General features: G+C 53.3%; 1 protein-coding gene across 1 annotated transcript; it reads left to right on the forward strand.

The window, feature by feature from the left end:
* Positions 1 to 28822: 28822 nt before the first annotated feature.
* On the forward strand, positions 28823 to 98235 carry LOC139705815 (probable RNA-binding protein 19). The gene is given in 30 exon segments (XM_071612728.1): positions 28823 to 28853; positions 61537 to 61637; positions 63444 to 63524; positions 66436 to 66618; positions 68481 to 68517; positions 68520 to 68629; positions 68719 to 68757; positions 68984 to 69176; positions 70613 to 70672; positions 70675 to 70789; positions 71056 to 71080; positions 71156 to 71191; positions 71845 to 71925; positions 74863 to 74964; positions 77408 to 77611; positions 78203 to 78315; positions 78694 to 78770; positions 78773 to 78789; positions 79725 to 79835; positions 80420 to 80620; positions 82536 to 82682; positions 84590 to 84691; positions 86422 to 86482; positions 88221 to 88300; positions 89621 to 89676; positions 91119 to 91153; positions 91156 to 91234; positions 97233 to 97319; positions 97734 to 97908; positions 98182 to 98235. Coding segments are annotated over 30 exon segments (2793 nt in total).
* Positions 98236 to 142436: the final 44201 nt, after the last annotated feature.

Here is a 142436-nt window from a genome sequence, read left to right on the forward strand (position 1 = left end):
ATGCCCTGTGCACGAGCTGAGGTACTCAGCAGTGGTAAAGGGGTGAACTTGATGTGGATAGGAGAGACTTGGATTATAGTATAAGTCTGAGGCTATCTGGGCAAACCCCAGGAGGACACTCCACAGCAAGGCTCATGTGAGCAATGCCACATTAGACACAAGTGAGCCAGGCCCCATGTCCCTTCTGTACTCAACCCTGGGCTGGGGTGATCTGGGAAGCTCATGGTGACACCGCCAATGCTATGATAGACCCCAAAGGTGCCGTAGATGGGTGCAGTCCAACAATTGAATAGTGACTTTCTCTTTGAATAAAAGCCCGGGTCCTGTGGGACTGCCACGTGGACATCTTCCTCCCTGCTCCAGAATCCAGGCTCACTGGAGAGTCTGATGCCTCCAGATATGTTCACTTAACCGGCATGTCACTCTTGGGAATCTTCTTGGTTGGTGGACTTGGCAGCAGGGCCTTTTCTGTGATTGTCGGGGTAGTTGGAGCATGAGGGGACTTGAATGGCCTATTCAATGCGTGGATGCATCCCCTGTAGACTTCAGCAGAAGGGCCGGAAGATGTGCATCCCTCCAGTCTTCATGTCTCCAGGCGTCTGCATTGGATGAAGACCCAAAATTATGGGAGCAAGTGGTTTACCTGATGGAATTCCAGAAAGCAAGAGGACAAAGGGAAGAGGCTACTCGGGGTTGGAAGGCTGCCTTCAGGTGTGTCCTACCCCCAGGGCTTCCAGGAGAATGATGAGCACTGACTCACATAGGCAAAGTGACAGAGAAGCTCAAAAGCTAGAAATGGGCAGCAGAAGTAACTGTAGGGAAGGGATAAGGGACATGGGTTGGGAGGTCAATGGGATAGCAGATAATTTTTTAAAAATGGTGTCCAATTTCCCCAGTTTTCCCAAACTGCATGAAGATCCATCCCTTACTGCTTGGAACTGAATCCATCTTTTGCTTTCTTCATTTGATAAAACATGGCATAAATGAGTCGTCCAAGGCTGGGTCACAAAGGTGTCGGGTTGGATCTCCACTGCCTATCTTTAGACACTTGGTCTTGGAAACCCTCCACCATGTTGTGAGGAAGCCCAAGCTCCCCTGTGGAGAAGCCATCTGGAAAGAAACCCCTAGTCCTTGCTAGCTCCACCCACACGGCTGACAAGTCATTGCAGATAACAAATCCATGTCAAGAGTGCTGTCCTGTCACCCAACTAATGATGGGATGAGCTGTCTGTTCCTTCCCTGATCCCTGCACATGGGCAGATCCATGGATAAACAGAATGCGGTTGATTGAAGGCGATGTTCAGGCAATTGATACAAAGAGCATCCCAGCTTTAAAACCACCAATATAAGGTGTAGGGGACAACATGACCTTTTTTGGATAAAGGCTCAGGGAGGTGAAGTTAAAAATTCCTGAGATCAAAAAGCAAGTTAGAGAATAACCTTCAGACTCCTTCTGTCTGACCTTAAACCATACTTTCAATGCTACTGTTGACCATCTTCAGGATGTTCTTCCCCAAACTGCAGGGAGGTCATTCAATCCCATGTTCACACAAATTACCCAGGCCTCCCCAGCATGGATCCCTAACTGCCTACAAGACATGAATGACCCCACACTGCTAGGGGCAGATCACCCATTACATCTGTTCAGAACCAAGTAGCAGATACAGGGGTGTGTAGAAAAGCATATGTGCTTTCTAAAAGCTGTGAGTCAGGGGCATTTATCACAACAGCCCTGAGATAGATCAGGATGGTTTAGCTTCTGAGCTTTTATTTTCTCAGCTGTAAAATGGTGATAAGGAGCTGGGGGAGTCTATGCTGGAAATCCTGTGGATTTTCACCCTGACCTTCAATCTTCAGCCACGCCAAAGCTGCCTGCAAGACCAAGTATCAGACCAGTGTCCTGTATCTGGACACCAAGGATTCTTGGCTCTAGTGCTCCCCAGTAAAGCATACAAAGGGACCCTTATGCTGGCTCAGACCACACAGCAGGTCTTATTTCTCCTCCACAATGAAGTCCCTGTGAACAGGGGCATCTTGCCATGTTCCAGATGGCCAGCCATTCTCCTGATGCGTCACTGAACAATCCTCCATGTTTCATGGTCCTGTCCATGAAAAGAATGTTGCTTAAACAAAGTGGAGGCCTCTGGCTGGAACTGCCACTGGTAATCTGCAGGCTCTGTGCTGAGAAGCACGGGAGCTATATCCACAGACCGAGGAAATTCCAAAGAATGAAATGGAACATCACCAAGGGAACTAGGTAATGGCTGGCCAGGGGCCAAGGGTGTCCATCCCAGATCCTCGGGTACCTTTGGAGAGATACTGGTGTGCTCCTTGGGCCACTGGGAGGCCAGGATCTTGCCATCCTGAGATCCACAGAAAGGTAGAGATACACAAGAATCAGGCACTGACCGTTGCTAATGGCTGTGGGTCTGGAGTCTGTCCCAGCTCTGCTGCTTTGTTATGAAACCCGGTCTGATCTGAAAAATGGGAACCAATTTCAGCATTAAGCACTTGTGGGGACCCACATCATGGTGCCCAGTGCTCAGAGCACCAAGCACACAGAAGCCCTGGATCCACTGTCAAGCCTGCAACACTGGCCTGCAGTCGCTACCGTTTCCATGGATGGTGACACTGGGAGTGTTGGGTTTTCTCAGGGGACTGGCATCAAGGCAGAGGCTACAAGGGCTTCCTTGGGCTCAACCCCCTGGGGAAGGAGACGGGAGTGCCGCTGCCACACAGGCCCAGTGACAGACCCCATAGGGAGCTCTGGAACTGGCAGGTCCCTTCAAAGGCATCAATATGGCCTTCCCAGCCCCTCATATAATGACGTGGGTGTGCCATTGGTTGGAAGTCTGGCGAGAGAGCGTGTGACCTTGGCCTAGGCTGCACCCCACAGAAGAGGCAGCCTCAGGAGGAATGACACCCTGGGCGGCAGATGTAGGGTGGTCTGGGTGCAGCATAGGAGACGTGGGGAGCTGGGGACAGTCTCCTGGAGGTGGCATCTCGGCTGAGTTGGCCAGGTGAAAGACGGGAGGAGGAGCTCCAGACAGACCTCGCATCTGAGGGGTGGGGAGGGGACGAGAGGAAAAGTTGGCCCCACTGACGCCCTCTGACATCCCTGGGGCACACTCACCTGCATGTGAGCTCACTTCCTCTCCTTAGCTCTTGTTGGAAACTTCCTGAGAAGGTGACATTGAGCTGCTACAGTAGCCCTTGGTACTGTCCATCCCTTACCTTGATATTGTTTTTTACTTGCAAACTCTCTCAATTGGATACCACATCCCAAACCAGATGAGAAGGTCCTTTTCCACAGTGGAAAGGAAACTTCACAAGGGCAGAGACCTTGAGCACCTGCCTCTTGTTGAACATCCCCAGCGCCCTGAGCAAATGAGACTTTGACACATTCGGTGACTGTCCTGTGGGTCCAGGTCTTCCAGTCATGGGGAGGAGGGACAGCACGTAGAGTGGAAGATGGCATTGAGTGCTAGGATTCCACAAGGTCTTGGAGTGATAGAAGTTGGAAGGTCAAGTTCCTAGGTCTTGGGAGGTGGGAATTTTGACCTCTTTGGTACATAATGGGAAAGGACACCTGAATCCTCAGGAAAAAGAGGTGAGTTCTGACACACCTTCCAATGCATGGACAACTGGGGGACGAGACTGGCACACCAAGGCCTCACTCCCAAAGCCTTGGAGACAGACCTGCACTACAGCTAACAAGGTGCATCTGCCCATGTCCAGGCCAGATGGTCCCCTAAGCCATGCCACATGGGCAGCTCTCCTGCCGTCCCAGCAAAGTCTCATCAACTTGCCTTGTAGTCGCACCTTCCTGGGGCAGGATATTCTTTTATTGCAAACTCCCCCACTGATTGTTCTCAGGACAAAGCCCTTTGATGGTTTTATTGTCCCTAAATTCACACCAGGCTCCAGTAACTTCAGAGAAGGTAGAGAATGCAGAGAGGGGAGAGTTTGGGAAGGGAGCCGCCCGGGATCAAGGCAGGAGATTGCGACTTCTAAATCTGCCCCACCAGACTTCCTCTGAAAACTCGCACATGCAGGAGCAGGTCCCATCATCTCTGGCCCAGAAGGCCCACGTTAAGTGGATCAAGGTGGCCATCACCTCTGGGAGCTCCTGAGCACACCTGTCCCCCCTGGTTGGTCCACACAGCTCCCTGATTCCCTGCCTAGCGGCCTCGTTCAGGGACTGAGTGGCTCTCAAGATGGATGCTGATACGGTTTCATGGTAGGTTCTGAATTTCCCTGTTCATATTGGGATCAGCTTGGCCAATGTAGTGCCTCGAGGTCTGCTTTTGGAAGTTCCCAGACTGAGCTTGGGTATCCGAAGTCCACTCACTTCCTGTCTCCTTTCCCCACCCTCTTGCTTCCTGGGATGGACTTCCAGATTACAGGAGGCCATTAGGAACCCTGCTGAACAGAGGGGCTTTATCCTGTTGGAAACGGATGGCCTGGATATTTCTTACCAAAACTCTCATGCTGAGGACCTGCCACCCAAGGCTCTGGTGGAAGAGGGGGCCGTTGGGAGGTGTCTAGGCCCATGAGGGTGGGGTGCGCTCAGCCCTCCTGAAGGATCTGTTACACCCATGAAAGACCCCAGAGAGCTGCCTGGCCCCTACCAGGGGGGACCCAGCAAGAAGTTCTGAATCAGGAAACGGGCCCACACCAGATCCTGAGTCTGCTGCTACCTTGATCTTGACACTCAGACTGAGATTTGTTTAAGCCACCCCCACCCAAGTCTATGGCCTTTTGTCAGAGTAGCTCAAACAGACTAAGACAGGGATAACTTGATGGGTGGCCCAGAAGAAAGCTCTAAGGATGGTCCTCCAGGCAAAGAGGAAGCCACAGGGTATCGAACCATCTTTCATGGGTCAGGTGGGGTGGGCGCCTCTGAGTGGGGATGTCTAGGGACTTCTGGTTGTGTGTGCTTCTTGCATGCTACATGATCGGAGAAAGACCTCAGGTTGACTTTGAGGCTATTAGCATGATGCTCATAGGGACAAGAACTGTCTGAACGGACAGGTGGACTTGAGTGGGCTGGGAGGATGGGAGACATGCCTTGGATTCTAGCTACGCACATCCTAGTTTTGGCCTGGGTCGGCCGATACATGCTGAGGCCCTACTTTGTATCAGTGCCTCTCCTAAGACAATTGCAAGAAGGCACTTGGCAAGAAAGCCCACTGGGCTCCATGCTTAGTGTGTAGGACAGGAGGAATGTGGGCAGGTTCAGGGTGTTTGAGAGCTTACTGGACATGCTGATGGACAGGATGTGGAAAGAGGGAGACTTCGTAAGGTGGCCATGTCAGATCTTGGTTGGGTCCCTAAGGTAATAAATGCAGAGATGGAGATGGGAAAGAGGCTTGTTAGAGACAATTCCCAGGGATCAGTTGGAAACAATTCCCAACTGTGTTGTGTTTACACCACAGAAACAGTCAGATACTATAACCTGAGCAGATTGTTAAAGGTTGCTGGCACACCACCAGTGTCTGCAAAAGAGATGGGAGCAGGAGGCAAAACTGGGCCGAGAGCCTCCACCCAGGAAGCAGACCTGATGGTCCCCATTAACTTGGGGTAGCTAAGAGCCCAGAGTGCCTCTCTACGGAAGAGTCCTGCACGGGGCAGAAGTGCCCCACCATGTTCAGCCTGTGACTTGGGGCTGCCCAGGAAGAGCCCAGCTCAGCCTGAAAGCAGAGATTGACCCTAGAATCTCAGCTAATGGCATTTCTGCAGCTAAATAGAAAGATGATTTCTTCTTCTTTTTTTTTTTTTTAAGAAAAAAAATTGACCCAACACATGTCTTGAAACATGTGTACACTGAGTGACAGGCTCAAGCTAATGCATTTCTCTGGCTTTCTTGTTTTCTGTGCTAAGAAAGCAAAATCGACTCTTGGCAATTTTCCAGAATGCGATACGTTGTTAACAGACTTTTTCATGTGATACAACAGATCTGAACTTGTTCTTATCTGACACTTTGTATTTGACCAACATCCCTCCAACCACACCCACCCATTAGCTACCATTCTACCCTGCTTCTGAGTTCAACATTTTTAGGATCTACATGTGAGATCCCTCTGGGAGAGGTCTGGGAGGTTCACCTGACTGCTCTCCAGCATGTGTGCTAAGAAAGGGGTAGCTGTACCCCAGTCTTCCTGCTCTCCATGGTGGGGGTATGAGGGGGAGGGGAATTCATGTCCTCCAAGGGGAGGACAGAAGGCACAATCACTAGGATTTATAAGATGCCGGGTGTCAATCCCTGTCTCTATGGCTTCCCCTCCTATCTAGTCCAGATCTGTTTTATATCTGGCCTGTGCCAGATAGCCCGCGTCTCACTTTCAATGGAGTTCAGCCTGCAGAGATGAGGCAGGACCTCAGGGTGGGAGGGAGCGTTGGGACAGCTAGTCTTCAATAGGGGGAGCTTTGTCCTTTCTCAGTCTTCTAGATGCGGTTCCCCAGAGTGGCATGGCTCCCTTCATCCCTCAGGTCTCTACTCATGTGCCACCTTCTTCATGAGACCTTCTCTATCATAATTAACATTGTAACTTTGCCCCCCACCTCCTTTATTTTCTCCACCCCAACGAGGATTTCTTTGTCTTCCCCACTTGGAACCCAGAGCTCCACAAGGGCTGGGATTCTGCATCTGTCTCTGCTAAATCTCCAGCAGCTGATTGACTATCTGATGCAAAACTGTTTTTACCCTGTATCCCTTAAAGTGGGAATAGCATGTGGGAGGTGCCCTCTGTTGGTGCAAGGTGGGCACAGAAGGCCCAGTGGTGTCAATCACTGGCCCCAGCTCGAAGGAACATGCCAAGAAGCTCAATAAAGGCCACTTAATATGGAGAAGCAGTAGCCAAGCCCTTAGAGATGTTGGAGCAAATGGGGTAAGACGACCCCACACACATCTCCCGCAGAGATGATCAACAGCCAGAAGCCACCACCATTGAGGCTGGTGGGGGAAAGAGGGGGCACCACTAGAGCCCACAAGTTTGAACCTCCAGGTTGGAGCTAGAGAAGCTCTGGGTTGTCACAACAGTAGTTGTGACCATAGAGTGAGGGGGATGGCAGTGGGCACTGGACCCAAGAGACAACTCAAAGGGGTAGATTATGCAGGCTCCCCTGCTCTCCAGGGTAGGAGCATGTGCAAGAGGGAGAAGATGGCATGGAGAGATGGGAAGCCAGAGAAGAATCAGAGGCCAGACTTGACCTTCTAGAACTTTCTAAGAACCATCCATGAGATGGCGTCCATCTCTTACAAGGGCAATGACCTAACACCTTTCTCCAGGCCACTTCTTCTGAGGGTTCCATCTCCACACACGGGATGCCAGGCTTCCTTGGGAACTGTAGGAAATGGACCAACCACACTCAAACCATAGCCATCGCTGAGGGAGAAGCATGTGCTGCTAGGGAGCCTGGGAGTGGAGTGCCTCTTCCTGTCTGGACTGGACTTGTGCACCCCCACTTGGCGAGGGCTGGGTACATAGTCCTGGGCTGCCAGTGTGCTTACATCCCGGGATCAGATTGCTACAGACTGACCTAGGGTGGCTTGATGGGGACAGATGTCCCCATGACCCATCGCCCTTCAGCAGGTTAGCTTGGGCTGCTTCATGTGAGAACGGCTTATTTTCTCCCCTCTTGTATCTAATGCAGAGGGACAACACAGTGTGCTGCCCCAACCTCTTAGAGAGGAGCCAACATACCCCTAGGTGAGTTTGGGGTGATGATGGCTTGGGGATCTGTTCCCCAGAAAATGCCCTCAATGCAGATAACAATGTCGCCCACCTAACTCTTCGCAGGGCCACCTCCATTCCAGGGTTAGTCTAGGAAACGTGTGAAGCCCACCACCCCTCACCTCAAATTAGGGTAGTTCTGGGAGATCATCTTGCCAAAGCTCTCCATGGGTCAGCAGAGGCCTCTGACAGGTGCATTACCCTCTAGTTTCTCCAACGGTAGCCCACTCTTCTGCCTCCAATTCCACATGGGTTGTGTTCCTGAGGTCCCACCTCAGAACTCAGCTTTCCACTTGTGCCACTTGCTATGAGAAGGATCCGATACCTCTTCAATATTTACCAGCACGCCACTACTTCCATGAAAACCACCAGCTTTGCGGGGAGAAATCCTGATTTCATGTCAGCCAACTTCCATGGTGCAAATTATTCCTAAAATGGCAACTCCAAACTACCACCTGGAAGTCTCTGCATGTGAACTCAGCGAGAGATTTGAACTCAGCGAGCTGATTCTGGGAGAATGCTTGTCCTGGGCCAGCCTTCCCATGCATGTGTCAGTGGAACAAAAGTATCTTGAAGCAACCTGTGGGGAGGACGAACAAGGTCCTGCCCTAACCCATCCCCCAACCCCTAAAAGAAACTCCCGGGTTCTGACACTGTGGGTATTGCAGGCAAGCCGGGAACTCTCTGGACAAAGCCATCTTCAGCCATCAATAGTGGCATTCACAGATGTCACAGCTCTAGATGGGCCAACACTTCCAGGGTCCCCAAGGCTTGGCCCCCTGGCTACAGAACGGCCATGATCAGCTACAAGCATGTCAATCTGGCTTTTGCAGACAGACTTTTGACATTAGAGTGAGAACTTCTAGGACAGACCAGAATCTGGCAACACTAGGCCCACCTTCTCACCTTGCAATAAGCTGATAGAGTGAAACCAGAACCTGTCCTGAAGACACAGGGTCCTAACCAGCAGGATGAACTTGAGGACCCTCCAAAAGCAATGGTGGGGGTAGTAGATCTGAAAACCAGCACCTTCCATGGCAGAGTTTGATTTGAGCAGCCGATCTTAGCCAAACAGGAAAATAACCTGTTGCTAACACAACATGTTCCACCACCCACTGGGGCCTCACCATGGCTGCTTGTAATCAGTTGGAAATTGGGGCCTCCTGGTTAAGGTTTCCCTTCCCCTGGCAGCTGAACCTCCTCTATCTCTTTGAAGATTACAGGGCTTTAGTATGCCTTTAAAGTGAATTTTTCCCTCTGCATTTTATTATAATTAATGACCAGAAAACTCTTCTCTTTCCCCTCTCTTTATCTCTTAAATATGTTTCTTTCCTCTTTTAAAAATGCAATATTTCTTATAAACTGGGATATGGATGAGCCTGTCCGTAGCAGGGCAGGCTCAGCTTCATCTGTCAACTTGATTATGCAAAGCCTACTTTCGGCTGGCATCTGAGGTGGATTTCAGAGCTATGAGTCACATGGGCTTCAGGCTTGCAACCCAGGGAGCAGTCTTCTCCCGGAGTCCATGCGCCCGACACAGCCTGACTTTGAGAGAGTCCCTCCAAGGCCCTGATGGCTAAATGGTCCAGACTTTGAACATATGCATGCCCTAGCACGATCACGTAGTCTGCCGACCTGGGCTGTGACAGTTATGAACTATTCCAGGATTAATTCCCTTAGAAGAAATACATCTGGGATCCTGGAACAGAAAAAGGACATTATATAAAAGCTAAATAGGAGAAAGCGTGTACTCCAGTTAATAATACTGTGTCACTACTGGCTCACTTATTATAACAAAAGTCCCACTTCCAGTGGTAGATGTTAATCATAAGGGAAAGTAGGCACAAGTTCATGAGGGAATTCGATTAGCTTCAGTTTTTTGTAGATCTAAAACTCTTGTAAATTTTTAAGTGGGGAAAACACATCAGCAGTTGCTCAGAACTGAGGATTTCCTGGTCAAGGGTGCAAAGACCTACCTTCGTAGTAAACATTAGGTTGTCATTATTTTCCCTAAATGTGCTCTGGTATACACATGTGACAGAATGATATAGCCAGCTATTAACAAAATCCAGAATGGCATTCTGGGTAGCAGCATTAGAGAACGGGCTGACTGGGAGCTCTTGTTAGTTGGATTGAGTTAACTTTGATTAATTTGCAGGGCGAGTCTGCAGGCTTTAGGGAACATAGCATATTAAACTGGGAGCCTGATTTAATAACCAGATAGTATATAAGCAAAGTGAGATATCTAAAGATCAAAGTCTGCATAGCAATCACTCCCTCTGGAAGCTCTAACCCTGTATGTATAGGGCTCTCGTGAGGTTTTTGTGCTAGGGGTAAACATGTTCTGACATGAGACAAAATCATTGTGCACATTTCTCTGGTGGTTCTTACCATGCATTTGACAGAGGCTTAATTTGGATAGAGGAGCTTTGGCAACCTAGAATCCCATACTCTGCAGAAAGTATCCATCCTATTTTCCCAGGAGCTGTGATATAGGTGTCCATCCCCCCAGTAAGGGGAGTGACCTGGTCTATCTGTACTAGGGACACCCTCAGGGGGAGTTGACTTCACCAGGATAGAAAAATGACAGGTCACATCTGCATGTGACACTCAGCAATCCTACAGGATGTCTCAGTTTATAAACAGCTCCTTAAAAAGGTGCCTGTAGAATGGCGGGAAGCGGGGTCAGGATTATGCCTCCTTCATGGGACTTTGATCCAACCTCTGGAGACCTAGAGACCAGAGGCCTGCACCTTGTGGCTCGGGATGATTTCAGTGGACTGGAAGTTGGGCCTGGGGCCTCTGGACAAACACACACAAAAGTCCCAAGGGATTCTGCTGTCATCTTGCCCTGTTTCTCTCAGTCCACTTTCTGCAAAAGCCCACTGTGGGACCCTCTGTGATAAGCGGGAGAGAACTGAAGCCGTGATGTTCCGTGACAAAATTCTGAGGGGGCTTGTGACAGAAGTTTACACGTGAGCCTCATGGCTTGTGCTCTCAGGAGAGACCTGTCTCAGGTTGGACCCTGCATGGAGGGGCCCGTGCACCTTGCTGCATGGCCAGCAACAACAGACCTGCCTCACCAGGGCTGCAGACCCCATCTCTGAGCCAAATGGCTGAATTTGATCAGAAACACCGAGAGGAGGTGGAAGGCCCAGAGTCTGGCCTGGGACTCCTCAGTTCCTTGGTGCTTTCTGTGTCTAGAACACAGCTGTCTGGGAGTGTTCACATCAGCAAACAAGAAGATGGACCAAGTACAACCTGCCCAAGATCACACGTGGGGACAGTGCAGCCTGGTTTGGGACAAGCCTGGGTTGGAGAACACAATCTCCCTGAGCTGGTTCCCACAGAAATGAGGCTGAATTTCCACCACGGGCATTAAGAACAGGGGTCTAGGTAGGAGAAGGGCTAGATCCAGGGGTTTAGCTAACAGTGACGTAGGAAGGTTAACTTCTTAAGATTCCGTGGTAAGATGCAAACCAGGGGACCCAAGGGGAACTTCTGTACTCTCTGAACGCAGGCCCATGGCAGACGGGCTGGGGCATGTGTTAGGACTGTGGACTTCCGGCCAATTTCACGTCCCCGCTCTGCCACTGAGCAGCTGGATGTTTTAAGAGAACAGGGTGAAGTTCCCTAAACCTTCACCTCAACTCCCCACCTGTGACATGGGGTTGGTGGAACCAGCCAGTGAGCTGTTAAGCATGACAGAGGCTTCATGTGATAAATAGAAATGGGAGGCTGCATTGTACAATCAGGACCTGCCACTCAAACCACCCAAGTGTCCCCTCAGGACAATTCATCGCAATTTGATGGCCTGATCATCACCCTGTTCTGCCTGTGGGGGGGCCAGTGCATGTCTAGCCCACTGCTTTCTAAAGGGGCTCGAAACACGTGGGAGACCGGGCATCTTGCTGGCACCCCAGGGCTGCAGTCTTGCCCCTGAGTGTGGGTGCTGGCCTCGGCCGCTCTACCCCCAAGTTAAATCAACCCTGGGCTTTCTCAGGATGGTTACAGACATTCCATGTAAACCTTCCTATGACAGGAATGAATTAGGGATGATATAAATGCCCACCAAGAGGGGGTGACTTAGGGGTCCACCCCCACGAGCTGGCACCAGCCAGTGAATGAGGCTGGACAGGTGCCTATGTGGACTGAGCTCTGTAACACTCTGGGTAAATCTCTGCATGCAGGGTGGGCTACAGCCCCCGACAAATGAAAAGCAATCGAATGTGTGTTTTTACATATCTGTAGGAAACAAAGGTCTAGAACAGGGGAGTTGGGAGTCTGCTATCCAGAGCTGTGGCCACTAGCTATGTGGACAAGTGAGCGCTCAAAGTGTAGCCAGTGTCACTGAGGAACCCAATGCTTCTCTTGCGGTTCACTGACATTGAAACTGCACTGCTGCCTGACAGGTACCGAATTGGGTGGTGTAGGGAGGCAGGTCCAGAAGGCGGCAGAGGATGGATGGCCAGGGGGAACTATTTTTTGTGGCCTGCCTTATGAAATAAAACCCTGTATTGTACTAGAAATATTCTCCAAAAGCGCTGGCTGGCTCTGGGCTCCACATGTGGAAACCTCCATGGGGAAGGGAAGGCCGAGCCCGTAGGAGCAGGGTGGGCTCCAATCCTGCTGTTGTGGGGCCTCCGCAGGTGTCTGAATAATGCAGGGTGCTTTGGCCAGAGACCCAGCTGCGTTCTGTTGAAGGGTGGCACAGACTCTGGTGCCTGAGGCCCCTTCTAGTACCTCTATGAAAACCTACGGGCAAGGGCCACCTGCCACCTTGGCCCATGTGTCCTTCCCAGAACCTCCTTGCCTTGGGAGGCCAAAGAGGTTTCTCTACTTTCATTTTTAACTGCTCCCCTCTCTGCTTAACAGACAGCAGTGGGGGGCTGTGGGAGGAACTCTACCAGAGTTCAGGAGCCTCGTGGAGGAAAAGTCGAGGCAGCCTCCCAAGTCTGAGCATCTGGTGCTCGGTACCCCTGGCTGCAAGGAGGGTGGCAGTGCTCTTGGTTGTGCCAGGAAGCGCAGGCAATCCTGGAGGGGCCGAGCTCGTCTTGCACGCCTAAACAGACCGAAGATGGACGGCCAGACAGAGCGATGACCAGGCTCCCTGAGCAGGAACTTGAGGGAGCTGAAACCTGATGTGAGGGGAGATCGTCGTCATTAGTGGCTCCCAAACTGTGCTGCTCTTCGGGATTCTTAAAGCGTTAATGCTCGACCTCCATCCCAATGCATTGTGTGAGGTGGGATGTGGGCACCAGGACACCTCAAAACCCCCAGGTGACTCTATTGCAAAACTTGGGCACCACTGTTTAAAAACTCTCAAGGGTCAGATGGTAGGCCAAAGAGATGAGGACCAATTTTAATCCCCAACACCACCCTGTGAAGGTGGTTCTCACCTGTCCAAGGACAGGTGGTCACGTCTGTACCTGGCCCTCTGACCCAGGACTGCCATCTTACAAACCCTTCAAAGCTTCCCATGGGACTCCAGGGAAGCAGAATTAGAGTGGCCCTGGGCAGAGGTCCCCTGGGAGGGTCTTTGCTACCCACACGGGTGCAGATTTTAAGCTTCTCACTATTGGACTCGCATGGGTTGGTGGTGAGACACACTGGATGGGATCCAAGGACAGGGGCTGGCATTAGGCACAGCTTCCTGGGAAGGCTGCTTGTTGAGAGCCACAGCAGGAGGGGCCCCAGCAAACTTCCAGCTGTCAGCAAACTTCTAGCTGCCAACTGATTGTCTCCTCTGTGGTGATGCTCATTGGGTTGATTCCCCGCCCTTTCAGATCACAGAGCTGCTCATTGGGGGACTTTTTTTTGGCTCTGCCCACGTGACCCAGCCAATCGGCCTCAAGAGCAGGAGGAGGGGGGGAGGTGGAGAGGCTTGTGGGAAGTCAGTGGTGGCAGTTGGGCTCTGAGGGTTTTTACTGAACAGCTGTGTGGTTTGGTGTGTGTGTTCTAAAAATAAAGTTCATTTCTTTTGACAAGTGGCTCCTGAATTGTGCCCAGCCAGACTGTGGCAGCTGTTTGAGTGACTCGTTAACCACAGCATGGAGGTATCCGTGATCGTCTAGGACACAGCAACCATGGACCCCCCACTTGTCCGTCTTGGTCTCGGTCACTCTGCTGGGCTTGTTAGCCCTTCAGTCCACCTCCACTGTGGCCCTTCCCTGATCCACAATCGAGCAGGCCATGTAGTTTGATTCTTCTAACTGGATTCTTACTCTATCCTAAGAATGGGCCAGGATGCATCCTTCGACCTTGGCCTTGGTGGTTTCCAGCTTGCGATTACAAGGAGCAAAGTTGCCAAGCTCATCCTCGGCCATGTTTGTGGTACAGAGGGTGGAATTGCAGCCCGAGGTGTAGAGAGCTTCACGTTGATCTCGGGGACTGTCATCGACCTGGTCTGAGTGGTGTAGATGTTCCCAAAAAGAGTGCCCGAGGACCCCTGCAGGGCTACACCTCTGACAAGATCTGCCTACCTAGGAATGGCTTGTTTCCACATTCCAGAATGTTCTAAAGTTCCTTAAATTCTTTCATGTTCATTTGATCCTCAAACTTATCCCTTGAGGAGAGAGGGTGGTGGGACCCCCCTGCTTCGTGGATAAGCAAACTTAGGCTCACATAAGTCACACCCGTGTGATGGGGCCGTTCCAGACCTTGTCTTCTCTGAACTTGGTGCCACATTACCTCCAAGATCAGAATTTCCTCCACTGTCTGTGAGGCTTCCCCTCCCTGCTGCAGCGCAGAGCGGCACCTGCCCCAGGTGGGGAATAGCTTTCCCTGTAGCAGTTGGATTCCATCCTAAAAGCTCGTGGCCATGTGGTTTCTGTAATTCCATACCGTTCCAAGGTCAGCCTCCAACTTAAGGGTACAGGCTGCTTACAGCTTAGAATGGGCTGAGTGGTCCAATGCTGTCACCCAGGGAACATCTCTCGACCTTGCTGAGCCTGTTTGGGTCCCTCTGAATATGGGAACAGAGAGCACTTGACTGGAGCTCTAGGGAAAATGGGATGAGCTCATGACACATGACGTCTGACACCTCTATTAGGACTTCTAGAACATGCAGAATAGCGCCATCTGCCCCCACCCCAAGAAACAGATCACATCTAGGAAATCTAGTTCGAGCAGAAAGATGCAGAGACTCAAGAATTGTTGTTCTGTGTAACTCAGAAATCCACAGCCCGAAGGTTGAAGACTCTATGTGGGGAGGTGGCTAAGGGACCACTTAGAGTGTGGCCTGTCCCTGTCTCGGTGGCTCTGGGATCCACACTTCCTGCCTGCCAGTGCATCAGGCAAGAATAAAATCCCAAATGGATGATAATCCAATCCAAGGACAAGATAGATCCTCAGTGGGAAGCCACTCTGTAGCTGACCCAAGATGCTGGCTATGTGCTCCCGGGAGCCCTGGGCTCCTTAGCTGGTGCTTTGCACCTTAGCAGTTGACATAGGCTTAGGAACCCTCTGGGGGCAGAAGGAAGGACAGGTGGACTTCTCCAGGCTGTACCCCCACTCCCAGCACAGCTCACACGCAGGGTGCGCCCTCGAAGCCCACTTCCTTTTCCTGCAATGGATTCCACCAGACACTGAACCCCAAATGGACCCGCTGCAGCATGCGAGCCTATGTAAGGCCCACGCGAAGATGTAAACAGGGATGAGGTCGAGAAAGTGGGTGAAGCAGCTCACCACAAAGTCAAGTTGGAAGGCCAAACCTAAACCTGGCTAAGATGAAGGATATTGATCGTGGTCCCTTCCTCTTTGCTCCTAGCTGACCCCCTAGGTGCAAAGGGCTGGGTGTCTTGGAACTAAGGGAGCCAGAGGCCAAGACGGGAGATCTCGGCAAGAGGCCCCCAGTCACCATTCTAGCTTATACCCAAGCAGGGATCCCCGTGCCACTCTGCCCTTGGGGCTTCAGACTGAGCCCAAGGGCCAAGCTCCGACTCCCCTCAGCACGCTCTGTTGAGAGCACAGACAGGTTAGCTCCCGGCACTCCCTGGTGTGGCTTCCTGTGGGAGAAGCCCCTCTCCTTCCCTGGCTGGGATAGTGGGGGCAGCCACTGTCCTGTAGTTACTCAGAGTGTGGTTTCCTCTCGGGCCAATTTGCACCAGCCTCGAAGTGCCCCTGAGGTTTCTAGGGGAACTTGGAGGGTGTCTAGACTTTTGGAAAAGGAAGCAGTTATGGGACATGTGATCCCTGGGGTCTGCCCCCATGGAGCATCCGGAATCATGCAGGGGACGGCCAGAGCGACCTCTGTCAGGATCCAGCTGACTGATCTTCACAGTCGAGGATGTGAACTCTGGCCTACAACTGTCTCCTGCAGAACTCCTCCTGAACATCTCGCCCTGAGCCTCATTCTTCCTCTCCTGGGAGATGGTGATGGGAGTCCCCTTTCACGGGCCATTGGGATTTAGTAACTTCAGATGGCAAAGGGCTTGGGCCAATCCATGATTCTGGGCCAATCCCTAAAGCAGCTGAGTTAGTGATGGGCACATTGGTGCCTCTCCCCCTCCCTCCAGGAGACTTCTCCTCCCCCTTCAGATCCCACCCTGTTTTTCCTTCCTTTCCATCCCCTGGTGAAGAAAGGACCCCATTGGAGGAGGCCCAGCCCATCTGTTTTAAAATTCAGGGAAAGATGCCAAAGGCCTCCCCCGTTGGGGCCTCGCTGACTGATAAGGAGGACGGGGTGAATTCTGAAAATTAAACAAATCCTGGTGTCTTTGAAAGGTCACTTGGCTCTGAGGTCGGCCGTCCCACCCCAGACAGACTGCGGGGACGCCAGCCGGAAGGAGGGAGTGTCAGGAACAGATGAGACCAAAGGAGAGGAGGCCCGAGAGGAGGCCCAGATGTGACTCCCACAGGTGAGAGGCCTGTGAGCCGAGGGAGGGACCTCTCCTGAAGCTGGCCATCCCCAGGCTCCTTTGCAGAACCCACAAGGTGCCAGAGTCTGGGGACAGTGTCCCTCCCTGGAAGAACCCACCTTCCGGGGCAAAGCCAGCGCTCTCCTCCCTGCTGACAGCAGATGGGAATGTGTGTCTGGGGCATAGAGTCCGTCCAGGGCTCTGCTGACCCTGCTTGGACCTGCTCCTTCCCTCGGGAGCTGAGGGACACAAGCAACCAGTCACGTCTAGATGTGTACGCGTCCCGGAATGCACACAGCAGTAGGGCCATGGGACGTTTGCCAACGGCTTTGCCCCAGTGTGTGTGTGGCAGGCCATCTGGGCCACTGGGGATCCGGTGAGCCCGGGAGGTAAGAGGACCCACCAGGAGTCTGAGAGAAGGATGCCAAGCTTTGAAAATGTGCCCAGGAAACGTGGCCTGAACCACTAAGCCACGTGTGGGCCTCCTCTCACTACTTAAAGCGGCTGAGTTAGTGATGGACGCTCTGGTCAGATGTCGCATGTCCATAGTCTGAGGTGTTGGATCCCGGCTGTGCCACCCACAGCTGGGGAGGTTAGAGTCAACCTTGCCCTAAGCCTCTGCTCCCGATGGCTACCTGTTGCTGCTCCCCGTCTCACCCTTACGTCCCCATGAAGGGCCTCTGGAAATGGCTGTTGGAGTCGAGCCCCTCGCCTTACCCGGGTGTACAGAAGGGGTGGGTTGTCTGATCGAGCAGGATGCCACCAAGTTCTGCGCCTCCTGGTTTTTCTTGTTGGCATAAAGGCTTCTCATGTGGCCGAGACGTGAGATGTGGACTTGGCGTCTGAAAATGTGCAGTCCAGCCAGGGAGGTGATGTCGCCAGGGAGTCGGCCCCTCCTGGCATCATCTAACTTTGGTCTTTGTACTTGATAGAAAGGGGGAAACCGGCAACACTGACGCCCGCTGATTCTATGCGGAGGACTCATGGGCCCGAGTTGGCCTGGGTGGGAATCCCTGCTCGGCCACTGTGACCTCAGACAAGTTACTCCATTTCCCTAAACTCCCATGTAAAGGGGCCTGGTGGTAAGAGCCACCTCACTGGGTAGCTGTGAGGTATCAAGAAAGCAGATCCAGCAGGTCAACCTGTTAGTCATTCTGTAATGTCCACCTGTGATAATCAACTTGGAGGCTCATGTATTTTGACTTGGCTTTGGAGGTTTCCAGTGTGATTGGCTACTCGTGGGCTTTGTCAGGCTGCCAAGCACCAGGTTTCTCAGCTGGGATGCAAACCTGCCTCATGGGCAGGGTTCCCCTGGGTTGCTCAAGGTCACTCTTGGGGGGGCCTTGGGATGCAAGAGGAACTTTCACATTATGCTGCTTACATTTTTCACTGTGCCATGAGTAAAAACGGTCCTTTGACTCTGAACACTTGTCAAGAATTGACATAAGCTTGTGAGATCTGGGGGTCAGAATGCAGTGGTTATTGGAAAGCGAGGATGACTATTGCCAATCAAGCCAACATAGGATGAATCCAGCCCTAGAAATGGGCGCGTGGAGCTTCTCGTGTCTTGTAGATCTTTAGTACCCAGAGGATGCTTTTAAAGTTGTCAATCCTTTGGCATCTGACATTCAAAACTTTACCTGCAGATTAGAGGCTTAGGGGTCATAGGAAGGGGGTGGTAAGCCTGTCCCTTTTAGCTTCCTGGGTCGATTCATGGAGAAATGGAGGAGGCCTTGATCAAATCCCAGGTTTATATCTGAGGACCATGGAAAAAACAGCTGTGTGAAGTCACAACCTGGTTCCACATTGCGGCCCTGCTGAAGGACAGAAGAGGCTGAACACCTGAGGAACTTTCTAGAAGCAGGTTTATTGGCTGCAGCCCACCCGTCCAGAGTGTGGCTCATGCCTGAAACATTCTCTGGACAGAGATTCTGGAAATTCTCTGACCTTTATCCCTTGGAGGCAGGGGGGGAGGGAGATTTACATAACAAGTTTCTCTGTTCCATTTCCTAGACCAGACACGGGTTTTGCAAGTCTTATGTTTTCTTGGTTTTAAAAAAAAAAATCTTTTTGTACATCAAGTTTGCAGACAGTCCTCAATCCATGAGGATGAAATAATCCTATAAATGTCATTTCAAAATACCAACTTCTATCCAAACGGGGAAACCCACCCATGCTACAACTGCAATACTACATTGTGTACCTTCTGAACGATCATCTGTCTACCCAGTCTAGTGTCCACTGCTGAGCATATTGCTGTCCACAATAGCCTCCTGTATGCACCTTCTCTCTCTCCGAGCAAGGGGAGGAGATATGCTCCCCCTCTGGAGTCTGGGTTGATCCTGGGCCTTGCTTGAATCAACAGGGTATGTTGGGGGGGGGGGTGATGTTCTGAGCCCTTAAGAGAACTTGGCAGCTCTGCCTTCTAAAAACCCAGACGCCATGTTGTAAGGAAGCCTCGGCTACTCTGAGGAGGGTCCATGCAGAGACCCTGCGTCTGAATCACCAGCTAAAAAAATAAGCAGGCAAAGGACTCTAGCTAACAATCTCCTGGGACAGAACAACCATCCAGCAGAACGCCGCCCAACGCCAGATCCCCACCCCATGAGAAACATATGGTCACTGTTGTCTGCGGCCTCTATTCTGGGGTGCATTGTTATGCAGCAATAATTCTGCTCCTCTCGCAGGAGGTAAACTCTGTCACATGAAGGTTTTGTCTGAATTGACGCCACCATGTCCCTGAGCCTAGCCTGGTCTACCTGGCCCTCAGTAATGGCTCAGAGATGGTGACAGCCATTCACACAGGTGTGAAGGCCTCTCCACCAAAGTCACAGCCCCCCTATGGCTTGGAGACTACCTGTGTTCTTGAATTTTGTCTGGATTTATCTATTGCTGAATAATCGGGGGTGGCAACAGTGCTGTAGACCAGGTGACCTGGAACGTGCCCACACCTGACCAGGGTCGGCCCCCTTTCCAAGGGGTCTCCATCTCCCCCAAGCTCTGGCTACTGTTCTTGGGAGGTGCATGCTTATCCCCACCTGCAGCAGGAACCCTTCAGCTTCTGCTTGGATGAGCAGCTATTCTAGCCACATCTGTCCCCTGCGTGGCTGGGCACCATGGAGGGTGTTTTGTGCTCCCCCTTCCCTATAACCCCCAGCCTCGCTTGCCAGCTCTGGCCATGGGCGAGGAGCTGGATGCCCAGCCTCCCACAGCAGTGGCCTCCCTTATCTCCCCCCGTGTTGGAGCTCTGTTCCAACCCCTCCCCCAGGCTGGGCTGACAGGCTCTTAGTTCGCACTTTTCCCAAGCAGTGTCCACTTTCGGAAGGGTGGCGGGGCCCCAGAGCAGCCACTTCCTTTGACAAATGCCAGTGCTGACAGCTGAACACTGTTTTACAAACCCCGGCCCCCACGGAGCCCCCGGGGGTGCTGGGTAGAGCAGGAAGTTGAGGCCATTCTCCAAGGATGGAAACCCGAGAGGGTGTGTGCGGGTGGACTCTGCCCAGAGGACAGTGCGTTCCAGGCCTGATGGCCATGGTGGGGTCATGCCTCCGTGGCCTGGGGTACCGCTCAGGAAGGCTAGCACACCTCTCTGAACTTCACTTTCCTCCTCTGTAAAGTAGAGGTAAGTATCTTGCTGTCTGTCTTGCTAATTCTCCTCAATGGATCACCACGCTCTGTTCACAACAGCCCTCGTTTTCCTGTAGGTCAGGCCATGAGCGTTGGTTAGCCAAAGCCTCTGGAACAGGGTCTCGGGAGGCTGGACTCAAGGTGCCAGCTGGGGGCTCATCAGAAGGTTCCACTATGCCAGGCATGGTGGTGCACGCCTGTAATCTAGCAGCTCGGGAGGCTGAGGCAGGAGGATCATAAGTTCAAAGCCAGCCTCAGCAAAAGTGAGGCCCTAAGCAACTCAGTGAGACCCTTTCTCTAAATAAAATACGAAATAGGGCTGGGGATGTGGTTCAGTGGTCGAGTGCCCCTGAGTTCAATTCCCAGTACCCTCTTTAAAAAAAAAAAAAAAAAAAATTTGTGCATAACTGCTCCAGGCTCCTGAGGTGACTGGCAGGATTGTCTCTCACAGGTATTAAACTGGAAACATTCAATTCCGCTGACTGCTGGGTGGAGGCTGCCCTTGAGTCCTTGACACATGAATGTCGCCAACATGACCAGCTTCATCAAAGCCATCAAGGGGGTGAATCTGCTGGCAAATGCACATCATTGTCGTCTGTAATGTAGTCGTACCCAATCTCTTGGCCATGTGCTGTTGGTGAGAAGTGAATCCCAGGTCCTACTCGTACTCAACAAGGAAAGTACTTACCAGGACATGAGTGCCACCGGGGACCTTCTTGAAGCCTGTTCACCACACTCCTCGGCTCCTTCATTTGGCCTCCAAATTGAGTAAGTACATTGTGGGAGGATTGTTTCCTGCCAAGCCTGGGTTTTGTTTTAATTCTAACATCAGGGTCCCTGCAGGAATTGGGGCACACTTGTTTAGTTAATTTGAGCACAAAGTGACAAGTGTTGGAGAGAAGTGCTCTTAGAGGTTTGGTTTATAAATGCGCTCAGCTACTCGGGAGGCTGAGGCTGGAGGACAGTGATTCAAGGCCAGCCTCAGCAACTTGGACCCTACCTCCAAAATGTCAGTCAAGGCACAGGTAACCCTGCCATCTACTTAGTGTACAGTGATTCTCGGTCCTGGGTGTTCAACAAGAATGTCTTTATTTGCAGTGGATGATTCTTTTTTTTCCTAAATTAAAGCCAAATTTTTATTTCAAAGCTTCCTTTTATGGATTCCCCAGTTCTTGGGAACAACAAACTAGGAACAAAGTAGTCCAAGTTCGTTCATTCAAAGAACATTCTACCATCTTGTTATGGTGGGTACCCAGGTGCATGCTGGGGACCCTTGGAGATGACAATCACTGGTTCCTCTGAGTCTGAATCTGAACCTCAGCTGCTCCCTTCCCACCTCCTGGGCCCCTTTGGTCCTATTCCTTTCTTCCCCAGCCTAAGCCCCCACCTCTTTTTCAATACACTGTTGGGAGGAAAGGAAGAGTGTTCTGCAGGGGACTCCGGAAGCTCTCCTGCTCTCCCCACAGAGCGTGCTCCTCCCCCGCCCTGGGCAAGTCATCTGCCACCTCCTCTCTAGGTGGAGCACAGACTGTCACTCCCTTACTTCAGCAGCTGAAGAGACGACAGGGGAAGCCAAGTAGTGTGTAGGCTGACTCCTGCGAGGAGCTCCATCAGCCACGGTGGGAGAACGTGGAATGGCGTGGGAGGAGGGGCCACAAGAGCCACTGCCCCTCCATTTTGCAGGACCAAGAGCTCTGGAGGATGATGGCCACCATGAGGGTCGTGCACCAGTGTGAACGTCCTGAGGCCACGGGACCATGTTTAACAGGATGGAAGAGTTGAGAACATGGGGTGAGCCCTGCATCAAGGACCTCCTTGTGGGGGCTGTCGGGCTTTGCCGCCACCCACGGCGCGCAGGTCCACGCGGGCTGAGCCCTTTGCCCCCTGCAGCTGTCCAGCGCGTCTGTCCATCCCTCCATCCCCGCTCTCATCCATCTTCCAGGCCAGCAGAGCCTGCTCCTCTGACAGCTGTGCTGACACTGCCCCTCCTCGCCCACTTCTCCCAGCCCACAGACTCCTCTCAGAGCCACCTGCTGCCGCGCCCCCTCCCTCCACGCCTCTCACTTCTGTCCTCCCTCGTCATCCTCCAACTATGCAAGATGCACGAGACGGAACAAAGCAAGTGCCCTGGCGGCAGGGAAGAGACTGACCGCAGGAGCTGCCAACCTCTGACTCTGCGAGAGTCCAAGACGATGCTCCTCAAACCCAGACACGCCTGGGAGCCACTGGGCCAGGGCCTGGCCAAACTGGGGAGTCCAACTCGGGAGGCCCAGGTGGGGCCTGGGATCCTGCACTTCTAGCAACTCCCGGGTGGTGCTGCCGGCCGGGGACCACACTGAGAGGCCACACCTGGGACACCGCCCAGTTCCCCTTTGCCTGGTCCAAAGGAGGACTTTGGAGGACTCTGAGAAGGGCTTATCTAACAGAGGATCCTGTGTGGGAACTTCTGGGGCCTCTCAAGGGAAGATGGTCATGGCGGGTGGGGTCATCGTGGGTTTCAGCTCATCATCCATCTTGGAGAAAGATGCATATCTTAATGGAGGTTGAGACTCTTTACAAAAGAAGCCCAAATAACCCGAGTCAGCTTCCCCACATCCAGGGTTAGAGCTCAGTCTCCCCTTCTCTTGCTCCCTGCAATCTTAAAAATGGGTGGTGGCAACCACTTTCTTCCTGTGAGGACAGGTGACTGAGAGTCATCGCCCCCCATCTTCCCGGTAACCCATTGCCCCTGTCTCATGAGTAAACATCACGTCAACCCCAACAAAAGGGCCTCCTGCAAAATCCCTGACCAAGGGACATGACTGAGTACCATGTGGGGTGGTTGTGGTCTGGATCTGGCTTTTTTCCCCAGGGGAACTGTAGGAGGTGGAACCTGGCTGGAGGTCATGGGCCTTGGGAGTATGCCTTGGGGGACTGTATCTTGTCCCTGCCCCTCTCTGCTTGCTGGCTGCCATAAGCTAAGCAGCTCTGCTCCACCCTGCCGCTCTGCCAGGAAGATCTGCCTCACCATGAACCCGCAGCCATGAGCCAGTGGACTGTGGACAAAAACCTCAAACTGTGAGCCCAAACATTTTTCCTCTAAGCTTTTTTTCTCAGGTGTTTTGTCATAGCAATGAAAAGCTGACTGACACAGGAGTTCTGGAAGAGACCTTACAGAAAAGACAGAACACAGGTGTAAAAAGTGGTGCATCCAACTGAAGACTGCCGTTAACGGGAACGTACCGTGGTTGGTCATGGTTTTGGTGACGGTTCCGTGAAAGATGTTAACGTTAGGGGTGAGGGCTATTGAGGACTCTGTATTGTCTGTAAATCTAAAATAATTCCCAAATAAAAAGGATACTAAGTAATTGTGGTTGAGAATATGACTTGGAACAAGAATTGCACAAGGGGCCTCTTGGAGTATGAGATGACAGGAAGGAATTAGCACTGTTTGAAATTCTACTGTCTCCTGCCAACTCTCCTCCAAAATAAGTCCATATAATGAGCAAAATATGGTGGGGAGCAGAAGGAAGGGGTGTGGCGGTCCACCCAGATACCAGGAGGGGCATGATCTGTAAAGAACTATTAAATGATTATCAATCTGGTTATTGTTGCTCTATGCAGGGAATTCTAAACAGTAATAACTGTGGACCAGAAAATTCAACTTTTAACTGTTGAAAATTGAAACCAACCTAAGTTTCTGTCCCAGTATTGAACATTGCTGCTTTTATCAGAATATTTGTCCCTAGAAGAGAAGGCTCATGACCTGCTTGTTGAGACTAATGACTCCTCAAGATTCCACATCCTCATCGCTGCAATGCCAGAGCAGGGTGGTCACCTGCCTTCTGAATTCCACCCCAAGCCCCTCGATCTCTGCCCTTAAACCCGGTGAAGATCCTGCCCTATTTCCTTAGGTTATTAGACTTGTGGTCAGGAGTGCCTCCTTCCCCTCTCTCTCCTGACTTGCAAGTTTGCTCTGCTGGCCCTTTTGAAGGGTCGACAGGGGTAGCGTGAACAGTCAGCCCACTGGACCTGTTGACTCAACCAGCCCCAGATCAAAACCATATAGGGGGAAAAATACATACGAACATACAGACTTCTTCTTGCAAGTCACAATCAAATTAATAACTTACTTTAATGTCTGACAAATTCTACATAGTACAAGGGAGGGGGGAATGTGGGTTCTATGAAAACACTATTCCATTCCATGTAGGACTTGGGCCTCCATGCGGGTCCAGGAAGTGCACATCCCTCCACCCCAGAGATCAAGCCACAGCTGTAGAAGCACTATTGCCTTTGTGCAAAGATAAATAAGCACAAAGATGGTCATGCGCAGAAGGGCTTGTGGCAAAGTGGTAGTAACCTGGGTGTCCAGCAAGGTGGGAGTGGCCAAATAGAACTCCTGAGACTGGGTAGGTGAGCATGCTCACCAAGGCTGAAGACACGTGACCCCATTCTGAGACATCTATGTAATAACTAATATTCTAATATGTAGAAAATGATCGTTTTTTTTTCCAAAACATCCAGATGTAAATGTTTGAAACAAACATACTGGATAATAGAGGAATAAACCCATAGTGGTCATCTCCGGGGAGGGCCAAAGACTTTTCTTTATTCATATTTTAATTGTACAAATAGTGGAGGGAGGCTAGACGATGAACATCATCTTGCTGAATTCACAAATTCTCTTTCCTGGTCCAACACCGAGCGTGTCTGACTCATCCTCCTAGCTTGGCTATGGCCCCAAGTGAGTCACATCAGGGCCTTTGCTATGCATGGCCGTGAGCCTGACCTGACACTAAATCTTCATGTCAGTCCCAAGAGAAGTAGCTGTCCCCAGCTGCAGAGGGGAAAATGAAGCTCTGCTGTTGAAGGTCACACGGACAGCGGCGTGTGGTGATCGGAACCTCATATTTCAGCTCAAGCACCACAGGACTAAGCATGGAAAGCAGTACCTCACTCTCACTGCCTTACGATGCAGGTACTGATTGTGTTAGTGCACAGACAAGGAAACCAAGGTGTCTAGAGAAGATCTACAAGATACCCAGCCGCTGTACAGTGACGGTGGGGACTATTATTTCAGGTTACATTTCTGGATGACAAGACCCCAAGCTTTCAGATCCATGCTGAAAATCTCCTGCAGGAAGCTGGCAGCTTCTCTGCAGCATGCGAGGGGATTCCAGGGCCCTTGGCTGCTCTTGGGTGACTGCTAATGAAGACACATCCATCCAGGAGGGTACTGCCTGGCCATCCTCCATGGTACCTCGGGTGTGTTCTGGAAGAACTTGGCCTGAGACCAGGATATGGATGCACGGGCTGTGTTGACGGACCGTCCCCAGGACAAACAGGTAATGGAGTGGGAGAAGCCCAGCAGAGGGGTGACTTCGGAAAGTCCCAGCCTTGGCTGGATCCTGGGGGGAGCTCTGGGATAGGAATGGGCCCCTGGATTATCTGGTCTCCAGGCAAGGACTTGGACTGCTGTGGTCCCCATCAATTGGTCACTGCCTGGGGGTCAGCCCAGGACAACTCAAGGTTCCATACACGTCTGTCAGCAAAGGAGTCCAGAGCAACCTTCAATATCCCATAGGCAACCTCCCAGAGGGTTCCCCTTCTCCTGGGCACCACTGTCCTACCCTGGGACCGAGTACTCTCCTTATGAATCCAGCCTCCCGCTTTGTGAAATGAGGTGAGTTTGGAGTACCATGATTTAAAAAATCAGAAGCTTTCCTTCCAGGAGCCTATGACAAGGAGGTCTTAAGTACAAATAGAACTGGCAGCTTGTAGCCACTGGATCCATTGATCCTTAAGGTCCCTTTGGCCCATCTCCGGAACTCTACCCTAGGAAGACAGGTGTTATCACAGCACATACTCGATGTGGACAAGGGTGTTGATTGTAGAACATTTCATAACATCAGGAAAGCACATCCTGCTTGTCCCTCCATGAGCAAATCGTTGGGGACAATGGCCCGTTCGAGGTGTGGAATAGCATGCAACTGTTAAAAAGAACGAGGTCACCTGAAAGCATTTAAGACCTGGTAACAAAAAACACTGCAGCGTTGATGCCGTGCAAACCAGGTTTTGAAAAGGATAGAATCCATGTGTGCACGCTGGCACAGTCTGGGGGAGAACAGGGGGCTAATGGGGGGGGTCATAACCTTCTGTATTTTCTTTAAAGACAGACCTTCATGGGCTGGGGTTCCTGCTCAGTGGTAGAGCACTTGCCCAGCATGCGTGAGGCACTGGGTTCGATCCCCAGCACCACATAAAAGTAAAGGTATTGTGTCCATCTCCAAATAAATATATTAAAGACCTTCACAGCTATTCCAGGTTATAAAACTAAGATCTTGAAAAGCAGCTGAGCAGAGCACAAGGTGGGGAGGAGGCAGCTTCAGCCTGGCCACCCCCTCCCCGACTCCTCCACCAGCTTCTCCCAGGTGGGAGTGGCCAGCTTCAGGGCATCAACCCCTCCACCTCGCTCTGCTCCAGGCCCCACCCCTGGCTGTCCCAGCAGGTCCTCCTGGGACATCTCATGTTGACACAGCCCATGCTGCCCAGCCCACCAGTGCTCAGCAGGCCTGCTGCCCCGGCCCTGACCCCAGCTCTCCGAGAGTTTGAAAGGCCACAGTGAGATAACCCAGCTCCAGCCACCCACCCCCAGAGGATGGGAGAGGTGGAGGAGCCCTGGGCTGCCTGTTCAGGGGCTCTGAAGAGCCCCCATGATGACAGTCCCCAGTACTGAGCACTGGGTACGTGCCAGGCACCATGCTCGGCCCTTTACCACGTCGCAGCCTCTCAATGAAGAGCAGGGACACTGGCACCAGCCCCTGGTGTGTCTGGGCTTGGCCTGCTGACTGTGAAGTGGGCAAAACGGCACCTGCGTCGCAGGCTTGGAGAAGGGATCTAGTTCACATGTGTGTGCTGTACCTTCCACCTCCTACCTGCACATTACCTACTACACACGCTCTTTTCTGTGTGTCTACACCTGCACATGTGGGGACCCAGCCAGTCTTTATTAAGCGCTTTTGTTAATTTGCCTTTAGCATAGTAGGTAAGAGCTCTGTGGATGACCTGGTTTGATGAGCTCCAACAATAATAAGGAAGTCCGGCCACCGTGATTGACAGGCTGGGCAAGTTGTCACCCCACTGAAACACCTGCAGACCTGGGCTCTGACAGCTGCAAAACTCAGTGCAACTTGGATGAGTTTCTCCAACGGGATGAGAGCAGGGGCTAGGCCTGCTGCAGGCCTGGTACTTGGTCCTCCGAAAGGGAGTGCAAGGACCTGGGTCCATTTGCTGCCCAGGTGCGAGGGCACCCTTTCTATGCTATGGCACCTTACGTGGACTCTGAGAATAGCTGCTGTGGGACGTGTGACCACAGCAGCCCAGCTCACGACCTACAGTGCTGGGGACATTGGGAAATGAGCTGAGGTTGGCCAAGGGTGTGTGGGAGATCAACTTCTGGGCCTAAAAAGCCTTGTTTATCTCCTGTGGAGTGGAGGCCTTCATAGAGTGTCACATTGCCATAATGAAAATATGACTTAAAATGCCACCGACTGAGGGTGCTGGATGGGCACTTTATAGCTGCCATCTCATCTGACCCCCTATGACCTCGTGAGTGGCCACCTCTTCAAACCCCATTTTTCAGGAAGGAAGGATGAGAAAGACGGATGACATCGTGGAGTGCGTCCCAGTGTGTCCACCCTGTGCCAGGCCCCATGCTGAGCTGGACACTCCCCAGTGCTCAGACGGAAAGGCTGAGGGGCACAGAGGTGGAATCACCATCCCCAGGTCTCGGGGACAGTCAGTGGCAGGGCTGGGAGGCCCATCAGAGCCCTCCTGGGCTTCTGGTCTCGCTCCACCCAGGCAAGGGGTGGCTTCTGCTGGAAGAGCACCGGGGACCCCGTGTGGCAAAATGGTGCTGGACCCGAGAGCTGTTTCAACAGAAGTGGGAACCCTGGGCCTTGTGGAGGGAGGTGTGGCAGGAAGGACGTCATCCCCCGCCCCTGCCACCCAGGAGAAGCGGATTCCTAGGAAAGCAGTGGATTTGCTTCCTCTCATTGGCTCAAGTCAGAAAAGAGAAACAGCAGGAATGTCCAACAAGAGCCCGGCTCACGGACTCATCCAAGGCCATTACACCATGTCTGGGAACACAGGGGTTTGGAAAGAGAACGTTAGGAAAGTGCGGTGGACACACTCTGAGGACAGTCATCCTAAGAAAAAACCTACGTTTTACCCCCTGGCAGTCAGTTGAAGGCGTATCCCAGGCTTAGACCTAAATGGTAAAATCAAAGGCGATTTCTCATAGATTTTTTTTTGTTCTTATTTGTGTCTTCAAAGTTGATAAACCTAAATGCTTTATTTTCCCTCTGGAGTAAAACACTGTGGTATAGACACTATTTTTAACCCAACTTTTGTGGGCCTCAGTTTCCCCACTGGGATGATTCAAAGGTGAGCTGTCTCTCACCACCCTCCTCATGTTTTGGGGGTGTCAGAAGTTGGGGTACGCCCAGGGAGAGCTGCTGCGGGGACAAGGAGTTGTCGTGGTGGCTCATTTTGACCCCTTGCCTTCTGAGGAAGTGGAATGGCCAGTTCTGCCCATTTGGCATACGAGCAATCGTGGCCATGCCTGCCCTCCAGAACCTGAAGCCCGCTGGTGAGCCACAGCTCAAGTCCCTAAAGTGGACGTTTGGTGGCATCCTTGGGATCCAGGGGGGCAGGGACATCTCAGGAAAGGCTTCCAGGCTTGAGTCCACTTTCCAGCAGGGTCAGTGGCTGCCAGAGTGACGGGATGTCAATCAACGGGTGCAGCAGGTCTCAGGGCTGCTTCCTATTGAAGGGGGCAAAGATTTGCTTCTGGATCGTCAATACTATCAGATGGCAGGACCGGCCATGGTTAAGGACCAATGTGTTGCTAAATCATCGGCCAGGCCTATCTCTAAGTCTGTCCTTGGGGACAGGAGGGACGTGGTCTGTGCAGAAGAGGGTCAATTGAAATCTGGAGAAGTTGGAATTGGAGAACACATTCTCCCACCAGAAGAAATACGTATGCAGTTCAGAACGTCCCCACCTGGGTTGGTGGCATGTCCCGTGGCCTGATGCATTGCAGGGGCTCTGCAGGTGTTCGGGGACTCCACCCCTTCCTCACTCCCTCCCCATCCAGGGCCAGCTGGCAAGTCCCTCCCCCACACTGGGGCATCTTCCTGATCATTTTCCAGATCACTGGGTTGGCTCTCGACTGCTCTGGCCTGCCACCTCTCCTGCAGGATCCTCTTAAAATCCATCAATGAATTTTTCATGGGACTCCTGTGAGCTGGGGGTGAAGTTCACATGTTGGGGTTAGAAGCCGCATTTTCGCCCCAGCTTGTGGGATCATAGGCACTTCTTGGGGCCCCTCATTGTAGTGGGAAAGAAATGGGGGCTCTGAGGGGACAGTGCCGCACCCAAGGTCTCACACTGCCACATGGCAGAGGGGAGGCTGACCCCAGGCCCACCTCGACCCCATGGCTGCTACCCCCTCGATTCATCTGCCGTGCTCTGCCCCGAACGCAGGACCTAGAGGAGCAGGTGCCCGGGCAGCGGGGGGGGGGGGGGGAGGGTACCTGGTGTGCTTTGAAAGGTTCCGGGGGGGGGGGTGTCCTGGTACTGCCCCCTCCCCAGGTGCTCTGCCCCCTCCCCAGGTGCTCTGCCCTCAGCTCTCCCCTGCAGCTGGTCCCAGGTTTGAGATGCTTTTAGCCCTGGACACGCACAGGGTAGGCCCTGGTGCTACGTCCCGTGCACACCCTGTCCCCAAATCCAAAGCGACATATTCCCAGACTCCCCAGCAGATGCTGCTGCAAGGTCCTGAAAACGGGCACCCTTCTGCTAACGAGAGGCAAGGTGCAGGGGGTTAGCAGCTCACCCTCAGCCGCAGGGTCATCCTGAAGCTGGATAAACTCACCCCCTGCCACGTCCATCCTTCTGGCTTGGTGCACTGTCCCCTGAGAACACCTGGCCCCTGGTGCTCCTCCTCCCTGGTGTGCCAGACTCAGCCGTCCCCCAAAAAAGAGCAATGGATGGAGCTCTTCAGCCCATAGTCAGCTAGAGGGCAGCAGGCTACTTCCAAACGCCGTGTCTCTCCCTCCCTCTACACACACACACACACACACACATACACACACCCCTCTGAAACTTTTCTCCATTTTACAATCCCAAGCTAAGAGTGGCCTGCCCACCCCCCAGATGTCCCATGAGGATGAGGTGAAGTCACACTTGCGAAGCACTTAGGCATCCTCCTAGTAAGAGACCCGCCTCACACTGATCATCCCTGTCCCTATTACCCAGAGCACTCGGGAGCCACGTTGGTGGAGTCGGGGCTGGAACTCAGATCTCCTGACTCTATTGCTTTCTTTCTTAATGTTGTTGTTTCCAAGGGGGGGCCTATCAGGTGCAGGGTGGGCTTCCTGGGGCTGGGGGGCTGGAAAGAGCTTCCCAGAGGCCTCCAAGGCTCCACAGAGACATGACTGGTCCTCCCACCTGGGCCTCCCATGTGGGCCTCTCACCCGGGCCTCCCCACACTGGAACTCCTGTGGCCTCACCTCCACCCTGCTCTCCTGCCAGCTAATGGTTTCTGCTTGCCTGATTCCAGGGCCATTTTTCTGCCTGAACAGCCCAGAAATCTAAATGTGCGCTGAGTGGGGGGCAGGAAAGCTTTTACTTGTGAGAATCCCCTCAGGAGTCACGGCGAGGGCAAGAAGGGGTGGGGGGTTACCTGGAGGTGATGCCAGGCCCCCTCCATTCACCAAGGGCTCAGAAGATGCCTGTCAGCGGGGGACAGCCCTCCTCAGAGCCTGGCCAGGAGCCCTTAGAATCCACCCACGAGGGCCAGGCCACCTAAACATTGGCATGACACCAAAGACAACAAGGCACAAAGACTGAATTTAAATGGTGGTGGGACTCACAGCACAGAGATGCCAAAGAACATCCTCTAAAAGAAACTTCACAGAGCACTGACAGCTCCCCATCTTGAATCTTGATTAACTTGACCAGTAGAACATGGAGAAGTGACATGTGGGGACAGCCGAGTCTTGATCATAAGAGATCTTGAACCTTTGCATCCGGGTCCCCTGAAAACTTGCTTCAAGTCAGCTGCCTTGTAAGAAATCCTACCCATCTGATGGCACAGGCTGTGAGGAAGACCAAGCTTTTGGAGAGGTCCTTGAGAAGAAGGCGCCACGCGGAGAATAAAGAAGGCCAAGGAGTACCCAGGCCCCAGGTAGGTGCATGAAGAAGCCTTCTTGGAAGTGGATCCTGCTGTTCTAGTAGACCCCTGGTGGATCAAAGAGAAACCACCCAGCTGAGTCCTCCTTAAACTGTTGTCCCAGAAAATCATGAGCAAATTAAAATAACTGTTTGAAGCTACCACATTTGGAGGGTAGTTTTTTACACAGCCATAGAATAAACAGACTGATCACCACTTTCCTCATTTTGCCATACCACCATATTATCATTTCCTTAAGATTTTCCTCCTTGAAGTAGATTTTTTTCTTTTCTTTTTTTTTTTTTTTTTACTTTGTGTTTAGACCAGTATCATGGGCTATGGGCTGATTTGTAAGTGTCCCCGCAAAATTCATGTTCTTACCCCAAGTACCTCGGGATGTCTTTAAAGAGGGGTCATCAGGGTGGGCCCTAACCCAGTAGGACTGGCTTCCTTGGAAGAAGAGATGAGGACCTTCAGAGAAGGAGGCCATATAAACTTGAAGACGGCCATCCTTTGGCCAAGGAGAGGCCCTGCAGGGGAGCGCATGCTCACTGGGAGGACAACCATAAATTCCCATCGACGAAATGAGGGATTCATTCAGGGAGGCCCCGAAGAAGCAGTGGCATTGAGAAGGCCACAGAATGTTGATGGTAGAGTTGGGCAGAGAGCCAGGGCTGCTTCCTGACTCCCACACAGGCTTCCCCCCAGCCCCTGTAGTTATAGGAAATTTTTAGCATCAAACTGGTTGTTCAATCTCTCAACGCAAAGGGACAAAATTTCACTTAGACAAAAAAGATCCTTCTTAGTCTGTCAGCCACTAACCCTTTAGTGTGAATTTAGGGACTGTGTTTCCTTAGTGGGATCCGATCTAGAATGATATAAATGCACTGGGGAATTCAAGGCTGCAAATCTGGCGGCCTGGGAAGGGGGAAGGCTCCCTGCCCTGGTTGAAACCCTGCCCCCCCAGTGATGGCGTGAGGAGGGGCCTGTGGAAGGTGATTGGTCAGGAAGGCCCTCCAGAGAGATCCCTCCCTCACTCCCCCACATGGGGACAGCCAGAAGACACCATCTGTGAACCAGGAAGCAGCCCTCACCTGGCCCAGATCTACTGGCACCTTGGTCTTGGACTTCCCACTCCAGAACCGTGAGCAATACAGGGTGGTTCACAAGCCACCCAGCTTGTGGCTTTCTACGGGAGCCCTAATGGACCATTTCAGTCTGCTTTTTATGGCTGTGACCAAAAGACCTGACAACGACTCGGAGAAGTTGGCTCCTGGTTTCCGAGGTCCAGTCCACGGTTGGCCACCTCCACCCCTCTGGGCCAAGGTGAGGCAGATCATCATGGCTGACGGGCATGGAGGAGGGAAGCGGCTCAGGACCAGGCAACCAGGACGCACTCACCAGGGACAAACTACAAACCCCAAAGGCATCCTTCAGTGACCCACCTCCTCTAGCCACACCTGCCTGCCTCCAGCCACCACCCAGTTAATCCATATCAGAGGATTAATCCACTGGGTAGGCATCAGCTCTTAAAGTCCAATCATTTCACCTCTGTGAATGTTCTAGCAGAGTCTCACACATGAGACCTCGGGGGACACCTCATATCCAAACCATGACACCCAATCTTTAAAAAAAAAAAATCCTCCACATCACATGTGCAATGTGGCCCTCAGTTCCCTGACCCGGGCGGTGAGTTCTGGGGTGCCAGGAGGGGTGTCTAGCCCTGTGCGCTCATTCACTCAGCTTCTGTTCTGTCTAGAGTCGGATGGCGCCCTGTTTCCCTCAGGCCCCGGTGGACGAGCCTTCCCTGACGCGGCCCACTGGAGAGTAGCAGGGGAAACTCTCTCCTTTATTTTTTTTTTTTAATTGATCAGGCTCAAAATGCGTTGCACTCGGCTGACTGCACCTTGACTTGGGTGGTGCTAATGGGAGTCACTGGGGATTGTGCTACTGGGAGCCTTCAGGATCCACAGCCCACTGTGCCACATCACCCATGCACCAGTCACACCTGAACCTAAGGAGACCTAAAAACGACTTCCTGCAGAGGACTGGGCCTCAGGAACTCGCCACCTCCCTCCCCAGTGCTTCCTGGGCTCACCTCCCAAGCAAACACTTCCCCTCCTCCATCGTCTCCAGACCTGGTTCTGAGGAGCCCAGTCCAAGGTGCCTGCCACCTCTGCAGAGAGGGCTGGGGCTTTTTCCTGGGGTGATGCTTGACTGGGTTTGTCCTGGTCACACTGCTGATGCCCGGAGAGGGCAGTCCCCGCTGCTTCCTGAGCTATCCTGCACTTTTCAGCCTTCCTGTGAAGCTGAAGAAGCCCCCCTGCTCCTGTCCCTTCTCAAATGGGCAAAGAAAGAGCCAGTGGTTCTGGACATCCCAGGGCCTGGGTCAGAGCTGCTTGAGTCCGAGCCCTGTGCCAGCCTGGGCATGAGAGAATGTATATGGCCAACTCCTCCTCCCCACATCCCACTGGAAAGGGAGTGGCCTTTACAGAATCTTTTGGGGACAGGAGGAGGGGGCTAAATGGATATTCCCAGGATCCAGAGGTCACTAAGCAACACAGTTAAAAAATAATAATTATCTTCCCTAGAAGTTGGAAACAGAAAATCAAGTTGCCATGAGTCTCTACAAGCATTGGGTGGCGGGGGGGGGGGGGGAGAAAGAGAGAGATATCACTCCGTGTCAGCTTGCCTATACCTGGGCAGTCCCCAACCAATATGCATTTCCTCTGGCTCTAAGATCTGTTTCATGGGCTGTTTTTTGGGAAAGAAGTAGAATAAGGTTTTTGAAATATCATTACTGAATGCTTCCAAGAAGACTCAGAACCCTGAGCAGAGAGGGAGGTGGGGTTGCTTCCCTGGGTAGGAGCCACAGGGAGTCCAGGACAGTCTGGCCAGCTCTGGATGGGGCTGGCCAAGCCCAGGGCAGAGGAGGTCATCTTGCAGAGAGGCCAGTGGACCACCCTGGGCAGGGCTGCTCTGCAGGGCTCACAAGTGGCTTGTTCTCTCCCAGACAGCTGGGCACCGAGCTCGGAGGAAAGGTTGGAGACAGCGTGTGTCTTGGCAGAGCCTGTGAGGAGGGTCCGGGAGATAGTCCGTTTATAAGAAGGGTGTTTGCATCTCCTGTGCTTATGCAGAAGAAAGCCAGCGTGGACTCCAAGAGGGCTGGAGCCCGGGGGGATTGAAAACATGGAGAGAGAGATTATGGGGTAGGGAGATGGGAAAGTGGGAGGGCTGGGGGCCAGGTTTCTGCACCTCTTGAGCCTTCAGACAGCAGAGGGAGGAGGCAGCAGCTTCCGTACTTGCCCCATGTGACCGAGGCACAGAAAGCCAACCCAGGCCTCCCCTTCTTCCAGGCTGAGAATTAGGTCAACTGTCACTGAGTGACATTTTCCAATACCCTTAGGAGGAACCTAGGCACATGCTCATTCAGCGGGCCCGATCACCACCATGGAAATATCAGTATGTGACCTGGCAAAGCATGCCACCCGCCACCTGGAGGTGATGCTTGGCATCAGGATGCTTGCATATCAGCTGGTGTGAGCTGGATTCCTCTCAGAGGGGAACAACAGCCCCACCTTGCCTGGAACTCTGCTGGCTTTCAGCCCCTGATGTCTTGCATCCTGGGAAAAAATCTGTCCATCCTTGGAAAAACATTTTGGTTGGTAAATCATGCTGACTACACACAGAGCTCACCCTGGGTCTTTTCAAGCACATTGGTGATTTCGTTGCCAAAATAAGTCCCACTCCCACTGTGGCCTGCCTAGCACCATGCTGAGCCCATCACCGTGGTCCACGTGTGTCGTCGATGCTGATGTCCTGCCCCGCCTCCCCGGTGCACACACCCTTTAGCTGCTGCCCATGCCTCATGCAGGAAACTGACATGGACCTTCCTGGAGAACTGACCCGGGCTGCATCAAGCTAACCAGCTGCAGACGGGGCCTGCAGGGTCCCAGGCCTCGGTTGAATGCAGTGGTTCTCAGCCTGGTAACACGGGGCACGTCTAGAGACAATTTAGGTTGTCGTGACGGGGGACATGCTACTAAACTCAGGTGGGCAGAGGTCAGGGATTCTGCTGAGTCTCCTACGGTGCCCAGGTTATCCCCCAAGTGTCACTAGTTCCAAGGTGGAGAAACCCCGGTGCAATATGGCATCAACTTCTCTGTCACCTGATTGATTGACAAACGCCTTTCCTCTTGCTCCCCTCCCACAAATCTCGGTCCTCCTCCTCAGACCACGCAAGTGCGGTTTGGACCCGAGAAGACAGCCCAGGATATTTGAGAAGAGACTTGGGCTGCCCCTGAGGGATTAAACCCCCTGCCTCCTGTCAGGTTCGCAGGAGCAGCGGCTGACACGAGGAGTCTCCCAGAGTGATTGATTAAGGAAATGCACCAGGAGAAACCACGGAGGATGAGGGAAGAAGACGCCCAGCCAGGGTGAGATCTCACCAAAGCCTCGGCTTAGCCTGATCCTGCGGGGGAGCCTTGCTGTGTAAATTATAGCTCAGAGCGGGGCCCAACATTCAAGGCAAAGTAGCAGGGGCTCCTGCGCTGACCCGCCATGGCTGAGCTTCCCTACAAAAGCAGTGCTGGGCTCAGAAGCTCAATGCTGTCCCCCATCGAGGGGCCATCAGCTCCTGGACTTGCAGGCAAAGCATCCTGTATCCTCTGAGCCGACCTCCAAAGACAGTCACAGCTGCAGCCACAGGACACACGAGGTCATAGAGCTGAGGACGTTATCCCAGGAGGGGTAAGAGACAGGGACTCCGGGTGGAGCTCCAACAGTGCAAATCTGCTGAAAACCCAGGTGACACGGTTAAAACCAATCACCCACTTCTGATCTGCAAAGTTCCGGATTCTGCACTTGTGTCCCTCCTCCCCAGGAGCCAGCAGACAGCCATAGTGGGTTGAGTACCCACAAGATGAATGGGAAGCATGGTGTGACCTTGGTGGGCACTTATTTCTTCACACCCAGGCCTCGCCACCGGAGTCTGCCATGCCTTCCCCTCGCCTCCTAAGAGGCTGCAGACGTCTCTCCCTGCTCGTGATTTATTTGTCTCTAAGGTTGTTCATTAAAGGAAGCACATCTGCGCATCAAATCCGCCCGGCTTCATCAGCTGAGCGCTCTCCACTCCCTGGCAGACAGCCCTGCCTCCAAAGAACCATCTTCAGAATGTTCTTGAAGCCATGCGTGAGCTGGAGGATGCTTGAAAGGTTGGAATTTTCTTTCCAAAATTGGCTGCGGTCCTTCATTCTCAGCTGGGCAAATTTCCCCTTCCGTGGGATTACCCAGGAGGACCCGGGCCCCAGGCAAGTGCCAAGACCGAGCGCCTCTCCTTGGTGCCATGGAATTGCCGTATCCTTAGGTCTCCTCCTTGGCAAGGGATGCTTCGATAGTGTACCACAGTGGACGGCTCATGCCACTGAAAGTATTGCCTTGCCATTCTGGAAGATGGACGTGTGGGATCACAGCATGGGCAAGGCTGGCTCCTCCTGAGAGCCACGAGGCACGTCTGTTCCATGCCTCGACCCTGCTGTTGGTTGGCAGACTTGGGCTACAGACCATGTACCCCATTCTGCCTTCACCTTGACTTGGGGGTCTCCTTGTGTGCACGTGTCTGTGCCCACATTTCTCCTTTTGATGAGACACCCACCATATTGAATTCAGGACCCCCTCCTCTAATGTGGTCCGATGCCTTCAAGGACCCTGTTGTGAGGCCCTGGAGTTTAGGGCTTCAACAGGTGAGTATTTGGGAAATGCAACTCCGTCTCAAACAGGCGTCTCATGGCAGGATGGGCTGCCATCCCGTGTTGTTGGGATGATGTTGGAGTGAAGGGTGGAGGGGAGTGTTCACAGGACAGAGGAAGGGAAGATGGCAGGGGTGACAGACAGGTCAACTATGGTAAGAATGAGCCAGCCTTGGCCCACAGCCTCTGCTGGGCCTCCCGGTGGCACCAGTGTCTCCACACCCTCTGTGCACCTCTTCCTATCTGCCCACACCTGCCTTTTACCCCACGTGTTCCCTCCCCCCACCTGGGACACACACACACACACACACACAGATTGGCCCCAGTTCCAGGTCGGCTGCCACCAGCTTGCTGCAGATAACACCCTGACCGTGTCATGGACACTCTCTCTGAAGACTCTGTCCCAAGGTTTGTGGATACCCTGGGCAAGGCGAGGCCCTGACATCACTCCTCCTGGGCCACAGGGCCACCTTGACCAACAGAGGTGGGAGCCAACTGATAAGTGCTCCCGTCCTGGGGCCCCTGGCAGACACTTCTGAGCTGCGTTTCATAGGACTCCTTGGGTCCAGCAGAAGAGGCACCGGACGCCTATGGTGTGGCCAGGTCCTCCGGCTCCTGCCCTGATCTTTGTCCTTCTCCGTGGGGTCAGTTCCTACGTTTGCTCTCTGTGCATGAACCTTGCCTCCGGCTCTGCTCTCAGACTCAGGCCAAGACCTTCTGGGCACTTCCAGAAAAGGGAGTGGGCTTCTGCCTGGTGCCAACAGCACATCCCACCTCCTCCAACCCCCTCCCATGGGGACAAAGAAAGCTTTCAGGGGACAGCATTGGGCGGGTGAGGAGAGGGGGTGGGCAGGGGCTGGGACACCTTCTCGTTCCTGTGAGCTGAGATGGGCTAGGGGCTTGAGCGGAATCCCCTGGGCCACTGAGTAGCTCTATTCCCCATGAGCCCTGAGGCTTTCTGCAGCTAGTATTTGGAAGTGGGCTGGTCCTCCAAAAAAATAAATAAAGCCACCCTCCCAGGAGCCCCATCCCCCATCCCCATCCCCATCCCCCTCCCAGGAGCCCCACCCTGTAAGCATGGCACCCCTGGGGCTGTGTCAGCCCTGAGAGCAGGTCTCAGCAGGCGCTCCCGGCTGTGGCCAGGGCTTGAAGCTTTGAAGCCTCACCTTCCCGAGAGGAGCCTTGGGCCAGTGGCTTCTGCTGTCCGCACCTTGGTATTCTGCTCTGTGCAATGGGTGTCCTAGCAACGTGGAGGGCAGTGACCGCAGGGGAGCCCCGGGGAGTGGCAGGGGGCTGCGAGTGTTCTGCTTCTGCATCAAGGGTGCTGCTCTCTGGGTGGGTCTGGTGGGTGATCACTGAGGACGTCTGTGGTTCTTTAATAAGAACTTTTAAACGCAAAATAAAATATTACCTGCTGCTGCTGCTGCTGTTAGTGATGTAATTCATTCTAAGCTGTAGGAGAAGATGGAGGCACTCTTGGCTGATGCCAGGACCTCAGGGGCCTTGCCTGGGGCCCTGGTCACTCGACACCCCTGAGCAAGAGCCCAGGTCACATGCTGGGGACTGCCCCCAGTTATCCCCATTTTACAGAAAGGGACATCGAGGCCCATAGAGTCAAGGTCACCCAAACACAGCCCCTGCTCCTGACAGCTGCCCTTCCCAGTGGGCCCCAGCCCTCCATCCCTTTCCTCCCCGCCCTCACCCCTGCCCTCTCTCCCCTCCCCCACCAGTGCTTTTAGCCAGGCTGGGTCCTTGCCAAGTCTGGGCTGTCACAGCGTTCCCATCTTTGATCACCAGGCAGCCCAGATGTTGGGCTGATCAAAGGCAGCTGCTGCCTGGACCCTCCCCAGAGTGTACCATTATGGATGCTCTTGGAGAGGGCAGAGCCTGGTGGGACAGATGCAGGATGTGACAAGGAGCCTTGCTGGGCGGGGCTCCACTGGGTGGTTCCAGGGAGCTAGTTGGGCTCTGGGCCCTTCCAGGATGCTGCAGGTCTCAGAAGGACTGGGTCATGGCAGAGAAACGGGTGCTCAGCCCAGGACATGCTGCAGCTAGACCCAGGGGCCCTGGCCTCATGTCAGGTCACGCCGCACCATGTCAGAGGTGAACGAGGAGGCGGGCGGCAGCCTGGCTCCTGGGGATGATTCCCACCGTTGACGTGACCCCAGCATCTCACAGGTGCTCCAGAGACAAATTTCCTGCTACAGCTAAATTAATTTTTTTTAAAAAAAAGCAGAGCATGCAACAACATACACAAGATAACCTAGTGAGCTTTTATTTTTAAAATACAGAAGAACAGAGGGCAGAGAAAAACAGATACAGTGGGGGTGAATACAGTGGTCGATCTGTCGTTCGTTAATTTGACTCAATTTATAAGCAGACTCTCAAATCACAACACATAAGATGTATTCAATGTTTCCTGGTTTCCAGACACAGGTTTCTCTCAATTTTGGACAATTAACGTATGTGATTTTTATTAATATATTTTTTTTAATTTGAGAAAAATGTAAAAGCGTGCCTACTTGGATACCCACTTTCCAACAGATGTGATGTAACCAGGTAAACACTCCTGGAGGTGACGGATGGCCAGATACAAAGCTGGCATATGCCAGGAGCCCTGCACCTGCAACCTGACTGGAGGGTGGAAACCCCACCTCGTCTCTCCTCCCCATGGGCAAAAGGGGGTTTTATGGTGTGCTGAAGGGCTGGTCTTCTCCCACCCCACCAGCCCTGGGATCACGTGGCCGCCTTGCTGGGGTGCGTGCTCTCTGTCCAGCTCTTTGCAGTGTTATTTGCATCAAGAGTTGTGGTAAGTGGGATTGTCCTGGGTTTGCCGGGTACAGAGATGGAGACAAGAAGAACCAGGAACTGTGGGTGCTGGAACCCGCACACACCAGCTTCTCCCTGCAGATCATTGCTCAGAAATTTCCAGAGTCAGTGGTTGAATGTGAAAATCATCCATTAAGGCATAAGATTGCAGCTTCGTGGTTGGGCACCTGCCTCGCACATGCGGGAAACTGGCCCCAGCAGGAGCGTTGGTACCCTGGAAACTGGCGATCACTATACAGCAGGTGTTGTGGTTCAGACGTGAAATGATGGGGTTCCAAGAGCCTTAACCTAGTCAGCCTGTGAATCCAGTGGCATGGATTAGCTGGGATCACCCTAGGCAGGGCGGGTGTGGCTGGAGGAGGCAGATCCCCGGGGTTGTCTGTGAGGTGGATAGTGTCCTTGTTGAGCAGAGCTCTCTCTGTCCCCCAACTGTCATGTCCTGAGCTGTTCTCCTCTGCCAAACTCTTCCCCAGGCACAGAGCAATGGAGTCCGCCATCTATTGACTGAAACCTCTGAAAACCATGAGCCCCAAATAAACTTTTCCTCCTCTAAGTTGTTCTTGTAGGGTCTTTTGGTCACAGAAGAACCCCCCCACACACACACACACACAAAAAAAAAACTAATACAGCAGGAATTCCCTTTCCCCCCACAATACTCTGTCCCCCTGGAAAACCATTGTTAAATATTTACTAGCAGAGACACAAGGATCCCGAGTTCAAAGCCAGCCTCAGCAAGGGCAAGGCCCTAAGCAACTCAGGGAGACCCTGTCTCTAAATAAAATACAAAATAGGGCTGGGGATGGGGCTCAGTGGTTGAGTGCCCCTAAGCTCAAACCCTGCTACCAAAAAAAAAAATTGGGGATAGAATGGTGAGGACAGAATTCAAAATACATTTCACTCCTCCTTCATGCTGAGCTTCCTTTAAAATTGTCAAATAAAATTGAACGTCTTGAAGATGTGGGACATGAGTTGACATACTAGACAGCACAGAATGACAAGCACAATCTTATGGACACCTACAAGCTCCCCCTCCCCAGCACTGGGGTGTTGAACCTAGGGGTGCCCAACCGCGGAGCTGCACCCCCAGCCTTTTTTATATTTTATTTTGAGCCAGGGTCTCGCTAAGTTGCCGAGGCTGGCCTCAAACTTGCGATGCTCCTGCCTCAGCCTCCTGGGCCACTGGGATTACAGGTGTGCACCACTACATCCAGAAGTACAGACAAAGGTCCCAACCCTGACTTTAGCCCTGAATGGGGTGTGCACACCGGCTTCCTGGGGCCCACAGCTGAGAGCTACACTTGGTGGCTGAGAATCGTGACAGTACTGACTGAGCACTTGTGCATACCGGGGTGCATACGTGTGCATACTTGGGCAAGTGCTTCAAGGTAATTATCCCATCTCTTCCCACCATAGATGCTTGGACATTGAAATATGCTGAAGAAAACCCACTTTATGTTTCTATTTCCCCCAGTCAAACATTACACAAACCATTCCAAGCCTTTGGAATAGAAGACCAAAGAAAAAAGAAAGCCCAATTCATAGACATCCTGGTTTCTCTCTGTCACTCTCTGTCTTGAAACCGTCATGTAAACACCAATCCTGGCAGTCAGCAGTCTGTCAGCCAGCAGGCCGGAGCAATACCCCCCAAGACCAACTTTAACACAATCAGAGGGACCCTCCCCATAAAGATCTGGTCTCCTTGCCGTGTTGGCTGAGTCTCCCCTCTGCCTGCCCGTGCCTTCGTCACACAGTAACCGCCCACCGCCCTGATCTATCCGCATTTGCTGAGTGCTGAACAGACCCAGCTCCCTGGTTGCCATCTCTGTGCCCTCAAACGGGTGGCTTGGCTTAAAGGGCAGTGCCCGTGAGCTCCCGTGTGACCATTCCAGACAGCACTTGCTTGTCACTTGTGTGGGTGTCGGGGGTTATGGCTCCTGGTCAGCAGGGCTGTTCTCTCAGCAGGGAAGGACGCGGGAGAGGTGGCGGGGCGTCTGGAGGCACCCCCTGAGTGGCCCACGGCCCTGCATCCACACTCCCGAGCTGCGGCCTCCCCCCTCCCTCCCTCCACCACGGCCCCTGAGAGCAGGAGACCAGGGAGGGGCTGATCAATCACAGGACTTTAAAGGACTGCTGGCATTTGGACACGGTGTCCTCCAGTGTTTCTCTTAGCTACATGGTAACACCCGTTTGTTTAGAACTTACAGCAAATACATCTTGGAGAGGACTTTGATCCCTGGCAGCTGTGTACATGTGAGTGAGGCCGAATCCCAGGGCAGAGAGGACCTGGGAAGGAGGCGGGCTGGGCCGGTCTCTCTCATGCCCTCTGGCCTTGGCACTTCACCCCAGGCCTCACTCCAGCATGCCATGCTTGGAGACCAAAGTGAAAGCAATAGCCCAATCTCCAATGTCAGAGGGTCCTAGGTTCAAGTCCCGGCTCTGCCACTTTCCAGCTGCGTGACCTTGGGCAAGTCACTCAACCTCTCTGGGCATTACTTTCTTCATCTGTAAAATAGACATGATCATAGTTCTTGAAGTCAGTAGCTTGCACGGCAGTAAATGGGATCATGCACTTGAAGAGCCTGGGGTAAGGCAGGAACCTAACAAATCTTTGAATGAACAAGACCTTTGGCTGTGCTTACTGGAAAGGCAGAGTAACCCTGTAACTGAAGTGTTACAGATGGCAGCCCTACGGGCTAGCCCCATGACCGCCTCTGAGTTACTCCCCTCTCTGAGTCTCAGTCTCCTCATCCATAAAAGGGAAATGATAAATCTCTCCCTAAATGAGCTGAGGCAATACTTTAAAGTGCTTAGAACATACCTCAGCACATGGCGCCCTCTGTAGACATACCACCTCCCTTGCTAGTGTAATGAGCAGTAGCAGCAGCTGCTGTGTGACCACAGGTATTGCCCCTACCTCTCTGAACAGCTTCTTATCAGAAAAGGGTAGTCATAAAAATAACAAAGAAGAAAAAGGGTAAGCTTTCCTGCCAGGTAGAGTTGAGGAAGTCATGAAGTGAGATCACAGGGGGCGGCGGAGGGGACGTCAGCCACACATTAGGGTCATCCAAGGACAGATGGTGCCACCTTTGCCTCAGTTTCCCACCTGGCACCGCAGATGCTTTCTCCCACCTAGTGATTCCGACACAGCATTGGGTGTGGCCCCGAAGGCTGTGGGTGGACAAAGTCCCCTTTTCCTCCTGGCCTCCTTGACTGTGTCCCCGTTTAGTGGAGTAGCCTGAGGCAGCCTCCTCCATAACCACAAAGACCTGCACCACCTCCTCCTTCAGGTCCTGGGGTCAGGGTGGGGAGGAGCCCTCTCTGTCTGCCTGGAGAACTACATTTCCCCGCATGCCTTGCAGCTAGAGGGTCATGTGGCTGAGTCCTGGCCAATGGTAAGCAGGTATACCTTGCTGGGACCCTAAAGATGCCTCTGTGGGTGTCTGACCAGCAGCAAGGGCGCCTGCTCCTCCTCCTTGCCTCCTCCTTCCCATCTGCAATGCGGAAAAGTTGGCTGGAGCAGCACAGAGTGTCCTTCATCTTGAACCACCCTGTGTCTCTTCCCCCTCTTATGAGGACACCAGTCCTACTGGATCAGGACTTATGTCCTCATTTCACCTTAATTACCTCCATAAAGTCCCTAATACAGCCGCACTGGGGGCCACTAGGAATGCAGTGGGGACACAGTTCAGTCCCTGCTGTCCCCTCTCAGGCAGACAGTTGGACGCGTACCTCCACAGCATGGCTGGCATGTTGGTGGCACGCTCCTGCGGCCAGAGAGAAGCCAGGGAGGCTGTGGACAGAGGCTGGCCTCCCTCCCCCACAAGCAGGGCCTGGCTGGAGGGGGAGGGAGAGGGGGTGTCCGCGTCCCCTCCCCCTCTGAATGTGCCCAAGTTCCCAGAAACTCAAATCCCGCAGCTTAACCAAGAAAAAAAAAAAATGATGCTTATGAATGCCGCCCCCCCCCCCCAGAACAGCACATAGGAACATTGAGCAGGAAGGGAATCTGCTGAACCCCAAGGGGGCGGGACGCTGGCGCTCCTGGGGCCAGGCCGCCCACCCCACCTCGCTGCTCTCCTCTCACCTGCTCCCTGGAGGCCAGCTCCTGCCCAGAGAGCCCCAAGAAACCACGTGGAGATGTCATCAGGACATCAGGACACCTGACCAAGGGCGTCTGCTTTTGAGACCCGGGCACCACCTCTGCCCAAGTGCGTCCATGAGCATACAAATGGATGCTTGAGCCAGGGTCACCATCGGGATCCAGACTATCCCCTGAGGCTCCTGTGGTCCCCAAAGTGGCAGTGTTCAGAGGTGGGGCTGTGGGTGTGACTGGATCACGAGGGCTGTCCTCCCCAGTGGACCTAGCTATGAGTGGGTGGGTCACTGGGGACATGGCCTTGGGGCTGAATCTTGTTCCTTGCCCCTTTCTTTCACTCTCTGCTCTCGGCTGCCTAGGGGTAAGCAGCCTTCCTCCCCCTTGCCCTTCCTCCATGATGCTCTGCTTCTCTGCAGTCGGGAAGCAATGGAGCCAGGGCCCAATGTGGAACTGAAACATTTGAACCCATGAGACAAAATCGACCTTTCCTCCTTTAAGTGGCTTTTCTCAGGTATCTTGTCACAGCATCAGAAAGCTGACTGACACTGTTAGAGTCTGTAAATAAGTCAAAATAACACCTGGCATTTTGCCAGGGGAATGTTAAAGTTCATAAACAAGTCTGGATGGTGCCTGGCAAAATGCCAGAGGGAGTGGTTTGAGAAGTAACAAAAACAAGCCATTAACTGTGGAGATTCCTTATTGGTTGACTGCTGTATCGAGTTTATGCTAATTAGATAAGCTATGTGGAATGTATAAATACTGCTCCTGTCCTGCAATAAACGGCTCCTACTCCTGCTGTATCAACGTACACAAGTTGTTCGTCACCCCCCGGTTATTTTGCTGCAGCCAGCCGGACTGCGGCAGATGGTGGCCCGTTACGGGGAGCCCCGGGACACTCGGGGGTAAGTGACGAAAAAAAATGCTGCCCGTCCATAGATAGGACGGGAGCAATCTGCTCGTCCCTAGGCAGATAGGGTGAGAGGAAAAATGGTCATTTCAAGAAAATGGAAAAGATTGATACAGTATGTTTGTGTCTTGTTTTGTCTCAGTGTATTGTATTGTCTTTGTGATGAAAATATGGAAGGGGTGAGAAGTAAATTACTAAGGGAAGGAGGCACCCCAGTGGAACCAAGAATAGTTAGGGCATGTGTTGATAAGAGCCCAGGAACTCTAGTCAGAAAGAAAAAGAAAGTTCAGAAGAGGAAGGATTATCAGGAAAAAAGTTGCAGCAAAAGGCTATTACTGAATACTTTTTGTTACCGGAGGGTGCGTGAATCCACGTGGTGGCTGCCACGTGCACGAGCTGGTCATGGCGCAGCAAGGGCTTTCCAAGCGGTGGCAACTGGCTCTTCCCTGCCCCCCGCCCGGGGAGAGGGACGCCACTGCAAGAGCCCAAATCCAAACCTGTGCCTGGAAGCAGTTTGAGTCCGGGACACTCCCCAGGGCCATCTGGGGCTGCCCAGGACGCTACAGCCGGTGGGAGAGGGCCCGCGGACCCTGAAGTTTGATCATTTCCAATGTCAATAACTACTAAATTGTTCAGAAGGTTGTTTTCTTAGTGGAATGCTACAGGATTTTCTTTAGCCATCCAGAGTTCCTGCCTTCATCCCAGTGCCGGTAAAGACCAAGGTGGAAAAATTTCCAGTGTTGCTGAAAAACAGACGAGACTTCGGAGCTGTTGCTGTTTCTGCTGCTACAGCTTAGGCTAGTTGCCTGCAGAACTTACCTGGACTGTGATTTAAGCTAGCTGCCTGCAGAACTTACCTGGACTGTGATTTACCTGGACTGTGAGTTAATCTATTGAGACACTGCTTTACCTGGACTGAGACAACAAACTGTAATCTATAATTGTAACTCGGTATCTTTGCTAACAGTGTCATTGCTGGTATAATTTTTCCAAGGGCTTCTTGCATGGAGCCATCAAGTGGCTTGGTATTGTGGCATTTTGTATCCTTCCTTTCTGTTTGTAGCAGGTTATTTATGGTGTTTCTGTAAAAACCACTATGGTTGTTATTTAAATTAAACAAAAGGGGGAAATGTTAGAGTCTGTAAACAAGTCAAAATAACACCTGGCATTTTGCCAGGGGAATGTTAAAGTTCATAAACAAGTCTGGATGGTGCCTGGCAAAATGCCAGAGGGAGTGGTTTGAGAAGTAACAAAAACAAGCCATTAACTGTGGAGATTCCTTATTGGTTGACTGCTGTATCGAGTTTATGCTAATTAGATAAGCTATGTGGAATGTATAAATACTGCTCCTGTCCTGCAATAAACGGCTCCTACTCCTGCTGTATCAACGTACACAAGTTGTTCATCACCCCCCGGTTATTTTGCTGCAGCCAGCCGGACTGCGGCATGACACCATGGCTTTGGGGATAATTCCTCACACAGCCTTTGTAACTAGAACCCTGGGTGTTCTCTCTTTGGAGCTGCTAAAAAGAAAGTACCACAATCTAGGGGACTTAACAATGGAAATGTATTCTCCCACGGTTCTGGGGACCTGAAGTCCAAAACCAAGGCGTCAGCAGAGGCGTGCTCCCTCTGAAGGCCCTGGGAGAATCTGTTCTGTGTCTTTCTCCATTTCCTTGGTTGCTGGTGGTCCTTGACCCTCCTTGCCAAGGGCATGAATGCATGGCTCTACTCCATGCCTCTGCTGCCACAAGGTGTCCCCCTGAGCATCTCTTATAAGAACAGCAGCCATTTTGGACTAGAACCCCCTTCATCCAATACCAACCTATCTGAATTTGACTACATCTGCAAAGACCCTATTTCTCGATCAGGACAAATCCACAGATACTGTGAGTCAGGACTTCCAGGTCTCTCTGGGGAGAACACAGTTCAACCCCCCTACACAAATAGTCAAGGTAGGTAGTACATTTTGTGGGTGGATCAAACCAAGGCTCAGAGAGGTGGAGTGATACCAGAGAGGGGAGTGGGGGAGAGCAGCACCCCTTCCTCTTCCGTGCCCCGCCCTCCCTCCTGACATCTTCTCCATCCAGCATGGTACCCAGTAGATGCCAGAGTGTCTCCGTCCTCTGGTGTCCAGGTGGGCACATGGGGTAAAAAGGAGACCCCCACATGGGGTCACAGGATGGGAAGCCCCTTGGGTTGGGATGTTGGTTGCATGTCTCCCCTGCAGGGCCACCTCAGGCTGGTGGCATCCCTGAGGGTCCCAGCTGTGCCAGATAGTGCCCTTTACATGCCCCCTCTCGGCTCAGGAGCCAGGCCCTCCCCTCCCCACCTCAGCACTAGAGATGCACCTCCCTGGGACCGTCCCTGGGCCCTGGGCACTCTCAGTTTTACAGGTCACAGGGCTATGCTTCCTCTGAAGGCCTCAGGAGGGACTATACTTTGCGTCTTCCCATTTCGGGGGGCTCCCGCCATCCCTGGGTCTGTGGCCCCATCACCCCATCCCCCACTCCTCTGTGTGGGCCAATCCCAGGGCCCACCTGGGAGATCCAGGACGATCCCAACTCAGGACCCTTGGCTTCTTGACACCACAATTTTTAGGGTGTGGACAGCCTATGGGGGCCACTTCTCGGGCTCCCCCGTTGCAGGGCCTTGGCTTTCCCTTAGGCTGCCTGCACCTCTGGGGGCCATCTCTCCAGCCAAGTCCCTGAAGAGCCCCAGGGGCTGCTTCCCTGCCTGGGACCCTGCCCAGCACCTCCCCTGCCCCCCTCCCCAGCCCGACCTCCCTCTGGAGCCACCTGCACTTAGCTGCCTTTGGCTTCTCCAAGTTACAGGTTCAAATCTATGTGTGGACGCAGAAATGTTGACCAACTCTATAGCCTGGCGCTGCGTTGAGCAAGCAGGGATCTGTCTCCCTGCAGCGGCAAAATCGGGAATAAACCTCACCCACTGTGCACCTGGCCAGGTTGGGAAGGAGGCTCAGCCTCAGGGAGACTCCCTGTTCTGCGCCCCGGCTTATCCGTGGTCCTCTCGCGCCACCTGCTGGCCAATGTGTAGAACTGCGGGAAATTTTCTAGCACGCGCAAAGGTGGTCTGAGCCCAGATGCCTCCTGGTCACTAAGCAGCAGGGAAAATGAGTTGGGGACAGTGGAAACCAAAACCTAAAGCAAGCAAAGAGGCATCAAGCTGGCCCGGTCCATGGCAGCTAGGATTCAGGCTCCAAACCCTCGCCTCCTACTCCCAGCTCCATGAGCTCAGGGAAGTCATTTCATCTCTCTGCTGAGTGTCTTCATCTGTATTAATTGTCCCTATATCACTGGGTTGTTTTGAGGGTTTTTTGTGACCCAACAAAATATGATTTCGTGGTTGCTGTTATGGGTACTGTACTGGACGGTATGAATATATCATCTCTAATCCTCGCCACCACCCTGAAAGTGGGTGTCAGTGATCCTGCTTTATAAATGAGGCAAGAGGTTCAGAGAAGGTGACTGACTTACCCAAGGTCCCACAGCATGAAATGTCAGCATTGGAATTTGAACCCATATCTCCCCACTTCCTGTGTCTACCCACATCCTTTCCAGGGCTCCCTATCCCTGAGGATCTCAGGATTAGCTAGTTCACGTCAAGGTATTCCAGGGTTTACCTCAGCCAGCACAAGGGGAGAGGACAGGTGGGTAGATGGTGGCACTATTTATTTCTTAAAGAAAAGCCAGGGGGCAGGAGGGCACATCTAGGAACAGACCTTAGATGTGACCTTGACGTCACAGCAGCCTTCTCTTCTAACATGGTGCCCACGATGGCAAAGCACTTGCCCCACAGGGAATGTGTTCAGTGAGAACCTTAAGGGTGTGTCTTAACTTCAGTCTCATCCACTAGATAGGACCCCATGGAGGCAGGGACTTGTCTGTCCGATCGCCACCTCGTGCTCAGTGGCTGGCCTGGCTGGTACAGGACAGGTTCTCCACAGACACCCGAATGAATGAGCAGATTCGCTCACGTGAGAAGGTGGTGATGGTCTTAAGGGGACGTGTTCCACCAACGGCCACTCTGTGGTCTGAGGACCTGGGGCTAAAATAACTTGAGAGGAAGCTGCTGCAAGTGGGCAGGATCTGTGGAGTAGGTGGAGGGCAGCGGTCAGTGGCTGCACCTCGAGGCTACAGTCAAGAAATGGACTTATCACAGGCAGCCAGGGTCACAGACGCAGGGGATTTGCAGCCTCCAGAGCCCAGGACAAGACGCAACCAGCTCATCGTCTTCAAATGAGTTTGGCTTAGCCAGACGCAGCGGTGCACACCTGCAATCCCTGCAGCTCGGAAGGCTGAGGCAGGAGGATCGCAGGTTCAAAGCCAGCCTCAGCAGTTTAGCGAGGCTTTAAGCATCCTGATAAGACCCTGTTTCTCAAAATTTAAAAAATAAATAAAAAGGGCTGGGGATGTGGTTCAGTGGTGGAGCACCCCTGGGTTCAGTCCCTGGTACCACAAAGAGAGAGAGAGAGAGACAGACAGAGAATGAGTTGGGCCTTTCCCCAGCCCCACCCTGTGTGATGGACGGTCTGTGGTTTCTGCAGTTCCTGGTGGACATTTATGGTTTCCTGCCACGATCAGGAGGGGCCCCCACATCTCCATGGTTCAGCGCCGGCTGTGCCTATGGGGAGGTCAAGGCTCAGCTGCTTCCTGATCACACAAGTGTGGCCGAGACGGGTCACACCTGGTCTCCTGTGTAAGTTCCCCTGGCCACCTGGGAAGTTGTTGACCTAAGAGAGCCTCGGCAGACACCCCCTAAAGTCATGCAGTTTGTCGTTGGGGACAAGCTGACATCACAGCCAAAGACTCATCCTCCAACCAGTAAGTAAACAAGCTAAGGCAAGGTGCAGAGCCCGCCCCCATGGCCACGCAGAGCGCTCCTGGGGGTCCGTCCACGTCTAGGCCTACAGACCGCCTGCGCCCCTCCTTCCCTGCATTTAAAATATCTTCTAAAAACATCGCGCAAACTCTACTCTTGAGTAGGTTTTAGATTGACAAGGAAAGTCGTGGGAACGGTACGGACAGTTCCGGCATGCCACCCCCGTGCAGTGTCCTTAGCTCTGCTCTGGTTCTTAGTCACAGTCAACCAGCGTAGACACATCGCCGGTCACTAAGGTCTGGCGACATTCAGATTTCCTTAGCTTTTACCCCGCGTCCTTTCTCTGTCCTAGGATCCCACCTTACGCCAAGTCCCCGGGTCTCCGTGGGCTCCTCCTGGCTAGGATGGGTTCGCAGTTGTCCCTCGTTGTTCGCGATCCTGACAGCTCTGGGGAGTGCTGGTAGGTTTTCCGGAGTGTCCCTCACGGTGCCGTTGGTGTTCTCATGGGTGGACCTGATGATGATCTTGGGCAAGATGTCACAGAGGCTCAGATGTCATTGATGTGATGTCAAACCAGGGCCACATGCACTCACTGTGCTTGGTCACAGTTGACAATGACCTTGACCACTTGGTCTGAAATGTGGGAGCAGACCAGTCCTGGGGTCCCCAGAGGGAGGCAGCCTGCCCACCCCCTGACTTGGACCCCCTTCCTAGGAGAACTGAAGACTGTGACGAGTGCGGTTCTCAGTCACTAAACCTGCAGCACCCCGGGGTCACCCACAGGGTGCCAGGACCAGGATAGGAACTTGGGGACAGGGGGAGAAGGGATGGGGGTGACCGAACTGGCCAGCGGAGTAGACAGACTGAGGACGCGGGAGGGGTCTCGGGACAGTCCCAGGTTTCCGGGGGATGTTGATCCCGTTCATTTGGCCTGAGACCCACCAACCTGTGCAGGACGCCAAGAGTCCAGGCCCGGGAGCATCTCTCCCCCATGGGCCTTTCCCTGGGTGGGATGTAGTTCCCTTGGGGACCAGCCCCGACTTCTCACAGCCTGGAGGTCACCCCGCCATGGCAGGAGCTGGCTAGACCTCCCTGGTTGACTCAGTCCCCAGGCACAGTCCCTGGTGGGGTCCAGGGACCCCCGGATTGTATTTGCAGGGATGGAACAGGAGTCAGGAGACCAGGAGGGCTAATAATAACATCCAATAACGCGCGCTTATGAAGGGCCCGGGAACACGGAGCCTCTGAATGTCCCTCTCCTCCCCACATGTGGTGGCCACATTTCCCGGGCAGGCCTGGGGACGTGGAGATCCGTAAGAGCATTCCATTTTCTTTTAATACCTTTAAAACACCTTCTGATTTGCGAATGTCTTTGGGGAAGGCTATATTTAGTCGTAGGTTTTAATAAAGGCCATTCATGAGGATCATTAAAAACACTTATGAAGCCAGCCAGGGCCGGTGGGCAGCCCCCATCTGACCTCTCATCCAAGGCTCATGCCTCGAAGCCAAAAAGCATCCTGACAGGGCCACAGGCACAGAACCCCCCCACCCCCCCATGGTCATTTAATTAAAGACATCAATAAATAGAAATAGTTGTTGAATAAATGAATGATCTCAAAACAAGGTCCCCCCAAGTCATTTCCAGGGTGGAGGGTATGTTTTTAAATTAAAAAAAAATTAATTGACTCATGATAGTTGTGCTTTCTGAGGGGGTCATCATCAGATAACTGGCTTAGGTACCACCTCAGACATTTATCATTTCTTGGTATTGGGAACATGTAAAATCCTCTCTCTGGCTGTTTTGAAGTAGATACTTGTTGTCTAGCATGGGTTGTGGAGGGTGCGTTGTTATGCGTGTGAGTTTTAACTGAACAGATATCCCCGGAGGTCAGAGGCAGAGTGAGGTCTGGCCTTCCCCAACCCTAATCCCCAGACTGATGATGTCACCCTACTTGGAAAAAGGGCTTTGCAGATGTAATTGAGGGTTTTTTTTTTTTTTTTTTTTTTTTTGGTACCAGGGATTGAACTCAGGGTCACTTGACCACTGAGCCCCATCCCCAGACCTATTCTGTATTTTATTTAGAGACAGGGTCTCACTGAGTTGCTCAGGGCCTCGCTTTGGTTGAGGCTGGCTTTGAACTCACAATCCTCCTGCCTCAGCCTCCCAAGCCACTGAGATGACAGGCATGAGCCACTGCATCCAGACTAACTGAGGTTCTTGAGATGAGATCGTCCTGGATTTAAAGCATCCTCAGCCCAGTGGCAGGTGTGTCATCAGAGGTGAGGAGGGACGTAGGGTGGACTCAGACATCAGAGAGGAGGGGCCACAAGAAGACAGACACGGGGCCTGGAGCCATGCAGTCACAAGCCAAGGAGCCCTGGGGTCCCAGAGGCTGGAAGAGGCGAGGGAGGGCCCTCCCCTAGAGCCTTCAGACAGCATGGCTGTGCCCACAGCGTCATTTTGGGATTCCTGGCCTCCAGAACTGCCAGAGAACAGTTTCTGTTATTTTAAGCTGCCTGGTTTCAGGTAATTTGTTACAGTAGCTCCAGGGAACCAGTGGGCCCCACAGTCCTTTCACTTAAAGACACAGAGACGGTGTGGCTGCCACATGGCTGTGTGTGCTGTCTTTGGGGGCTTGGAGTGAAAAAAAAATAAAATTACAAAAGGTTTCTTAGTATGAAGGGTGTGTCCCTCCAGCCACGCACCTGCTTCCTGGTCCCCTCCCAAATTTACAGGGCAGAGTCCCACCTTCTAGAACCCCTCATGGTGACTTCATTTGGAGACTGGATGGTCAGGTTAAAATGTGCTCATTAGGACCGCACTAGCCACCAAGGTGACGTGGCCACCATCCTGCTGGGGCTTCTGTGAGCACGAGATGAGGCTGAGATGGGGCAATGAGCCCACCACCCAGGCCACACCAAAGGTCACCCAGAAAGGAGGGGAGGGGAGGGGCATATCCCACAGAGGACTGTTCCTAAGTGCACGGGGGCCCTAGCTCACAGGAACGGGAGGAACAGGGGGGGACTGCACTCCGTGCTCCTCTGTCCACCTGAGTGACAGCACTTGTCACACACTAGTTAGCACTTGGCTTCAAGGCCCACCCTGGGTGCTGCTCACTCTCTAGTGGTCAGTCTCCCGAGTACTGACCTGCTCCTCCACCCTGCTCTGCACCCACGTGCTACCTGTGTGTGCCTGGCGCTCCGACCATGTCTCTGGTCTCTGGCTGGCTCAGCCTATGTGAGGCCCCAACAGGAAACAGGAAGTAGGAGGGAAACAGGATGGGGCAGGGGACTCCCATACCCTTCTGGGACTCCCATACCTCTGCTTCTGTCTTCACACGACTGACTTCTTGTGTCTCTCATAGGGACACTTGTCACTAGATCAACATCCACTCTGATGACACAGGACCCTCTCATTTTGTGATCCTTCATCACATGGGCAAAGACTTTTCTTCCAAACAAGGTGACAGTCACAGGTGCCAGGGGCCCGGATGAGGAGGTATCTTTGAAAGGGACACCTTCACCTGGTGCCTGCTGCAGCATTTTGCAAAGACAGATCTGCTCGGGCCCCTTGGGCACCTTGAGGTGGGAAGACCACATGGTCCCATCTGTACCCTGAAATCAGCTAAGTATGTTCCTGGTAGTGACGTCTCTGTGCTGGTGCTAGGGCAGACGCATGAGCTCCGTGCATCTGGAACTCAGGGAGGAAGAGATGGGTTCAAGGACACTACGTCTGAGCTGGTCTTGGAGAATGGGGACAGGGGTTGCTTCAGAAAGATACACAAATGGCCCAAAGTTCACAAATAGATGCTCAAGAATAGGAGCCAACAGGGACCTGCAAACCCAAACCACAGGGAGACATGGCTTTACCCCCACTAAGGTGGCCAGAATGGGAGGAGACCTAGTAAGAAGCCAGAAGAGATGGGGAAACGGGAACCTTCAAGTGCCACTTATAAGGAGGTCACACGGTGCAGCTGCTGTGTGGCTCGGTGATGCCCCTCCCAGGAATACACCCCTGAGAAACGAAGACACACCTGCACAAAAACACTTGAAAGCTCATGGCAGTGTTATCCACAATAGCCACAGGTGGAAACAGCCCAGATGTACATCAGCGGAGGACTGGGTGATGAAATGCTCTTTATCTGCCCATGAGATATTACCCAGCAGGCAATGGAGGGAAGCACCAACTCACCTTGCTCAGGATGAACCTCGAAAGCAGGATGCTAAATGAAGGAAGCTGGTCACAAACCTCTGCGGGGGGTTGCACAGGATCTGCTCTACTTGGAGCTCTAAGCAGGAGATGTGGTTTTGGGTCCAGTGTTGCCCGATTCCATTTGCATGAAAAGTCCAGGGGGGCACTCCAGAGAGACCGAAAGTGGATCCGTGGTTGCCAGGGCCTGGAGGGAGGAGGAATTGGCCCGTGACAACTAAGGGGTGCAGGTTTCCTCTGGGGGGAGGGGATACAGACATTTTAATATTGACAGTGATGGTGGTGGCTGCAAAACTTGGCAAATATACTAAAGACCATTGAGTTGTATATGTTAAGTGGGTGAATTGTAGGAAGTGGATTGTACTTCGATAAAGCTGTCAACGACAATCACAACCAAATCTCCGATTTTCTGTGTAGTAGCTTTACTCCTCAGGTCCCCGTGTCCTGCCTGCAAAATGGGACTGTTCCCAAAATGCACATTCTACCACTGACCCTGCAGTGCTTAGGAAGGCTGTTTCTCCACCTCCCAAAGGGAGGCAGGGATCCCTAGTCTAGCCCCCATCCTCAGGGCTGTCTTAGGAATCCATGGTAAAGTACAATAAGAAAGGGACACAAAACCACATCCCTTGCTTAGGGCTCCAAGTAGAGCAGATCCCGTGCAACCCCAAGCAGAGGTTGGAATCTGCCGTCCCCTGCCGACAGGACCCGGGCATTGCGCTCTCCCGGAGGCACTTCAGAACCTGCATCTGCACAGAATGCAAGCACTCAGGCCTACCTCTTAGGGGTGTGACCTCCTCGGGCAGGTCCGACTTTGGCCACGCCTACTTCCAGGCGGGCTGGCCAAGAGCTGGGCCACGTGACTTTGTTCTGGCTTGCTGCCCTGGGCAGCAGCCTGAAAATTGTCCTGGGTAATCGCTGCTGGGAGGAGCTGGAATCAGAACAGAGGGACCTGGTGCCATGTGGCAACTGATCATAAAGAACCTCCCGAATGGAGTGAGGAGAGAGCCTGGTGTTGGGAATCTGAAAAAGGGACCCTTTAAGCCCTTTATCCCCGCCTAGCACAGAACCCAGCCCGTGGTAGGCCCCTAGGGAAATGGCGCCTGATTAGTGAGTGAAGAAGTGGGTGGATGGTTGTGGTGATGTTTCCGGCTGCGGTGTACCCAAGTGGGTCGTCGTTCCTGTTTCCTTGTCGTTTTTCTTGGATAGAGAGCACCCACACCACCAGTGTGGCCAGGAAAGCATGCCCCAAATGAGAAGCAAAGTCTTTTTGCTGCATCCTATTCTCCATCTCTCTGAGAGTACCCATCTTCAAGTGGTTTTTAGAAGGATTCCCCAGAGGCTTTTCTACATACCCAGGTACTTTGCTCACCCCTATAGTTTATCACAGGGACCATCTGCTGATTCCCTCTACTATGAAAGATGAGGACTTTACATAATCGATTCTTCTAAATATTCTTGTTTTTAACTATCCTGCTCTTTACCTGAAGTGGTATACTTTTAAGATATGTATTACTGATCCTTCTATCAGCTTTTTGGTACCAGCTGTTGGTACCAGAGATTGAACTCAGGGGCACTCGACCACTGAGCCCCATCCCCAGCCCTATTTTATATTTCATTTAGAGACAGGGTCCCACTGAGTTGCTTAGCGCCTCACTAAATTGCTGAGGCTAGCTTTGAACTCTGGATTCTCCTGCCTCAGCCTTCCATGCCGCTGGGATTACAGGTGTGTGCCGGCTCCCAGCCATCCATCAGCTCTAAAAAGTGTCTCCTGATGCTTCACTTAGTTGGATGAGAGTTTCAGCATGGCCACCCTTCTTTTCTTTTTCCTCCTAGTTTCATTTTGCATCTCAGTGTGGCTTCCTCTCCCATTGTTCATCTTTTTATCTAATTTGTTACATGTGACAACAGAATGCATTACAATTCATATTACACCTATAGAGCACAATTTTTTACATCTCTGGTTGTGTACAAAGTCTATTCACACCATTGATGTCTTTGTACCTGAATTTTGTATAACGATGTCCATCACATTCTACCATCATTTCTAACCCCATGCCCCCTCCCTTCCTCTTGCACCCCTTTGCCCTATCTAGAGTTTATCTAATCCTCCCATGCTCCCCCTCCCTACTCCACTATGAATCAGCCGCCTTATATCAGAGAAAACATTTGGCATTTTTTTTTTTTTTTTGGTATTGGCTAACTTCACTTAGCATGATATTCTCCAACTGCATCCATTTTCCTGTAAATGCCATGATTTTATTCTCTTTTATTGCTAGGTAATATTCCATTGCGTATATATAACACATTTTCTTTATCTGTTCATCTATTGAAGGGCATCTAGGTTGATTCCACAGTTTATTATTATTATTGTGAATTGTGCTGCTATAAACATTGATGTGGCTGTGTCCCTGTAGTATGCTGTTTTTAAGTCCTTTGGGTATAGACCAAGGAATGTGATAGCTGGGTCAAATAGTGGTTCCATTCCAAGTTTTCCAAGGAATGTCCACGCTGCTTTCCATATTGGCTGCACCAATTTGCAGTTCCACCAGCAATGTATGAGTGTGCCTTTCCCCACACATCCTTGCCAACACTTATTGTTGTTTGAATTCTTAATAGCAGCCTTTGTGACTGGAGCGAAATGAAGTCTTAGAGTAGTTTTGATTTGTATTTCTCTAATTGCTAGAGATGTTTTCATCGTTCATCTTGCCTGATGAATGAAAGAATTAACAACAAGCATTAACAATAGTAGTGAGCCCTCGGAGAGTTTACTGTGTGCTAGGTGCTGTTCAGATGTGTTAGGTGAAGTAATTCATTTACTCCTCACACAACCCTGCAAGTCAGCTTCTATACCCATTTTAAAAGTGAAGAAACCAGGGCACATCAAGGTAAAGTTATCGGCCTGAAGTCACTCACGTGTGATAACTTATACAACAGTGACAGAATTGAGGCGTCTGTCTGGAATGAGCAGTTCTGACCAGTGCACCTCCCGTCTCGCTTAGCATGATTGCATGCCCTTGTCTTCATTATCTTCCAACAGATAAACATTGGGTCCTGAGTACTTCTGGGGTTGCTGACAGTGTAGACCGAAGTGGACAAGACTTGGTCCCTGCTTTCATGGAGTTTGCAGGGGAAACAGATCAAGATGCAGGGATTGAAGTGTGAGCCCGTGCTGCGGGAGCACAGGGGGCTTTGGTTACTGACCCGCAGGGTCATCAGGGCTGCCATCCTTGCAGAAGCTGCAGGGTCTCGGAGAGGCTTCCTATGGGAGGCGGCAGAGGAGCGCCCTGAGAGTGAAGGGGCGCTCCGCGGTCTCCACAGCAGCAGAATGATGGGTCAGACTTCAGTGAGGTGTCCCCGTGCAGTGGGGGCGTGAGTTCACTTTTGTAATCTGAGCTGACAGAGCTCTCAATTCTGTAGACCTTGGGCAGGTCATTTATCCTCTGAGGATCCCATTTTCTCCTCTCTAAAATGTGCATAAAAGTCCCTAACTTGCTGATTGTGAGATTTGGATGAGCTCGGAGTTATTATCCAGGTCCTCTGGAGATTTTTTCCTGCTGGGCAGCCAACGCCTATGGGTTCCTCTTACTTCAAGCTTGTTTGGTTGTTTGTGGCTGCCCCAGTGCCCCTTGGACCCCCTACCAGACACATGAATCTCCTCTTTTGGGAAAAGTTGCTGAGCTGTGAGGGTGGTCCTGGGGCCTTGGGGATTGTGGGACCAAGTTCTGTCACATTTCCATGGCTGCCATAACAGGTGGCCACACTTCCTGAGGTGATCCAGTGCGTATTGATTCCCACAGTTTTGGAGGTCAGAGATCTTAAGGTGTCAGCAGGGCTGCCATCCTTCCGGAGGCTGCAGGGGAGAATCTGTTCCTTCACTTTTTCAGCTTCTGGAGGCTGCCTGCCCCAAGTGGCTCAAGGCCACACTCTTCAACTTCAGTCTGCAGAGTGCTACAGAGCATCTTCCGGTTTCTCTCCCTCTGTTTCCTTCATTACATCTCCTTCTCTGACTCTGATCTTCCTGATTACTTAGGACCTGGGTAATGCAGGGTCCTCTCCCCATCTCAGGTTTCCTAATCGAATCACATGGAAAATCCCATGTGCCATGACTGGTGTGTAACCAGTGTCTGGGGGGCTAGGGTGCGGGCATCCTTGGGAGGCTGTAAACAACAAAGCGTGCGTACTCCATCTGGCGCTCTTTCTGCCCAGCCTTTTGAAGTGGCTACTGGGCAGCGGCATGATGATGAATCTGTCCTTGGTCCTAACCTTGTAGCAGCCACACAGAGCACCAAGACATCCTGTGGCCCTCGTGAGTCTCATTTCTTCACAAGTGACATGAGGAGGGCTTGCCTGAGGGCATAGCTCGAGTGTCAGAGCTGGGACTGTTGGGAGTCCAGGCTCCAAAAACTTCCCCATCCCCCAGAAGAGCTGTCCAATGGTGAGCCCTGCTGGCTCACATGATCCTTACCACCAATCAGACTAGCCCTGCTGGCTCACATGATCCTTACCACCAATCAGACTAGCCCTGCTGGCTCACATGATCCTTACCAACCAATCAGACTAGCCCTGCTGGCTCACATGATCTTACCCACCAATCAGAAAGCACCCCATGCCAACTGTCAAACCCTTCAACTGTTAAACTGTCATAACTGTCAAACCACCCTCGTTTCTATAAATATGCAGAGCTGTTCCTCAGTAAATGGGCATTTTCTCTGATGACGAGCCTTGTTTGTTCTTTCATTGGTGCTGAAACCCTGGAGAGGGAATGCCTCGCTGCTCGAGGGCCCCTTCTCTCAAGGCTTGCCGTCCTTGTCCTCTCTTTCGAGTGCTGCTGCTGCTACTCACACAACACCGGCTCTTCAGTAGGTGAGTTCCCCTATCGGGATCCAACTTCAGACGGGCTATGCAGGGGCTTTGACCGTGATCATCCTGCAAACCTTTGACACCCAATCTGGAGGAGAGAATGCACCCCACCATGACCTTCATGGTCATAGTGGACTCTCTGGAACCCGGTTCATGAGCAGGAGGTCCTGAGGGGTGGTAGAACAGGCATTTTTCTCCCGCCCTCTCCCCCACCCCCTTTCTTCTTCTCTCTCCCTCAATAACCATCCTTGTATGAGGGCCTCTTCTTCCCTCTCTGCAGACTCCCCCTTACTAAATTCTGCACACAAGATTGGCCTTACTATCAATTAGACAATCAAAGTCAATGGCCCCCAGGAGGATCCCTGGATCCCGCAATTCTCAGAGATCTGTTTAACTTCTGTGATCGCTCAAAAAAGTGCAAGGAGATCCCCTATGTTGAGGCTTTTTCTCTTCTTAGTTCTCACCCCGACCGATCCGGCAGATGAACCCCCTCCCTACCCACCTCCCGCATCAGCTTCATCCAGCCCCTCAGGTGTTCCCCCTGCCTTGGCCAACACCTTTATTCCCCCCAAACTAGGTCCCGCTCCCTAGTCCCACAAACCATGGCCCCCTTAATAGAGGTTGCTGGACATGAGGGCATTATCTGGGTACATGTCCCATTCTCTATGAATGACCTCACGCAACTCGAGCGAAGGTTGGGCTCATTCACCACAGAAGAGAGTTTCAGTGGGTCTTCTAGGCTTATAGCCTCACTTATATGTTATTGGTTAATACTCTCCTTTTTGAGGAACATACCAGAGACTGGAAACTTGCCAGAGCCCATGCGGACGAAACTCACTGAGTTAATCCCAATCACCCTTTGGGGCCACTTGCTGCCCCAGATCAAACTCCCGACTGGGATTATACACAAGCTGGCATACAGAGTAGGGACCGATTCTCTGCATGTATTATTGCGGGGCTCAATTTCCAAAAATTACAAGAGACCCCATTGGAATTTCTGGATCGGCTTATGAAAGCCCTTCAGCAGTAACCTAGATCCCCAAACCCCAGATGGCCATCATGTCATGTCCTTATGACATATTTCCTCTTGCAGAGCTACCCGACATCTGGGCCAAACTAAAAAAGCTTGAACAAGGCCCTGCCACCCTCCAGACTGAGAAATTTTAGATGCTTGCCCAGGCCCTGCAGGGTGCTTCCTTGGGTCACTGCCCATCACCAAAAACCCCCTCGGATGCCTGCTTCAAGTGTGGCAAGGAGGGAAATTGGGCCAGGGCATGCCCCGCACCACGCACTCCACCTATCCCATGTTCTAAATGTCAACAACAAGGTCTTTGGGGCTCTGACTATCCTAGATCCCATAGGAGGCCTATGGCCAGGGAACCCTCCGACCTTCTGGGCATGGCAATCGAAGATTGATGGAGCCTTGGTTCCTGTCCCTGGCTATAATAATCAATACACAGGGTCCCAGGGTGCAGATTCAGGTGGATAGGTGCAAGGTTGACTTTCTCCCTGACACCGGGGCTACCTTTTCAGTCCTGACAGAATTCTGGGGTCAAACAGTGCCGTCCACCTCTCCTATTGTCGGGTAGGAGGAAAGATCATCTATCCAAAAAAGACTCCCCTATTACTCTGTTCCATAGACAACTTCCCATTCTCTCAGATGTTCCTAGTTATGCCCCAATGTCCAGTTCCTTTGCTTGGCTGAGATATTGTCTCTAAATTCAATACAACAATCAACATCCGGGCTCCTGGCATCAGTCAGGCCCCATAATTGGCCTGTTCATCTTTTCTGGCCCTTTTGGGAGAAGACTGGCCATTCTGCTCCACTTGTGAGGCTGACGTGAAATACCATACTAACCTGGTTGACCCGATTGTATGGGATACCACACCCCCTCCACCATTTCCTGCCCACCAGTTAACATTCATCTCAAAGATCATAACACCTTCCCCAATCAGGCTCAGTACCCCCTGTCCACGAAAGGTCTTCTAGGCCTACAACCTATTATTCAGGACCTTCTTAGCAAGGGGTACCTCTGTCCTACTCATTCCCCTTACAATACTCCCATACTAGTGGTAAAAAGGCCCAACGGGGTCCTATCACTTAGTTCAGGACATACTACTCATCAACACCTCTGTTAGGCCCTTACACCCTGCTGTCTCCGATCCCCCACTGCCACCCACTTCTTGGTCATAGATTTAAAGGATGCTTTCTTCTCCATTCCCCTTGCCCCCAAATCACAAGATCTTTTTGCCTTTACCTGGACAGATCCCACCACCAGACATTCTCGACAACTAACCTGGACTGTCCTTCCTCAGGGATTTCGAGATAGTCCACACCTCTTTGGACAAACCTTGGCCTCCGACCTCCAATCCTTTAACCCCCAGTGCCCCGAATCCACCTTCTTGCAATATCATCCGGCAAATCTCTTTGCCCACCTACAGGGAGGAAAACACCTCACCACAGCCTTTAAGGCTACGGTGGCCCTCAGGGACTCCTTCCTTGGGCAGATTCCTAAAGTCCTAGTCCTCTCACCTTTAAGTCTCGACTGCTAGAGAGACACTTACCCTTTACTTCATCTCTCTTGCCCGCCTCTCCCCTCTTTCTGGCCCAGGGAGTATTTGGTCTCTCCAGGAGGGGTCCCAAAAAGCCTTGGCCAAGGTCTCCCATGGCTCTGGCTCCATCCAGGATGAGAGCTTCGACTGTCAGGATTCGGTGAGGACCAATCTCTGCAGCTCGAACCTGCCACTTAGGCACTCCTGATTTTTTGGATCTAGCAGGGATGCCCCTTTTGCCAATAAATCAGTTTCCTCCTTCTCTGCATCCTCTTCCCTCCTCCTTAAATGGGTAATGTGTCTGCTCTGCGACTCTCCCCTACAATGTCTCTTGGATCAAATATAGCACCCAGGCCTGGCCCACTCATCCCTTAGACAACCAAAGTAGATGGCCCCTTTTTGGGTCCCTGGATCCCTCCATTCTAAGGGATCTCTATAATTACTGTGAGCATTCAAGATTCTTCTAGCCCTTCCAAAGGGCGCTCAACAGATGACACAGTTCTCTACTTTCTTGGCCTTAAAGGGATATCGGGCTTCTCCACAAAAGGCCCAAATAGCATGTAAAGAGGTCACATATCATTCAAGGGAAAAAGGCCATTACAGTAGACAAAAAACAGCTTATTGTATCTATACCTACACCAAAGACCAAAGATGACAGTCACTTCCTCCTTCCAGGGTTCTATCCCTCTTTGTCTCTCCTTGAAAATCCTTCCATCTCTTTTCAGTCCTGCTCTCCATTAAACCCTACCTCCCTCCTCCCATCTTCTCCCTCACATGAAGGGGTTAAAGTGGCGGGTTATGCTGTGGTTTCCCTGTCATCCATCACGGAGGCAAAACCTCTCCCACCCAATACTGTCCCGTCCGGCAGGACACATCAACGTGGGCAGCGAACCTAGATGGGGAGGAATGAAGGGACAAGAGACACAGAAGGTGACAGCAAGACAAAAGTTCTGATCAAGCTGCAAACTTTTATTGTTCACACAGGGGTATTTATATGGTGGGGATGGGGAAGCTCTCTTATCGGCAGTTGCTGGATGTCTGCACAAGGTGAGATAACCGCAGGATGTTTCAGGAAGATAGGTGGCCGCAGGATGTCTCAGGTGAGATAAGTAGCTGCAGGATGCCTCCCAGGCAGGATGTCTCCCAGGGGGCTGTCAGGCTAATCTTTGAAGGAGAATTTCCTTCTAGTCCCTGACACAATACCACCAGCCAACAAGCTGAACTCATAGGTGCCACAAGGGCATGTGAGCTAGCAGAGGGAAAAACCCTCTCCCTATATACAGATCTCCCATGCAGCCATTTGGAAGAAAGGGGGCTATTGACCAAGAGGGACGGCAGTCATTAATTCCACACTTATTTCTGGCCTACTACAAGCCTCCAAACTGCCTTCCCAACTGGGAATAATCCATTGCAAGGCCCACCAAACTGACTCCTCCCTTACTACTATGGGGAATTCCAAGGCCGATCAAGTGGCTGGATCAGCCGCCCTACAGAGCTTTACCTCCTCTCTGCTACTCTTCATTACCACCAGGGATCAGCCCAAAGATCCCCAACAGCTCTTCCAGTTTCTTCACTCTCTATTCCATTCTAGTCCACAGAGTCTCACTACTTTCTTTCACTCCTTTTTCACCCTTTCCCCACGCAATAAGACTCTCCTACAACAGATCACTTCCGCTTGTCAGATCTGCCAGAAAACCAATACCAATATTCCATTAAAACCTAAACTTTTCACTTCTCATCAGGCCCAAGGTCATATACTTTTTCGGGATGAGTTGAAGCCTTTCCCAATTCTAACAAGCGGGCCTCTATTGTAGTTGATTTGTTGCTTACTCACATAATCCCCCGTTTCGGGATACCCACTTCTATCCAATCAGACAATGGCCCAGAATTCACCTCGCAGATAACTCAGGGACTGGCTCATGCACCATCACTCCCTTGGCATTTCCATTGCCCTTACCACCCCCAGGCTTCTGGAAAGGTTGAAAGAACCAATGGGTCCCTTAAAGAGACCCTCACCAAGCTCACCATGGAATTAAGCCTGGACTGGGTAAAAGTGCTCCCCTTGGCTTTATTGTGCATTAGGGCCTTACCAAAGAAGCCTTCTAATCTCTCACCTTTCGAAGTCATGTATGTCCATCCCCTCATTCCTCCCGGATTGCCTACAGAACCCCTACCCATCTCTGAAACCTATGCCCTGCCCCTTCTCTTCCATCTGTGCTCTGAACTCTGGTGCTATCAAGACTGGCTCCTTCCTGACCCTAGTATCTCTCAAAACCCTACCTCCTTAACACCTGGTCAACTTGTTTACTATTGCCCACAGGGGTAAAAGCCCCCTTTAAAACCAAAATGGAAGGGCCCTGCTCAGGTTTTGAGAGCCAAGGAGGGTCAGAATGACACCTGGCATTTGCCAGATGGAATGTTTGAAAGGTGACACCAGCGAACCATTGAGATGATGATTTGAGTTAAGCTATAAATAATTGCTGTGATGCTAGATTGATTGTATTGTATATTTGACCTTTACTGTCCAGCAATGGGGAGGCTCTTGCTGCCTCAGGCACCTGCTACTTTGGAGTTCTCATGCTACTTTGGAGTTCTCCCAGGGATTCCTGGAGAGTTCCCATTGGTTGGGGACGTGCTGGAGGAGGGATTTCTGATTGGTGGTTCCTGGAGGAGCCACGTGGCCTTCGGGAGTGTTCCCAGGAAGTGTGTGTAGAGTGCTGGTGAGAGTTCGGGAATAAAGGTTGCTGTTTGAACCTACAAGGCTGTGTGGCGGCTTGGTTATTTTGTGCCCAGCCAGACTACAGCACTCATAAGATTATATGCACTCCCTTGGTGGCCAAACTCAAGCTTTCTAATAACCAACTTCCCCATGGATTCACATTTCCAGGCTTAAGCCCAGCGCTCCTACACCTTCTTCGGAAGAGCCAAGGATTGTCACCTGTTATTAAGTACTCTTGTCATCCCTCCCCATAGATTCCCTCAAGCTCCACCTCTCCTGTGTCTCGGTTCTTAGCCCAATACCTAATGCTCCCCCTTCTTTCTGGCCCCTTCTTGGGTCCTCTCTTCTCCCTATGTCTGGAGATTCAAAGCAAGTGACCCTAACGGCCCCCTCTAGCCAGACCCCCTTCTCCTCCTTACTATAGACCCCCCCACACTTGCTTGGATCTGGCCGGTAGTGGGACCCTTGTTTGTTGTCCTTCTGAGAAACCACTTAGGTGTCCGGAACATGGTGACCCCTGAATAAGTGTGAACTACCTTTATCATAAGAGAGCACTTTACCAGTTGCCTTCTGGGCCTAAGGAGGAACATGTGTGTTTTGTTTACCCTCCCAGTTTTGTAAGAATTTCAAGTATCAGTATTTAAAGTTGAGGTGTTTTGCATAGAACCTGGACTGCTGTCAAAGGGAAATCTGGTAACAATGGGCCACCGTCCTCCCTTGGCCATCTTCATTCAGAGCTTGGGAGAAGCTGCCTTCTTTATTACAAAGCCCATGCTTTCTTGGTGTGACTGGGGAAAGCTGGGAACAGTGATAAGTGAGAGAAGCAAGCTGGTTTGGCAAGCTGGGATATTTTGAGAAAGGTAAAGAGAGAAGCAAGCTGGTTTCAGAGACACCCAGGTAGGAGAGAGTTTGAAGAGCAGCCTTAATAGAGAGGGGAGGGAGCTAAATGAAGAATGGAATTGAGAGTGTTAGGTGCAGGACAGGCTGGTCTGCAGGGCATGCCAAACAAAGTTACCTGCAGGATGACCTGGCTTCTCAAGCCCTCTGTCTGGTTCTTTATCACCTGTTTGCTTCAAGCCCAAATGCCCAAGCCCCCCGCTCAAGGCTGAACACTTAATCCCCCTTGTGCCAACAAGGCAGCTTGTAGACCCAGAGACCCCATTCGATTTTGGCTATAAAAACTCCCTGTGCCTGTTCCTTCCCTCTATCATAAAGTTCATTCAGACTCAGGTGGGTAAAATATTTCTAATCAAGCTTTTAACCAGCTTCTCCTCAGGAACTACCAACTCCTGGCTACTGATGGTACCTCCAGTCCAGACCTATGCCTAATGGACTGACATCATCATGGATCTGTGGTGGCAAGGAACCTTCCTTGATCTGGTTCCTGAAGTTATACCAGTCCTCTCTGCCCTCCTGAGGAGGCTCCTTACTTTCCTCCTCTCTGATTCTCCCACAGCACCCCATCTCAGCAGGAAACAGCCAGAATGAGTCAACGCCCACTCTCATTTAATAACAAAGACGGGGGGGGGGGGGGGGAATGTTGGGAGTCGCTAGGGCTACAAAGAACATCCCCATCCCCCAAGGACAGCCATCCAATGGTGAGCCCTGCTGGCTCACATGATCCTTACCACCAATCAGACTAGCCCTGCTGGCTCACATGATCCTTACCCACCAATAAGACTAGCCCTGCTGGCTCACATGATCCTTACCACCAATCAGACTAGCCCTGCTGGCTCACATGATCCTTACCCACCAATCAGACTAGCCCTGCTGGCTCACATGATCCTTACCCACCAATCAGACTAGCCCTGTGGCTCACATGATCCTTACCCACCAATCAGACTAGCCCTGCTGGCTCACATGATCCTTACCAACCAATCAGACTAGCCCTGCTGGCTCACATGATCCTTACCCACCAGTCAGACTAGCCCTGCTGGCTTACATGATCCTTACCCACCAATCAGAAAGCACCTCATGCCAACTGTCAAACCCTTCAACTGTTAAACTGTCATATCTGTCAAACCACCCGGGCTCTATAAATATGCAGAGCTGTTCCTCAATAAATGGGAATTTTTTCCAACAACGAGCCTTGTTCATTCTTTCATGGACCTGGCCTGACTGGCACAGCACACTGCCACCTCCTTGTCTCTGGTTGCCCCTAGAGTCCTGGAGCCCCGGGTTTCTAGCCATTTGTCCCTTTGCTGAAGGACTTGCCAGCTCCTCCCACCTTCTGTTCCAGATGAAGGAGGAGCAGTTCAGGCAGCTCTTCACCGCCTTTGGCGCACTGACTGACTGCAGCCTCAAGTTCACCAAAGACGGCAAGTTCCGCAAGTTTGGCTTCATTGGCTTCAAGTCCGAGGAGGAGGCCCAGGCTGCGCTGAACCACTTCAACAAGAGCTTTATCGACATGTCCCAGATCACAGTGAGTGGGCCCTGCCTGCCTGTCCAGAGTGTCATCCACCGCTCCACCTGTCAGCGACACTTGGGTCCCAAGGCTGTCCTTTTTAGGCCCTGAGGCCTTTGGCCTTCCTCAGTGGTTCCCACTCATCTGTGTGTAAGACTCTCCCGGGAGCCAGTCAGACTGCTGCTGGGCCCGCCATGGGCTCTGGCTCAGTGCGGGAGTCACACAGAAGAACAGGCCTTCTGGAGCCTCAGTGGCACCTGTGCTGCTGGCCAGGAGGGCACTTGAGCCACAGGTGTGCGTCCTTCACTGCCCAACAGCAGGCGCTCAGGACCCACCAGTGGTCCCTATCCTCAGGAGCACTGGCAGACGCAGGTGCTGAGTTCAGGGTGGTTACTGGGTCAGGGACCCTGGGACAACTGAGCAGGACCCACCCTGGCGAGGGAGGGGTCAGGAAAGTTTCTTGGAGGAGGAGGTCCCACAAGGGTCACCCACAGGTGTTCATTGACATGATAAAACGTCTCCAGCCCTTTGCTGAGAAGGGAAAATCCAAGATGGAGCAGCATAGAGCCAAGGCAACACACAGCCTCACCCCTCCCTCTGTGTGGTGTGGGCATGGTGGCCTGCGGGGTCACCAGGTGCTGGTGGTTCATCTTTGGTGACAGGAGTTGGAGTCACAGCCTTTTGACCTTCATCATAGACTTAAGGGACTGCTGTGGAAGTCCATGCAGCCAGGATGTGACCAAATGGCAAGCTCTTTCTTTGGGGAGGGTGGTGGGTGACCAGGGCATCCTTACCTGTCTGGGAGTTGTCACTCCGGGCTCCCAGCAGGACCGGCCCTCACCAGGGTCACCTCTGAGAGTGCGTTGGAGGCTTTGGTCTGGAGAGGTCTGGCTCAGGCTTCATCTTCAGCACACTCCTGGCCCTGGGGCCACCCTGTCTCCTGTTACCTGGGAGGTTCTCCCAGACCAGCGGAGCTTGCCTCGTGGTCACCAGTGATCCCAGGAGCACGGGCATTGTTGGGAGTCTCCCTGAGAACTCCCCGGGCCTTTCAGACCTGGTGGAGGGCAAATTTCCAGTGGGCGGCTAGAACTCCCCAGGCTTTCAGATAAGGAGCCCCTAATGGAACATGGCAGAGGCCAAATTGCCAGTGGGTGGATAACAAGTTGTTTTGAAAACCTTCTAATTGGCCCTCCCATCTTCCGTGATCGTGGACAGCTCATGCCCCCCATGAATCTTATGCAGGGCAGACTTGCGTGCACCTTAGGTGATGACCTGACCTTTACTATGATTGGCCCCGGGAGCTTCCTGGTTTAAGATAACTGACTCTCACTTTCTATATAAGCTAGCACCAGCTTGCAGTAAAGGGCTTCATCTTTGTCACTGCTGTCTGTGTGTGTGCATTTTAATCTCTGACAAGAACCTTGGCCTTTCAGGCGTCCCCTGCACCCGCCCTTGCTGATCACTAGCCTACATCATCTCATTCTGTCCTCAGAGCTACCATTTGGCATGGATGCTCCTGAGTCCCTAGTCTCTGTCCCTGAGGGCCTGGGTCACCTGGGGCAAGTTGCTTCACATCTCTGTGCTCCAGTTTTCTGGTCTTGAATTGGGGAGAGCTGTGGCTTCACTGCCCGCTGTCAGGAGACTCAGGGTGTCCACAGTCCTCATGGAGCACTCGGGTGCTGTGTGGAGCTCCCCAGTAGATGGTAGCTAGTGTAGTGATGTCACGGAGGACAAAGCCAAGGCGAGGTGGTAGTCCTCTGCTTCCACTCTACTAGTGGCAGCTGCCTGTCTGTAAAGCCCAGGTTCCCAGGTGCTGAAGGGCAGGACCCTCAGGACTGTGGCTGTCACAGCAGGTGTGACAATCGCCCTTTCTCATGCAGGTGGAATTCTGCAAGTCCTTTGGGGATCTGACAAAGCCCCAGCCTGGAGCAAACATGCCCAGAGACCAAGGCAGCCCGAGCAGCCCTCACAAGGCTCTGTCCCCCGGAAATTAAGAAGGTATGCAGGTGACCGTTCCAGCACCAGGCCTGTGTGGGCAGGCGGTGGCTCTGGAGGGTTCTGCAGTTCCATCTGCCCTCCCCCTCCCGTGTGGCCCTCATCCTCTGCCTCTGTTTTTAGGATGATAAGGAGAAAAAGGCCCCATGTGAACTGGAGCAGGTGAGTCTGTCCTGTTGACCCAGAGGGCAAGGGCAGCCAGTCGGAGGGGTGCAGGCTGGTCCAGAAAGCAGAGCCCACACCTCGAGTGTCCTGCCGTGTCCCTGTGGACTCGGGGTCCACCAGAGATGGGGAGGATGCTCGCCTTGCCGGGAGTTCGCAACACCGAGCCCCCCTGAGTCCCCTCTGCCTCTTCTGTGTCCCTGCTGCCCGCCTCTGGTGCCCCCAGCTGAAGGAAGACACCAAGTTCCAGGAATTCCTGTCAGTTCACCAGAAGCGGACACAGGTGGCCACTTGGGCAAATGGTGCCCTGGACACTGAGCCCCCAAAAGGGAAGAGCAAGCCGAGCAGTGACTACCTGAACTTTGACTCTGATTCTGGGCAGGAGTGTGAGGAGGAGGCCGCTGAGGAGGAGCTGGGAGGTGAGGCTTGGGCACTGTGCCTTTGCACCTGTGTCTCTCAGCTGCAGCCCTGTGGCCCACCAACACCTGCTGGCAGGCACTGGCTGCCCCTCCCTCGGACACCAGGCCTGGGGCTGTCCACACATGGCTCGGGAGCTTTCTAGTGGGGGGATGAGGTCACCTGCAGACAGGTCTGCCATGACTATTCCTGGTCACGTGCTTGTCAGTCGGCAGTGTTCACCGATTGCATGATGCATGCTGGGCTCTGGGGATGTAGTGCTGAGCCGTAGACAGGAATCCTGCCCCGTGGCGCTGTCAGCTGTCATTGTGGTGAGAGGAGAGCAGTAAACAGATGAGCACCCAGGGACGCGTCATGGGGTCACAGCCGCTATGGAGAGGAAGCAGGGGAGCTTGGGAGGGAGCTGCCAGGGAAGGCCTTGCAGGGTGGGTGAGCCTCTGTCCTCTCAGGCTCAGCGTGCTGGGGCAGCTGGTGGCCAGTGACCGGCTGCAGTATGGGATGGCAGCTCTGGTTGGGGGTTGGTCAGGCTGGCTGAGGGCAGAGGATATGTACGTAGCGTCACCTGTGCACCTGGCAGGGTTTCTGTGCTAAGCTGCAATCTGGAGGATTTGTGGGACGTGGTGGGACACGTAGCTGGGGGCAGAGGGGGTCGCAGACCAGGGCACAGCATCACAGGGGCTCAGTTCAGGGGAGCGCGCGACTGCAGGGCAGACTGGCTCTGGGCACTGGGGCAGGGAGGGTGGGGCCCAAGGAGCTCGCACAGGCCTGGAGCGGAGGGGCTGGGGCTCCATCCTCAGCGTCCAGAACTCACGGGTGGGGGTGTGAGGCTAGAAGGACAGTTGTGACAGCCGAGCAGGCACACTCCTCCCTCCCGGCTGTCTCTGTAGCACCCCTCAAGAGCCAGCATATCACCAGGTGTCCCCTGTAAGCCATTCACACCTGCGTGCTTCCCGCAGGTGAGTTAGCCAGGGGCCCAGCACTGGAGCTGGGCTGGAGTGAGGTCCTAATGTTTGGGGTGTTTGCTGCCTAAGTAGATGATGGAGCGTGGCTCCCACCGGGGTTATGTGGGTGGCCCTATGAGATGATGGGTGGGTGCCATAAAGGGTTCACTGTAGAAATGGTTCTGCTGTGTAAGTGCTTTCTGTGGCACGTGAAGCCCCTTAGTGTACTTGACACAATTGGGAAGGTAACTGATGACTGGGAGGGACCATCCAGGGGAGAGCCTAGCAGGTGGCAGGGAGCCATGGAGCTGTGTGTGTGGTGCGGGAGCTTCGCCCTCTCGCGGTGCCCATCAGAGGGTTTATTGGGCCGCTGGGCACCAGGGCCCTGATTGTGGTGAGTGTGGTCCACAGGCTACCCCCCAGGTTTCCAGCCCTGTGCTGCCCAAGTCTCTGGCTGCTCAGGAGGGTGACCTCCTCCCCGCCCCCTGCCCTCTCAGCAGAGCAAGGCCTGGAAGCTAAGGCGGCTGCCCAGCGGGGGCTGTCAGACATGGAGTACCTGAATCCAAGATGGTGGCAGCCGAGTCCTCTTCCTCAGAGGAGGAGGAAAGTGAGGACGAAGCTGTAAACTGTGACAGAGGCAGCGAGGAAGAGGAGTCCCCTGCTGCCCCCGACCAGCCAGAGCAAGGGAGCCCAGGGACCCTGCCTGGGAGGGGGAGGCCCTGAGCCCAGGTATGTGCCTGCAGGAGGGACAGCGGGGATTGTGTGCCTGTCTGGGTGTGGCCCCATGGCTGGGGGTGTGACGCGGAGGAGAGCCCAGCAACCCGCCACGCACTCCTGGATCCTCTGGGCTCATTGCCTGCTACACGGGAGGGGTGTCCTGCTGGGGCTCTGTGCATGAGTGAGGTGGTGACGGCTGGGTTACTTGGTGTTCAGTCACAAGGCAGGCAGGTGTGGGTGGGCTCCTCGTTAATGGACAAGCCTGCTATCACTGGATGCCGTCACAGTCACTCGGCAGGCATTCTCCTGCCTCCATTTTATAGGTAAGAAAACTGAGGCCCAGAGAAGGGAAGTGGCAGGTCAGGCCCCAGGCCCGGGTCTGCCAGGCTATGAAGTTGAGATTGTAAAGGTGGACGCGACTCCCACCTGGAGTCCTGTCCTCCGGACACAGGTCATGCGTCCCAGTTCCTTCATTGGAAGCTCCAACAAGAGGAAGGGGCTCCGTCTGCCGCCTCCTCTTCCCCTTGCTCTTCTCCGCCCTCCTTTCTAATGCCCACCCTGTCCCTGTCCAGGGAGGTCAGAGGGCGAGGGGTTCAGCTCTTAGCTCTGACCCTGTGTGACTGCTGGGCCCGAGGGTGCTGCAGCCCCACAGTCCTCTCTGATCTTCATCTGGAAGGGACATCCTCGCAGCACCTGTTGTCACCAGACAAGCAGACATCAGTGGTAGGAAGGTCTCGGCCCCGGGGCTCCTCCCATCTCCCCTGGCCTTTGATGGCCTGGGGTGCTGCTCGCTGGGCCATGGTGCCCTGAGTCCTGGCTACAGCCCTCAGAGGCAAATGGAGACCCCGCAGCCCCCACCTCTGCCTCTGCCTGGACCCTGAGCCCGTGGCAGGCACAGATGTGGCACTCTCATGCTACCCCGTAGCCTCCACTCCTAGAGCTGCCGTGTCCCAGTCTGTCCCCTGCCACCGCTGCCCCAGGGAATCAATTGTGGCCGTTTCTCTTTGTTCAGACAGAGAAACCAGCAAACCAGAAGGAACCCACCACGGCCCACACCGTGAAGCTACGGGGAGCCCTGTTCAGTGTCACAGAAGTAGGTGCTCTGAGGACAGGAAGATCACCTGTGGGCGCAGACTAGGGTGGGTGGGGAGCTTCTGTTGCCTGAGGCCATTAGGGTCCAGTGAAAAGGAATTGGAGGCCCAGAGGGCTGACAGATGACATCTTGGGCATCCTCACGGAAGGAAACAAGATGGCTGCCTAGAGCTAAAAAAAAAAAAAAAAAAAAAAAAACCGCTAGGGGAGCTTGGGCCAGGGGAAGGCCAAGTGGTCAGTGTGGTCTCTGTGGGGAGTCCTCAGTCTGCTCCCATAGGGGCAGCCGTCTCGGACACAGGTGAGGGCGTAGGTATTGCTGCAGAAACAGGCCGCAGGCCAGACGGAGCATGGGCTGCAGCTATCCGGCTCTAGGTCTGCGCCAGCAGAGGACCCTGTCTTCATTTCCCTCCTGTGATGGTCAGAGAAGTTCACTACAGGAAATTCTAAAGGACACAGCTACGTGACTAGAACCTGAAAGTCACCTACAACTGGGATGACCACGTGGGTTACACTGACCTGCGAGCTGGGGTGTAGCCAGGTGGGTGCCAGGGTGCAGTACAGTTACTGCAGGTCTAAGGACCAGAGCTGGAGGTTCCAATTGTCCTTGGCACAGTGGGCAACCCTGCTCAGTATTCCTGTGTCCCAGTCAGTGGCAACCACTTTGGGGACAAGCCTTCTTAGATGTTTTCTCCTGTGCACTGACACTCCCATTTTGGTTTGCAGCGTCCCTGCAGCAGGACCACACTTGCTGCCCACCACTGCCTTGTTATGTAGTCTTCCTTACTCAGGAGATGCTTTGATACACTTTCCTGATCGCATAAAGTGGACATGGGAGCTACTTACAATTTTGTGCTGTTAGAAATACTGAAGCAATTCCTTGTGATTAGGGTCAGATTTTTTTGTTGGCGGGGGTACCAATATTGAACCCCAAGGCATGTAACCACTGAGCCACATCCTCATCCCTTTTCATGTTTTGAGACAGGGTCTCAGTAAGTCACTCAGGCTGGCTTTGAACTTGTGATCCTCCTACCTCAGCCTCCAGAGCCACTGGGATTACTGGCCTGTGCCACTGTGCCCGGCCTAGTTAACTTTTTGTGAAGAAAAAATGAACCCCTGCCCTACTCCTCCTGATAAAATCAGTTTCAGATACATCAAGGATTTGAGCTGAAAAAGTTTCTTTCTAAGCAATTTGTAAAGTTTCGTGGGAAAAAAGAAAAAAAAATGGGTTAATTACCTACCAGCCCAAAGCTCTGGAAGCCAGCAGCTGTGGTGAAGTCACAGTGGTTCATAGCCTAACAGGGGCAGGAGTCTGGTGTCTCTAATTTACAGAGAGAATTTTATGAAGGATTTATGACCCAACAGAAAAACAACACAAAGATCAGAAGGTTTTCAAAGAACAAGAACTCAGGTGGCCAGTGCACATGTTTGGATTCTGTCATGATTATCGAAAAACAAAATCAAAACTGGAGTTCACATTTTTCACTTGCCAAAATGGTACGCATCGTTCATGTTTGGCAGTAAACATTTTCTTGCCTTTAGAGGGCCGCGTGGAGCTGCCCCGCAACATTATGGACATCCAGGCCTTTGCGGAGCTGGTGCCTGGCCAGGGCTTTGCCCCCAGATGAATCCCGGCACACCAGAGCCTGGATGCGGGAACGTTCTTGCAGCCTTCCTGTTATTATTTATAACTCAACGTGTTGATTTGCACTCATTGATAAGAACAAAAACCCAAATCAACCCTGAAGCTCCATTTCTGGGGAAGTGGTGTGTCCGTGGTTTTGGAGGGGAGTGGTCTACCCCTGCACAACATCTGGCCTTGGTCAGAGGTGCTCTTGATGGTAATATCTGTGGGGGGCTGCTGGCCTCTAGTGAACAGAGACCAGGTGAGGTGTGCTGTGTAAGCCCTGCCAGACACAGGACAGCCCCCACAACAAAGAGTCACTAGCCCAAATGACACCAGTGCCAGGTTAAACCTGGGTTAACTCACGGGGACACGTGAAAATGGTGTAAGATGATGTATCACAGAAAAGGACATGATGACAGGGAAGACCCCCAAGGTGCCGCAGCCAGTAGAAAAGCCCAGGTGTGGAGCAGGACATGGCTTCATGCCCAGAGGAACTTAGCTGTGTGTGACCCACCATGCTGGCTTTCCTCTGGGCAGGGGAAAGTTTGGAAAGAATCTGGTAATTGCAAACTTGGATGCAGTAACGCGAAAGCTCAGAACTTGGCTGGGCTTCTTCCACTGACCTGGAGCACCCGGATGTGTCCTTCTGTCCTTCTGTCACCTTGTAGGACAAGCCACGTCAGGGCAGGGCCTCAAGGGCTTACCCCAGTACCCAGTTGGGAAATGGATCTGCAGCTTTTGTTTTGCAGAAGGAGCCAGGAAGAGTGAGCTGGCCTCGGAATTAGGAACCAGTTTGGTTTCCTGATTTGTACTTTTTAGTATTTGTTATAATTTTACACCCTGAATGTTCACATATTTTTAAAAATGTGTTTAAATCTCACACATGTCCAGAGAAGAGAGTAGTTAAAAAGGTCGGAGGCCTCCCTACAGTGGAACTTTAGGTTTGTCACTGTGATTAACGTAGACAAATATCTCTGCTTCAAAGAGAAGTAAGAAAAGCCAGATTTAACCCTAAGTATTTAAAAAAACATGAAACAAAAAAAACAACTCCTTAGGAACAAAAGACCAGATGTAATGCCTTAAATCGCTGCTGCTAATATTACTATTTTATAATTACATTATTCATTTCTTCTTCAGTTTTTATTTCCCAGTTTTTCTTACTTTATGGTGAGGAGAGATGAGTGTGACTTAAAGGAAGGTGAAAAACCATGATCACTTGATTATCTTTTCTGATCCAACACTTTGCTCCTTATCTCTTTATTGGGTTGCATGGTTTCTTGGGGGACTGATAAGGGGCAAAACTTGTCCTTGCAGAACAATGTCCTTGAATTCCTGGTGCCCCTGAAACCAGTGGCCATTCGAATAGTGAGAAATGTGCACGGGAACAACACAGGTAAGGCCTGGAGCTGGGTGGATGTGGGGGGGAGGGCTGGCCACATGGTTGGGGAGGTCCCAAGGCAGCCTTGTCCTTATCCTTGTTGGGATCCTCAGTTCTGTGGATGTGGCTAATTAGTCAAGACGCAGATCTCTGTCATCCTTGCCTCTGGCATCCTGGTATATAGTGTCAGAATTTTCTCCTCCACTGTTCTAGTAGGTTCCCCTGTTCTGTTCAGGTAGATGCCCGCAGGTCTGGGTTTGCTGGGCTAAGTACATGGGCGGCTCTGCGGGCGGGCAGTGCTCTACCTCTCTGCACATGTGTGGTGTTGCCCCAGACCACATCTCCCCAGGTGTCCGCTCCGGGCTGTGAGCCTCCTCCCCTGGCCTTGGAGACCTGGATCTGGCTGCCTGGAGGCAATGAGCACGGCTGGAAGGAAGGTGGATCTGGGAGAGCTGGGCATCTGCCCAGCCCAGTGGCCAGCTAGGCCAGAAAGCCGTAGGAGACCAGTGGCAGAATAGCCACATCTCAGAGAACCATACTAAGGCTCTGTGGCCACTGGGTATCTGGACCCTGGGGTTGGGAGTGTCTTGGCAGGAAGAGGCCACCTGGGCAGAGTGGTCAGGTCTGGCCGAGCTAGCACCCAAGGAGAAAGGTGCTCCTGCATTGGGGTGGTCCAGTGCCCTTGCTGTGTAGCGTCTCGTCCCTCCCCTGCTCTCCCGCCCAGCTCACCAGGATGATGGTTCAGGCAGCTGTTACTCCTGGAGCTCAGCAGAGGGCAGTGTGAGGGGGGGGACAGAGCCCCTGCCCAGGTTCACAGCCCAGCCAGCCACTTAGGAGCCCTGTGACCTGGGACAGGAACTCAGCCTCCTTTCCTCGTCTGCATAAGGGGTCAGACCTGTCGTGAAGTTGGGAGGCTCAGGATCAGCCCCGGACAGTGTGAGCACTGGGCACGCTCAGAGTGCAGCTGTTGGTGTTGGTCCTGGTGGCAGGGCCACCGGTTCATGGCACCTCAGAGACCAGGCAGAGAGCCAGGAGGAAGGTACCTGCCTTGTTGGGGCTCAGGGACAGCATCTTGGAGGCCCTGGCGCTGGAGAGAGCCAGCACCTGATCATGATGCTGTTGAGGGCAGCAAACGACCCAGGTGGAAGTGTGGGGGCGGAAGCTGGGCCGGGCCCTGGAGCTGCAGTAAGTGGGGGAGCCTGGGCCCAGTGTAGGCTCGGGGCTTAGGACAGCCTCGGGTTTAGAAAGGCCCACTGGCCAGTGCAGGGAGGGCCGCAGTCAGCCGGAGGCAGTGGAGGCTTTTGCTTGTGTGCGCTGGTGGGGGAGGCTGGGGGAGATTGTGGTGGTGTAGACGGGGTGCTGTTTGGCGGCTTCACGGGTCGAGGCCCAGTGAGGTTGAGGCTGTGGAGGCCTCTGCACCTGCTTGTTGCTGTGTAGTCACGGCCTCTGGAGCTGCAGGCAGGGTGGTGTGGAGGTGACCCTCCAGTGCTGGGCTGGGTCACAGCGGCCATCGTGAGCATTTCTTCTCTGCAGAACATGGTCAGGAAAGGGGTGAGGCTGGGAGGGAGGCAGAAGGGGCCTGGTTTTTGCGCCTTCACCCGCAATGCCAGGTGGGTGCTGAGTGCTCCTCCAAAGGGTGGCCAGGTGGGGTCAGCCTGATCCAGCGGCCGCACAGCCCCTAGTGCCGGCAGTGCTCTTCTGCCTGGGAAGGCTGTCCTTTCTCGTCTTCCATCCAAACGAGCTTCAGAGAGGAGGCCACAGCCAGGGCCCTTTGTTCTTGCCTCAGTCGTTACTTCTTAGACTGGGAACTTGCAGGCCTATGGTTGCGCTCGGCCACATGGGGCAGAGTCTGTGGGGAGGGGTGACTCACGGGGCACCATCTGGAAGTGCTGCCCGAGCCCCTGTCTCTTGGGAGGCTGGCCTGGACGTGGAGCATCAGAGACAGCGTGACATCCATGGAGGTCCCACATGGGACCTGAAGGTCTGGCCATGGTGTCCTGCTCCCCAGATCCTCCCACACAGGCTGGTGCCCTGGCCACACAACAGTGCTGCGCAGGACAGGAGGGGGATTGTCCATAGGCTCCAAGTGCCCATTTGGGAAGAGGAAGACCCACATATGGGACGTGGTCACACCCTGGTGTTCAGAGTGTCCACTGCAGACAGTGTCCTCTGAGTAGGACAGAGTCACAAACACTTCCGCAGCACTAAGTGTAGCCGGTGCTGGGTAGTAACCACACACTGACTCTTGGACCTTCGAGGCCACCCTTCGCTTGGGGACTGTTGTGCCATTCACAGGCGAGAGGAGGAGGCCTGAGTGGGTGAGGTGACCGACCCAGGGCAGGCTGCACGTGAGGGGGATGGAGCCAGGTGCCCCTCCTCCCCCATTTAGTAGGCACGAGGGACTGTGAAATGATGTCCTTGACCTTGGGCCTGGTGGCTGGCACAGAGAGCTGTTCTGTGTTCCTGTGGCCGACCCCTTAGTGCCCGGTCCTTTCTCACCCTGAGCTCAGGCCCAGCTCCAGCCCCAGCAGGCTGACGCCTCCCCTGTCCTCAGGTCCCCTGTCGGAGCTCCACTACCCCATGGACAGCCTGACCAGGAAGCCCAAGGGCTTCGCCTTTGTCACCTTCATGTTCCCTGAGCACACGGTGAAGGCCTACGTGGCCGTGGACGGACAGGTGTTCCAGGTGAGGTGGCTTGTGGGCACCGAGTCACTGAGCCTGGCAACAGAGAAGGCCACGCCAGGTGGCTGTATGAGCTGGCGCACGTCCACGTTCTGGGTCCCAGGACCCACGGTGGCCAGCCATGTGGTCACCTCCAGTGAGCTACTTGAAGGGAAGATGCTGCGAGAGGGGAGCTTGCTGAGGTGTGTGGGTGGCCCTGAGGAACCAGGGAGCTGCTGCTCTCCCAGTGTCCCCGTGCGGTGTGCCCAGGCCCGGGCCAGGCCACCTCCAGTGCTCCTCCATCCATCTGCTCATGGCATATTGGTCTTCCTGACACCGGGCCCGACTGGCCCCAGCCATGTGCAGCTCACAGTGTCACCTGTGCAGGGTCTGCTGGGGGGAGTCGGGAGCCGTGGGGGTGCTCACAGAGGGTACAGTCCCCTTGGCGTGGCTGTGTCGGGTGCCCCCATCCTCAGCTGGATGGAGAGTGACCACGTGGCTTTCTGCCTGCCGTCCCCATCTCCCATCAGGGCTCATTGCTGAGTCCAGCTGGCTTATGAAGAGGGGACACACTGGAGGGCGGGGCTCTGCTTACCTCCTGCTCTGTCCCCTCAGGGCAGGATGCTGCATGTGCCGCTGTCCACCATCAGGAAGGAAGCCAGTGAGGATGCAGACGTCCCCGGCTCGTCCTACAAGAAGGCGTCCGAGGACAAAGCCTGCAGCTCCAGGTCCTCGTCTGCCCTGTGTGGCCTCTGCGCCCATCTAAGCTCTACTGCCCGCCCCCCAGCCTTTCCCCAGCTGCCTGGGCCCTTTCCCTCGGTAGGGTGGGGCCTTCAGGGCCTCAGTGTCCCCGCTGCACATTGGGAGAGTGGGACTGTGTCAGCATAGGTTCTGAGGTGTCACCAAGGGCTGGGTCCCTGGCACAGAGCAGGTGCCGACACTTGTCACGGCTTGGGTTTGCGGCCTCACTGCAGGCCGGGTGCTCGCCCAGGACAGGAGAGCTGGCGGGGGGCGGGGAAGGCCGGCCAGGCTCTTGGCAGTTTTGGTGTCTGCGAGAGGCCTCTGTTGGTCCCTGCCTGACCCATTCTGCCTGCCCCTGCCCTCAGCTCCCATAACTGGAACACGCTGTTCATGGGGCCCAATGCCGTGGCCGATGCCATCGTGCAGAAGTACAGTGCCACCAAGAGCAAGTGTTCGACCACGTGAGTGAGCTCGAGTGTCTTGCGCGCGTTGAGTCCACAGACTTCCTTCCAAATGCTGTCCACGGTCGCCCTCTGCTGCGGTCGATTCAAGCAATCCCTGGAGTGTTTTTCAGCCACTTGGCAAAGGACGTCCCTTGGTTCTGCCCATTAGCTGCTTTCTCCATTGTCCTTTACCCTCCCTCACGGCACTCGGGTCAGCGATGACCGTTGGAGGTAGAAGGCTGGCCCCGCGTGTAATTGTGAGCGTCCCAGTGGCCACATGTGTACAAAGAAACAGGCAAAACTAGTCTTAACGAGACACGGTCTTCAACTTGACGTCTAGAGCCTCGTCACTTTGACGTGAGCAATGTAAAAAGCCACACTGTTTCTTCCCTTCTTTCCATCAATCCACTGTATTTTGTGGGTAGCACGACCTGGATCTGAACATGCCACACTTCAGGTGCCTGGTCTTGTGGTGGCTTGTGGCTGGGGAGGGCAGCCTGGCCTGAGTTGGAGGGACAGCCACAGCCTCTCAGGCCCCGCCCATGCCCTGTGAGCACTGGGGCTCAGCAGCACCTGGACAGAGGTCCCACCTTGTAGTGCCACCTAGAGGAGGCAGGGGAAGAGAGGAGGGTTTGGGGGAGCTGTGGCAGTAAAGTGGGTGGGTGGGGAGTTGACAGAAGCAAGGACTGCCTGTAATGGGGTCAAGGTCAGCGCCTGCCGAAGCCCCAGGGTGCAAGTGGAGCCTCACAGAGACCTGCCCACTGCAGGAAGGGAAGAGCCCCAGGGTGGGCGGCGATGCATGGCTGGGGAGGGCAGAGAGCTGGTGTAGTGCCAGAGCATGGTCCCCACCTCAGTGTGGGTGGGCGACAGCACCCTGAATCCCCTCCCCACTGGGCCTGCCCAACTGGCTAGGTCCTGCCTGACGGGCCCAGCCTCCTCTCCTCTCCCCACAGGAGACCAAGGACAGCGTGGCCGTGCGCGTGGCCCTCTGGGAGACTCAGCTGGTCCAAGAAGTGCGGCGCTTCCTCATCAACAATGGCGTCAGCCTGGACTCTTTCAGCCAGGTGGGTGCCTGCTGCCCCACTGACCCCACCTCTGGGGAGTCGACTGCTGCTGATACAAAGCTGGGGACAGCCTCAGGGGAGGCTGGGGTATGGGTGGGTCCTGGGGTTACTGGATCCAAACCGAGTGCTCAACTTCAGAGTTGCCCCTCCCAAGGACAGGGACAGCCAGCTCCTGGGGGCGGTGGGCTGCTCCTGGGGGCACAGGCTCCTCGCTGTTTCTGCTTCCCACGCCTGTGTCCACAGGTGGTCCGCAGTCCCAGGAAGAGCCCTCCATGCTGAGGTGCCGATCTCAATTACTGCCCAGTGCAGGGCGCCTGGGTGGTCCATCGGGGCTGTGGTCAGTCACTGTCGGGATCTGGTGACTCAGCTGGGGCTGGGATTCGACCCCGGGGGGTCTCACCGGGTGCCCTGGGCCTTCGCCCTCAGCGGAGCTGTGGAGCCAGCGGGTGGTGCCTCCTGGGTCCTCCAGGTGCCTGGCCACTGAGCCCCCAGGTGCGCACCTTGAGTAGAGGCCACGAGGTCAGTGCCAGTGTCCAGCTGAAGAGCCCTGCTGCTGTCCCTCACGTGGCCTCTCCTCCCTGCAGGCAGCAGCAGAACGAAGCAAGACAGTGATTCTGGCCAAGAACCTCCTGGCAGGCACCCTGGCGGCTGAGCTGCAGGAGACCTATGGCTGTTTTGGGAGCCTGGGCTGCGTGCTGCTGCCTGAGGGTGGCGTCACTGCGATTGTGGAGTTCCTGGAGCCCCTGGAGGCCCGCAAGGCCTTCCGACACCTGGCCTATTCTAAGGTAGGCCGCTGGGAGCTGCTGCGGGGAGAGGGCCCGGGAGCTGGTGTGCCAACTGCCCAGCACGGGCTTGGCCTGGCTCCACCTTGGTGCTGGTCCCGCACCCCCGCCCTCCCTGAGGACGCTGCAGAAAGCACCCTCGGCCCCTGCCCAGTTCCGGCTGTCCTCGGCCTTCCTTTCCTGCCCCGACTTGGGTCTCCCTGGTTGGCTGTGGCGCCGTCCGTGCCTGTGGTGAGCTGAGGCCGGTCCTGCATGCAGGGCCGTCCGTGTGTGCACACGTGTGTATCCTCAGCACAGGGGCCTCTGGGGCTCCATGACAGGTGGCCATGAGCCAGGTGGCCTAAGACCACACAGTGCACCTGTCACAGTGCTGGCAGGCAGGCAGGTATCCAAGAGCAAGATGTGGCCAGGGCTTCCAAGGGCTCTGGGGAGGACCTGTCCTGCCTTTGCCAACTGCTGGGCTCCCGGTGTCCATCAGCTCCCTGTGCCACTCCCGTCCCTGCCCTGTCTTTACGTGGCCTTCTTCTTGGTTCCAGATCCCTCTCCCGGGTTTATAGCCCACCCAGATAACCCTGGACCATCTCGGGGTCTTGATGGTACTTTCAGGGGATGCACTGATAGGTCTTGGGGCTCTAGATGGTCATCTCTTGGGGAGCCACCTTTCACCCACCACAGGTCATTTGTCTGCCAGGCCCATTGGTGCTTTGCAGGCCGTGGTCCCCAGCGACCCGCAGGCAGGCCTTCCTGGCCCCCTCCAGCCCTGGGGGGTTCCCAGCTGGGGCCCTGCCCACTGCACCATCAGGGCTTGGTGAGAACTTGGCCCGCGAGACTGCTGAGTCTCTGGTGGCCCGGCCAGGAGCCGTGCCTGGACTGCAGCTGCCCCTTCTTCTTCGGGAAGGAGTCCCCATCACCAGAGTGGATGATGGCGAAGGCACTGTCCAGGCGCAGCCTCCCCTTTGACTCTGACAAGTGTTTTCTTCCCTGACCGTTCCCGTCAGCAGCCTCGACTGAGGCCCAGTGACCCGAAGCCACACAGCTCCTAAGTGGCACTGCCAACTGTCCGACCCCCAGGCTGCTCCCACTCCCTCCCGAGCACATTTTTTTCATTTTCTTTTTTGTTTTTATACCAGGGATTGAACCCAGGGGTGTTTACCCACTGAGCTTTGTCTCCAGCCCTTTTTTATATTTTATTTTGAGACAGGGTCTCACTAAGTTGCTTAAGGCCTCACCAAGTTGCAGAGGCTGGCCTCGAACTTGCTGTCCTCAAACTTGCTATCCTCCTGCCTCAGCTTCCCAAGCCGCTGGGATTACAGGTGTGCGCCACCGCGCCCGGCTGCTTGTTTTTTTTTTTTTTTTTTTTTTCCTGGACATAATTAATCTTTGAGTCTTGAATGCAGTATGAAATTTGAAAAGAGTCCCAAAGGCTGTAAGTTGACAAGTCTCCCTCCCACCCTGCCCTGTAGCTACCCAGGGGCCTTCTACTGAGGTGGCTATTAGCAGTGGCTGTCTCAACCTTTTTTAAGAAACCCCTGGCACACAGGTCGCCTCTGAACGGCAACAGGAATGTTGTTGGCTTTGCGACTTGCTGAATTGCCCTGGAGCTGCCCTGTGCCAGCAGTTCCTCCCCTTGTCACAGTCCCCATTTCATCCTCTGACTAGAGAAAGCGCCCAGGGCACCTGGAACCCACCGCAGGTCAAGGCTACAGAGACATGGCCTTTGCCTCTCAGCCTGGGCCCGAGTGTTTTCCTCGGGCACCCAGAGCACTTGGGGTTCTGGGCTGCGCGTCTCCTGGCTCCTCTGCCCTGCGGAGCACACATCTTCTCCACCCTGGGGCGCGTATTCTGCACTTGGGACTGAGTCCCTCTCAGCTGTGTCCCGTGACAGGGACCCACAGTGTTGGCACCTTTGCCTCTACAGTTCCACCATGTCCCCCTGTATCTCAAGTGGGCTCCAGTTGGCGTCTTCTCCAGCACAGCCCCTCAGGGGAAAGAGCCCAAGAAGCATCTGCGGAAGAGAACATGGTGGAGCCAGAAACCGGCAAGAACAGGTCAATGTCGTGGGCAGGCGGGCGAGGGGTGGGCAGAGAGCCAGGAGCTGTTCAGCAGACCGCTGCTTTATTGCTTTGTTCATCCACAGACCAGCGGGTCTCGGTCTCTGATTATGCAGGTGTTAAAACATCCCTGAAAAACAGCATCAGAGCCGGGTGATGAGGCCCACGCCTGTCACCCCAGCAGCTCAGGAGGCTGAGGCAGGAGGATCCTGAGTTCAAAGGCAGCCTCAGTGAGACCCTGTCTCTAAATACAATACAGAATAGGGCTGGGCTGGGGCTCAGTGGTGAAGCACCCCTGATTGCAGTTCCTGGTACCAAAACAACAAAAAAAAAAAAGAGATCAGAATTACGAGTCCAGGGGCTGGGGATGTGGCTCAAGTGGTAGTGTGCTTGCCTGGCATGGGTGCGGCCCAGGTTCGATTCTCAGCACCACATACAAAGAAAGATGTTGTGTCTGCCGAAAACTAAAAAAAAATAAATATTAAAATTCTCTCTCTCTCTCTTAAAATAAAAAAAAAAAAAAAAAAGAATTACGAGTGCAACGTAATGTAGCATATTTTTAGTTTGTCAGCTAACGGTTAAGGGAAGAAAACCTAGATCTCTTCATACCCAGAAGAGCCCATGAAAGCCCAGAGCTCCATAGGTGGCTGAGGGGCTGGGGGCCATGTTCTTGAAGTGGCTCAGCGCACTCTGGTGTCCAGGGACTGCCCAGGCAGGAAAGGAAAGACCAATGTGTGTCCCCAGCCACAGGGGTGCCGGCCCCCTGGGTTCCCCCTCACAGTGGGGCATTTGAGGCAGGATGAGGTTTTCCTTCAGGACTGTGGTGCACACTGCAGGTCATGGCTTGGCCCTGGCCCTCGCCCGTCAGGATGCCAAAACCTGAGTCCCTCCCCGTCCCCCAGCTGCCCCTAGGAGACAGGCAGCTTCCCATGGAACCACGTAGTCTGGAGACCACGACCACGTCTTAGAATAGACACCTGGAGGGAGGTTCTGAGGACTGGGTTGTTTGACCCAGATGTTCAGATTTTACCTTCGGCCCACCCCCCACACAGGGCTTCCAGTTGCTCAGTTTACTAGGATAAGGATTTTCCTCTTAAAGATAGACTGTCTCTTGTTTACCACCCTCCTTGTTCTCGTTTATTTACAAAAAATTAAAGTGTTTTACGGTTTAAAAAAAAAAAAGTAGAGGAGGAGTTGTCTCTGGTCAGCCAGTGTCGGTTGGATTCTGAGGCCTTCTCTGAGCACAGGCCTTCCGCCATGCCCGAGGCTCATGTCCACTCCCCGTGGGTCTTCAGGACTGGCCGTCTGTGCCGCGTGAGGTGACTGCCCCTCGCGGCTGGCTGCTGCCTGAGTTTGTTCCCACCAGAGGATCCACTGCACAGCAGCATCTGCCTTGCTGACCACAGCACCCTGCGGAGTGCCAGGCCCCGTAAGTGACAGAAGTTGGAGTAGCACCTGCTCCCTGCCTGCTGGCCTGCCCTCCATGTCCTTCCACTCAGGAGCCCCTGCTGGGGAACTGGCCACCATGCTGGTGACGTGGGCAGTGCCGTCCTCGGCCCCTGCTCTGGGACTGGGCCAGCTGCCTCTTCTCAGGCTGTTTCTGACCCTGACAGAGAGAGTGGTGCCCACACACCCTCCTGAGGACGTGGGAGATGCAGCCTACTGGCCACCGACACCCCCACATGGTGGGAACACCTGTCTGTAACAGGTGGCTGCTGCCCATGGTGACCAAGACAGGCGTGGCATGACTGTCCCCAGCATCCCTCGGCTGGTCACAAGTAGTGTCAGAGGGGGGCCTTGGGGGCAGACGGGCTCTAGAACATGAACAATGGCTTCTTGGCACCCGTGTCTGGACCCTGTCAGAATGCTCCTCTGTCCCCGGTCCCCCAGTTGGTTTTGAGGTCCTGTCCCCTGTCCTCAGGTCGGTGTGGAGTGTCCTGACAGTGTCCAGCCACTTGGAGGGGCTGGCTTCTGCTCACTGGCTGACAGAGGAGGCCTCAGCCTGGATCTGCTCCAGGACGTGGTGCGACGTCCACCCGCTGGGCTCACGTCACCTCCTGGGTCAGCGCCCTGAGCCCGTCTTTCTCTTCTGACCATGTTGCCTACACAAGCCCCCGTCCTGGTCCCCTGAGCTGTGCCCTCTCCCCTGCATCTCCCCACCCCACTCTCTGCCCCTTGTTCCAGATGTCATCTTCCCTAGGATGACAGGAGGGGGACCCGCCATGTCTTGGGCTGGGCGGGACAGGAGGGCAGCTCTGGCATCTCTGCTCTCTGTTCTGGTCTCCAGGGGGGCGGCCGTGTTATCTCCCCACCACCAAGACCCGCGCCTCCAGATAAAGAGCTCCGGGTTGGGGGGGTCCTGGAAAGCTGCTGGCGACTGATAACAGCCCTGCCAGCAGCCGAGGGAGCCCGGAGGGGGCAGCACGCACATTCCGCGCCTGATTGTAATGAAGCCCGAGCCCTGGATCTGCCTGTGTGCAACAGTCCACCTCTCAGCCACCGATATCCACGCCTGGCTTGGCCTCTAGAGTTGCAGCTATCAGTGTCTCAGGCAGGTGGCCTTGAGTCTCTCGGGCCAGCTGTGGTCCTTGTGGTGTCACGGTCACTCCTGGGGTGGTGTGGGACATCAGGGATCAGCGTTTCTCAGTGATGTGCAAACAGCAGCTCAAGAGCATCCTCAGGAGTAAAGGCCCTGGAGCTGAAGGCCCAGCCAGGACCATCTAGTTCAGATTGGAGACTGAACTGAGCTTCAGAGAGGCTGCTTCACTGTCCTGAGGTCACACAGCTCATTAGAAGCACACCCAGCGCACAGGACTCCTGTCCCAGCACCTGAGTGTAGAGACGTGATTGAGGTCAGTCCTCTCAGTTCTGGAACCTGGCCTCACTCCTGCCAGTGGGTGAGTCCTGTAGCCTGTCTGTGCCTAGGTCATGAGAAATGAGTAGAAGTTTCCCGTTGGGTGGTTTGAAGGTCTGACTGGGACAGTGAGACCCTGCAGTACAGGGCCCCATGCTTGATGCACCTGCCTGCTGCGAGTGTGTGCGTTGGGGTCCCCACTCCTCCTGCTCCCCGTCGCTCGCCTGGTGGACGGTACTGAGCGCCTCCTGTCTTTGGTCCTCAAGATGCAGACAGAGCCACTTGGAGCTGTCCCCAGCCAGGCCCCAGGGAGACAGAAGGGAAAGGGAAATACAGGGTGGGATGTGACTTAGAGGGTTTTTGTTGTTGTTGTTGTTTGTTTGTTTGTTGTTGTTTTTTAATTATTTTGGCTTTAAGCACAGAGGGCAGTGAGGTCAGGCCTGGGGTCAGTAGGCTCCATGTGTCCAGACTGACACCCGGCTTCTGCAGCAAACCCCTCAACGGCTCCGTGCCCCAGTTCTTCCTTCTATAAGTGGAGCAAGAACCAGCCTAGCTGCCGCCTCAGGATGCCTGGGGGACTGGCCATCACTCTCCCCCTCAGAGCGACCCAGGTCTCCACATGGCAAACTTTGGAGGACAGTGTTGGGCAGGGCTGTGTGATGGCTCAGAGCCTGGCTGGCAGCCGAGGTCCCCAGGCCCTCAGCCACCCATCTGAATGTGCCATCGGGATGGGTGGGTGGCGTGGGGGCCTGGCACAGGCCAGCGCACTGGGAGCAGCACCTGGTGGCAGTCTGCATGCCCCCTGCTCCCCGTTCCTGCGGTGGGCGCACAGCCCATAAGGAGCTGCGCCTGCGCAGGTACCACCTGGGAGTGTAGGGGCTGCATGTTCCTCTTTCCAGGTGTTCTCCAAAGTGGGCACCATGAGGAACTGCTCCATCTCCAGGAAGAAGAACAAAGCAGGTACCCTGTTCTCGTGGAAGGATGTGGTTCTGGAGAGTCCACACCTTGGAGGTGGCAGGCTTATGCAGAACAGCCCTTCCTCTGCTGGAGGCCCCTGCTGTGCTGTTGGAGAGGTCCCTGACCCGGGCTCTGAGTCAGAGCCTTTGTTGGCCCTCAGGTGGTCCTGAGCTGTGTGCGTGGTGGGCAGCAGCAGCACCCATGAGCACCCAAGGCCTCCCTTGTTCCCACGCCTTGGCACCCAGGAAATCCTCAGGCGTAGCAAAAAGGATGGATTGTGGGCTTTCCCCTCAGTTCCAAGGGAAGTGACCCCGATGTAGAACTTCTAGAACATTCTACCACATCAGTAATCCTGCACCTCCGTGGCCAGTAGGTAGTGGGGCAGGCATAGGCCGCCTGGCCCCTCCGTCAGCCCTGGACCTTGTCCTGACACAGTTGTCCTCTGACCACATGTTGTCCAGCCCTGAGTCTTCAGAGCATGAGCATGGACGGTCCTTTGTCCTTTTCACAGCCATGCAGTCCTGTCCAGCAGCCCTTGGCCTTGCAGAATTGGTGGGTGCAGAATTGGTGTGGTGCAGTGTGAGTCAGCCCGATACCGTCCTGGGTGCCTGTGCGTGTGGCCACAGTGACTTCTGATCCTTCATTCCCAATAGGCCCTGGGCCACCAGGCAGTGGGCACCCAGGACAGTAGACCAGAGGAGGTGCCATCCCTGTCCCCAGGCACCTGCAGTAACAGGGGGACATATGAGCTGGTGGCTTCAGCACAGGAGGCTGTAGCAGGAGGGCCATGGCAGGACTGCGGTCTTCAAGTCAGACTGGGGCCTGGAGGCAAGGAGGCCAAGCAGCCTGGTGGCAGAGGCTGAGGCGGGAGGTGCCCTGGAAAGGGAGGCAGACTCCCGTTGAGAAGTGGCTTCTGTGCCTGGCAGAGGTTTGGACTGTGGCTTGGTGGGCAGCCACTGAGAGTTTTAGCAGACACTTCTGTGGCATAGAAGTTAGAGTCCCTTGCCTCCATCTGCTCAGGCTGCTGGAGCAGAGGGCCACGCCTGGGGCCTTCATCGGCAAAGACGGCCTGCCTTAGGGTTCTGGAGGCCAGAAGCCCAAGGCCAGGTGTTGGCAGCAGTGGCTCCTTCCGAGGGCTGGGTGGGGAGGGGCGGCCTGTCCAGCCCTCCCTGGCTGTGATGGTGTCTCTGTGCCCACAGGGGCCTTTCCTGTGTAGGCCTGTCCTGGGTTCCATCCCCACACACCTTTTAAAGGACACACACACACACACAGAGTCAGAGCAGCAGACGCCCCTGGGATGGGCTGCTGGCACTCCTGCCCTCTCACCTCGGAGGAGTGGGGAGCCAGGTGGAGCCATGGCTCTTGGCCCTCCCCAGGGGACTTTCTATCTGAGACATGGAGCCAGATGGGAGGGTCCGGAATCCCCACCAGGAGGCAGCCCTGGGTGCCCAACAGCGTGTGGGCTCATACTGTGCACTAGGTGTGGCGGGGCTGTCCTGGTGGAGGGCCCCCTGGTCACCGCGGTGGTCATCCCTGTCAGTTGTGCTCCCTCCCGAAGGCGGGATTCTATGATGAAGTTAATCCTCACGTCAATCATCGGTTAATTAACAGTCCTGAGCCTCAGGTGGCGGGCTCAGCGGGAGGATTAGTCAGAAGGTGGGCCTGGAGAGGAGCCATGGGGGGGAGCAGAGGTCCTGGGCTCACTCTGAGCCCCACTGGCTGGGGGCTCCCCCTCTTTCAGGGGTGCTGCTTTCCATGGGATTTGGATTTGTGGAGTACTGGAAGCTGGAGCAAGCCCAGAGAGCCCTCAAACAGCTGCAGGTAAGTGGGGCTCCGAGCCGCGGTCTGCGGTAGCCTCGGCAGTTGGCAGGGGCTGTTGGCCTCTTCTGCTGGGGTATCGCGGGCACTCACGTCCTGCTGGCCCATCCTTCCAGGTTCTCCAGGGACCACACCCAAGAGAATGAAGAGCCCCTCACCCTCCAGGGTCACTGTCCTTCATCTATTCCACTCATACTCCTTCCCTGCGGGCCTGGTTTCTGACAGGCACAGGGCTAAGCCCAGAGAGACCTTCCTCTTTCTGGGGTGAACAAACAAAAGCCCAGATCATGAGAAAAGCTTGGATACGGGGGCTGGGGACATGCTCAGTTGGTAGAGTGCTTGCCTCGCATGCACAAGGCCCTGGGTTCCATTCCCAGCACCACACACAAAAGGCTTGGATAAAAATAACTTGAGAAGTGGGGCTACCTAAGGTCGTGTGGGCGAAGGGGGCCTCTCTGAGGAGCAGATGGTTGACCTGACCCTACTGACATGAAGTCAACTGCACAGAGACCTGGAGGGAAAGCTGTATAGGAGCCGAGAACAGCAAGTGCAAAGGGCCTGTGGCAGGGACTCTGAGGTTAGAGTAGGCAGAGTGTGTGGTGGGGTCAGGTGAGGTGAGAGGTGTCCAGGACTAGGTTCACAGGCCCTCTTAAAGGACTGGAATCCAACCTGAAGGCTGAGCAAGACTCTGGAGGGTTTGGAGCACACAGGGAAGGGTCTCATTTATCCTCTAGGATGGTCTCCAGCTACTGTGTGGATATGGGATGAGAAGAAGGGGAGCAGGCAACCCTGCAGTCACCAGATTTCTGTAGCCTGGACCAGGGTGGGGGCAGCAAAGGTGGTGGAAGGGGCTGAGAGAGTTTGGACAGATCCACATCCTGTGCCACCGCCTGGGCCCAAATCCTGGGGTAAATGGAACCCTTGGCAGGAGGAGGGAGCTGTGGCCGCAGAGCACATGGCCTGGGATCTCTGCCACCCCCTGGGGAGCCGCCCTCACTGGCAGTGACTGCAGCTCCCTCACTGAGGCCCACGGCGCTGGGACTGGGTTCTCAGGGCTGTGGACACAGCGAGCCCACAGGCCCTGTGCCCTTGAGTGCTGTAAGGTCAGGGCTGCCACACGGAGCAGGGGACATCATGAGCCTGGGTCTCTGTGGCCGCCAGATGCTGAGCCATTTTGGGGAGGCCCCTCTGTGCCTGCCATCCCCACCCCTCTGCCAGGGAGCAGGCGGTCTCCCACCCTCTAGCCACAGCCCTGCTTTGGGGACAGGCAAGGACACGGTGAGTACTGAGGACAGGGGATGAGCCGTGCTGTCTCCTCTCCAGGGTCACATCGTGGACGGCCACAAGGTAGAAGTGCGGATCTCAGAAGGAGCCACCAAGTGAATCTTCAATGCCTCCCCTTTCCTATGACGCCCCTGTTCTTTCTGTCCCTGGAGCTGGCCCCCGAGGGTGTCTCAGCCCTTCCACGTCCCAAGTCCCTTCCTCCTGCCCCCCCCCGCCCTCTAGGGTTCTTCCTGATTGGGGTTGGCGGTCATTGCCACACCTGCTCCCTGCTGAGCTAGGACAGTGCTGGTGACTTGGGGGATGTTTCATGCACCTTCTTTGAACCCCGGGGATTACGCGCCGCTGGAGGTTGGCCGAACCTCTCTGGAGGCCGTGGCCCTCGCCCTTCTGCGCTCTGGGGCAGCCTTCCTCGGGCTGCACAGCGGTGCCAGAGGCCTCAGCAGTTCAGCAGGTGGCAGGTGGAGACAGACGGGTTGGCCCAGCGACCCAGGTGTCCGGAGGGCGAAGTCTGCTCCTGGGCATCCTGGGCACACGTCCCAGTGAGCCAGCGCACTCTGTGGCTCCTGATGGAGGTGGCACGTGTCATGTGCCCCTGCGAGCCATTATCATCAGTGTCACCCACCTGCCTCCAGTGTAAAACCTACTGCTGCCAGCAGTCTGGAGCTGGGGGAAGGCATTTATTTGGTGATTTCCAGCAAGTTGGTTGTTTATTGTGGACGCCTGTGCTGGGCCTCTTTAGCCAGAGGAGGGTTGGGTTGGGGCCCAGGAGGCTAGCAGGGTTCCTGAGGGGGACATGGGAGCCCAGACCTGGAGCCCAGACCTGGAGCCCAGAGCCTCAGGTTCTTATCCAGGGACAGGTGACCTGGGTAGGGGACTTGGCCTGTAGAGTATAATGTGACACCTGGGGGTGGAGCCTCCAGCATGCACCTTGCTCACAGCTCAGTGGCGGCCTCTTCCCAGGGCCAGCCCGAGGCAGCCTCGCCAGCTGCTGCAGCCTGGCCGATGTTCACATCATTTTATTCTAAGCTGTGTTGAGCCCTGTTCTCCAGACGCTTTTGGCCCTGGGTGGCGTTTGCTTGTGGGACTTGCATCCTGGGGATGCTGCTGCTAGGACCTCCTGCAGTGGGGGTGCCCCGAGTCCTGTGTCTGACCTGGAGTCGTTTGCCACGCGTGGCTGATGGCGAAGTGCACTGGTCATCCCTTGCTGCGTGACGGACACCCTGGGACCCGCAGCTTCTGCAGTAGCAGGTTCTGTGGTCGGAGCTCGGCAGCCCTGCTGGATTCTGGCTCAGGTCTCCTCTGGGCCTGCAGTAGGTGCCACCTGGGTCGCAGCCCCTGGAAGGCCCACTAGCAATCAGGACTCGGCCTCTGAGGGGGTGCACACAGGGCCATGGTCCGGGCCCAGGCCCTCACCTGGGGCTTCTGCCCTGGACGGCTCGATTGTCCTTCCAACATGGTGGCCAACTTCCCCAGGACGAGGCCCAGGAGAAAGCTGGAGGGTTGGCCAAGGTGACCTGTACCCTCCCCTCCTCTCCAGGCCAGCCCTGACCTCTGCCCGGAAGAAGCAGCTTCCCCGAAGCAGACCTCGTCCAAGATCCTGGTGCAGAACATCCCCTTCCGGGCTGACCGCAGGGAGATCCGCGAGCTCTTCAGGTGAGCTCTGCCGCGGGAGGGTCGTGGCCGCCTGGGCAGGGCCGCCGCTGGCTGGGCTGTTCCCATGGGTCAGCACTGTGGGGTTCAGAGGTCATCTTCTGGCTGCCTTGATTCATCTCCTGTGACCTCGGAAAAGTCAAAACCTCCTTCCTCGGGTGGGAGGGGGGCAAGCCAGTGTCCCCCTGGCTACCCAGCAGCTGCAGGAGGCAGGTCAGCATCACTGGTGACCCAAGGCAACTCTGCTGAGGCTCTGCCCGGAGCTGGGTCACCAGACACCAGCCTCTTGATCCAAGCTCCCAGGGCGTCATCCTGTCCAGCCGGTAGTGGACCCCTGGGCTCAGTGGGTCCTCACAGGATGCCCACCCGAAAGGCAGCAGACCACCTGCTTCCCACGCCGCCTACTAGCACAGGAGCCAGACGCGGAGGGGACAGCAACCAGTGGATTGGGGGCTGTGGGGACGCTGCTGGCCCATAGTGATTCCACAGAGGAACCCAGATTTCAGACCAGGTCCTGTCGCATTTGGAAGGAGGACCCGGCCGCCCAGTCTGAAGGGAATCTAGCAGCTGGCTCCACGCTGCACAGAGCAGAGCCATCTGCGGGGGCGGCCACTGTGTGCTCTGTGTCCAGGCTTGGCTGGGGTCTAAGAGTGCTTAGGGTCTACCGTGTGGGTGACCATGGATAGGAGAGCAAAGTCCCTAGAATCACCAGTTAGCATCTGGCAAGGCAGACCACGTGCAAGAGGAGACAAGAGTGACCTGTGTGACTGTGCCCTGGGCGCCCCCCTGTGGGTGGGGATCCACTCCTGCTCCCGCCCACCCTCCCTCATCTCCAGGCTCTGCTGGCTGGAGCTGGTCTGGGCAGCAGGTCTCCCATGGTCCTGGTGCCCTGCCTGGCAGGATGGGGTCACGACTCGGGGGGTTATTTCCCTTCATGTGGAAGGAGCTTGAGGTCGTGGGTAAGGTGAGGGTCGTGGCGCGTGCGTCTGCGTGTCTCCACCGCTTCTGCTTCTTGAAGAGTCCAATTTAAGACCCGCCGGATCAGCACAGGCTGCTGAGAAGAGCATGTGTTGATCAGAAAATAATGTCCCTGGGAAACACAGTTCCTCTTGGCTCCGTGTGGGCGGAAGGACTTCTTTGATCTCAAACTCCATGTCTATTGTAGGAGACCAGGACTTACTGTCCCCTGAACATAATTACAGGGTCCCCTCCCTGCATTGTCCTGGTGGAGTTTCCCAGACCTGGGAACCAGGCCCTTCCCTCTCCTGGCTCCCTCTCCAGGCCTCCTGGGTGGCACTGGCTGGTGGTTTGAGACAGTTCTGAGTGGGGGACAGCAGGGGTCGCTGTGAGCCTGCTCAAGGACTGAGGCTCCTCCAGGAAAGCCCCAGATCTCAGACAAAGCCACCAGCCAGCAAAGGTCACCTGCCAGGGGAGGACCTCAGGGCTGGGGGACAGTCTGGTGCTCTGCGTCAGGCTGGTTCCGCAGTCTGCCCTCCCAGGTGTAGGAAGAACCACCAGCCCCTGTGTGGCACGCTCTCGATATTGTGTCTGTGCCCAGCGCCTTCTGTGCACCTGTCCCCCTGTGCCACACGCAGCCCTGTGAGGGAGGAGCGGCCACCCTATACCCGCAGGGAGAATGGAAACGAAAAGGGCAGTCCTGCCTGGGACCCCACCACCACGACGGCTGAGAGTTTCAGCTGGTCTGACCCAGAGCCGGGCTGGGAAGGCTCCTCTCTGCCACCCTTTGTCTTCCTCCCGGGTCTGGAAGGGCCTGTGGTCCCCTGGTTGGTCTGAGTGGGGATGCTGTGCCTCCACCAGCGTGTCATTCTTACCAGGTGCCGTGTGGTCACCACATGCCACTGTTTCAGGCGCCCCAGGCCCTCCATGGCCCAGAGCCTGTGGAGACTCGGGAGGGAGCCCACGCAGCAGGCTCCCCTGGCCCCAAAGGCCTCCACTGGGCCCCCCAGGGCTCTGCCCTCTGCACTTGACCACGCTGTGCTCCCACCCATGAGTAGTCCAGCCTTGGTGATGCTCAGACGGGCGCCAGAGGCCCTGCGGACCCTCACTTCCTTGGGGTCATTGTGGGCGGCTCAGGGACTGCTGTGGGAAGCTCAGAGTCCACACACCATGGAGCAGGCTGGGCAGAGCGGCCCCACCCCCTGCTTCCACTGGCTTCCTGGGCCTCGGTTTCTCCTGGCTTCAGACCGTGCAGAGCTCATGACGCAGGCGCCGTGGTTCCCGATGGTGCAGGGGCGACCTGGTGGTCCTGCGTGCTGCGCCAGGATAGGGGACTGGGCTATTTCTGTCCTCGGGTCCCGTGGTCATCAGAGCCTGGGGTTTGTCCTCAGCCCCATTTCCCAGTAGGGAAACCAGCTCCTGAGCCCAAGCCCTGCCCCCTCAGTCCTCAGGCACCTCAGACTGTCACCCTGCTCCTTCCCTCACTGCGTGGCCGCCCTCCCGGGAGCTGTTCAGAGGCTGAGATGAGATCAGGCACCTGGCAGGAGCAGCAGGTGGGAGGACCTGCCAACAGTGTCACCCAGGGCAGAGCCATAGGTGGCAGGACCGAGTCCTTTCCACTTGCCTCCCTCTCTAGTCACGCCCCACCTTTGTAGCCTCCTGAGCTGCCTTGGGCCAGGCTCTAGGGAACCTGCCCCCAGTTCTGCTGCTCCTGCCACCTGCCCAAAGGCACTATGGTCACAGCTGGGGGCCCCAGACTCTGCAGGGCCCCAGCGCACAGTGGCTTGAGCAGACTCCACCCCACAGCCAGAGCAGGGCAGAAGGGGCTTTGGCCCCCAGCAGGTGCCCAGAGACCTATGTTGCTTCAGATTCCTAAATAAGAAAGGAGGTTTGGTCCAGACGTCCCTGTCTGGTCCGCCATGTGCCCTTCCCTAGTCTCCACCTGAAAGTCCCTCGGGCAGAGAGGCTGTGGACTGGGGGCGTGCAGGACAGGCTCTGGGGCCTCTGCCCTTGGGCACCAGCCCCTGTGTGCAGAGCTGAAGGACTCGCTGGACAGGTCTCACTTGTGCCCATGTTTCACATGGTGGCCTTCCATACCAGGGCACTTGTGGGGACGGTGCTGGGACAGAGGTGGCCAGGACTGAGGGCACTTGGGAGGCCTCGGGGCTGGGCTGGGTATGTCCCCACGCTCTCGTTCATTGTCCCTGCAGCCCAGCGTGCTAGGAGTGCTGTTGGATACTGGTTCTGGCCAAGGCCCTGGCGCTGGCAAAGGTCCCTAGAGGCCTCATCCCCCTGTGTCAGTGGCCTTCCTTAGGGTGGCCTTGCTTTGAGTCCTGGTTTCTGGAAGGCAGTGGTCTCCCTCTTCTAGGAAGGAGGTTCTTTGACACAGCTGGCCCCTGGCAGGTGACCGCACGGCCACACAGGCCGTGGTTAGGGTTTTGCTCCAGCCGTCGTGGAATCCTCCGTTTTTGTACCAGGGCCTGGCTGAGCACCAGGCTCCATAGGTCCCTTGGTCACCTCTGCCTGTGGCCCTGGAAGGATCGCGGCTCCCAGCCCCGGCCGCTCCCTCTGCCCTGGGCAGTGTTTCCAGCTCTCAGGGCCTTGGTCTCCTGTCTGAAGACGTGGGGGGAGCGTTCCTAGAGCAGGAGGCAGAGACCGGGCCGTGGGCCACCACCTGCAGGCCAGCCCCAGAGCCCCCGCACACGGCTTCCCGCTGGCTGCAGGCAGTTGCCCCTGAGGAGCAGCTTGCTGTGGGCATCTGTGAGGGGGCAGTGTTCTCAGTGGGGTCGTGGGTGCTAGAGTGTTCCCCACTGGAAGGGCCAGGTGACAGCTGCTGTCCTCCCTGTGTTCAGAGGGGCTGCGTTGCTGAACCCACCCAGGATCCCTGTGTTCTTCCTCGTCAGTTTACAGATGTGGAGGCTGAGGCCTGGGGACTCTGGGTTCCCAGGTCACCAGCTGGTCACTGTAGGACCACAGCAGGAGCCCAGGTATCTGGACTTTTCTGGACCCCTGTAGGCCCAGAACAAGTCCCTTAGCCTCGATTTCTCCTGAACTGGCCCCTCTCGCTACCCATCCTCCTGGGAGGAGCCACAGAACAGGGGGCTCTTGGGTCATGTAGCGCCCCACAGAGGCCGGGAATTGGGTCACCAAGACCTGTGGTCCCTCTTGGGAAGCACTGTCCCGAGGCGGGCGTGGCTAGGCCCTCTGTGTCGATGCCTGACATAGCTGCAGGGGACGCAGATGCGGGTGCGAGTGCAAGTCAGTGTGTGTTCTGCCCGGATGTAGCCCGTACCTGCTTGGGTGTCCCACGAGAGCGTGGGCGGCAGCCACAGCCTGTGTCGTCACCTTCCATTTCCTGGTGCCCGTTACCTGCCCACGGATCCAATCTCAGAGGCCATTGTGCACCTCGGAGGCTGGCGATCAGCAGGGCCCTGGCCTTGAGCAGTGGCAGGGAGGGGGAGGAGGCTGCCAGCGCCGCATCCTGTCCCCGTCCCCCTCTACGGCCAACAGGGTGCAGTCATCGGGCCCTCCTCCGCCTCCCCGTGGGCAGCTCAGCGTGTCCCCACCCTGAGCCCACTCGCTCACACCAGGGAATTCGGGAGCCCACCCAGTGCCAGGCGCAGAGTGGGGATGCAGAGGTGCACAGGACAAAAGAGGCTGTTGCATTGGTGGGTGGGGTGGGGTGGGCTGGGAAGGGTGGGCAGGGAGCTGGGCAAGGGCTCCAGGTGGGTACCTTTCACAGCCTGAGCCAGCTCGGGCGATGACCAGAGGCCGTGGGGTCTCTTAGGTCACAGATGCCTGGGGCACATGTTCAGAGGGGTCCCAAGAGGTTGGGGTTCCCAGAGAGAAGGTGACAGGGGCTTAAGGAGACCACAGCGTGGAGAGGACAGGAAGGGCCATGTCCCCTTTAGTGATGGACAGTAAGACGGGGGAGTGGCTCAGTCAGTCCCCCTGGGCCCCTGGAAGGGCACCGAGACGTTCCACCCTGGGCCAAGCACTGTGACACCACCCTTGGGGAGTCCCCAGGCCAGTGTGGAAGGAGGCCAGGGCTCTGGGGGGACGAGGCACCTGCAGACTCTAAAGGGGGAGGAGGAGGAGGAGGAGGAGGAGGAGGAGGAGGGGGAGCACATGAGGTTCTTCAGGCTGCCTCTGTACAAAGAAAGCCTTAAATTGAGTGAGGCTGCCCACCAATGAGTGGTTAGACTAGCAGAAAGACTAACAGAGCAGGCAGCCCAGAGCCCAGCTTCCCTGCCCTGTTTCCTAACTGGAGGGCCAGGGAACCAGCACCCCTGCTCCGACTGCTGTGGTCTCCTGGCTCTTCTCTGGCCAGAACCAGAGTCTTGAGAAGCAGAGAGGACGTGACTTAAGTGTGACTTGAGGTCAGGTCCATGCTCTGCCACTTCCTAGCTGGACAGACTTAGACCTCCTGTCTGCTTCATTCCCCCCCCCTGCACACCTACTAGGGGCCTTTGAGAGAATCAGGGCCGTGGCACGCTCCGTCAGGGGGAGCCTTTTTCAAAGCCCAAGCCAGATGTCCTGCTTCTCCAAAGCCACTCCTCATCGTCACTCTGCACTGCCCCTGGGGTCCCTGGGGTCCCTGGGGTCCCTGGGTTCTACATCATTGCACCCAGCTTTATTGAGCTCCTACTATGTGCCAGCCACTTCCTATGCTATTGGCATCTGGCCTCCAGTCAGAGTAGTGAGGGAAGGAGAAGGCCCGCGGGGGTGGGGTGTGGGGTGGGGTGTGGGGGGGAGATGTAGGAGGCCTGCCGTGGGGGTGGGGGAGGGACAGAGGAGGCCTGTGGGGGTGGGGGGAGGGACAGAGGCAGCCCTCGGCGGTAGAGGGGGGACAGAGGAGGCCAGGGAGGCTGGGGCCTGCCCGTCCCTCTCCTCATGCCGCCTTTCTTCTCCCCTCCTTCCCTCCCCATGTCCCCTCCCTCACCTCCCCTGCTCCTCCCTGCACATGTCCCCTCTGTCTCTGCCCTCGTGGACCTGTGTCTCCCCGCCCCCGCGTCCTCCTCTCGTGCCATCTGGGCTCCTACAGAGCCCCGAAGAAGAAGCCGTCTGTGGACGGGATCCTGGAGCAGCTGGAGGACAGTGACCGTGAGGGTGACGAGCAGACACTTCAGCTGTGAGCTGGCACAGAGGTAGGTGGTCAGGGGCCGGGCTGGGACACCGCCCCCACCCCTGTTCGAGACGCTGCCCAGCAGAGATGGCTAGGCCGCAGCCTGCACCTGAGTCCCAGCAGCCACCCTGGCCCGTGGACCACAGGCCAGGGCACCCCTGGAGCCGCAGTCATTGCTCTGTCATCGGGGGTGACCACAGTCAGCCAGCCGAGGAGTAAAGCTCAGGACGTTCCCGCGCTTCTGTCTGCTTCCTAATCGGGGCCGCTGGGTGGGGACCCCGATGAGCCCAGGGCCCCTCGGGCTCCCATCAGCTTGCTCTGTACATTTGTAAGGATGAGGTTCCCGTCCCTGTCCAGTGTCTAAGGTGGCCTGGGTCCTGAGGAGGGCTCCCCAGCGCTCAGCTCGCTTCCCGGGCGCAGGTTCCGCTCAGCGGCCTGGCTCGGCCCTGGGCGCAGTGGGGACACTGAACCCAAGGCGGCTCCCGCCCAGCGCCACCGCCCCCTTGTCCCCTCCTTGCTGCTGAAGGAGGACGATGGGGACGGTAGCCCCGTCGTGGAGGCCAGAGAGTACCGGGTGCCTGTCCAGGGTCCCAGTGTGAGTGAGGCCTGCTGGCAGGACGCAGGCCAGGCCTGAGTGACCCCGAGACAGGAGCAGAGCAAGGAGAGCGCGGACCCGACCAGGCCTGCTCAGAGCCGCGGGGGTAGTGGCCATGCTGGACGCTGTCCTCGGCCTGGCCCAGGCCCTGCCTCCTGGCCTCACATTGCCAGTGGGGACAGACCCCTAGACAAACAGGAAGCCACTCCCCATGAAGGCCCCAGACTGCCAGGCCCCCGGCCTTCGATCACCCACGCAGACCCCCCTCTGCAGGTGGCCAGCGTGACCTGCTGGCACCGCGCACTGGACCAGGCCGACCCAGTCTGACCCCCTGGCCTCCCCCGAGTGAGGTCACCTCCTGCCCAGGCCCAGGCCCTGCCTGGGGTCCACGTCCACCCTCGTTCCTGTTCCTCCTGAGCCCATCTAGATGCCACCAGCATGGATAGCCCCTCCAGCCCAGCCTCAGCCCCGCCTCTGTCCCGGGGCCTGGTTCCTGACCAAAGCTCTGGGTGCAGGGGACAACCTGGAGTCTGAAAAGGGGCCCGAGTGACCCTGGGCCTGGGCCCTGAAACACATGCTCCGGCAGTTAGGAAGCCCTGGACGGTTGTGGCTGTTGTCACCATTGCTGGGGTCACTGGAATGGAGTCGTGGAGCCAGTGTGAGGGGGAGCCGGGCCAGGGTCCCCCTGCCCAGAGGAGTGGCTTCCTCGCCCTGGACGGGGGCTGCCTCTGTCCAACGGGTGCCATTTGGTGGGGAGGCTCAGCCAGGTGGCAGAAGGGGTCAGTACTCCTGTCCCTGGGAGCAGGCCGGGGAGACTCCACTGGGCCGCTGCGCCCCAGCCCTGGGCTCGCGCCAGCAGCAGATCTTCCTCCTCCTCTGCAGATTATCAGGCAGCAGCTGCTCCTGCATCCTGGGAACTGTCGGGCCTCATGGTCCCACGTGGTCCCCCACCCCCCCACACACACAAAGCAGCCTCATGGCAGTCCCTCCCTCCCTCCCTCCCTCCCTCCTCAGTCCCTCCCTTGGTTAAGTCTTGGCAAGGTCGTGAGATGGGGCTGACTTTCCCCTTGCACAGGTGGGGAAACTGAGGCTCCAGGAAATGAGCAGCCTCCAAGGCCAAGGTCCCTGGGAAGTGGAGGCAGAAGGCAGGTCTCTGAGAACAGCAGCTTGTTTGGAGCCAGGGACCCTGGGTGGTGGCCCCCAGGGAGACGGCACATAGGTCAGGGTGCGCTTAGCTGCTGTGCAGACCCAGGGGGTGTGCACAGGGTAGGGGGTTCTCCCCCAGGGGACACTCGGGAGGGGAGCGTGTCTGGTCTGACGGAGCTGTGTCACGGGACACAAAAGTTGATCTCCCTGCAGGACCCAGAGGATGCTCGCCAGACAGCACCAGGGGGAGGCACATGAGCCGTACCTTTTGGAACATGGCAGGGACATCCTCACATCCTCACATAGACCTAGTCCTGAGTGCTAGTGGGCCTTCCAGTGTGACCCAGGTGGCAGCTACTGCAGCCTCAGCGGAGACCTGAGCCAGAACCCAGCAGGGCTGCCGAGCTCCGACCACAGAATCTGCTACTGCAGAAGCTGCGGGTCCCAGGGTGTCCATCATGCAGCAAAGGATGACCAGTGCACCCCAGTGGCAGAGGCCAACAGCCCCTGCCACCTGCCGAGGCCCCCGCAGACCTCAGCTCTGAGCCCCACTTACCTGCAGCTGTTTGAGGGCTCTCTGGGCTTGCTCCGGCTTCCGGTACTCCACAAATCCAAATCCCATGGAAAGCAGCACCCCTGAAAGAGGGGGAGCCCCCAGCCAGTGGGGCACAGAGTGAGCCCAGGACCTCCACTCCCCCCCATGGCTCCTCTCCAGGCCCACCTTCTGACTAGCCCTCCCGCTGAGCCCACCACCTGAGGCTCAGGACTGTTAATTAACCGATGATTGACGTGAGGATTAACTTCATCATAGAATCCCGCCTTCGGGAGGGAGCCGGACTGACAGGGATGACCACCTCAGTGACCAGGGGGCCCTCCACCAGGACAGCCCCGCCACACCTAGTGCACAGGATGAGCCCACATGCTGTCGGGCACCCAGGGCTGCCTCCTGGCGGGGTTCCGGACCCTCCCATCTGGCTCCAGGTCTCAGATAGAAAGTCCCCCTGGGGAGGGCCAAGAGCCATGGCTCCACCTGGCTCCCCACTCCGAGGTAGGAGGGCAGGAGTGCCAGCAGCCCATCCCAGGGGCGTCTGCTGCTCTGACTCTGTGTGTGTGTGTGTGTGTGTGTGTGTGTGTGTGTGTGTGTGTGTGTCACATACCATGTGGGTGCGGGGATCCCATGGGCACTGAAGTACAAGGTGCCCCACTGCCCCTTGACCTTCTGACACACTCCCTGTGTCTTTGCCCCCCTCCTTCCTGCACTTCACAGGGTGCTTTGTTCTTTGCACACTGCACTCTGTGGGCTGGGGCACTCTGGTGGGTCCCAAAAGGCTGGGACTCCCTGAGCCTGGCTGGCCAGTTCCCACCTCGACCTCTACTGCACTGAGACCTGTGCCTGTGCTGGCATCCAGAGGGCCAGGAACGGAGGGCAGGGCACACTAGAGGATGCCAAGAACTGCCCCAACGTGGCTCAGAACCGCAGGGACAGGCAGTGTCCCTGTGGCCTGCACAGAGCCGACAGCACGTCCAGTCTGATCTACCTGCTGCAATTCAGGGATAACTCCTCTCCTGGAATCCCCAGGCCTCGACCCTCCTACCACTAATGTGGCACTTAGCTGTCCTTCCTCGTGTCCCAAACTGGTCTGAAGTGCTCAAGAACAGGGATGACAGGGGCAGAGCCGTGGGCCCCTGGATCTTGCACTGGAGGCCTGACCCCAGGTATCAGAATCTCACTTGAGACCAGCTCTTTGCATCAATAATCAAGTCAATCGAGGTCACTGGGGTGGGCCCTAAGCCAGAGCGACCAGTGCTCTTTAAAAGGTGTGTGGGGATCGAACCCAGGACAGGCCTATGCAGGAAAGCCCCCTGTGGGCAGAGGGATGCCATCACAGCCAGGGAGGGCTGGACAGGCCGCCCCTCCCCACCCAGCCCTCGGAAGGAGCCACTGCTGCCAACACCTGGCCTTGGGCTTCTGGCCTCCAGAACCCTAAGGCAGGCCGTCTTTGCTGATGAAGGCCCCAGGCGTGGCCCTCTGCTCCAGTAGCCTGAGCAGTCGGAGGCAAGGGACTCTAACTTCTATGCCACGAAGTGTCTGCTAAAACTCTCGGTGGCTGCCCACCAGGCCACAGTCCAAACTTCTGCCGGGCACAGAAGCCACTTCTCAACGGGAGTCTGCCTCCCTTTCCAGGGCACCTCCCGCCTCAGCCTCTGCCACCAGGCTGCTTGGCCTCCTTGCCTCCAGGCTCCAGTCTGACTTGGAGACCGCAGTCCTGCCATGGCCCTCCTGCTACAGCCTCCTGTGCTGAAGCCACCAGCTCATATGTCCCCTGGCTACTGCGGGTGCCTGGGGACAGGGACCTCATCTCCTCTGGTCTACTGTCCTGGGTGCCCACTGCCTGGTGGCCCAGGGCCTATTGGGAATGAAGGATCAGCAGTCACTGTGGCCACACGCACAGGCACCCAGGACGGTATCGGGCTGACTCACACTGCACCCCACCAATTTTGCATCCACCAATTCTACAAGGCCAAGGGCTGCTGGTCGGGACTGCATGGCTGTGAGAAGGATAAAGGACTGTCCCTGCTCATGCTCTGAAGACTCAGGGCTGGACAACACATGGGCAGAGGACAAGTGCGTCAGGACAAGGTCCAGGGCTGACGGAGGGGCGAGGCGGCCTATGCCTGCCCACTACCTACTGGCCACGGAGGTGCAGGATTACTGATGTGGTAGAATGTTCTACAAGTTCCATATCAGGGTCACTTCCCTTGGAACTGAGGGGAAAGCCCACAATCCATCCTTTTTGCTCTGCCTGAGGATTTTCTGGATGCCAAGGCATGGGAATAAGGGAGGCCTTGGGTGCTGATGGGTGCTGCTGCTGCCCACCATGCACACAGCTCAGGACCACCTGAGGACCTGCGAAGGCTCTGACTCAGAGCTCGGTCCAGGGACCTCTCTAACAGCACGGCCGGAATCTCCAGGAGAGGAGGGGCTGTTCTGCACAAGCCTGCGCACCCCCCCCCCCCAGGTGTGGTCTCCCAGAACCGTGTCCTTCCATGAGAACAGGGTACCTGCTTTGTTCTTCCTGGAGAACACCTGGAAAGAGGAACACGCAGCCCCTGCACTCCCAGGCCCTCCCGCCACCTGCACAGGCGCAGCTCCTCATGGGCTGTGCGCCCACCACAGGAACAGGGAGCAGGGGGCATGCAGACTGCCACCAGGTTCTGCTCCCGGTGCGCTGGCCTGTTCCTGGCCCCCAGCCCACCCACCCATCCAGTGACCCCGAAGGCACATTCAGATGGGTGGCTGAGGTCCTGGGGACCTCGGCTGCCAGCCAGGCTCTGAGCCACCACGCAGACCTGCTCAACACTGTCCTCCCAAGTTTGCCATGTGGAGACCTGGGTCGCTCTGAGGGGGAGAGTGATGGCCAGTCCCCCAGGCCTCCCGAGGCGGCAGCTAGGCTGGTTCTTGCTCCACTTATAGAAGGAAGAACTGGGGCACGGAGCCGTTGAGGGGTTTGCTGCAGAATCCGGGTGACAGTCTGGACACATGGAGCCTACTGACCCCAGGCCTGACCTCACTGCCCTCTGTGCTTAAAGCCAAAATTAAAAAACAACAAAAAACAAAACAACAAAAACCCTCTAAGTCACATCCCACCCTGTATTTCCCTTTCCCTTCTGTCTCCCTAGGGCCCGGCTGGGGCCAGCTCCACAACTCCCCTGCCTGACCCTGGGAAGAGCAGCTGGTGAGAGATGAAGGCCAGCCTCCACATGCCCGGCCTTTCCCAACACACAGACCCAGCCAGTTCCAGAGATGTCCACTCCCTCCCTGAAACTTCACACCCACAACCATGACATCCTTCCCCCTGGAATTGCCCCAGAGCCTGGAAGACCTACAAGAGCGCCTCACAGTCACACCCTGTTGATTCAAGCAAGGCCCAGGATCAGCCCCGACTCCAGAGGGGAGCATATCTCCTCCCCTTGCTCTGAGAGAGAGCAGGTGCATACAGGAGGCTATTGTGGACAGCAGTATGCTCAGCAGTGGACACTAGACTGGGTAGAGAGATGATCGTTCAGAAGGTGAGCAATGTAGTGTTGCAGTTGTGGCATGGGTGGGTTTCCCTGTTTGGATAGAAGTTGGTATTTTGAAATGACATTTATAGGATTATTTCATCCTCATGGATTGAGGACCATCTGCAAACTTGTTGTACAAAAAGATTTTTTTTTTAAAACCAAGAAAACATAAGACTTGCGAAACCTGTGTCTGGTCTAGGAAATGGAACAGAGAAACTTGTTATGTGAATGCCCCTCCCCACTGCCTCCAGGGGATAAAGGTCCAAGAATTTCCAGAATCTCTGTCCAGAGAATGTTTCACGCATGAGCCACACTCTGGACGGTGGGCTGCAGCCAATAAACCTGCTTCCAGAAAGTTCCTCAGGTGTTCAGCCTCTTCTGTCCTTCAGCAGGGCCGAGATCTGGAACCAGGTTGTGACTTCACACAGCTGTTTTTTCCATGGTGCCTCAGATATAAACCTGGGATTTGATCAAGGCCTCCTCCGCTTCTCCATGAATCGACCCAGGAAGCTAAAAGGGACAGGCTTACCACCCCCTTCCTATGACCCCTAAGCCTCTAATCTGCAGGTAAAGGTTTGAATGTGAGATCCCAAAGGATTGACAACTTTAAAAGCATCCTCTGGGTACTAAAGATCTACAAGACACATGAAGCTCCACGCACCAATTTCCAGGGCTGGAGTCATCCTAAGTTGGCTTGATCTGCAATAGTCATCCTCGCTTTCCAATAACCACTGCATTCTGACCCCCCAGATCTCACAAGCTTATGTCAATTTTTGACAAGTGTTCAAAGTCAAAGGACCGTTTTCACTCACGGCACAGTGAAAAATGTAAGCAGAATAGTGTGAAAGTTCCTCTTGCATCCCAAGCCCCCCCCAAGTGTGACCTTGAGCAACCCAGGGGAACTCTGCCCACATGGCAGGTTTGCATCCCAGCTGAGAAACCCGGTGCTTGGAAGCCTGACAAAGCCCACGAGGAGCCAATCACACTGGAATCCTCCAAAGCCAAGTCAAAATAAATGAGCCTCCAAGTTGATTATCACAGGTGGACATTACAGAATGACTAACAGGTTGACCTGCCGGATCTGCTTTCTCCATACCTCAGAGCCACCCAGTGAGGTGGCTGTTACCACCAGGCCCCTTTACATGGGAGTTTAGGGAAATGAAGCAACTTGTCTGAGGTCACAGTGGCCGAGCAGGGATTCCCACCCAGGCCGACTCAGGCCCATGAGTCCTCCGGATAGAATCAGCGGGCGTCAGTGCTGCCGGTTGCCCCCCTTTCTATCAAGTACAAAGACCAAAGTTAGATGATGCCAGGAGGGGCCGACTCCCTGGTGACATCACCTCCCTGGCTGGACTGCACATTTTCAGACGCCAAGTCCACATCTCACGTCTCATCCACATGAGAAGCCTTTATGCCGACAAGAAAACCAGGTGGTGCAGAACTTGGTGGCACCCCGCCCGATCGGACAACCCATCCCTTCTGTACACCCGGGGAAGGGGAGGGGCTCGACTCCACCGGCCATTTCCAGAGGCCCTTCATGGGGACCTAAGGGCTGAGACAGGGAACAGCAATGGGTAGCCATCGGGAGCCGAGGCTTGGGGCAAGGTTGAGTCGAAGCTCCCCAGCTGTGGGTGTCACAGTCGGGATCCAACACCTCTGACTATTGACATGCGACATCTGACCAGAGCGTCCATCACTAACTCAGCCACTTTAAGGAGTGAGACGAGGCCCACACGTGGCTTAGTGGTCCAGGCCACGTTTCCTGGGCACATTTTCCAAGCTTGGCATCCTTCTCTCAGACTCCTGGTGGGTCCTCTTACCTCCTGGGCTCATCGGGTTCCCAGTGGCCCAGATGGCCTGCCACACACACAGGGGCAAAGCCGTTGGCAAGCGTCCCATGGCCCTACTGCTGTGTGCATTCCGGGGCGCATACACATCTAGACGTGACTGGTTGCTAGTGTCCCTCAGCTCCCGAGGGAAGGAGCAGGTCCAAGCAGGGTCAGCAGAGCCCTGGACGGACTCTATGCCCCAGACACACATTCCCATCTGCTGTCAGCAGGGAGGAGAGCGCTGGCTTTGCCCCTGAAAGTGAGTTCTTCCAGGGAGGGACACTGTCCCCAGACTCTGGCACCTTGTGGGTTCTGCAAAGGAGCCTGGGGACGGCTAGCTTCAGGAGAGGCCCCTCCATCGGCTCACAGGCCTCTCACCTGTGGGAGTCACATCTGGGCCTCCTCTCGGGCCTTCTCTCCTTTGGTCTCATGTGTTCCTGACACTCCTTCCTTCCGGCTGGCAGCCCCGCAGTCCATCTGGGGTGGGACAGCCGACCTCAGAGGCCAGTGACCTTTCAAAGACACCAGGATTTGTTTAATTTTCAGAATTCACCCCATCCTCCTTACCAGAAAGCGAGGCCCCAGCTGGGGAGGCCTTTGGCATCTTTCCCTGAATTTTAAACAGATGGCCCGGACCTTCTCCAATGAGGTCCTTTCTTCACCAGGGGATAGAAAGGAAGGAAAAACGGGGTGGGATCTGAAGGGGGAGGAGAAGTCAAGTGGAGGGAGGGGGAGAGGCGCCAATGTGCCCATCACTAACTCAGCTGCTTTAGGGATTGGCCCAGAATCCTAGACTCTCATTACAACCTGGTTCTTCGTCATATCTCAGTGGTGTTTCTGCACAAGATAGCAACTTGTGCCTACAGTCCCCGTCACAGTCCTGGCATTCCAGGTTCATGGCTCATCTGAGCCTCACAGGGAGGGCTTGGTGTCACCTCCCTCCTACAGGGAAGGGAACAGCAGCAAAGCAAGGCAGCATTGCCCAGAGCCACACCCCACAGTGAGGATGAGGATCTGACCCATCTCCCAGGACAGATGTCTTTGAGTGAGGCAGCATGGGGTCTACATTGACCTTATCTGGTCCTCACGGTGGCCTTGGGGACGACACATCCTCCCCTTCAGGTGTGATTGTGCAATTCCTTTTCATGTCCAAGTCCACGGCCAGCAGATGGTGGCCACAGGAGAGAAAATGATAGCAACTAGTGCTAAGCAGTGTCATGTGAGGTCCAAGCCCTTTGTCATCTGAAGTTACTAAATCCCAATGGCCCGTGAAAGGGGACTACGATCACCATCTCACGAGAGAGGAAGTATGAGGCTCAGGGAGAGATGTTCAGGAGGAGTTCTGCAGGAGACACTTATAGGCCAGAGTTCACATCCTCAACTGTGCAGACCAGTCAACTGGACAGTGACAGAGGTCGCTGTGGCTGTCCCCCTGCATGATTCCGGATGCTCCACGGGGGCAGACCCCAGGGATCACATGTTCCATAACTGCTTCCTTTTCCAAAAGTCTAGACACCCTCCAAGTTCCCCTAGAAACCTCAGGGGCACATCAAGTCTGGTGCAAATTGGCCCGAGAGGAAACAACACTCGGAGTAACTACAGGACAGTGGCGGCCCCCACTACCTGAGCCAGGGAGAGAGAGGGGCTTCTCCCACAGGAAGCCACACCGGGGAGTGCCGGGAGCCAACCTGTCTGTGCTCTCGACAGAACGTGCTGAGGGGAGTCGGAGCTTGGTTAAGGAGTCACTCAGATAAAGTCCCAATCTGAGGCAAGAGTCTTCAGCAGCCTTCCCAGGAAGCCGTGCCTGATGCCAGCCCCTGTCCTCGGATCCCATCCAGTGTGTCTCGCCACCAACCCATGTGAGTCCAATAGTGAGAAGCTTATAATCTGTACCCGTGCGGGTAGCAATGACCCTCCCTGGGGACCTCTGCCCAGGGCCACTCTAGTTCTGCTTCCCTGGAGCCCCATGGGAAGCTTTGAAGGGTTTGTAAGATGGCAGTCCTGGGTCAGATGGCCAGGTACAGACGTGACCACCTGTCCTTGGACAGGTGAGAACCACCTTCACAGGGTGGTGTTGGGGATTAAAATTGGTCCTCATCACTTTGGCCCACCATCTGACCCTTGAGAGTTTTTAAATAGTGGTGCCCAAGTTTTGCAGTAGAGTCACCTGGGGGATTTTGAGGTGTCCTGGTGCCCACATCCCACCTCATACAATGCCTTGGGATGGAGGTCGAGCATTAACACTTTAAGAATCCCGACGAGCAGCACAGTTCGGGAGCCACTAAAGATGTCGATCTCCCCTCACATCAGGTTTCAGCTCCCTCAAGTTCCCGCTCAGGGAGCCTGGTCATTGCTCTGTCTGGCCGTCCATCCTTGGTCTGCTTAGGCATGCAAGACGAGCTCGGCCCCTCCAGGATTGCCTGCGCTTCCTGGCACAACCAAGAACACTGCCACCCTCCTTGCAGCCAGGGGTACCGAGCACCAGATGCTCAGACTTGGGAGGCTGCCTCGGCTTTTCCTCCACGAGGCTCCTGAACTCTGGTAGAGTTCCTCCCACAGCCCCCCACTGCTGTCTGTTAAGCAGAGAGGGGAGCAGCCGTGCTCCCCCAAGCCCCTGTCCTCTCCCATCTTGACAATTCCAACCATCTCCTGCCTTCCCAGCCTCTTCTCCAGTCCCCATTCCCAGGACTAGCCACTCAGGTCTTCTAAATGTCCTCTCCCCACTTCTCTGCATTAACCCCCCAAGGGCTCCCCAATGCCACATGGGCAAAGACCAAACTCCCATTAGCATCCAACACTCTGCTACCAGCAGCTCTAGTCTCATTGTGCTTCCTGCATTTTGAGTTTCCACGCTCTAATGGTAGATTTTAATTCCTTGAATAATTCATCCCCAGGACCTTTGCACCTACAAATTGATTTTACTCTCAGGCTCTTGAGGCTTCTGACTAGCTTATATACTTCTTTTAGCCATTCCTTGGGCTTTTTCTGGCCATCTTGCCTGCTAACAGCTGAGAAAAGTGCTTGGCTCTCTGTGGAGGCTAGTATGTGCTTTGCAGTGTTAGCTCATTTAATCCCATGACCCAGGCCTTCTTACCCTACTTTACATATGGGAAACTGGGGCCCAGAGGTTAAGCCTTTCTCTTAAGCTAAGGTCACATAGCTAGTGAATGGATGAGCTACAACTTGAGCCTGGGCAGTCTGGCCCAGAGCCTTTGACCTTGGCATGATCTTTCTCTAGACAGTAGCTATTATGCTGTAGCCGAGTCACGACGGCCATCTAGGGTTCCCAGAGCTCTGGACATAGTCAGCATGTGATTTTTTTTTTTTTTTTTAATGGATCACCCTCCAGTGAGGAGGGGCAGACAGAGAGGATCTTTCTCCTCATCCCTATGTGGGTTCCGAACACACAGACTCGTAGGAGCAGGGGGCAGCCCGAGCTTTGGGAACGTGGTTGTGCCCACAGCAACATGCCTCTACACGCATGTTCACACGTGTCTACACGGCATGTCCCTTGGCAGGGCCATGTCCTTGCCTCTTTAGAGGATGTCATCCCACCTCCGCCCTGCCCCCTTCCCAGCCAGTTCAGGATCTTGGAACAGAACAACCCCAACAATTCATCAGGGACGTCAGGCTTCCAGAGCTGTTTGGGACATAAATAAAACAGAAAAGGAGGAAAGGATTTTAAGAAAAGTTTTAAGGGAAGGTAGCTAGGAAAGAAAAATCAGGGAAGGGGTGGGGGAAGAGCGATGGGGGGTGAGATCAAAGGAGAAACTTGGTCAGAGATAAGTGAATTATTTATTTTTCCTGCTCTCGGTCTCTGGGCTTTTGAGGGCTCCACGCTGATGTATTTGGGATGCTCGGGGCCGCCTGCCGTAGAGGCCACCCCAGCCTCCACCCTGGCCAGCCCCCAGCACACTGGTTCCATCACCAGCAGCTGCCCCTCCTCGAGGCCCGGGAGCCTTTTCAAGTGGGTCCTGCTGGTGTGACTGGCTAAGGTCTCCTGGGATCAACTCTCCCCTGGTTTTTCTAGTTATCAGAAGAGTTATCAGAAGAGCTTAGGGTACTGGCCCACCCATCGTCATAGACCAGCTAGTTTTGTGCTAATAAGTGAGTTGTCATCCAAATGGGTTGCATTAAAATCGTGGAGAGCGTTGCTGTTGACCAAGAGAGTCACCTTCAAAGATGACGGCCATCGTGTCCCCAGTGACTATCAGATCAGCCACCACCACATTCAACTCGGTACCAATGCCAAGACTGGAGTCCAAACGCCTAGGCTGACAATCCAGGCTGCACTTGCTGTGACCCTGAAGCACGGGGACCAGTGGCCCTGCTTCCTTTCCAGCCAGCAGCCGGCACTGAATAGAACCTTCCTCCCGGAGACCTTTGAGGACTCCGTGGGACCTCGAGGAAAGCTTCTCTGACAGGACGTGCCAGGTGCTGTTCTCAGAGCCCGACACATCCTGGCTCATTTGACCCTTAGAACAAGCCCATGAGATACATACCAGTGCCCCCATTTTACAGGGTGTGGAAATGAGGCTCAGAGGTGAACAAAGGTATGTAAGCCTGTTTCTAGGGGCTGTAATAGGTCTTCAGAAATAGGTCGCTATTAAGTGTCTGCATTTCTAGGACTTTAAACCTAGTTCCCAATTGCAAAGCTGCCTTGTGTATACCCTCTGGGGAAGGGCACTTTGGGATACAAATGAGCAAGATTGAGGCATCAACCAACTAGAATAGGAAGTGTCCAGGCAGTAGGACCTCCGTGAACAGTTAGCCAGTCCCTTTTACGGAGACCCCAGGCCCTACAGGGCTGGGTGAGGGCTGGCCCAGAGTTAGAGGTGCTGATGCCATTCAGGTTTGAGTGAATGGCACTGTGGTCCATGGCCCACCATTCTGGGTGCCCCCTCCCTCCCCCTGCCACCAGACACTAGGACACCAGGCCTCATCAGCACTAAGGCAGCTGGGTTGACGTCGAGTCCATTTTATTTTATTTTTTAGGCAGAGTCAAGTTTCTACTCTCCTCTTCCAAGAGGACCATTCCACAAAAGCACAGCAGCACCTGCTTCTCAAATTGGTGCTTCTTACACCTTCCCTTCATCTAGTCTGGGACTTGGGACACTTCTGTAGAAGGCAGAAAGCCCAACATTTGACAGCAGCCCATTTATGTGGCAGGGGCAGGCAAGTGATCCTTAGCCACCTGCCTCCCCTCTCTGGCCCTCAGAGGGACCAGCTGGCTTCTGTCTGGATAAACCGGAGAGGTGCCTTCTCTAAAGGGGCCACTTTCAGATCATGTAGACAAAGACCCTGACAGAAAAGCCCTCAGGCAGAGAAGGCTGGTGTGGCTAGTGCTCTGAGTGAGAGGGACATGCCTGGTTTTGATTTAGCCATCATTATTTACTTGGTCAGGAACGGTGCTCAGGAAGGCAGATATTGCCACGTGACCTTCGGGTTGCATGGGAGCCGGCAGCCCCTCCAGCCTAGAGAATCCATGTCCATGTGGTCCAAGATTCTGCGGCAGAGGGTGGATAGACTCAGGATGTAGCATCGATCACGTTTTATTCATTATTCTCAGATACTCTCAGACTTTCAGAACAGGCTGCTACTCAGAGCACTTAGGAATCAGACCCCAGGCAGAGATTTCAGATGACCGTTTCCTGCTGGGACCTCAAGGAATCAGCAATACTCAAACCCAAAGGGAGAGGCATCAAAAGGTACCATGGGTGTCTGCAACAGGGGGACTTCCCAGAAGATGTAATTCAGGAATCTTTGGCGCTCTGGGTAGGAGTGGTGGGAGTCGGGAAATGACAGCCATCATGAAGTATCAGGTCTCACTTGATGTTTTGAGTTTTGAGACCACTCAATTCTTACTGATTCTCAGAATCGGCAGATAAACAGGCTCAGAACAACTCATGAGAAAGGATTCCCACAAGTGCTTATAGTGAGGACACAAAAACGTAGAGGTAGGACACAATCCGGGTTCCCCAGGCTCCATGGAGCTCTATGGTGCTCTCCAAGGGCAATGACCTTGGCCAGCTCCCACCCAGTAGAACAGTCAGGTGCATGTCAGAAGCCCTGGTGTCCCACTTGGCAAAATCCTGGACTTGAAGTTCAGGGTGGGGAGTTTTCCATGTTTTTTTGCAGTTAAAAATGGAAGTAGGGAAACCTCTTTGGCCTCCCAAGGCAAGGAGGTTCTGGGAAGGACACATGCGCCAAGGGGGCAGGTGGCCCTTGCCCGTAGGTTTTCATAGAGGTACTAGAAGGGGCCTCAGGCACCAGATTCTCTGCCACCCTTCAACAGAATGCAGCTGGGTCTCTGGCCAAAGCACCCTGCAGTCTTCAGACACCTGCGGAGGCCCCACAGCAGCAGGACTTGAGCCCACCCTGCTCCTACGGGCTCGGCCTTCCCACATGTGGAGCCCAGAACCAGCCAGCACTTTTGGAGAATATTTCTAGTACAATACAGGATTTTATTTCTTAAGCCAGGCCACAAAAAATAGTTCCCCCTGGCCATCCATCCTCTGCTGCCTTCTGGACCTGCCTCCCTACACCATCCAATTTGGCACCTGTCAGGCAGCAGTGCAGATTCAACGTCAGTGAACCACAAGAGAAGCATTGGGTTCCTCAGTGACACTGGCAACACTTTGAGCGCTCACTTGTCCATATTGCTAGTGGACACAGCTCTGGATAGCAGACTCCCAACTCTTCCCTTCTAGACCTCTGTTTCCTACAGATATGTAAATACACACCTTCGATTGCTTTGCATTTGTCAGGGGCTGTAGCCCACCCTGCATGCAGAGATTCACCCAGAGCATTACAGAGCTCAGTCCACACGGGTACCTGTCCAGCCTCATTCACTGGGTGGGTGCCAGCCCATGGGGGTGGACTCCTAAGTCATCCCGTCTTGATGGGCACTTATGTCATCCCCAATTAATTCCGGTCATAGGAAGGTTTACATGGAATGTCTATATCCATCCCGAGAAAGCCCATTGATTTAACTTGGGGGTAGAGTTGTCAAGGCCAGTACCCACACTCAGGGGCAAGACTGCAGCCCTGGGGTGCCAGCAAGATGCCTGGTCCCCCCACGTGTTTCGAGCCCCTTCAGAAAGCAGTGGGCTAGACATCCACTAGCCCCCTGCAGGCAGAACAGGGTGATGATCAGGCCATTAAATTGCGATGAATTATCCTGAGGGGACAGTTGGGTGGTTTGAGTGGCAGGTCCTGATTGTACAATGTAGCCTCCCATTTCTATTTACCACATGAAGCCTCTGTCATGCATCTAGTCCTTAACAGCTCACTGGCTGGTTCCAACAACCCCATGTCACAGGTGGGGGAGTTGAGGTGAAGGGTTAGGGAACTTCACCCTGTTCTCTTAAAACATCCAGCTGCTCAGTGGCAGAGCGGTGACATGAAATTGGCCGGAAGTCCACCATCCTAGCACATGCCCCAGCCCGTCTGCCTCGGGCCTGCATTCAGAGAGTACAGAAGTTCCCCTTGGGTCCCCCCGGTTTGCATCTTACCACGGAATCTTAAGAAGTTAACCCTCCTACGTCACTGTTAGCTAAACCCCTGGATCTAGCCCTTCTCCTACCTAGACCCCTGTTCTTAATGCCTGTGGTGGAAATTCAGCCTCATTTCTGTGGGAACCAGCTCAGGGAGATTGTATTCTCTGACCCAGGCTTGTCCCAAACCAGGCTGCACTGTCCCCACGTGTGATCATGGGCAGGTGGTACTTGGTCCATCTTCTTGTTTGCTGATGTGAACACTCCCAGACAGCTGTGTTCTAGACACAGAAAGCACCAAGTAACTGAGGAGTCCCAGGCCCAGACTCTGGGCCCTCCACCTCCTCTTGGTGTTTCTGATCAAATTCTGCCATTTGGCTCAGAGGAGGGGTCTGCAGACCTGGCGAGGCAGGTCTGCTGTTGCTGGTCATGCAGCAAGGTGCACGGGCCCCTCCATGCAGGGTCCACCTGAGACAGGTCTCCCCTGATAGCACAAGCCATGAAGCTCACCTGTAAACTTCTGTCAAAATGCCCCTCAGAATTTTGTCACGGAACACGGCTTCAGTTCTCTCCTGTTTACCATAGAGGGTCCAACAGTGGGCTTTTGCAGAAAGTGGACTAAGAGAAACAGGGCAAGATGATGGCAGAATCCCTTGGGTCTTTTTTTTGTGTGTGTGTGTCCAGAGGCCCCGGGCCCAACGTCCAGGTCCAGTCCACTGAAATCAGCCCGAGCCACAAGGTGCAGGCCTCTGGTCTCTAGGTCTCCAGAGGTTGGATCAAAGTCCCATGAAGGAGGCATAATCCTGACCCCGCTTCCCGCCATTCTACAGGCACTTTTTAAGGAGCTGTTTATAAACTGAGACATCCTGTAGGATTGCTGAGTGTCACATGCAGATGTGACCTGTCATTTTTCTATCCTGGTGAAGTCAACTCCCCCTGAGGGCGTCCCTAATAGAGATAGACCAGGTCACTCCCCTTACTGGGGGGATGGACATGTATATCTCAGTTCCTGGGAAAATAGGATGGATACTTTCTGCAGAGTATGGGATTCTAGGCTGCCAAAGCTCCTCTACCCAAATTAAGCCTCTGTCAAGTGCATGGTATGAGCCACCAGAGAAATGTGCACAATGATTTTTGTCTCGTGTCAGAACACGTTTCCCCCGCCCCCCAGCACAAAAACCTCACAAGAACCCTATACATACAGGGTAATCTGGAGGTCCATCCCAGGAAGCAAGAGGGTGGGGAAAGGAGACAGGAAGTGAGTGGACTTCGGGTACCCAAGCTCAGTCTGGGAACTTCCAAAAGCAGACCTTGAGCCACTACATTGGCCAAGCCGGTCCCAGTATGAACTGGGAAATTCAGAACCTACCATGAAACCTCATCAGCGTCCATCTTGAGAGCTACTCAGTCTCTGAACGAAACCGCTAGGCAGGGAATCAGGGAGGTGCGTGGACCAACCAGGGGGAGCAGGTATGCTCTGGAGTTTCCAGAAGTGATGGCCACCTTGATCCACTTAACGTGGGCCTTCTGGGCCAGAGATGATGCGACCTGCTCCTGCATGTGTGAGTTTTCAGAGGAAGTCTGGTGGGGCAGATTTAGAAGTCACAATCTCCTGCCTTGATCCCTGGTGGCTCCCTTCCCAAACCCTCCCCTCTCTGCATTCTCTACCTGCTCTGGAGTTACTGGAGGCTGGTGTGACTTTAAGGACAATAAAACCATCAAAGGGCTTGGTCCTGAGAACAATCAGTCTGGGAGTTTGCAATAAAAGAGTATCCTGCCCCAGGAAGGTGCAACTTCAAGGCAAGTTGATGAGAGACCTTTGGAGGGGCATTTGCTGGGGTGGAAGGAGAGCTGCCCATGTGGGATGGCTTAGGGGACCATCTGGCTTGGCCATGGGCAGATGCACCTTGTTAGCTGTAGTGCAGGTCTGTCTCCAAGGCTTTGGGAGTGAGGCCTTTGTGTGCCAGTCTCTTCCCCCAGTTGTCCATGCATCCGAGGGTGCGTCAGACTTGCCTCCTTTTCCTGAGTATTCAGGTGTCCTTTCCCATTATGTACCACAAAGGTCAAAATTCCCACCTCCCAAGACCTAGGAACTTGACCTTCCAACTTCTATCACTCCAAGACCTTGTGGAATCCTAATACTCAATGCCATCTTCCACTCTACATGCTGTCCCTCCTCCCCATGACTGGAAGACCTGGACCCACAGGACAGTCACCGAATGTGTCAAAGTCTCATCTTGCTCAGGGTGCTGGGGATGTTCAACAGGAGGCAGGTGCTCAAGGTCTATGCCCTTGTGATGTTTTGTTTCCACAGTGGAAAAGGACTTTCTCATCTGGTTTGGAATGTGGTATCCAATTGAGAGAGTTTGCAAGGAAAAAAAAAATATCAAGGTAAGGGATGGACAGTAACAAGGGCTACTGTAGCAGCTCAATGTCACCTTCTCAGAAAGTTTCCTACAAGAGCTAAGGAGAGGAAGTGAGCTCACACGCAGGTGAGTGTGCCCCAGTGATGTCAGAGGGCGTCAGTGGGGCCAACTTTTCCCCATGTCCCCTCCCCACCCCTCAGCTGCGAGGTCTGTCTGGAGCTCCTCCTCCCATCTTTCACCTGGCCAACTCAGCGGAGATGTCACCTCCAGTAGACTGTCCCCAGCTCCCCAGGTCTCCTATGCTTCACCCAGACCTCCCTACATCTGCCGCCCAGGGTGTCAGTCCTCCTGAGGCTGAATCATCTGTGGGGTGCAGCCTAGGCCAAGGTCACATGCCCTCTGGCCAGGCTTCCAACCAGTGGCACACCCAGGTCATTAAGAGGGGCTAGGAAGGCCATATTGATGCCTTTGAAGGGACCTGCCAGTTCCAGAGCTCCCTATGGGGTCTGTCACTGGGCCTGTGTGGCAGCGGCACTCCCATCTCCTTCCCCATGGAGTTGAGCCCAAGGAAGCCCTTGTAGCCTCTGCCTTGACGCCAGTCCCCTGAGAAAACCCAACCCTCCCAGTGTCAACATCCATGGAAACGGTAGCGACTGCAGGCCAGTGCTGCAGGCTTGACATGGATCCAGGGCTTCCGTGTGCTTGGTGCTCTGAGCACTGGATACGATGATGTGGGTTCTCACAAGTGTTTAATACTGAAATTGGTTCCCATTTTTCAGATCAGACCAGGTTTCATAATAAAGCAGCAGAGCTAGGACCGACTCCAGACCCAGAGCCATTAGCAATGGTCAGTGCCTGATTCTTGTGTATCTCTACCTTTCTGTGGATCTCAGGATGGTGAGATCCTAGCCTCCCAGTGGCTCAAGGAGCACACCAGTATCTCTCCAAAGGTACCCTCGGCCCCTGGCCAGCCATTATCTAATTCCCTTGGTGATGTCCCATTTCATTCTTTGGAATTTCCTCGGTCTGTGGACATAGCTCCCATGCTTCTCAGCACAGAGCCTGCAGATTACCAGTGGCAGTTCCAGCCAGAGGCCTCCACTTTATTTAAGCAACAGACTTTTAGTGGACAGGACCATGAAACATGGAGGATTGTTCAGTGACACATCAGGAGAACAGGCTGGCCATCTGGAACATGGCAAGATGCCCGTGTTCACAGGGACTTCATTGTGGAGGAGAAAGAAGACCTGCTGTGTGGTCTGAGCCAGCACAAAGGTCCCCTTTTATGCTTGACTGGGGAGCACTAGAGCTGAGAATGTTTGGTGTCCAGATACAGGACACTGGTCTGACACTTGGTCTTGCAGGCAGCTTTGGCGTGGCTGAAGATTAAAGGTCAGGGTGAAAATCCACAGGATTTCCAGCATAGACTCCTCTAGATTCTTATCCCCATTTTACAGTTGAGAAAATAAAAGCTCAGAAGCTAAACCATCCTGATCTATCTCAGGGCTGTTGTGATAAGTGCCCCTGACTCACAGCTTTTACAAAGCACATATGCTTTTCTACACACCCCTTTATCTGCTACTCGGTTCTGAACAGATGTAATGGGTGATCTGCCCCCTGTAGTGTGGGGTCACTCATGTCTTGTAGGCAGTTAGGGATACATTCTGGGGAGGCCTGGGTAATTTCTGTGTGAACATGGGATTGGGTGACCTCCCTGCAATTTGGAGAAGAACATCCTGAAGATGGTCAACAGTAGCATTGAACGTATGGTTTAAGGTCAGACAGATCCGAGTCTGAAGGTTATTCTCTTACTCGCTTTGTGATCTCAGGAATTTTTAACTTCACCTCCCTGAGTCTTTATCCAAAAAAAGGTCATGTTGTCTCCTACACCGTATATTGGTTGTTTTGAAGCTGGGATGCTCTTTGTACAATTGCCTGAACATTGCCTTAAGTCAACCACATTCTGTTCGTCTATGGATCTGCCCTTGTGCAGGGATCAGGGAAGAAACAGACAGCTCATCCCATCATTAATTAGGTGACAGGACAGCATTCTTGACATGGATTTGTTATCTGCAACGACTTGCCAGCCATGTAGGTGTAGCTATCAAAGACTAGGGGTTTCTTTCCAGATCATTTTTCCACAGGGGAGCTTGGGCTTCCTCAAAACATGGCAGAGGGTTTCCAAGACCAAGTGTCCAAACATAGGCAGTGGAGATCCAACCCAACACCTTTGTGACCCAGCCTTGGAAGACTCATTTATGCCATGTTTTATCAAATGAAGAAGGTAAAAGATGGGTTAAGTTCCAAGCAGTAAGGGATGGATCTTCATGCAGTTTGGGAAAACTGGGGAAACTGGAGACCATTTTTTAAAAATTATATGCTATCTCATTGACCTCCCGCTCCAAATCCCTTATGCCTTCTCTGCAGTCACTCCAGCTGCCCATTTCTAGCTTTTGAGCTTCTCTGTCACTTTGCCTGTGGTGAGTCAGTGCTCATCAGGCTCCTGGAAGCCCTGGGGGTAGGACACTATGGAAGGCAGCCTTCAAATCCCCAGTGGCCTCTTCCCTTTGTGCTTTTGCTTTCTGGAATCCCATCAGGTAAACCACTTGCACCCATGATTTTGGGTCTTCATCCAATGCAGACGCCTGGAGACATGAAGAATGGAGGGAATGCACAGTTTCTGGCCCTTCTGCTAAAGTCTACAGGGGGATGAGCCCACGCATTGAATAGGCCATTCAAGTCCCCTCATGCTCCGACTGCCCCGAGGATCACAGAAAAGGCCTTGCCGCCAAGTCCACCGAACAAGAAGATTCCCAAGAGTGACATGCAGGTTAAGTGGACATATCTGGATGCTTCAGACTCTCCAGTGAGACTGGATTCTGGAGCAGGGAGGAAGATATCCATGTGGCAGTCCCACAGGTCCCAGGCTTTTATTCAAAGAGAAAGTCACTATTCAAAAGTTAAACTGCACCCATCTACGGCACCTTTGGGGTCTATCATAGCATTGGCAGTGTCATCACGAGCTTCTCAGATCACCACATCCCAGGGTTGAGCTCAGAAGGGATATGGAGCCTGGCTCATTTGTGCCTAGTGTGGCATTGCTCAAATGAGCCTTGCTCTGGAGCATCTCCCTGGGGTTTGCGCAGATATCCTCAGATTTGGATTATAATCCATGTCTCCCCTGTCCCCATCCCGTTCACCCCTATACCTCTACACAGTACCTCAGCTCATGCACAGGGCACACGAGGGGGCAGGGCTCTGCACTGGCAGGTACCTTATGTCATCAGCAATTGGCCCTCTCCTGCTTTCACATCTCACCCACCTCTCAGTCATGGCAGGGCTACTCAGGTGGACACAGCTGCCCAAAGATCCCTCGGCCCCTCCCAAGGTATCTTTAAACCATAATTGCTGACTCAGGATGTGTTGGTGCCAAGTTTTTCAAGAAGTTAAGTGCCAGCCTTCCTCCTTCAGCTCCAGAGCCAAGACTAATCTAAACACCCCACTCCCCATTCGTTACTCTAATTCCATCAGCAAGCTGACCAGGCCTGACCCTGCCTCTGATTTATAGCCTCTCCAAAAAGATGAAGCAGCTGAGGACCCAGCCGGGCATCTGGGTAGCCGGAAGGCGGGTGGATCAGAAGAGAGGGGAGCCCCCACAGCCCTTCTGGAGGGGAAAGAGATGTAGGAATTTTGAGGTTTTGCTGGAAGAATGCAGAGGGCAAGTTATCTATGCAGTAAGAAAGATTCCTTTCTGCATCTTCAAGTGAGCCAATGTGGAAGAGGGATAAAGTAACCCATGGGTCAGTGGCATGTGGTGGCATGTGCGGTCTGATATCCTCTCCCACTCCTGTGGCTCCATGATTACCATGAGCCCTGGATCATTTTAATTTTAGCAAATATATTGTGATAGGATCATGGGCAGGACCCGCAGGTCAGTTATTTATACTTTAGTGGTTTCACAGTGTTTTTATTATATTTAGGAAGGTGCAAATATCCCAAGTACAGTGCTTAGGGGGTATTCACAGAGTGAATGCATCTCTGCAGTTGTAATTAAGCAGAGCATCTTTACATATGGTGTGTTCTTTTGAGAGATCTGCTTTTTGGAAGAAGGTACCCTAGGCCTCCTTCCTACACACAGGCAATCTCATTTGGTGCATCTATTTGGACAGGTTCCTGCTCCCCGATGGGGAGTGACCTCAGTCTGAGCTGTATACAGTCTGGGGCCATTTGGAATTGGCAGATGGTGGGGCTTCTAGCTGGAGTGGAAGGCTCTTTATTCCATATTCACTTCCATGTTTCATCCCGCAAGAGCCAACTCTGCTCTCAAACAGCACTAAACTATGGGTCTAGACCCATCTAGGCTCTAATCCCGTCAACGCCTGCTTTATCCCAAGTGCTGGCTTCCTGTAGAAAACTGAACTTAAGTTTCATCTACTCCATTTCTACAAAGCTACGAGGTTTATTTGTTGCCAAAAAATAAGTGGGGGAGGCCACCTCAGTGGGTCCCATGGCATCGACTCTGGGATCCAGTGGTTGCTACAAAGCGCCCTTGGGATTTACCGGTAGGGATCATTCCACTCAAGGAAGCAGGAGGCCAGAGGGTGGACAGCTGCATACCATCAAGCAAAGTCCAGAAGCAACCATATCACTCGACAGCCAAGCTCTGGGGATGGAACAGTTGGTCTCTCCCGTGGGCTTCAGGGGCGTGAGGGATGGGTGTGTGTGGATCAATGCCTGGAGAAGGCAGAGGTATAGTTACCTCTGGTTGACACATGCAGCCCAAGTGCCCCAAGGTTCATCCTTTGACATTAGAGATTTGACTTTAGGATTACAAGAGCCTCAGGAACAAGTGCACATAGAGATGAACAGGGGGCCCAGCAAGGACACGCTCCAGATGCTGAACACATCAAGATGCCAGGTAATTCGTTACTCTTAGTGAAGAGGTGCTTCTGAGCACAGTCCAGGTCCCTAACCCTCCACCAGCCTTTTTAGCCACGGGTTACTTGGGAGCCACTCTGCCGACTCCAGTGGACAGACAAGCAGGGTCGGAAGAATCTAGGTCTGGTGAACACTAAGGACCAGGAATTATTCCACTGCAAAGACGACCATGCACCCGACTTCATTTCTACTGCTGCCAAGGGGCCTCCACCCAGCAGGGACAGGGCATGGGGAACCAGCGGTGGTAGAAGAAGTGGCATATTTGTGACAACCCGAGAAGCAAGAATAGCCAACAGAGGTGACAACGATGGCAAGATCCTAAAAGACAGCTGTAGTGGGGACAGCATGAAAACTCCTTTATAACTAGGTCAGGCAGGAGGACCACACTAAAAATGGCAGAGATGCCATCCTAGTGTGGGGGACTCCAGTGGAAGAACGGACCATATATGATATCAGCCGCCATAAATGGTCATTCCTCATACTCAAGGATATGCCCTAAGTAGACTGATAGGACATCTCCACGTGGGTGTGATTGTTTGGTTTGATGCCAAAGATCATGCTATACCCTGTCCTGTGCTCCATAGGAGTCACCTATTTGTATTCACACTGAAGACTCTGGCCCCTGTATTCAATGAACCGTGAGTGCCAACTTAAAGTTCCTCGATGGACATGTCTTGGATTTTGCTAACGAGATTGGGTTTTGGTGGCTATGAAAATAATGGTACCTCTGGAATCCTATAGTATAAGAGATCCTATTCCCAGGGGACCAGAGGATGTCATCAAGAAAAATCCTCAGCAGAGCAAAAGGCAGTCTGGGGTATCTCGTTCTTTTCTTCCCAACCAGTGACTACATTCCCTTACCATTTTGGGCTTCCGTGGCTACAAGCTCAGCTGGGCCCATGAGCACTGGTTACTTCTCTGCTCTTTCAGTTCTAGGAGAAGTGGCAGGGGACACAGTCTCAAGACTACAGAGAGACCGTGACGAATGGGTCATCTTTTAGGCCGTGGACTTCATGCAGTGGTTTCCCGTCTGCCATCAGGAATTAACTGGGAATCAAAGTTCCTTCTCTCCACTTGCCCAGGGTATAAAAGGTTTGGTTCACAGAAACATTAGAGTCAGAGCCAGGGGAGGAGAGATTCTGTGTGTTAAATAAGCAGCATCTGCAAAGAGGACTTCTCTTCCTTAGGAGTTGGTTCAGGGAAGGGCTTATCCTCCCCAGGTGAGGGCTTCACATTCACTTCCATTTGCAAAGGCACATTGACCCCATCAGTGGATCATTCCTGGTCCTTAGTGGTCACCAGACCTAGATTCCTGTAATCCCCTCTGGGAAGGCAGAGCCAAGGAACAGCAGAACCCACTTTGATTCACTGGTTGGATTCCTCAGCCCCACAGGTTAAGGGATGATTTCTCAGGTTCAGCAGAGGTGGGGAACCTCACCTCTGAGTCAAGACCATCCCCTGCAAGGCCACAGTACTGGGGCATTTGGTTCCATGTCCCAGGAGAGCTTGTATCATGGCAAGCATGCAGGGATGACCACAAAACTCAGGTCTTTCTATCTAATGTCCTTATTTCTCTTGTCCTTCCATCTCTTCCCATTAGACTCCAGGAGCCAACAGTTTTCCTTCAAGGGAAGTCTGGATAGCCCTGGACTTTTGGAAAGTCCCACCACCCTCCACACAAACCTCCCATGCCATAGGATTCCAGAGACTGCCATTATTTTCTTAGCCACCAAAACCCAATCTCATTAGCAAAAGCCAAGAATGGGCCAGCGAGGAATTAGAGTTGGCACTCTTGTTTCATTGAGGACAGAGGCCACAGAGTCAGTGCCAAGTCCCTCACCTGTGGAACCCAGGATGGCAGGCTTATCGTTATCATCCTGCATAAGAGAAAAATTCTCAAAGCCACATGGCTGCCAACCAAGGCAGGTCAAATGTCACCGAGTTTCCCATTCTGTTTCTCTCCAGGTCTTTGGGTGGCGAGTCCTATTCTCAGGTCCCAAGACGGCCTTCCATTTTTTGATTTCAGACACAACTGACTTTTGGTCAATGATTGCACCATGTATTCTGCCACGTGAACCCATATTTCCCAGCAATGGACGGCTGAGGGTCCGATGCTCCATGAGGACTGCTTTTTAATCCAAAGCCTCCTCAGCACAGCCTTCAGGGAATGGCTTCTGAGGGGCATTTCAGAGTCACACCATAGCATTCCTCCTCCAGCCCATGAAGGGCCATGTGCATCTTATAATGAGGACTGCATTTAGTGATCTTCAGGAGTCTCCCAGAACCTTGGCAGACCCAGCATTGCTTAGGAGTCCAAGTCCAAACTCATCTGGGCACCTCAAGGAGAACTTTAGCTGCAAGTCCTCAGTTAAAAGCCAAGAAACAAGTCACTTATTTCCAAGATTTGATGGCTCAGGGTACACACTAATTCTGGAAGGCAGTAGGATGATTGGAAGGATCAGACCCAAGGAGACCAAAACCTAGCAGAGCAGACGTTAAATCCTATGGCTTCCTCCTGGGATCAGGGACACCAGTGGGAGGATGTGAGCATCAGAGGGTGCAGACGGGCTGGCTCTTCCTGAAGCTTCCTTCAGAAAATGCCCCCCATTCTTGGCATCCCCAACATTGAGGTCTCCATTCTAGCTTCAACTTCATGCAGCGTCACAGCCCAACCTCTGGTGATGCTTGGAGGGTTTCTGATGGCAACACGTTTCTGGCCTCCCAGGTTTGCCTTGACGCCAGCCCCACAGTTCTGACATCCAACAGAGCTTTCAAAGGATCATCATGTGAGCAAGGCCAAGGTTTGCCCCTCGAGCGAGCCACACACAGGGACCTGCTCAGACCTTGACTATGGCAGCCTGAGTGCCTGAATCCCACAGCACAGGGAAAGAAACCCTGGGAACGTAGGACTCCTAGGTGGTCTTGAGCAAGTAGTGCATCCCGGGTCTCTCAGAAGTCTGAGCCTGGGAGGCTTTGAGTTTTGCTGGTTGCCAATGGCCTTTTTCTACTTTCCTGGTCAAAGTAGGAAACCCAGGGCCTTGTGTGACCAGGGAAGTGCTCACCCACTTTTGGTTTATTAATGGCAATCACCTCATTAGCAACAAAACCGTCATTGGCTGAGGTTTTAAGTACACCCGTTTTCTGCAGAACGGAAAGTTCAAGTCTTTCCACTGTGTTCTGCTCTAGACTCACTAGGATATAGATAAAAGCAGGCAGCAATGCTAGTGCTACCTAAATGCTATTTTGACTTGAAGTTCTCTCCAGATAACTGTTCACCTTCCAACTCAGCTTGTCAAGTCTCCAGAGGGACAAAGTAGAGCACAAGTGGCAGCAGGTCCCCAGGTCCACGAGATCCACTTTTCCATCTAAAGCCTCATCAGCAGAGCCTTTTCTGTCTGCGTGCCTATCGGGATTGTGGTCCTCTGAGGTCAGACTCATCCATTAACTTGGCTTGGACCATCCTAGGCTGCCTCCAGCTGCACGCTTCTAGACTTAACTTGTGCCATAAGCCAATTCCAAAAGCTTCTAAAGTATACCGGATGTCGTCACAGCAGTGGCCTCACTCCTGGTACCAGGTTTTGTTTAGTTTTCTATTGCCTTGGCAAAATACCTGAGATAAACAGTTTGTGAAGAGGAAAGGTTTTGACTGTTTTCTGAAGGTTTGAGTTGACGGTCACTTAGCCCCAATTGCTTTGAGACTGGAGGGAAGGAGAGGATCAGGGAAGGAGCAAAGCTAGTCACCTCACACAGGAAGAGCAAGGGAAGGACCAGGGTCCTAACAGACCTTCAAAGATCTGCCCCCAGGGACCTTACAGCCTTCTACTAGTGCCACTCCCCAGCACACAGGGTGCCACAGGATACCACCAAGCCTTCAGTGCAGGACCTTCGGGGTCCATGGTAGAGACTGTACATCTATTCCATTGTTACAAACAGCTCACTTTTAGGTGTTAACTTGGATTAGTCAACAGCTAGAGAACTGGAAAAGTTGGAGTTTGGGATACGTCTATGGAGATGTTTCTAGAAGAGATGGAGTAGACCAAGCATGAGAGATTGGTCCCCACATGGAGGAGCCCTTTCCATTGGTTGGGGTCCTGCATGGAATAGGAATGAGTTGAGCCTGGGGGTGGGATGTGCTCTTAATCCTATTCTTGATCAGGACTCCAGGATTGACACAAGCCCCCCCACACACACACTCCACAGTTTGAAGACTTTCACTAGGACAAAGATTCTCTGAGCATCCCAACATGTCTGGCTTTCAGATGGACTGTCAGGGCCTTCTCAGCCTCTGTACTCACACAAGTTCTCTTAAAGCCCGTCTCATACATACTCAGATGAGGTTGGGTAGGTGTCCCCTCAAACACATTTGAGAGCTAACACATGAACATGCTGTGTGCCACAGAACTAGACACAAGGAACACAGGTCAACACATATTCTCAGAGTTAGGTCCACAGAGCTACCATGGAGCAGCAAGTTTAGCACACCAAGGTCAGAATACGGGTTCTTTGGAGTGTACATCCTCAGCGTCCTGGGACCATCAGAACCAAGATGGCCAATTGAGCCAAGATGCTCAGCAGACACTTGCTATGGCAGTGGCAGATGAGGGGCAGTATCTGTGCTAGTCTAGGGGCCATGTGAGGTGAATAGAACCCTCAGAGGGCAGGGTATAGATTTGTGCTTCCACATCACAAGGCTGCCAGGGGAAGGAAGGCACGCTGCCCCTCTGCCCCCTGGCATGTGTACCCCACCCATATCTGGTTCCAGGCATGGAGGCATCTTGCCCTAATAGAAATCCTCCATGCTAAGGGGACAAGCTGATTTGCATCACAGCATCCAAGGCCATAACACAGCTGGATGCCTCTTGGCCCAAAATGCAATCCAGTAGTTCCTTACATACATTTAGATGCTTGTAGTCTGCAAGCTAGTCATAAGGCTGCTTGGGGTACCGAGACAATAGGGATTTAGTCCTTGTCCCTAAAGCTAGGCTTCATTACCATAATGCCATTGAAGGCCTAAAACCTTTAAGGATGATGTAAGGAAAGGTCTATCCTTCTTCCTATGGATGGTGGGGACCAGGCTCTGGTGTGACCCCTGCCTCGCTCTCTGCTTTCAATACAGAAATAAGTCCAGTGGTGCCTCCAGTTGAGAGAAGCATCCCTTCCCCTCCCCCCAAGCATATGCAGGCTGAGAAAATACCCCAGGAAGGGTTTAAATTCAACCTTTCCTTCTAAGCTAGTTCATTTTAATGTTCATTTTTTAAAAAACACTTTGAACAAGTGACAAGTTCGTGTTTTTTTTGTTTTTTTTTTTTTTTTTGTGTCAGGGGAAGTAGTAGGACACTTTATCTCCATTCTTTCCCGAGAATGGAGACGACAAGAGAAATAAAAGGATTCTGCAGAAAAGTCCAGGGAATGGGCGAATGCCACGGTCCAATGATGGTCAACAGCCACGCATAGAACAGGGGGTATGTGGTCAGCCAATCCTGTGTGGTTCCCGCCACTGAGGTTATCTTGAAAGCAGATGGGAAAGCCTCCTTGCAGAGCAGATCTCCCACCTTTCACAGAGAGCAGAGAGAAACCAGAGCCCAGGACCTGGGAGAGCTGGTTCTTCATTGCACTCTGGACCCATCTCACCGGGACACTGGAGATGGCTTTGACTGACAGCACTATGCACGCACAGAGACCAGAAACCAGGTGTGTCTTTATCACTCTGCCTAAGTTCATGAGTCAAGAATATTTGACATAGTAAATGAGGCCAAGCTCAAGATGTCATTGAGTGGAAAACACAATTAGATGTGGACAAGAGGGTGATATTCCCGGAGTTCTGAGAACAGGACATGGTTGGGTATAAAATTGAGCCTCCTGCATCAGTCTTTCCACCTGGACAGGGTTGGACTGGACGCCTGGGTCAGGATTCCAGCTCAGGCTGCAGGGGAGAAGACAGTGGAGTTGCCAACTGTGGCCTCAGGGCCCAGCTGGCCAGCCTCCCTGTAGACACAGAAGGCTGGGTCAGTGTTGGCCTCATACCACAGCAGCTGGGTTCCTGAAGATACAAGAGGAAGTGCACTCTTCTTGCTTCCTGCTTACAAATTGCTACCCCTGCTCCTGGATCCAGCGCATCATGTGCCTTGTGTGTTCACAGGAGCAAAGTCTTAATGTAGAGCTTCGAATAACCCAGAGCAGGAGGCAAGGGTGTCCTAGGAGGATGGTCAGCTCCACCTGGCCACAGACAGCTGGACTCTGGCTCTCCCCCACCCTGCCTGCCTGCAAGCAGCCCATCACAGTGGGAGGGCAGGTGGTGCCCCTGGCCCTAGGAGGGCCATCTGCTTCCTGCTGAACTCGGAGACTGGGAGATTCAAGACGCTAGAGAAGTCCATCTCCAGCTGCTCCATGGCTTGGGATACAAGCTGAAGGAGTACTGTTCTCTGGTGAAAGAGGGGACTTACTGAACTTTAGTATTGGACAGACTCAAATTCGGGAGTGTTGAACAGAGAACAAGAAAGTACATTGGGGTCAAGCCTGCTATGGTGGTGGCAGCAGCTGCAGCACTGGTTGGCTGCAAAGGGGACATCTAGTATGGAAGAGCCTGTAGATCAAAAAAGCAGCCTGAACTCAGCAAAATCAGAGGCTGCACAACACCCTGGTATTGAAAAGTGCTTTTTACTTCTCAATTGGCAAGTGGAGAGTGGAAGCAGAAGCCATGTTTAGGCTGCCACCTTGTTCCAGCACATTCCTGGTACTCATTGTCTAAGGTGGACATAGACCACGTGTGAAATGGACACAGCAGATTGTACCCAGGGTATTCGAGTCAGAAAAGACAGGGGAGTGCAACATGCTCTCCCTTTGAGTCTGGCGGCTCATGGGAGGAGCTGAGGAGGGCTGGGAAATGGATCAGGCAGGTGTGAGTACACTCGGGGGATCCAACCCTCCCCACACTCTGCTGCCCGTGAATACAGACTCCCCATGCTTAGTCCCCACTCCATGACGGGGATTCTTGGGAGGCTCCTAAGACCCAGGCTCCCAGCCCAGACTGGCATCTGCCTGGCCCCAGGAGTGGGCGATCTCTTCAGTGAAGCCCTTGAGGCCCAGCAAGTTCCAGAAACTGGAACATCCTTCGTAGAACTGTGGGAGCCCTACACTGGGGGTGCATCCATATGATCTTGTCCAGACAGAATTTCCTTTGACAGTTATTCCATCTTACTGGCGAGAAGGGAAACAGCTATTTCAACCAGCTTTATTTTTGGCCACTCCAGCTACCAGCTCAGCAAGCGACACAAGAAAGTGGCCAATACCACCCAGCCCTTGCTTTCTTGGTACATAGCACCGCCCCTCCCCCCACAAAAAATAGAACAGTTGGACACAGGCAATGCTGTCTGTTCATGTGGACTGTTTGAGACTCCGTGGAGACAGTTTCATTAAGAATCTTCTTTCCTTAGTGCCAGATGTGGTTCCTGGTTATTTACTGGTTTAACTGCTGGCACCTGCTATGACCACCTTCCTGTTTTTGTGTTAATTAGCGTTGTAGGTGTTCTAGTATGCACCAGGTATTTAGATGCTGTATTGGATTTTGCTTTCATCATCGTCCTTTCCCCTTTTCTGTGTGTGCTAGGGAGGGATCTAAGGAGAAACTAGGTTCACAGGGTAGGGATTCTGAACTAAAGCCACCAAAAGACAGCAGACCTTCTCCAGTTAGCCACACTCTGATATAAGCTGTACTCTAATACAGAGAACAGGTGAGAGAAAACCTCCAACTGACAAGAGCCTCAAGTAGGCAAGGCTGGAGGGGGTCTCGGGTCCCACCACTGGATGCCCACTTCTATAGCAAGGATTAACAGAGGCTGTGGATACCACACCTAAAGGGGTCTCCATCTAGATCACTCTAGGATGCTTTAGCAACAAGGCTGTGTCCCCAACGAAGCCCCACACATGAGAGCGGAAAAGAAATCCATCCCAACAGATGCAGAAAACCCATCACAGAACTATGATATGCACGAGGTAACTGGCTGCCTCCTCGAGGTCGTGATCCACCAGCAACTGACTCTTAAGATATTTCCCTTTCATCCACTTTAGTATTTGAAGAGAAATGGTCTCTGAATTCCAAGCACACAAAGCACAATTGAGTTAAGGAAGTTGGCACAGGATCTGAGTGCAAAGTCAATGATAAAATGAATGATAAGAACCAAACAGGAATCTCAAATGAAAGATGGTGATTAAGATATCCAGTTGTAGGGCTGGGGATATGGCTCAAGTGGTAGCGCACACGCCTGGCATGTGTGAAGCCCGGGTTTGATGCTCAGCACCACATACAAACAAAGATGTTGTGTCTGCTGAAAATTAAAAAATAAATATTAATAAATTCTCTCTCTCTCTCTCTTTCTCTCTTAAAAAATAGATATCCAGTTGGAAGTCTAGAATAGACTATGCTGAAGCCAGAATCTCAGTTGGAAGACAAAGTGGCCAGCCTTGAACATTCAGATAGTATTAGAGAATATAAGTATGACCAGAAGATACAAGTAGTCTGGGACAACAGTAAGAATTTATAAATAGGATTTAAGTAATTGGAATTGAGTGTGGAAAGATGCAAGCTAATAGAATGAATAGCCTCTTTAGGGAAACAATTTTTAAGCCTCAAACATGAGATTGACATCCAGGTACAGGAAACATTCAGAACCCCAGACAAAAAAGATTTTAAAACTCCATGAGACATTGTAGTTTAAGTGTCTCATTGATCCTATCTTTTCAGAGATTGATAAGCCCTTAACCCAATTGAAGAGGACCCAGATGAAGTTCGAAGTGTAAAAGGAAATTGCCACAGATGTTACAAAAATCCAGAGAGTTATGGACTATTTTGAAAGCAGACTAACAAGTTGAAAAACCTGGAAAACGTAGATCTTGGGAGGTTTATGCCCAAATATTTATCAAGAGGAAATAGCCTAAGCAGGACTAGTAACTAGCGATATGATAGAAGCAGTTATCAAATACCTTCCAATAAACAGCCCAGGATCAGATGGATTCTCAGCTGAATTCCAGACATTTAAAAAACAAATGTCAATGTCCCTCAAGTTATTCCACAAGGTAGAAAGTGGAATATTTACAGATCCATTCTAGGAATCCAGCATCACTCCATCTAAAACTGGACAAGGAACAATCAAGAACTGCAGACTGATATTCCTAATGAACTCAGAAACAAAAATCCTTAATATAGTAGCCAGTTGTGTTCAACAGGTTAAGATCACACAGCATGACCAGCTTGCTTTAATCCCATGGATGCAGAGATGGTTTAACATGCATGTCAATAGTTTATCATGTTAAGTAGAGTTAAGGACAAAAGTTAGTGATGGAAAGAAAGTCTTTCACAATTCAGCATTCATAATGGAGTCGCTGAAGAAAATAGGGATAGGAGCTACCACATCATAAAGATTATGACACACTCAAGGCCATCATAGTGATTGGGGAAAATGAAGCATTTCCTTTAAAATCTGGAGGGCAAGAATGTCTACTGCATTCCTGTTCAATACAGTACTAGAAATACTCGCCAGAGCAACGAGGAGAGGGAAGGAAATACACAGAGTAGGAAAGGAAGCAGATTCAGTTTGCAAGTATGATTCTGTATTCAGAAGATTAAAAAAAAAAAAAAAAAAAAAAAAAAAAAAAAAACTACCAGAAGTCTGCTAGAGCTAAAATATTCAGCAAGATATCAAAGATACCTGAGACCGTGTTCATCCTGTTCATAATTCAACTCAAAAAAAAAAAAAAATGGATCAGAGATGTAGGAATTAGACCAGAAACTACCCAAGTCCTAGAAAATGTAGGGTCAGTACTCCAGCACATGGGCAGAGGCACCAAGTTTCCTCAATAAGATCCCTAAACCTCTTGCCATTATTTCCCAAGCTATCAGCATGCCATCAAGGTAGAAAACTTCTGCACAGCAAACAATGTTGAGAGAATCTTCAGAATCGAAGTCTTTGCTAGTTACTTTTAGGGTATCAGGAATTGAACCCCAAGGTGCCTAACCCCCAAGCCACATCCCCAGCCCTTAGTTTTTGATACAGGATCTCATTAAGTTGCCCGGGGCCTTGCCAAGTCTCTGAGGCTGGCTTTGAGCTCGAGATCCTCCTGCATCAGCTCTTACTCTTGTGATGGAAGATTCACATCCACGATCGATAGAGAACTCAAAACTTCACACCAGAAATAACGACCCAAACAACGGGCCAGTGAAGTAAACAAACACTTCAAAATACAAATGATTAGTAAGAAAAAAAATGTTCAACATTCTTAGCAGTTAGGGAAATAAGCCTGAATTCTTGTCACTTCAGTTAGAATCTCATTAACAAATGCTGGAGAGAACGGAGGGGAAGGAACACACTGCTGAAGGGATTCTAACGTAGCCAACTAGTAGTGGAGTCACTGTATGATCTAGCTGTGCCACTCTTTGGTATTTATCCTCAGGAATTAAAAGTCATACTAAAGCCATACACACATACCCATGTTTATAGTAGCACAATTCACAAGAATCAAACTATGGAATCAGCCTTGGTTTCCATCAATGGATTAAAAAAAAAGTGATGTCTATACACAATGGACTTTTATTTAACCATAAAGAAATTTGCAGGAAAAAAGATGGAACTTGCGAACATTATGTTAAGCAAAAAACCCAAACTTGGAAAGTCAAGGGTCATGTTTCTCATGTGGAAGCAAGAGGGGTAAAAGGTATGGGGAGGTCTTGTTTTAAGAGGAAGATCAGTAGAGAGGAGGGAAGTTGCAGATACCTGTGGAATGATTGCTTTTATCATCTTTTGCACCACTATGACCAAAAGACCTGACAAAGACAATTTTAGAGGGGAGAAAGTTTATTTGAGGGTGGACATCATGGTGGAAGAGGGTGGAGGAAGAAAGTGGCTCAGGACAAGGACAGGAAGAAGAGATCTGTTTGACAAAGACTAAACCCCAGAAGTGCACCCCAAGGACCCACCTCTTCTAGCCACACCCTACCCGGCTACAGTTAGCACTCAGTTAATCCTAGTTAGGGGATTCAGATTGGGTGAAGGCTCTTGCAACCCAGTCACTTCCTTATTAGACCTTATGCTCTCTCAAGCTTTTGGGGGACACCTTACATTCAAACCCTAACATGATATTGGCCAAGTTACATTGCTTCGTTGCATGCAACAGCGAGTCCCAGAGAGGGGATCACTTCAGAGCACGCTTCCTTCCAGCCAGTCCTGTGAAAAGTTGTTCATGCTTCCAGATGCCTTCTCTTTGAGAAGGAAAGGACTTCAACCGCTCTCAAGTGGGAGCTTCCTTGCAGCCGAGCCTCCTGGAGGTGGGAGCAACAGGAGTTTCCCTCTGGGTGGGGTTCCCTTGGGATATAGATCACAGGACCTGCTGGGGTCCGACTTTAAACAACATGTAGCTGCAGGTGGAGGAGACCATGCTCCCCACTTTCAGGATGCAGGATTCTAGATACATAGAACATTCAAGGTTTTCTAATCAGAAGACTTCAATGGTTTGACAGTGGTTAAAGCCAAGGCACTTTACCAGCATTATCTCCAGTGGTAGCTTTTCTGTGTTGCTGGTTAAAGATGCTGAGGATGGCTTCCCAGCTGTTAAGTGCTTAACATTGCATTTTAAGTGTGTAGCTAAAGGTATTCATGAGCTGTGTTTAGGGGACCATTGTCATGGCACGCAGGTTAGTTTTCTTATAAGATTAAGCTAAAAATTGATCTCCCCTTCATATTCTTGCTGTGTTGGGGTCATGCGTCAATGGGGTTCATTGTGATATGTTTGTACATGCACACGAGTGGCTTCTTAATTTCATTCTGCCCTTCTCTCCCTTTCCCATCCCTCCTCCTTGCCCCTTGCTCCCCCCATCCTCCACTCCAGTTTCATTTTTTAAAAACCACCTTGATATGGTGGACATCAGAAAGCCACACATTGACTTGTCACCTGATGAATTCGGTTTGTTTAAATTGCTGTACTGTGAGCCTTGGAAATCTGTATTTCATTTCTCATGCTCTACCAGTATTGTCCTAAAGCCATTTTCATCAGGAGAACCTTTTTTTAAAAAAATATATACAGCAAACATAATGTTTATTCCATTCTGCCGCCCTTCCTATCCCCCCTACTCCTCCCCTCCCATCTAATGTGACACACTTTTTTTCTTTTTCTCATTACAACATCATATAAGGATGTGTTTCTCAATTCATTTTTCAACTGGAGAATCTTTAGTCAAATGGGCCATGCCCTAGAAGGAGTGGGAGAATTCAGAATTCAGAAGTTTGGAATCCTGATTACTATGGGTTTGGCATAATCCTCAAATGATATTAAAGAGAAGTTGTTCACGGAAGATTCTTTCATGGTCTGCCCTCCAATCCCATCAGTAGTGGTCAGAGTTTGAGTGTTATGTGTCCACACTAAAATAAAGCTCAGCTTGGGTTTTGTGCTTTGTTCCTGCAGAAGGTCTTGACATTATGGCACCATCAATTAAGTTGGGCAGAGAAGTTACTGGTGGTGCTGCATTCCATAGGTCTCAAAATGGCCTTCAGAAAACCTAGGACTCCGAGACTGTCATACTGAGTAAAAACTGATCAGAAGAGTCCCCTTATGCCTACTTAACCAGTTGGGGGACTAGAAAGTTCTGTGGAGGCCACGGACTCAGAAAAGCAGACTGGTTATTGGGCCAGCTGGTCCATACAGACCAGCATTGGTTCTGAAGTGCCAGCCCCTCTGCTTGGTAAGCTCAGATATGCCCAAGGGGGCAAGCGGTGCCCCAAGTCTCAGAGCAGAAGCAGACATTCAGCCAACATCAATATAGAGTAGTTCATCTGCGAGTGTAACCCCTTGAGCTCCTTCTTAATGAGGTCCTTGGGGCATGCTCCCCTTAATTGAGCCTGTATCTGTTCTTCGGGGTCTTAGGCTTGGTTTCCTGTTCTTGGCAAGTCAGGTAGAAGCCACCGCTGCCCTTGGGAGCCTCAGCAGCCAAATGCTCAAAGGCCAAGTGAAGGTCTTCACCAGTGCCCCCTGAAGGCCGCTGCTTTGTCTTAGGAGGCTTGTGAGTGAAGAGGCAGATGGGGGAATTTGAAAGAAACTTGGTCCTTCTCAGTCTAGTTCTTTGGGAAGGAATTATTCATCATGTACTCTAATGGGTAGGACGTGGCCCCGCCTTAGGCTCTTCATTGGCTCCTGCTGTACAGTGCCAGCCTAACCTAGGACATGAAATCCATGGTTCCCTTACCATTGGAGGGGAATTTCACTGTCAAGTCCTTCTCAACCCAAAGGTTTTATCCCCAAATCCCCTCTCTGGGGACATAAAAAGCTCAGCCCCCACTCTTACCCATAGGGGTGGCTTGTCTTTCAGTAAACGGGTACCTCTAAGGGCCACAGGTGCCCTTACTTGTCCTTCAGAAGCTCCAGCTTGAAAGACAGGAAAAGTCACAGGCTTCAGGGGACACTGTGGGTCTGACTGCAGACCCAAGATAAAAGGGAAGCCAGTTTTCCTTCAATGGGGACAGGAAATATCCTCAGATATTGGACATGCTTCCAGGCCGTCTGCCCCTTCCAGTCAGGAAGTCCACGTGGGAGGAGGACGGCCCTGTTGACTTCCTGTCCGATTGCTGGGAGGATGCCCTTTTGGTCATTTGGTGGCAGATAGCCTGAGCTCCTGAGAAGCTGATACCCACAAGAATGGTCTTCAAGGGCAGTAGAGGAAGTGCCTTGCAAGCCAGAGCCACCAGCTGCACTATAGCCAAGCCCTGGAGGCTGACCTATCCCACATCGTCCCTTGAAAGGCAGAAGTTATCCCAGTGTTCCAGGGAGCTAAAAATGGACCCCACACCAGCAGACCCAGAAGCATGTGTCACAACACCATGGCCAACAGGCACTTCGTACCCCTGGAGACGGTCACAGACAGGCTTCCTTCATGGCTCTGATGTTCACATGCACTCATCCAGAGGGACATTTGAGGAACGGGAGTGGGGTGAGGGATGTGCCTCTGTACATCTCAGATATTTCAATCCAGTGAGGGGCTTGTTCCCTGTGTTTGGAGGCCACACTTGAATACAGCATCATCTCATTCTTGTGTTATGAACACATGGGCCACAGAGGAGGAAATAGATATGTTCCTTCCAAGCAGTAGTTGGGATCCATCTGAAGCCTGCCTTGTCTCTTGACCCTCAGACAGTGACCAGAGAGGGACAACATTAGATCTGGTGGCCAGTCACCTGGCCAGGCACCACACAGCTGCAGCCCCTTGGACGTGCATATTCCACAGTGCATCTTGGGGGGCAGTAGGTACACAGCTCTTGTCCCCGACTGCAGGCTTCATTCTGAGACCATCACTGAAGGCCAGGGCCTTTCCCCTGAGGACAATTCTGAGAAGACAAAGTTCTGGCCCTTCCTGCAGCTAGTAAACGTCACAAGCCTCTCCCACCTGGGACTTGTGGCATGGAAATGGGCCCAAACTGAAGCAGAAGATAAAGATCTCCCCAGGATGACAGGAGGAAAGCCAGCCCTTCCTTGCAGGTGACCCACTTGGGGAATAAACACACATTTATATCGACTTCTGAGGGAAGTCAAGTGTCTGAGACAAGCCTGTTAAGAGTCCTCAGACTTCTACATTCACAACAGAGAATTCTAGAAGCAGAAGGGAAGCATCCTAGGTACCTCCACGAGAACCCCAATTCCAAGGGCAGCATCTCGGCAGCAGGGGTGTTGTCTGCTGTCTACCAAGGACCCCAGGGGGAAAAAGGTGATGAAAGATGACAGAGCCTTCCGTCCCGAGAGGGCACCAAGGAAGGCCCACTCCTCCCAGCCCAGAGTCTGCTCGGGACCCAGGTAGAGAATGCAGAAGGCTACAATCAAACCAGAGCACCAAGGGGCTGCGACCCCAGGGAAATACTGGGCTGTTCACCACCAGTGTCCCTCCAGGAGGACCCGCCTCAAGGCCCTCAGGAGGCCAAACGGCAAGATGACCAATGTGCAGGTGCCCAGAGCAGAATTGTTCCTGGGCCCACTTTGAGATGCAACCAAGGAAAAAAACACCACCCTCAGGGACATCTTTCCCAAGAGGCCTTTCTGTCCCCCTCAAAGTTCAGAACATGGGGGATGCAGAGATGAGACCTATTCCTTCAGTCCTGGGCCATCCGACAGCGTCACAGGACATGAAGGGGGAGTTAGCGGTACGTCTGACAGAAGTGGAGCTGCATAGTGTGTCCCGTGACCCCACCACGAGCCCAGTGGCAGGCACTGAAACGAGATCTCCCTGCCCAGGTTCCAGGAGAGCCACATGGTGGCCCGACGTCTTTCTCCACTTCTCTCACAGAAGTCGAGCCAACAGACAGCCGAGGGACCACCCATCCCACTTCTTGACCTAATGGACCTGGACAGGAGGAAGGAGTCCAAGGGCACAGGAAAACCCGGGAGTGGGCTCCTCTGGTCAAGGGATGTTCCAGACTCCTCTCCTGATGTACCTGAAGTTTGGCTTTGCAAGGGACCTGTAAGAGCCGACTGCAAGCTCAGGGTTCCACACAGGGAGGTGGCATGGTGAGGGACTGTTAAAGCTGTCCCCAAGGCTTCTGCCACAGACTGTCAAAAGTTCAAGCCAGGAAGTGAGGAACCTGGGCCCCTTTCCTGCTGGCCAATGAGAACTGGGTGCTGGGCCACATCCTGCCCTGTTGGGCTTGGGTTTTAGACATAGAGAAACTGTCATGAAATAACGAGCTGTTTCTACTTACACCTCCTAGCAATCATTTTTGGAAGAACTCAGGGATTCTTTAGGCAATAGCAGTTCTACATGATTTCACCTTCCTCCTGACAGGGAGAGTTATTTACCACATGCCAATTTTCTTTGAAAGAAAATCATCTTGAAGACATGGGATTCACAAGAGTCCTTGGTAATTTCTAGGAAACCCAAGAGACCAGAGCACCTCAGGCCATGTGGCTTTGACATAAACCCCAGGAAATCTCTCTCCTGGATTTCCTACACCTCTCCCTCCACTATGAGTGAAGGAGGTAAGAATCTATTTGAAGACTGGACTGCTGTCGATTTCTCCTCCTTGGAGAGGTTAAAGCATCTGCAGTTTTAAGTTCCCTGTGGAAACTGGTAAGAGGACCACCTTTGGTTTGCCTAAACCGACCCCAGTGACCCTGCCCTTGACACAAGGATGCCACTTCTCACCCACATCTTGTACACGTTCAGGGAGGAAGAGGGAACCCCCCATTCAGAAAGGGGGATCTTTTCATCAAGCTAAGACCTCTCTGGCTTAGGCCGATTCCAATTCCTTCCAATTTTAGAGGAATTTTAAAGAGTCAGTATGAGCCAGAGTTTACTACCCAAATTTGTTTCTGAAAGTCAAAGCAAGTGGCCGTGCTCGAGTACAGACAGCTCCCTCTATGAAAGATGAAATCTTGCACAGGCAATCTTTAGACACTAAAGTAGGTGACTTGATAAGACTCCATGGCTCTTCTGGCCTAGGAGTGACACTCTAAGCCGTGGGTTTGCAAAGCTACAGAAGGGCTTCAGACGGGCCTGGGTTCCGACCCACATCCCACACCCTGGCTACTGTGATAGCTCTTGGTTTTCCTTGTATCTTTGCATGCTAGTTCTGTCTGGTTTTGAACTCGTATTTTCAGAATCATTGTTCGAGGCTAGAGGTTAATGGATCATTGGCTGTGTTTACATACCCCGTATCATGTTGGATTATTATTCTTTTATACCCGTTCACTCGAGGTTTACCATGAGGGGATTTGGACTTTAAGGGAACCAATTTTCTGTCTCTATAGAGATGATTGGTGTTTGTCCTCGATTGCGTGAGATGCATCCCGTTCATGGACTCACTCACGTATGTCAAACAACCTTGTGTCTGTAGGTCAGAACCAGCTCCATCATGGTACCGGAGACTTGGATGTGATATTGAACTTTACTGCAAGTATTTTGAGGATTTTTGTATTTATGATGGTGTCACTTAGTGACATGTCTGCTCCCTTCAACACTTGACCCTGGCCGACTGCATGGCTAGGGTCTCACACCACAGTTCTGCCTATCGCGTTGATCTGCTAGTGCCACAGTTTACACCAGTAACCAAGAGGAGGTTTGCCATTGCTCAGAAAGCACCCTCAGGCCAGTCACCCCCAGAAGGTTGAAGTGATCAGGAAGGTCTATTCTAAGCCACGTTGGCTTCCATGTTTTGGCTACACCATATTCAGCCCCTGAGAATCAAAGACCAATAGCAGCCGTGGAAACCACAGCGAATAGAAACTCAGTTGAGACCCACCATCTAGAGGAGCTGGCAGAGCCAAGTTCCAGTGTAGCTCCCTTTTGTCCCTTCATGGACTCCATTCGAGGCCTCATCCCAGTCAACAGTAAAGAGAGAAGGCCTTGGACAGCACCCACCTCAGGGTGAATTCTGTTTCTTCTACAGTTGGACATCTTTCCAAGTGCTGAGCCCTCGGCTTCCCGATATGTAACTTGGAATTCTTCCACGCCAGCCATAAGGAATTAAGGGAGGCATTTGAAAGATCCACGGTAAATACCTAATATGTTTCTTGAGTAATGGAAGAAAGTTCTCTTCCAAAAATCCTACTGGATTTACAATAAGATGAGTGGATTTTGTTATGGCCCCAGAGACAGCATTGAATAGAAGAAACCATGTCTTCAAGAATAACTTTACTATCCATAATTGGAGAGTTGACAGTTCAGGCCAAGTTGGCATCACCTGCCCCAAGTGATCATCTCCTCCCTTGGGGGGAGCTAGCATGTCCTAGTATCGAGCCCAGATGAATTTGGGCCAAATCCGAGCCATGTGGCCTGGTCAAATCCTTGCCCCAGCTGGATAAGATTTTGCTATCATGTCCCTCAAGTCTAAAAATAACAATTCAGAACAAGTCAACTTGCAGAATGGTAGTTCCACACCAACCTTGGTCAAAAGTTAAGAGTGAACACCCTCATCTTGTTCCCGATTTTAGAGAAATGCTTTCTATCTCTTCCCATTCAGTCTGATATTGACTATGTGATCTATAGATATCCTGTGTTATTTGGGCTTCTTATCATTTTATACCTGTTTATTCAGGGTTTACCACAAAGGGATGCCAAGTTTAAGGGATGCCAAGTTCGAAGCAGCCAATTTTCTGTCTTTAGAGACGATTGTCTGGTGTTTATCCTTGGTTGCATGAAACGCGTTCCATTTATCGACTTGCGTATGTTGATCAATCTTGCATCCTTACAACAGAACCAACTTGATCATGGTGCATGAGATAGAAGTTCAAGTATTTTATTGAGGAGTTTCACATTTCTGTTCATCAAGGACGTTCTCATCTAGGTTGTTGTATTGCCCTAAAGAAACCGGATACGGACACATCAATTCTCTTCAAACTTATGAAGGCAGTAAGTTCTTCAAAGGTCTGGAAAAGTTCAGCAACCGAATCCATTCAGTCCAGGGTGTTTCTCTGGGAACAGCTTATGACTGCTTCAATGTCATTGCTGTTACTGATCTAGGCAGAATTTCAACCTAAGTTTGGTAAATACTGTGAGTCTAGAAATTTGTTTATTTCTTCTGGATCTTCCAGTTTGGGAACACTTTGAGAAGTTGTACACCACTCTCTGGATTTTGGCATTATCTGTAAAAACCTCCCCTCTTGCCAGCTTCTGTTACATTTTTCCTCAATTTAAAGGTTTGTCAATTTTGTGTATCTAGTCAGAGAATCAACTCTTTCCTTGGTCCTTTGCGTTGTATTTTTAGCCTCTTTCTGATCTTTATTTCTCTTCTACCAATTTTTGCTTTGGCTTATTGTTTAAGATCTTAAGATGTGGCATTAGGCTATTTGAGGTCTGTCCTGCTGTGGACATTCACAGCTATGCAAGTCTTGTTTTACTGTGTCCCAAAGGATCTGGTTGGTCATTTCCAGTTTTCATACAATTCTAGGAATTTCTTGACTTCCATTTTAATGACCCACTGCTTGCTCAAAGACTAGTGCTTCATCCCTTTGTGATCACATATAATTTCTGCAGCTTCTTTTGCTGTTGACTGCCATGATTTTGTTATGGTTTGATAAAAATGCAAGGTATGTTCAGATTTGTGTTGCCAAGACTTGAAATATTTATGGCCTCAAATATGATTGTTAGAGAAAATTCTGCATGTTCTTGAAAATCACCTATTCTGCAGTCTTTTCATGAATCATTCTGTAGGGTTGTTACATTACAGTAGAGAACCAAGGGATCACCCCAGGTGTCTGGGAGTAGCTTGGGTGGATCAAAGTCAGCATATGAAAGGTAACTGCACACCTGTTTACTGAAGCAGCACTATTTGCAATGGCATCAGCATCGACACCTGTGTCGAATGAATGGAGGAAGTGTGCTGTGTATAGAGTACCATTTAACCACAGAGTGAGACGCCCTCTGCAGGAAAACTGATGAGGCAGAGATCTTTGTGTTGAGCAAAATAAGCTAAACTCAAGACAAGTATTCCATGCTTTCTCTCATGTGGAGTCTCAGATAACATGAAAGAAGATTTTTTGGGGGGCGGGGGGAAGGTGAGAGTGAAGGGGACTAGGGAGGAGTGGTAGAGGTTGCCGGGTGGGTGGCTGTAACCAGAGTTATAAGCATGTATAGAAAGTCAATGAAATCCCTCGACTTGTACTAGCCCTAAGCACCCATTTAAGAGATATTTAGGATTTTACTCATTACTTTGCCTCATGTGGTCCAAGAACCCAGACCCTCCTCCAGGCTTCAGTTGATCTAGGGTTTTAGCAGAAACTGATGTCAGAGGCCTGTTCCTCAGCATAAGGTCAGGGCTCGCCTTGGGAGGTCTATCTGCGGGACGGTGCGTCCAACAGCCAACCCTGAAGCTGATGTAGAGAAAACCCAACATGCCTATTGGACTATTCATTGATTGTAGGTGGCTGACCTTAATCCAGAGACAGGATGGGCTCGAGTCTAGGCCAAAAGGTTAGGCAAAGCCACAGGTGGTCTGGTGGACTCAGAAAAGTGGAGGGCGGGGAAGCCGAAGAGGGTTTAACTGGAAGATGGATTGACCCTCCCAATGGAAGCTGACCACACTGGAACTACTGTCATTTTGGAGAAGTTAGGCTATGCATCACTTAGACTCATCCCAAGGGAAAGGGAACACATTAGGGCTCTGGGCCATCACCATCATTGACGTTTGGCCTGATCCCCCTGCACACCTGGCAGGAGGAATCTATGGAACCCAAGTTGGAGAAGTCTAGATCTCTAGTTTCATGGGTGGCTGTGGAGACTGACATAGGTGGATTTTCAGAGAGAATTGCTCTGTTGATCTAGAGCTTCCAGACTTGAAATATTTGGTCTTGCTCTTACATCTCATCTAGTTTTAGATGATATTGAGGTTAGGAGGGAGGAGCCAACACTGTGGAGAGTGCTTTGCCAACTTTGGCTCTGTGCTGGTCAAACTGCATCCAGGAAGGTGCAGGCAGGATGACCGTTGTGTGATGGCTGAGCTAGCTTCCTCCACAGGTCCCAATTCCCCAATTCCCCTGAGGATGCCAGCAGACAGATTCTCCTGCATTCATCAGGAATACTGGATTCTATGTTGGGAAATGGGAATTGCAGGATTACGATGTAAATTTCTCACTCTGTTCTAGAGTGTCTTTGGGAACCCATGACTTTCTGCTATTCCAATGCCCATGACAGACAGAAGTCACCATAGTACGGGATTAAACTTACAACATGGACTCGGTTCCAAGTATGACCACTATTAAATGGAACCAGAACAACCTGAAGTCCTACGTGAACCAAGTCTCATATGGTATTAGGAAGTGCTTGAAGACCAGCGATATGAGTTTTAGAGGACCTAGTGGCCAGCTTGAAGCTGTTCCTTCTGGAGCTGGGGATGTAGCTCGGTGTTAGAGCACTTGCCTAGCAGGCATCAGGCCCTGGGTTCAATTCCCAGCTCACAGGGATCCTCCATGACCAGATTTTGCATAGTTTTAGAAGGAAAACACATCCATTTGCTTGGGATAACACTCTCGGGCTGGAGTGTCCCACAGGTGTTATAAGCACCATCAAGTGAAAGAAAAAGGTAACTAGCGTTGAATGTTTTGACAGACAACTACTTTCGACTAAGAAATTCCACTGAGGAAAACCACTCAGTAGTAGTATTTTGGTTTATCAGTTTCTGCCTTCAAGGCACATATGGTCCCATGTCTTAGAGGAGACCCCCCACTGATAACCAGATGCTTCAGTTGCCCCAGTATCTCCCTTTGTGAGCCTTACACCCAAAACCAAGGGACAGCTAGATGAGGTGGTGCATGCCGGTGACACAGGAGGCTGAGGCACGAGGATTGCAGGTTTGATGACAGCCTTGGTGATTTAATAAGACACTAAGAAACTTGAGAAAGTTAAGAGGGCTGAGGATGTGGCTCCATGGTAAAGCGCCTCTGGGTTCAATCCCCTGTACCTCTGCTCCCCAAAACCAAACCACAAACCCCAAAAGGTAGTTTCCTGGCTAGTGCTGCATCTTTTTACACCATCCTTGTTCTAGGACTGAGCATTGAGAGGTGGTTAGCCAAGGCTCAGAGCTGGTTAGTGAAGCAGTAGAACTAGTCGGTTCCTGCAGCTGGTGAAGAGCATGCCCAGTCCAGCCTGGCTCGAGCTTCTTGGCACAACAGAGCTAGACCCGGACCTTGAGAGGAGCATCACTTGGAAGTGAAAAAGCGAAGGCAGGTCTCAAGGAAGGCTAAACGGAGCCTTTCTTTCATTCTTAAGAGTGTGTGGCTCGTTCTTAACAGTGTGTGTTCACATCTTGGATTTTAGAGGGAAAAGAGAAAAGATGACTTCAAGGTCACAGCTCCTTAAGAATTTTCTTGCTATCAGCCTCAAACTTTGAGAATGGAGGCTGCAGGCCTCCATAGGGAGGCCAGGGAAGAACACACGGACGCCCCCACCCTACCTTTAAAGCAAAACCGGAAAATTTGGAGAACACCAGGCAGCCAATCGAGACCATCTGCCCTTCACGAGAACCAGTGATGGGCAAATACAGAAGAACTGTGGGAGGGCAGACTTGACAGTTTAAGGAGAGACATTGGAAGACGACCCAGCTCCCCACGGCCCTGACCTGCCTCACTGAGGTGCCGGGGTCAGCATTGATTTGGGGATGCAAAGTGCTGCTAATGTCAGGCGACCAGATGCCAGCAAGTAAACTTCCTAAGAAACTCCAAAAAACATTCCCGTCGTGGCCCAGGAGGCCAGATCTGGACATTAGAATTGACACTCCCATGAGTCTAGAAAAGGGTCTTTGCGTCTATATTATTCTGGTAGCTTCTACTGTGGTTTCATGAGTAGGGATTTCCTCAGCCAATGAAGATTTAATAAGACCTTCCCCCTCAGAGGTGGTAGAGTTCAGAAATTCGTAACCTGACAACTTACAGGTTTGAACGAGTAAAGAAATCGAGAAATTAGGCATTGCATTCTTAGGCCACGTCCCTGGAAGTTCTGAGAACAGGATTGTGTTGTGCAGTGGCTCCTCCACCTGGGCAGGGGTGACCTGCCCCTCACCTGGAACAGCTGCTTCAGCCCTGAAGACGGAGCCCACACTGACCTCCTGGGCCAGGATGCCAGCTCAGCTTGGGGAAGAAGAGAACAGTTGTCCTCAGAAGCCTGTGGCCCAGAGGGCCAGGCTCTATGCCAACACAGAAGGCTGGGGTCAACTTGGGCTGCACAGGCCTGC

Source organism: Marmota flaviventris, chromosome 1 (genome assembly GCF_047511675.1).
Source record: "Marmota flaviventris isolate mMarFla1 chromosome 1, mMarFla1.hap1, whole genome shotgun sequence".
In the NCBI taxonomy this organism is placed as follows: domain Eukaryota; kingdom Metazoa; phylum Chordata; class Mammalia; order Rodentia; family Sciuridae; genus Marmota; species Marmota flaviventris.